Source organism: Pleurodeles waltl, chromosome 7 (assembly GCF_031143425.1).
Source record: "Pleurodeles waltl isolate 20211129_DDA chromosome 7, aPleWal1.hap1.20221129, whole genome shotgun sequence".
Lineage (NCBI taxonomy): Eukaryota > Metazoa > Chordata > Amphibia > Caudata > Salamandridae > Pleurodeles > Pleurodeles waltl.
Window position 1 is genome coordinate 864844567 of NC_090446.1, and position 144179 is coordinate 864988745.

At 46.4% G+C, this 144179-nt stretch overlaps 1 protein-coding gene across 2 annotated transcripts; it reads left to right on the forward strand.

Moving 5' to 3' along the window:
- The first annotated feature begins 24694 nt into the window (after nucleotides 1-24694).
- Nucleotides 24695-88185, forward strand: DND1 (DND microRNA-mediated repression inhibitor 1). Of its 2 annotated transcripts, XM_069199399.1 has the most exons (6): nucleotides 24762-24824; nucleotides 25650-25796; nucleotides 26695-26812; nucleotides 27200-27661; nucleotides 60596-61018; nucleotides 86862-88185. In XM_069199399.1, the coding sequence occupies exons 3-6, from the start codon at nucleotides 26695-26697 to the stop codon at nucleotides 86888-86890; spliced, it is 1032 nt and encodes a 343-aa protein (XP_069055500.1). In that variant the 5' UTR covers nucleotides 24762-24824; nucleotides 25650-25796; the 3' UTR covers nucleotides 86891-88185. The 2 variants fall into 2 exon arrangements, with proteins under 2 accessions (XP_069055499.1, XP_069055500.1); XM_069199398.1 differs by lacking the exon at nucleotides 25650-25796 and having other exon boundaries at nucleotides 24695-24824.
- The last annotated feature ends 55994 nt before the right edge of the window (nucleotides 88186-144179 follow it).

Here is a 144179-nt window from a genome sequence, read left to right on the forward strand (position 1 = left end):
ACCAAGGCTCCAGAGGATACTACGGTTCCTATCAGCATGAATTTAGACCGCAGTTCTATCCCCAGCGCGGCAGAGGCTATCGTTCCAGATCCTTTAGACACTCCAAAGCCTCCAACCCTACAGGTAAGCCCTCAGCTTGGTTCTTTTCCGACCGGGGGTCGCATCTGCCATTTTCTTTCAAATTGGTTAACAATTACAGCGGATGTATGGGTTTTAAATACTGTGCAAGGTTACACAATAGAACTGTATTCCACCCCAGTTCAAACATTTTACACTCCTTCTCCCCAATTCTCCACAGAAATGACCCAGTTAATATCTCTGGAGGTAGATTCCCTTTCACTAAAGCAAGCAATTTCAGTCACCCAACCACATCCTTTAGGGTTTACCAGCCCAATCTTTCTAGTTCAAAAGAAAAACAAAAAGATGCGTCCAGTCATCAACTTAAAACACTTCAACCGATTTGTGGTGTACAGACATTTCAAAATGGAAACAATTCTTCACCTCAGGGATATACTTCTTCAAAATGACTGGATGGTCAGACTGGATCTCCAGGATGCCTATTTAGTCGTCCCGATACATCCAGAGTCCAGGAAATTCCTTCAGTTCCATTGGTTCGACCAAACCTATCACTTTACCTTGTGGTGTGGTCAGTTTTATGTATATTTTGCGCATTAGCTTCAGGCCCTAGGCCTCTGTGCACTTTGCCCTAAATATATTTTATTCATTTGCTAACAGCTTAGAGCCTCTGTGCACTTTACTCTAAATGCTTTCTATTAGGCTTCGTACTGTTATTTTACAGAATAGCCAGTTCTACTGTGTTGTTTTTTATTCATATCACACTGTTTTGCCTACTTCAGCACTGGAGTTCTTCATAACATATTCACTCTGTGCTTTAGTCAAGGATACAGTCTGGTACATTGCCGATAGACGTGGTAGGAGTCTAAGACTTGCCATTCCTGCGCATTCCTGCGCACCTAAGAAAGATGGTGGGCAGTCTCCGCAACCGGAGACCCCACAAAATAAGTATAATCTCAGGAATAGGGATACTTTGAAGATGCCTGATAGATATCAATATACTTATACGCGCCAATCTCGTTCCTTTCAGGACTCCTCGGAGAAAAGAAGTGAGAGAGGTGGGCGGTCAAAGCGGAGGACGGAGTACGTGAAACCGAGACAGGATTCACAACGCTCAGCGGAGGTTTCTATTAAACAAGAAGAGAAACCGCTGCAACAAAATCAGCAGTTTAAAAAGAAGATAGTGGCAGCAGTCTCAGTTAGACGTGCCGCTCAAGAAGAGAGTTCTCTTGACGAACAAGACATGGGCGTTAGCGCTGTTAGACAGCGCGGCAGAGGTCACAATAGTTCGCCGGAGTCTTCTAGAGCATCTGGAGGCGAAAGCAACTGATGACTTCATACAAGTCGAGAAGGCGGATATGCGAGTCTCTGATCCTGATCAAGTATATCTTGTGACTCTACGATTAGAAGGGGACATTGACCGCGTTGTACACGCCATCTTTTGGGACCATATGGTGAAATCATATGATGTCCTGTTGGCCGAACAAGATTGGCCACCTGACTTTGTTCGCGACTGTCCAGTTGGGGAGGAGGTTATTGCGCCTTCCTTTTCACCACTTGTTCCGAGAGAACTAGCGGAGTCATATGGTAAATCATGGGCTCTAGCACAAGCCCCCGCCCTATATAGAAATAATGTGGGGTGGGATAAACAATCACCTTATCATGTCATTCCCATTAAAGGAGAACCTCAGCCACAGCCGCAATATCCTATTAAATTTGAAGCAAGGGCATCGGTTCGGAAAATTCTTACACAATTGGAGTACCAAGGTGTGATTGAGCCTTGTGTCTCGCCGATGAATAATCCCTTATTTCCGGTTGCTAAACCGGACCATTCCTATAGGATAGTGGTGGATTACAGACATTTGAATAGTCATACACGCACATATGCTATACAGAATTCACATAGCGCTGCGCTTATGAATAATATAGTGCGTAAAAAATACAAAACAACCTTGGATATCTCGAATGTTTTTTTTTCCAGAATATAGCACCCGAAAGTCGGGACTATACCGGTTTCAGTGCGTTTGGCTCTCAGAATCGTTTACCTCAGGGGTATAAGAATAGCCCAGGACTGTTCTCGGCTCGTGTGACTGAACTTCTGCACGAGTTGGACCCTGAGGTGTTATCATATGTTGATGACATTTATTTGACGGACGATGAGATTCTACAACATCTCAGTCGCGTATCGCGCATTGTTGTGGGTTTTGCTGATATTGGTTATAAGTTTAATTTTAAGAAATCGATGATTGCCTTCCTCAGTGTTATTTTCCTGGGATATGAGTTATCGAGTGAGGGCAAGAGCCTGGCGCCACATTTTTGGGGGAAATGTGCTTTACTGCAGCCTCCTAATACGGTTCGGAAGCTCCAGTCTTTGTTGGGGTTTCTGAATTTTGGCTGAACTTACATTCCTGATTATGCTACACGTATAAAACCCTTATATGAACTGATTCGCCCGAATTTTTCAAGTAGATTTTGGACGATTGAGCATACACACATACTGCGAGAGCTGCAGAATGATCTCTTAGCGGTTAAACATTTACACACGCGGGACAATGAAACTCATTTGGTCATCAGGGTGATTCCTGGGGCTGTTGGATTTACGTATGTCACCTTTAATGATGGGGAGACAGTCCCGATGGCATACAAGTCCCACTTGTATTCTGCTGCAGAACAACGTTTTGCACAGACTGAGAAAATTCTCACTGCAGTACAGATGGCTGTGATCAAAGAAAGACCGCTAGCCCAGGGCCAACGCATTATTGTCGTTTCCCCAATTCCGGCCTTGGAGGCTGTTACAAAAGCGAGTGTTCGTAATTCGAAAGCTTTACACCCGCGGTGGATACAATGGGCAACGTCTTTGACGGCCAGTGATGTGGATTACATATTTGACCCTAAGCTGCAGACTCAAGAATTTCTTCAATATGAAATAGAGTACCCGGATCCTGCTGGCACATTACCTATTGACCAATATGAAGTGGTCATGTATACCGATGGCTCTGCGCAACCGGCGGTTGGGACTAAACAACAGTATTCTGCTGCTTGTGCGGTGGTGAGCGGGACTATGGAGGGGGGAGTTTTCTGCCCCCGACATACTTATACTAAAACCTTGGGAGATTGCACGGCGCAGCTGGCTGAGCTCAAAGCTCTTTTGTTAGCGTTGGAGCATGCAGAGCCGGCGATATTGACCTTGCTGGTCTGTGACTCCTACTACTGTGTGCAATCCTTCAATGAATATCTGCATTATTGGAAAATGAATGGGTTCAGAGATTCTAAAGGCAACACCATTAAACATAAATTGTTGTGGGGTAAGGTTGCGGGTCTGAAAGAGACGCTTCCTAAAGTCCATGTTGTACATACACTTGGACACCAGCGCGTTGGAATACACGTTGCTGGGAATACTTTGGCTGATGAAGCTGCAAAGGCGGCAGTGACTATCGCCACTGTAGCCGCGGTAACTCGTTCGAGTTCAAAACCAGACATAGAGATTTCGGCTGCCATAAAAGCTACGGCTGATGGCACGCCATTTCCTAAAGGATTCCCTTCTAAATATAGTTACTGCTTGAGTGGTGCACTAAATGCTGTTGTTAATATTCCAGGCGTTGGTGTACGTGAGTTACCGAATAAGGTTGAGAGACCTCGGTTAATTTCTGCAGCGCATGAAGGGGTGGCATCTGCGCATGCTGGTGTGGCTGCCACGATTTCGCTTTTACAGGCCCGTTATTGGTGGCCTGGTCTCTATAAGGAGACAAAGCAGTATGTCCTTTGTTGTGACGTCTGTCAATAATTTAAAGCATCGTCGGCTAGACGCCCGCAGCAGACTCCTCTTCTGATATCAAATAGACCATTACAGTGTGTGTACTTGGACCATTGTGGTCCACTGACACCAGATAGTGCATACAAATACATATTGGTTGCTGTAGATTCGTGCTCCAGATTTGTGTGGGTCTGGCCACAGCGCTCGGCTGACGCTCGGACTGTTATTAAAGATTTGCGTATCTTTGTCGATACATTTGCAGTTGCGGCTTTTCATTCGGACCAGGGCCCTGCTTTTGCCTCTAAGGCATTCAGGGACACCATGGCTTCGTTGGGGGTCCAACTCCAATTCTCGTCTCCATTTCATCCCGAGGGAAGTTCTGTTGTGGAGCGTTTAAATCGTGATTTAAAGCAATCCTTAACAGCCAGGGTTATAGGTACGGGTCGTAGTTGGCTAGCCCACCTGTATGGAGTACAGAGAGCACTTAATAACTTGCATAGAAGGTCACTGGGGGGTCGTACTTCATATGAGTGCCTGTTCGGAACACGAATGTATGTTCCTGATCTAGATGGTCCTGGTGTGGAGGCGGCAGATACGCCCTTTGACATAAATGATCGTGTCACTGTTTTGCAGGATTTACAACAATTTCGTGAAGATGACTCTTCTGCGAGTGCTGCCTCCTCTGGAATTAAGGATGAGCCAGTAACACCTACTGGTTGGATACCCAGGATTGGGGATCTAGTGCATGAAAAGGTCGCAGTAAAGAAAGAATTTGGTCCTTCTTATCGAGCACCTATCCCGGTGTTGGGGGTGAGCGGCACGAGAACTGTGATTTTGCCGCCGCTGCAAGGGGCCAAAGGAAATCGTTTTGTTTCCATTGATAATGTCAAGTTACAACATGTGGCCGATTCTGCACAGCAGACCAAGAGGGACACCCAGTAGTTCCGGCATCCCTCTCACTACTGGGGAAGAAGTCCCGCTGCAGGTGATTAGCACCGACCATGTTTCCTCTCCGAGCTTGGGGAGGGTGGAAGATGATCTTGCGATTGTTCCACAGTCGACGATTGATATCGATTCTTTTTCTCAAGTTGCTGTACGTTCTACTGATGTTTCTGAACATGTGATTTATAGCGTACCTAGGAGAGAACCTCCATCAGCTTCCTTGTTCACTGTTGCACCTTTTGCAAGAACTGCCTCTGGCTGCTTCAACGACGCGGATGCGGCTGTATCCAGCTCTTCGTCTTCGCTGTCTTCAATCCGAGGTCCACGTAAGCTACTAAGTTGGCTTAAACGTACATATTTTGTTGTTCCTTGGAACTATTTGTGGCTTTTTATGGCTGTACTGACTATTTTTTTATGGTTGGGATTTGTGGTTACCTTTTTTCTGGTAATACATGGTCATTTTCTTCCTGATCGATCAGACATTGAGCACGTGGAGACTGTGTTGAGACCACATTTTTCGTCTCATATGGTTCGAAGAGACATATCCAATGTGAACATTTCTGCGATACCAATTCCGGATGGAATTGTGTGGGATAAAGTAATGTTTGAAATATATGGTCCCACTGAATTTATTCAAATACCGTATGTTCTTAAGTTATCAATGAATGATATTGTTATTCCAGGCATTGTTTCTGATGATTGGGATGTGAAGACAGTAGATGCTATGCTAAAAGATTTGCAATATTATACTGTCTATGACGATGAAGATGCTTACCAATTTAAAGATAATCATGGTGATATGCTTTGCTACACTGTAGGAGGCTGGACTGGCTTGTAGTGAGTACCAAGGGGTACTTGCACCTTGCACCAGGCCCAGTTATCCCTTATTAGTGTATAGGGTGTCTAGCAGCTTAGGCTGATAGATAATGGTAGCTTAGCAGAGCAGCTTAGGCTGAACTAGGAGACGTGTGAAGCTACCACAGTACCACTTAGTGTCATATGCACAATATCATAAGAAAACACAATACACAGTTATACTAAAAATAAAGGTACTTTATTTTTATGACAATATGCCAAAGTATCTTAGAGTGTACCCTCAGTGAGAGGATAGGAAATATACACAAGATATATATACACAATAGCAAAAATATGCAGTATAGTCTTAGAAAACAGTGCAAACAATGTATAGTTACAATAGGATGCAATGGGGAAACATAGGGATAGGGGCAACACAAACCATATACTCCAAAAGTGGAATGCGAACCACGAATGGACCCCAAACCTATGTGACCTTGTAGAGGGTCGCTGGGACTATTAGAAAATAGTGAGAGTTAGAAAAATAACCCTCCCCAAGACCCTGAAAAGTGAGTGCAAAGTGCACTAAAGTTCCCCTAAGGACAAAGTAGTCGTGTTAGAGGAATAATGCAGGAAAGACACAAACCAGCAATGCAACAACTGTGGATTTCCAATCTAGGGTACCTGTGGAACAAGGGGACCAAGTCCAAAAGTCACAAGCAAGTCGGAGATGGGCAGATGCCCAGGAAATGCCAGCTGCGGGTGCAAAGAAGCTTCTACTGGACAGAAGAATCTGAGGTTTCTGCAGGAACGAAAAGGGCTAGAGACTTCCCCTTTGGTGGACGGATCCCTCTCGCCTTGGAGAGTCGTGCAGAAGTGTTTTCCCGCCGGAAGGACGCCAACAAGCCTTGCTAGTCGCAAATCGTGCGTTTGGCGTTTTTGGACGCTGCTGGGGCCCAGGAGGGACCAGGAGGTCGCAAATTGGACCTGAAGAGAGAGGGGACGTCGAGCAAGACAAAGAGCCCTCACTGAAGCAGGTAGCACCCGGAGAAGTGCCAGAAACAGGCACTACGAGGATGCGTGAAACGGTGCTCGCCGAAGTTGCACAAAGGAGTCCCACGTCGCCGGAGACCAACTTAGAAAGTCGTGCAATGCAGGTTAGAGTGCCGTGGACCCAGGCTTGGCTGTGCACAAAGGATTTCCGCCGGAAGTGCACAGGGGCCGGAGTAGCTGCAAAGTCGTGGTTCCCAGCAATGCAGCCCAGCGAGGTGAGGCAAGGACTTACCTCCACCAAACTTGGGCTGAAGAGTCACTGGACTGTGGGGGTCACTTGGACAGAGTCGCTGGATTCGAGGGACCTCGCTCGTCGTGCTGAGAGGAGACCCAAGGGACCGGTGATGCAGCTTTTTGGTGCCTGCGGTTGCAGGGGGAAGATTCCGTCGACCCACGGGAGATTTCTTCGGAGCTTCTGGTGCAGAGAGGAGGCAGGCTACCCCCACAGCATGCACAAGCAGGAAAACAGTCGAGAAGGCGGCAGGATCAGCGTTACAGAGTTGCAGTAGTCGTCTTTGCTACTATGTTGCAGGTTTGCAGGCTTCCAGCGCGGTCAGCAGTCGATTCCTTATCAGAAGGTGAAGAGAGAGATGCAGAGGAACTCGGATGAGCTCTTGCATTCGTTATCTAAAGTTTCCCCAGAGACAGAGACCCTAAATAGCCAGAAAAGAGGGTTTGGCTACCTAGGAGAGAGGATAGGCTACTAACACCTGAAGGAGCCTATCAGCAGGAGTCTCTGACGTCACCTGGTGGCACTGGCCACTCAGAGCAGTCCAGTGTGCCAGCAGCACCTCTGTTTCCAAGATGGCAGAGGTCTGGAGCACACTGGAGGAGCTCTGGACACCTCCCAGGGGAGGTGCAGGTCAGGGGAGTGGTCACTCCCCTTTCCTTTGTCCAGTTTCGTGCCAGAGCAGGGGCTAAGGGGTCCCTGAACCGGTGTAGACTGGCTTATGCAGAATTGGGCACCTCTGTGCCCAACAAAGCATTTCCAGAGGCTGGGGGAGGCTACTCCTCCCCTGCCTTCACACCATTTTCCAAAGGGAGAGGGTGTCACACCCTCTCTCAGAGGAAGTTCTTTGTTCTGCCATCCTGGGCCAGGCCTGGCTGGACCCCAGGAGGGCAGCTGCCTGTCTGAGGGGTTGGCAGCAGCAGCAGCTGCAGTGAAACCCCAGGAAGGGCAGTTTGGCAGTACCAGGGTCTGTGCTACAGACCACTGGGATCATGGGATTGTGCCAACTATGCCAGGATGGCATAGAGGGGGCAATTCCATGATCATAGACATGTTACATGGCCATATTCGGAGTTACCATGGTGAAGCTACATATAGGTAGTGACCTATATGTAGTGCACGCGTGTAATGGTGTCCCCGCACTCACAAAGTTCAGGGAATTGGCTCTGAACAATGTGGGGGCACCTTGGCTAGTGCCAGGGTGCCCTCACACTAAGTAACTTTGCACCTAACCTTTACCAGGTAAAGGTTAGACATATAGGTGACTTATAAGTTACTTAAGTGCAGTGTAAAATGGCTGTGAAATAACGTGGACGTTATTTCACTCAGGCTGCAGTGGCAGGCCTGTGTAAGAATTGTCAGAGCTCCCTATGGGTGGCAAAAGAAATGCTGCAGCCCATAGGGATCTCCTGGAACCCCAATACCCTGGGTACCTCAGTACCATATACTAGGGAATTATAAGGGTGTTCCAGTAAGCCAATGTAAATTGGTAAAAATGGTCACTAGCCTGTCAGTGACAATTTGGAAAGAAATGAGAGAGCATAACCACTGAGGTTCTGATTAGCAGAGCCTCAGTGAGACAGTTAGTCACTACACAGGTAACACATTCAGGCACACTTATGAGCACTGGGGCCCTGGGTTACCAGGGTCCCAGTGACACATACAACTAAAACAACATATATACAGTGAAAAATGGGGGTAACATGCCAGGCAAGATGGTACTTTCCTACATACACCTGTTATGGACACCACTTTATTCACAAAGCGAGTAGCCCTAAGTCCATCTTTCATTATGTACAATGGGAACATTGCTCGACTCCTCCACCAGGGAGTTCGAAAACGTATAATGATAAATTTGCATATTTTTCCAGGGCATGATCAGCGAAGCGCTAAGTCTTACTATTTTAAAGTGACACCGTATTCTAATAAGCAAATTTTGTTGACCGATACTAAATTACTGTATTCTAATTCGTTTGTATCTAAACTTTCGGTCGAAGGATATGAATACTGGTTGAAGACTGTTGACTTGAAAAGTGTTTGGGGTACGAAAAATTGGCAGATGCAAGGCAGAGATACATTATTTCGAGCATGCATTATCCCTGTGCAAATGATTTTCCTCAATGACACAGTACAACAGACTAGTTGTTTGGGCTTGGCGTCGATTAGAGAATTGACTTTGCCTAGCATACCTGTCCCTTCTAAATTAAATAACTGGCAGCACTATGTGAATGCTACTTTTAGTGAATTTACGCATTGGGTCCAGAATGGTACGCTTAACGCTTCATCGTTACATCCAGGCGGGTGGTTATTGTGGCCTGTAGACACTAATCAGTGTCATCAACGTTTTGTTACCTCTTCTGGTGGGTTCAGGACTAGTAGGGCAGACCCTAGTTACATTTCACCAGAGCATGCAGATATAATAACTACATACAGTGTGGGGAAACTTTGTCAACAATGGTTGAAGTACTCCACGCTGGGTGCAGTTAAGTCACACCTCAAGTTACTGTCTAATGGTACTGATTTACAAGATTTCTTGTCAGGTCCCAAGGTGCACCGGAGAAAAAGGTTCTTATACGAAGTGTATAATGAGTTTTGGAAACTTTCCCAGCAGGAGGCTGCAGCCAGGTTAAGACAGATTGATCGAGAAAATCTGCTGCAGACTTTGTCTGTTGTTGATAATGGCATGCATACCCTTTCTGACCGTGTTTACACGATTGACAGCATTGTCTCTTCTGCTATTGACATTATAAAATCAGACATGTCTTCTTTATATCATGGGCAGAGTCAGACACGATCTATCATGCAGCTGGGTTGGACTCTTCAGACCTTGAAGGCGGGTCGCGTTCCATGGCAGCACATTCGTGCCAGAGAGATCTTTATCTCCTTTAATTTAACTCGTCAACAACAATTGATGGCTAAGAAGGAAGCGACGTATGTTATGTTAAATATTGAAAAGTTGGAGAAACTGCCTTTTACGGTGGCTGAGATTCCGTCAGCTGAGTGGTTGTTTCATGGGGTTATTAATTTGCCTATCTCCACTCTGCAATTTACTTCTTGTTTGAAGCACATTCCGGTGGGAAGATATGAACTATTGGGTGACAGTTACATACACGAGGTGTGGGAGCTTCCTTTTCAGTACAGATGTGTTAATGGTTTGCGGGAAGTTTTTCTTAGCGGTAGCGACTGCGAAACTTCTGTTAGCCATTCCATGGTTTGTAAACAGCTGTCCTTGCACGGAGCGTGTAATGCTTCGATTGCTAACTTAGCTTGTTATCTGAAGGGAGTTCCGGTCCCGGTAATTAAAAACACTTTCCAGGTGCTTTCTAACGGCAGTTACATTGTTCTTAACAGCGAACGCTGCTGTGGCATGCGTGCCGGAATAGTTTACATCGTCGTTGTCAACAAGGCCGTTACATGCTGCTGGAATGTGTTGTTTCCCCCTACTGAATTTAGGGAGGTAGCGGACATCTGGCCTCATATTGCTACTTCCAAGGTTGATTTCGACAAGTTGAGTCGGCTGAAAGCTTTATTGTTTCAAAAGCATGTGGCCCTTACATCTGCTAGCGAGACCTACGCACTTCAAGTGGCAAGGTCATCGGCGGAGATACAGTCCCTTTTGAATACTAACTTTCCGAGTCACTTCGGTGAACTTGTGGGACGTATATTTAATGCATCCAGCACTGCTGGTATTGCTCATTTTTTCAAAGCCGTTGGTGTTGGTTTCGTTCACACCTTCTCTTCCATATTCGGTTCGATACCTTCGGCTATACACTCTATTTTCGGAAGCATTTTTGGGGGTTTCCCAATTACTTTGGCTTTATTGGCTGGAGTTTTGCTATTGTTGCTATTTTTTCGCAATGGCTGTCCCGCCGCAACGAGATCCTGTATTGCTGCTCCCGTCAGCGCAGCTGTGTCGTGAACGCATGATGCAGTGTTTTGGAGCAACACTCCTGGCTCATTTGGAGTGTGACTGGTCTTTGTCGTTTCGACCGGTTTTGGATTGTGTGCAACCCGTGTTTCGATGCCTTTGGTGCTCGTTTGAACATGCACTGGCTTTCTGTCTCTCACTGCAGCGCTCTCCAGTGGTTGATCTTGATCTGTTGATGTTCCCGATTAGGGCTCATTCCCAGACTTGTGCACTACGGTTGCGTTTGCTTCGTGAAGCGGATTATGAGATTCCCTTCCTGGAGGAAGATGGTTTTGTCTCTTTCCTTGGCACTACACGGGGTGCCGCCCTGAATGGTTTTGGGGCTTTGGAACACACCTGCTCCATGGTACTTTGTGGCGTGGATCTTCCGATATTGACATATCTCGAAGTGGAGGAGCTTCTACGTTCTATTGCTTCTGTCTGACAATTGGATTTTTTTTCTCTCTCTCCCGACTAAATTGACACTATATTGCAATTCGCTCTATCGTCACGTTTCCTAAATTTATGACTTTGTTGTCTTCTCATCTTGTCGAAATGTTGGGTTTAAATTTAGGTCATGTTTTTTTTTTTTATGTTGTTAGAACCACTTGCTACCGACAAGGGGAGGGTGTAGTGTGGTCAGTTTTATGTATATTTTGCGCATTAGCTTCAGGCCTTAGGCCTCTGTGCACTTTGCCCTAAATATATTTTATTCATTTGCTAACAGCTTAGAGCCTCTGTGCACTTTACTCTAAATGCTTTCTATTAGGCTTCGTACTGTTATTTTACAGAATAGCCAGTTCTACGGTGTTGTTTTTTATTCATATCACACTGTTTTGCCTACTTCAGCACTGGAGTTCTTCATAACATATTCACTCTGTGCTTTAGTCAAGGATACAGTCTGGTACATTGCTGATAGACGTGGTAGGAGTCTAGACTTGCCATTCCTGCGCAGGAACATTTTGTGATCACGATGACATGTTAGTTATAAAATCACTTCCTTGTCCCAATACAAGCAGAGGGAGATTCCGACCAGGGAACCACAACTAGACGCTGACTGCCTCGTTGCAGATGCTGAACCAGATCACAGGCCTTTGCTCAGGTATGAGTGTGTCCGTCTCCCTAGTGATACAGAAAGGCAAGCTGAAAGCTTAACATGCTGTGCTCTAAATAGAACAAGCAGAGGGAGAGTAGAAACGGTTAGGAATTATGATAGCTTTATTTCTATGTTTTACTCTCCTGGTTACTATATCAATCCTACTATGTTGTATTGTTCTGGTTATCGCGGCTCACGCCTTAATATCTAAAATACAGTCGTTTTATTAAAACATTATATAAAACTTATACTGTCTTTGTCATTTGTATATGAGACCATATAGTGAACGAGAGAGTTGGTTTGGATCTGAGTGACCACGACTTCCCTGAGAAGTTCCAAAGATGTCATGCGCTCGGCTGCCCAATCATTTCTTCCCCGTGGGAGAAATGAGGCACTGCTAGTTAGCCGGAGCAACAACCGGATTTAGGGTGACAGAGTTCCTTACACGTGGGTCAAACTCAGTCCCCCACACCGTTATCGATCCTGCTGCCTAAGAAATCCAGTAGTCTCATTTAGGATAATGAGAGCCCACGCGACAACCTCTCTGCCCTTCGGTCTATCATCTGCCCCTTGGTGTTTCACCAAGCTATTGAAGCCCGTGGTGGCTTTCCTAAGATCCCAGGGCATAAGGCTCCTGATTTATCTAGACGATATCCTAATTTTAAATCAATCTCCTCAAATTCTTCTACTTCATTTACAGACAGCCTCCTCTCTTCTAGAGAATCTAGGCTTCATAATAAACAGAGAGAAGTCCCTACTAACTCCATCCCAAACCATAGAATTCTTAGGATTTCAAATCGATTCCATCTCAGCTACTCTACTTCTGCCCACGTCAAAAATAAGATCCATAAAGTCAGAGATCCTGCAAATTCTTCGCAGCTCTCTCATCTCTCTCAGGACCTTAGCTCGAATAGTAGGCCTGCTGTCCTCTTCTATTCAGGCTATTTTTCCAGGTCCCCTTCATTACCGTTCCCTTCAAAGACTGAAGATTCAACACTTAAGACAAGGTCTATCTTATTCCGACCTCATTGCCTTAGACGTAGAGTCCTGAACAGAGCTTCAATGGTGGATAGACCATTTGGACGCTTGGAACGGAAAAAGTATATTTCCATCAGCCCCAGATCTTGTCTTAGAATCCGATGCAAGTCGTCTGGGCTGGGGGGCCCGATGTGGTCCCATATCGACTGGAGGTACATTGTCTTCCGAGGAGTCCAAATTGCATATCAATTGTTTAGAGATGCTTTCCGGCTCCTTTGCAATCAGAAGCCTAGCAAAGCACAAAGTTCATTGCGCAATACTCCTCAGGATGGACAACATCTCTGCAGTCAGGTATATAAATCATCTTGGAGGCACAAAATCAAAACCTCTGGCAGATCTGGCCAAGAGCTTTTGGGAATTTTGCCTTTTAAACCATCTTTCGGTTCATGCAGAGTACCTTCCAGGAGCTCTCAATTCAATCGCAGACTGGCATTCTCGTCACCTCCGAGACTCCAGCGATTGGAGAATTCATCCTTCAGTTTTCCACGAGATTCATTCCTTATGGGGTCTGTTTTCCATAGATCTGTTCGCATCCCGACTGAACACTCAACTTCCCCAATTTTACAGTTGGCGTCCAGATCCATTAGCCTTGGCATCAGATGCTTTCTCACAAAATTGGTCTCTCTCCCTCAATTACGCCTTTCCCCCCTTTATCATGATCAACAGGGTCTTAGCTCATGCCAGACGTCAGAATGCATCCCTTATTCTCATAGTCCCGTTCTGGCAATCCCAAGTATGGTTTCCTACTCTACTGGAACTCTCAGTGGACTTTCCCTTGTTACTCCCATCCTTCCCAGACTTACTGTTGGACCCTTTTCAGCGTCCCCATCCCCTCATTGTAGACAATATCCTCACTCTGTCCGCCTGGAAGATCTCAGAAATCCCCAATCTTGCCCTGTCATTTCGTCAGAAGCTTCTCAATACATCTCAAATTCCTGGGCCCCGGGTACCAAGAAAGCCTACAAAGCAGCCTGGTCTTTATGGGACGGCTGGTGTTTGGGAAGGCAACTTAATTCCTTTTCAGCAGATGTGATTTTTGTAGTTAACTTCCTAGCCTCAGAAGCCAGTAAAGGCAAGGCTTTTCGTACCATTAACCTTTATAGGTCAGCTATTTCTTCTAACTATATCCAGGTCAACGGTAAACCCATAGGCGAGCATCCACTGGTGTGCAGATTATTAAAGGGAGTAAAATTTTCCAAACCTCCTCTTCCAAAATACAATCAATTATGGGATGTTAACGTTGTTCTGAAGTTTTTAATTTCATTGCCGGATAACACGTTGTTATCTCTTAAAATGATATCTGCTAAGTTAACAATGTTATTATGTCTAATTTCTATTAAACGTTTATCAGATGTAAAAGCACTTGACGTCTCTAACCGTCAGTTTACCCCTTCGGGTATTATTTTCGGTTGTTCGACGTACCAAAACCAATTTATCGTCAGTTTTTTATCCCTATTTCCCACAGCAACCAAAGTTATGTGTAGGCCAATGTCTTAAAGTTTATGAACAAAAGACTGCAGATTTGAGAACATCCTCCTCCCAACTACTTATTTCTTTTAGGAAACCTTACCACCCGGTTTCATCTGCCACTTTAGCTCGTTGGGTGAAATGGATTATGTCCTTAGCTGGTATCGATATTTCCAGATTTGGAGCTCATTCTACCAGAGGGGCAATGGCTTCCAAAGCTTTCTGGGCGGGTTCCCGTTTGGAGGATATTCTAAAATCTGCAGACTGGTCTAATGACAATACCTTTAGAGTCTTTTATTGCAAACCTGTTGATGATGTTTCACTCAATGTAATTAATATGCTTTAAACTCGCATAATAGGAGCCTCCGGTCTTGTCATAAAATGTAGATTTTCCTAGTTCATGACGGAAAGTCTTAATTTTATTAAAGACACGGAGGCGAGTATTATCCCACCACTGGTAATAAATGCTGTTTCTCCCTCCCTTTCTTCCAGCGCCAAGTCCGGCCAATCCATCAGTGTCCTAATAGGATTTCCTCACATCGTGTGAATCCTTCGCTCATTACAAGTTCAGGATCCTGTCCTGATTTCACCGAATATGCCTTCATTTGTAGAATTTTGGACTTTTCTTCTGATGTGTTTGCTTTCCTAATGGCATTGTTTATTCTTTGTACTCTGTTTCCACTTTTATTCAGCAGTTTACTTTATTTGCAAGAAAAGAGGGCTGCTTGCAGTCAAGTGACGTCACAATAGCATGGGGAATACTGCTATTGGTCAGCATGTTCTATACTACGTTTTCAATCCCATTGGCTGTCTGTGTTAGCCACATGGGATTTGTAGTCTTTTTTTCTTGAATGCTGTTTTAATAAAGCAAGAAGAGAACGCATAATACTCACCTCCGTGTCTTTAATAAAATTAAGACTTTCCGTCATGAACTAGGAAAATCTACATTATATAAGTACATGGAAAATTGAGAATTTTTTTTTTTTTTTTTTTTTAAAGTGATTTTTTAAAAACATGAATCTAGAAACATTCATTCTTTCCCCACCCTGGAAACACTGCCAATAGTGAACTAAGAGGCAAGTCAGTGGTTATGTGGCCATTTAAGTGGCCTGGTTTTGTGTTATACATGAACAACAATATTGTTTATTAACTCAGACACAGGAGAAAGTTTCATACATCACTCATCCTGAAGTCCTGTGTTTCTAGTCCTTTTATATGTGAGAATGGAGGGGAAGTGGAATGAAAAATTGCATAGGATCACACAGTTTGGTGAAGGGGGAAGCCGAGATTAATGCCTGGTTTTCTGGTTTGACTTTGTGCACTTCAGCCACTATATTTTATGCTTTAATCCCATAAACCCACCTTACTTCCAACACACCCCCAACCATGATTACCACCCTGCTCGCTTCAATGCGGCCTTCCATCACATCACAGACCAAAATGTTGCTCCCCCCCCCCTGGAAAATCTTTACGAGTACCCATGATCTAGACTGACGTTACTCAAAGTACGGCCCGCGGGCCGCCAGCGGCCCCACGGACCTACCTTGGCGGCCCACGAGTGAGTGGTGGATGAATCTTCAGCTTCCATTTTCTGCCCGGCGTCAGCGCGGAAGACGTCTGAGCATTTATTTTTTTCACGTCTTCACACTTACTCTAAACCATGCCCTCGATTACCAAATCCGAATGCTTCTCTCAAGAAACTGTTTGCTGGTGAAAAGGAGAGTCTCGTGGCTGTAATAAATAGACTATACAGTTTAGATACCCATTTTCAGTTATTGGATGATAGTAGCTGTGCCAAAAGCTATATTCGGGTGGTTCTTGAGGAAACATCAGGAATGAAGGCTTAGCAGCTAATTTAATTAAACATAATCAGCTAAAGTAATTAAAATATCTAGGAGGTAGTGCTGCCTTAACCAGTTGGCAGAATCAGGTCTTGTGTACTTTCAACGTTCTCTGCAATAAGCTCTTGAAATTATGGCGCTTGAAAGCGAGGTCAGCAGTGAATTGCATTGCCTTTTGCACGTGATATGCAAACATTTAATTTGCATTCCAGATATAAAATGAATGCTGTTATCTCGAATTTACGGCTTGACAGGCAAGGGATGCCTCAGGAACAACAAAGTGAACCGGGCAGGGAGGCACGGTAGCACTCCTGGCACCACATTACATCTGCCAGTGCAGTACTAAGATGTTGTTAACATATTTTGTAAGTTTACCTTGTAGATCTAATTGACACCTTAAGAAATTAAAAGATTATGTTCATCAAAGTTTGACTGGATTTCATTGGCTCCATTTAGTCTCTCTTTCCTTCGGCTGTCTTTAGAAGTTAGACCAAATACTGAAGTGAAAAAGACTTCAACAATATTAGATTCCATGGCATTTGTGTCCATCAAGGTGACAGGAGCAAGCAGTCTATCCGGGCCAGATATCACTAATTGCTAAATCTAGCCCCTCTAAGCCCCGCCCTACTAAGCCCCCCCCACCCCCACCCCCCCCCCCCCCCCCCCGCGCTGTCACTTCAGTGCGGCCCTCGGCCGCAAACCATGCTGCAATTTTGGCCCCCGAGAAAAAGTTTGTGAGCACCCATGATCTAGACAAACAAAAGCGCCCTAGACAGGATATTCCCATCACCTTCACACCCTCCCTCCAAGTGCCTGCCCCCAACCTCCCCCCACCTCACTGTCCCATTGTCCCGGCTGTGCAGCAACCCTGGCAGACAAGTCACTTCCCGGAATCTCACTCTCCGCGGGTTACATCACCTGCCCCCTACCTCCCCAGAGACGTCCACCATCATCTGCCTCTACTCCTGGAATCCAGAATCCTGAAAATGCATAGGAGGTGAACCACCACCACCTTCCCCTATCACACACCGACATCAGGCCACTCTGCCTGACACCCCCCCACCCCCCACCTCCATCATATGGCTTCCCAGCTATCCAGGCGCCTACTGATCATGTGCCTGTCAGCAAGGGCTAGAGCAGTCCAAGGGGCCTGGCAGGTGTGAAACCCTGCAGAAACAGAAAGTACCTCTCTATCTCGCAGCATCACCACACTCCCGGGCCACATAGGAGATGGACGCTGAACACAGGAACAGCAGTAGGGGCTGATGCCACACCTGCTGTCTCAGAACAGGACATGCAGCTCGCCCGCGGGCGAGTGCTCCCATGCAGAGCGACCTCCTCCAGCCTGTGCCCTCTTTCTCCCCGATGCAAGGCGCTGGCGGCTTCCCGCCTGGGGGGCCATGAGAGGTACCTACATCTCAATGCCTCCATGAGCTATGTTGGCCCTGGCACCTAGGACAGCAACCGGGGCCCATGGCAAGCTACTGTACTCCCGCCCCAAGCAGACCCCCAGCAGGGAACATTGGCCCTCGACGGCTGGCCCACACTACTTCCCCGGGGCCCAGCTTTCGCCTCCCTCGCAACTTTGCAGTCAGGAGACCTGCATGCCATAATAGTGGAGGCGACCCTCCCGCAGACCGCCAACATGGCCTCCCGTACTCCATCCCCCTCAAGGGCCCTTTCTGCTAGCAAATCGGCCCTCCCAACCTCCTGCAGTGTCTGGAGGACCTTCCGCACTAGCTCCATCTGAGATGGCACATCAACATACCTCACTCTTAAGCAATGTGCCACAAACTCACCTACTACTCTTTGCAGCACCTTCTGAGCTCTTTTGAAACCACTATCCCTGCTAGCTGGTGTATACCTTAATGAAATGGCACCTACTAATGGACCACTCAGAAACTCAAGTTAAACTGTTCACCCGCCCTGTACAAATTGACCAATCATCTCGCCCACACCTTTGGATACTATCACCCGCCCGAGACTCCCAGGGAGGGGAGTCGGGTAGGGCATTCATGTATTCAGCATTATGTCACTATATGCTCCCTACTCTCATACCTCGAACACTGCAGCAGTGTTGCTAGATTGGGCTGTTTACTGCACAAATGGGCAATGTTTTACCCATTTGTGCGGGTAAAACATCACTAGGCAGGAGGGCGAAATGTGGGCTGTAATGAGCGCTGTATGCGCAAAATTTTGGAAATTTGCGCCGCCCGTGCCCACCTAGAATCATTTTCTTGCGGGCAGCCTATACACTGCCCAGTTCCAGGCCCCAGCGTAACAGGCCGTCAATCATTGATAGCGTGAAAGCACTACCAATAACGACTTTGCAAGGAATTGGTTTGTCCCGTTTGGCTTTTGAGCCATCTGCCACGTGCGCTCAGTCTCCTCCTTTCACCCACCACAGCAACATACTTCACATCGCATCTAGTTATTTCACAGGCAGGCAGCAACCCAGGTTGCCCTGCCACCCGGCGTTTTGAGTAGCACCAAAAATAAATGGGGTGTGCTGGTTACTCACAAGTGAAATCAAATTAAATATTTTCATAGTATAGTTTATATTGGGGAGATGATGTGGCATTACAGCCAGATCTGTCGACTTTTGTAACTGGGGAACTAGTTACAAATCTCGGCGTGGCAATCTACCCATGCCATTAAAAGATATATATATATAAAAACGTGTCCATGTGTAATTTAACTGGTGCTCGTGTCAAGTTTGTGCTATATAAAACTGAAAAACAAAATACTGCTCTCAGCAATACACAAAGGCAGTAACAGAATTTACTCTAGATCATCTTCTATAGTGTTCCGGCAAGCTTTGCACAATGTAAAAGTAACTAAAAGAAAGTGTGTTTCTGCCTATCACCTATGCTCTAATCTCTCCTCCCAGAAAACAGCAATAACGTTTCATCTTTATCTGGTAGCTATATGGCACTGTGTGAAACTGGAAAACCTGAGCACAATCCTGGCTTCACTACTTGACCAAATTGTGTGATACTTTCTTTCACGGAGACGCCTTTTTATTCATTGGCACATCTGAGACTGCTTAAAATATGTGAGATCAGGACGAGCTCTGTAAATCAGGCTGTCTATGACTGTTGGTGACTGGATGTAGAGAGCGGGATGCGGAGGTCTCATAGTCAAGGAATGCTGTGCTAGAGCTTCACAATCATTGTATGCTGGAAGACCGTAATGTTTGGGTGCTAGAGAGTGGGGGGGGGGGAGGGGCATAGTGTTTGAGCTGGAAACTCATAAGGAGTGGGCGTTAACTGCATGGGGCAGAGTATTCGTGTGCAGCAAACCAATATTGATTGGGTGCTATGGGAAGAAGCACATGGATCGGAGTCCACAGGAATAAAGCCCTGTGGGCTGTGTTTGTGTGATGGGCACCCACAATGACCGTCTGATAAGCATAAACAGAGATGAGCTGTTGGGGCTAACAGTGACCATGGAAAGTTGACAGCAGGATGCAAGTCAGGTATGGACATGGGTGAATGGGATCCCTATGAAGTACGCACACTATTCTAAGAATGGGAAACCGTTTCCCTTAACCTAGGGAAGCCAAGAGATGTTTGTAATGTCACCATGTGCCTCACCACTTGATTTACTTGTATTTCAGAAAAGTGTAACGTATCGAGATGTTTTCAAATCTCCACAGTGTTTCATCATTGACTGTCAGGTGCATTGTATTGAATACACTAAATTATGCTTTCTTCGCTCAAGCAAGTGCCTTCTGCAGAAATAAAGGAACATCAATTGTGTTTCACATTTGTTTACCAGAGTCATCTTTATTTGTGATGGGACGATACTCATGTTAGGACGTTTTGTCTTGACCATGTAATTGTGTGCATTGAATCTGCTTGGCTTCTAGCAAACAGCAATGCATAACACCAAGCCACATTCAACTCACACCTATTCTTCAGACAGTGAGGTACCCATGCATCTGCAGCACCATCTGAGGGATCATATGCAAAGAGTGTAAATAATATAATATACACAGTACTGGGGTAAAGGCAACTTCATGTTCACAGGCACTTTGAAAGATAAGACAGACACAGGGGTGTGGAATTTATTCAAATATCTACTTGTCCAGGGGACAGGTTGCATCTCAAATCTACTTGTCCTGTAAAAAGATCTACTTGTCCCTTTGGTGCCATGTAGTGTGGCGACAAATTATGGCAGCAATCTCATTATGTAAGAGCTCTGATAATAACCTCTCTGATTATGCCAGGGCTACTACCATAGTAGGGCTTGAATACTTGCAATTTCAATCCCTACTGTAGCAATTTCCTTATTTTGCCACCTTTCTGCAGATCTGCATACTGGGGCTGGAGGAAGCAGTAAGCAATAGCTCTAGGGCTGGAATGCCTTTGAGTCTGCAAACCCACTAACCTGCATGTTTTAAAGATTTTCACCAGCTTCTCTCTAATATTTTCCCATTATAAGAAAGGTTGGACATTTACTCCTGACAATGACAGAATTAGAACTTCTTCCAGGGTTGGGAAGAAAGTGGCTGGAGGGAAAATTAACTTGCAAATGCTCAATAGATTTTCACATGAGCAAATCTACACATGATATTGACCCATGCTAAAATACAGTTCACAAATATTTTATAGGGGTACGACATATACCATGGGTGCACTTTTGTGACTTTCTTTAAGAATTTGGGGCCACATGTAGGTATGGTTCAAATTTGCGACCCGCAAATTGTGAGTCGCAAATCCGTTTGTAGGATGGTGTCCCTGACACCATCTGTGATTCGCAAGGGCTTCGCAAATGCCCACCTCATGAATAATCATGAGGTGGGTCGCAATGTGTGACCCCCTTGCGAATGGCGGCCCTCACAGGGATGGTGGCCTGCTGGAGACAGCAGACCACCATGTCTGTGACTGCTTTTCAATAAAGCAGTTTTTTTTTTTTTTTGTAATGCAGCCCGTTTTCCTTAAAGGAAAACGAGATGCATTACAAAAACGAAAGCAGAGCAGGCAGTGGTCCACAGGACCACTGCCTGCTCTGAAAAAATGTTTACAGTGACATTCACAATGGGAAAGGGGTCCCATGGGGACCCCTTCCCTTTTGCGAAAGTGTTAGCACCCATTTGAAATGGGTGCAAACTGCGATTGTTTTGCGCCCGCGGTCACAAAACAATCCTACAATGCACTGCGAATCGCAATTAGGAAGGGAACACCCCTTCCTAATTGAGAGTCGCAAACCCTTTTTGCGATTCGGTAACCAGGTTACCGAATCGCAAAACTGGGTTTGTGCATCACAATGTGCTTTTTGCACGTCGCAAACAGCGAAAGTCTGTTTGCGACATGCAAAAAGCTACCTACATGTGGGTCTTGGTCCCTAATTAGGTCTGGTTTTAACAAAGACATTTTGTGTTTATTAAACTTCTATTTCTCTCTCTTTCGGCTGGCTTTACTGTGAGTGATCGCATTCTGCTCTTCCACAAGGAGCATATTAGCCCACAAAGTAGTTTTGTTCAGTGTCAGGAACTACAGTGGCAATCAGTGACGTAACGGAACTGGAGGGTGCCGCTTTGCAAAGAACATGGAGGAGCCCCCTCTCCAGACTCACTCAGGGCAGGTGCTGTGCTGAAGGGGCCCCCTGGTGGGCGGCTGCGGGGCCTTTGTTATGCCACTGGTGGCTGCATGTGCTTTTAGAGTTCAAAAACTTTTGTTGTTTTTTTTTGCCAGTGTTTGTTACAATGTTGAGGGCCTGGTAGCTCCCACAACAATAAAGTGTTACAAAAGCCATGTCAAAACAAGACACGCCTTGATGAAACTAAAAGACTTATAAAAATATGTCAGATCAGTTGGCTTTGTCAGTGTTTGTTTATTTTCATGCTTCCCATAATTGTGTTGAAAATGGTTACACTGATTTTCCATTAGAAATATTTTTGGTAAAAACTAGCATGCATCAACACATTTTACTAAATGACACTTCATTTGCATCTAACCAGAGAGCATTCTGGGAGCATTATAATTAGCCTCATAGCCTAAACTTTTCAAACCTGTGTATACACGTTTTTTTTTTTTGTACTGTAACCAACGTCAGTAGTGAAGTGTGACCTTAAAACATTTATTTACAGCACTCACCCTAATAATGAAGGCTTTCAAATAATGAACCATAAATACAAGTTCGAACAGCATTATGTTTGGAAACACATTACCTCTCTACTCCACTCCACTCCACTCTCTATAAACAGGCAGCCAAAGGGTTTGTGCTGCAGAGGGTTGGGCCTTCTTGTCCCAAGGACAAAGTAAACATAAAAACTTGTTGCCCTTGACCCCAAACAAGAGGTGTTGGGTGATAGGAATTCCACATCCCTGCAAGACAGCATGATCACCAGCAAAGCAACATGCAAAGTTAACACTTTCTATCTCAAATACACACAAAGTATCATATATATTCAGGATAAAGATCATCATACATTGAAAACGTATGTACTTGGTCATTTGAAGTGTGCCTTGATTTAAAGAATAAGTCACTCTTAAGGAACACAATGTGCCATTGTGGGACTTTTGTTACTCCAGCAATTTTGTCTTCCTACCATGTACATTGCTCTCAGTACTGCGGGAGAGATAGCTCTACGGTGAACATTAAGTACGCCAGGGTTTAGGCAGCATCTGCAGAATGTATGAATGCGAAGGCGTGGGAAGAGGTGAGGGAGAGCACTTGAAGAAATGCTCTTTATCTGAAGGTGAGATCTACACAGAGTGAGGGGTTATGGGGCCTAGCAGTGAACAGAGAAGGCACAGGTTTAGGAAGAAGACACATCATTGGAGAGGCTTACAGTCATGAAGTACCACATAACATACTGTGAAACTGAAGACTCACTAGGGGATACACTAACAGACAACGTGGTGGGGCGAGTGACCATTAGCCAGAGACTGTCAAGGTGCCCAGGACAGCGATAAACCCTGAAGAAATGACAGGCTGAGGTACAGAGATGATGCTAGGACAACAGGCTCATAGGGGTAACAAGCTGAGAGAATAGACAGGCACAACACAACATAACATGCTGAAAGACTAAGTGAAAAGGCACATAAGGAGAGTAGGACCAGATGACAGACTAAGACAGATGAGGTATCAGGGGCAAGACAAACAGGAGAGAGCAGGTGGTAGACTTTGAAACAAAGGAAATGCCAGTATACTGGCTCACGTAGACTTGGGAGGGTCACAGAGGAATGTTTCAAAGACCAAGGAAATTGGGCAGCAAATTTGAAGATTGAAAAGGAAGCATTCACGTAGTAGAAACCAGGGTAAATCTATGTAACAACAGTTACTCCATGTGACAGACCTTGATGTTCCAATATTCATGAGAATCGACAGCCGTAGAGAAATTTGGGAAAAATTGCCTTAAGTATTTAATGCATGTATAACATCAAGAATTAGATGTGTGATAATTGAGTGTTTCTTGTACAATAACCTCTAGGGCTTTGCAGATCAAGGACTCCATAGAAAAACTGATACACCAAAAAGACAGCAGAAAATCTTAAACAACAAAAATACTTTGCGCAAGTCAGTCTATGGCAGTTAATGAAAGAAATTAGCCAAATGAATGATCCTCCTAATTTTGGCTTCTTGTCGCAAAAAAATGTTTGTTAGAATTATGCTTATAATGTTTCCTGGTGGCTATTTTTGTTGTATTAGAAAGTTACAAGTTTGGGCTGATGTTGGTAGGTCTCTGCTAGGATGAATTTGGGCTCATATTCGGACAGCTCTGGGTTTGGGAAGGGTTACTAAATCTGGCAACACTACACTTCACACGTTGCTCTATTTCAAACGGTTCCTCGAGTCACACATACCTCCAATCCCCCAGCTAAAGACGAATTCAAGATCTACTACAGGGCGCACAGCGTATTAACTATTTGTGTTTAAACTGCATTATTTGAAACGAGCTTCCCAGATATTTTTCTAAATAAAACCTTTTCAATATTAAAAAGAAAACAGCATAGGCATTAACATACCAATACAATTGCAATTCATATTGCATTGACATATAACAGTATGTTAGAAACTCCCACCATATTACCGCTGTGTAATACTATAGCCCTGGGACTGCACCCGAGACTCTTCTTAAAATCTTGTCCCGAGTGAATACATGGGGTCCGTGGGCGCGGAGTTAGCCAACTGAATTAGGTAGGTACGCTTTAGATTCTGTTGTAATCACGTATAAAGTAGAAACGGGTTTGGAGAAGCAATCTCGATAAAGTTGTTCGGTAGACACCAACCACTCATAATTAGGGTTTTACAGAACATTGAAATGAGTAGCAAATGATTACGAAGCGTAGGTATTTGGAACCAATAGGAGTCACGACTCGAGTGGGAGGACGTGTCTAACCAATGGGGCTATCGAAAGCACCTAGCCCGCGGAATGTCATTGAGAGTCGTCACGGCGCCTCCAGCCAATGGGCTGTTCGTCTGATGGTAGTTGGGCAGGCCCCCTTCGCCAGGGGAGCTCCGAGACCCAGTGCTCACGTGCGACGGAATTAGGGTGAGAAATTACCCGAGGGTATAAAAGGTGCCTGCAGAGGCAGGTGCGTCAGAAGGAAACTGCCCGCGTGAGCGGAAGGTCAGCCAGGAGCGAAGCTATGGAGATGGAAAACGAGCAGTGCGAGGTGAGGAGCGGAGGGTCTCCCTAACAGCAACAAAGTAGTGTGAAGGGGTAGGCATTTTGCGTTGGTAGTGGCAGGTACCAGGAGACCTCCCCGAGAGAGCCCATGGCTACGTGTATTCCGTAGGAGCAAATGGGTGTGACACCCGTCTGAGAAGGGGATTTAGCCAGAAAATTCTATCAGTCCTAAATTGCGGCTTAAGTGCATCACGTGAAGTGATTTTAGCGAAATTTGAGTTTTTGGTGATTGGCTGTGGCTGGCTGTTGATTTTATGGTGGTTTAGCGCTGGTTCATTCCGTATTGTAGGACAATAAGTTTCGTATAAAATGGAAAAGAAATGGTTCCTTATAAAATTACACTCACTTTACTTCTGACGCGTTTTCTCTGTGAAAGACGCTCCAAACCATGTTTACATATTGGTTGCCTTTATTTTCTATTTGTTCAATATTCTCATCCTTAAGGGTTTTTACAAAAGTACATTATTGGTTGTCTTTAGGGGGCCAGCGGCATAACGAAACTTAAAGGGGCCCCACTGCAAAGTACATGGTTGGTTGTGGGGGTGGGGAGGGGGGGGGGCATGTTGGCACCTTCGCACTTATTCAGGAGTTCTGGGGATCGGGTACTGTGCCGAGGTGCCCCGTGCAGCTGCCACCCCCCCCCCCCCCCCCCCCCGCCCCAGGCGCTTAATTGTTTAAAGTTTTAATACGAACAAATCATATGTGAGCTGAGAATTTTAAAACGTTTTAAGAGACTTGGCTTTTCTAGACTCCGTAATTTTGTATGTCTAATTAATTACCCTTTTATGTATTTTTTCATGGAATAATCCAGGTTTGGGAGAAAGTGTTCTGAGGTCTACATTGCAGGTGCAGAGCGAGATGATGGTTCGTGGCGTTCACTCCCATAGTTACCTTGATTGTCTAGTTGATATCGGAAGGGCAAATAAGAAGCACTCTGATCGGTGAAGCGAAGGAAGAAGTCAGTTTCTCATTCAAACGGGTTATGATTTTGAGGCGGAAATTTATTCGCCCTTTAAAAAAAAAAAAAAAATAGGACTTGAGTTGCACGTAGTGTGAGTGAGGGTTGAGCGCCTTATCGTTCTGAGAATTTTTTTGTCGGGGTTTTATCAGGGATAGATAGCGCTTTCTCATATTGCGTGCAACCTTTTTCTTTTTTTACTGCTGTGAACGCTACATTTTAATGAGTAACATGATCGCTTCTATGCTCGAATAGTTGGTCATTTTCCGAGTGATTGGGGCTAAGTGGTGTTACAAGGTAATACCAAAGTGAATTGCTCCTACTGTGACAGATGGTATTCACGGGTCTCACGGCGCTGTCGAGTGGTGTCTATATTCTCCGTCTTGGTGAAACTTGCTGTCGCTGCATCTCAGATAAGTGTCGTCACAGTTTGTCGGCAACATTTACAATTAGCCACCAAAAAAAAATTGGGCACTAGCGCAGAGTAATCCGATAGTCTTTAAATATTAACGAATCCCTGTAAACAGATGTAATGTGTGTGACCCAGATATCCATCTACGAATTGAACCTATTTTCTACAGGCAGTACAGTTGTATTAAAAGCCCAGAGCATAGGAAGTTGCATGCTGGTTGACCACTGTCATCCGTCCCTGTTCTTAACACCCGATTCTTCGGTATATCCAGCAGTTAAGCGCAGTATCGGGAATTCACACATAATAAAATGCTATATCGAATTAAATCAATTTAATTAGTACCAAAGGCTTGAGTTGACAAAATAGCGCCCTTAATCTATTCAAACGGCGTTCTTAAGTAGTCATTTATTCTCAAAACTGTTTATAAAAGGCTGCGTATATTTCGTGTGCAAAGTGATTTTGATTAATCTGCTGTTTTGTCCTTAGATGTGGATCAATGCGGTGAATCCTGTAAACAAGGCTGCGCTGATGGCCTGGGTCAGAGAAACGGGAACCGCCCTGGTGCAGGTGAACGGCCAGCGGAAGTACGGCGGACCTCCTCCTGGTGCGTACAAGAGCTGACCCTTCTACTTAGGCTCAGTATTACGCTAGGCGTTCCCAACCTGCTTTATCTATGCGCTTAACATTTGAAGGCTTACAGGTTAGTGGTTACGTTGATGCACCCGCTGCAAACATGCGCGTATACACAAGTGACATGTTTCGCCGGGGTCGTTTGTCGCCTAATTTAAGATTTTCAACCCTTAGTCGTAAATCGAGAACCGTTAATTTCACTTTCAGCCGCGCCTTGAAGATAGCAAAAAATCACTTTGAATTTAATTCCAGGCTTGGCTGGATTAGTGATTAATTAACTATTTTAACTGCCAGAATAAGCATTGCGTTGTTTTAGCACTATGTAGTCTTTTAGCGTCACGTGCTGTCATTTTTTCGACAGAATGGACAGGTGCCCCCCCTCCCTCTGGCTCAGAGGTGTTCATTGGTAAACTGCCGCAAGACATCTACGAAGACAAATTGATCCCCCTGTTTCAGAGCGTGGGCAAACTTTATGAATTCCGCCTCATGATGACCTTCAGCGGCCTAAACCGCGGCTTTGCCTACGCCAGATACACCAGCCGGCGAAACGCCCAGTCTGCCATCGCGACGCTGAACGGCTACGAAGTGCAGAAAGACCACCGTATTGTCGTATGCCGAAGCACCGAGAAGTGCGAACTGTGCATCGACGGCGTGCCCTGCCGCTTAGAGCAGGGGGAGCTAAAAATGGCACTTCAGGAGCTGACTTCCGGAATAGAGGACCTCGCCTTGTACCCAAGCCCTACTAAAAAGCGCGAGCTCCTCGCTGTGGTCAAATACAACTCTCACCGAGCAGCAGCAATGGCCAAAAAGGTCTTAGTGGAAGGTATGTTTGTATGATTAAGGGGGACTGTGCAGCATTACCTACAACTGGCGTTTTTTTTTCCTAAAGTTGCATTTCATGTAAATGGCTTCACATCTATTGCAGTAGAATCACTGAAATGGTAACGGTTGCCACAAAGCATGGCTAGCCCGTGTTGCAAATTGTGTTAATGGCGCAAGTGTGATAATTCCCCAGGGCCGTATTCCGCATGGCCCCTATAGTGTGTGGACTACCGCGCTCTGAAGCATAAGGCTGTCATGCAAATTAAAGTACGACCACAGCATGCGTGTATCGTAGTGTAACAGGAGCTGCACAGAAACGGAATAGCCTTTAGAAAACAAACTTATTTGTAATGTACTGTAAGATGTAAGTTTTCTGAAGTTCTGTTAGTATGTGAAGATCTAGTCATAACATGACACGTGGTGCATTGTTTGGGGGCGTTAAATAACGAGCAGACTTGTTAACGGCTTTCTTTTTCGGAGTAATGCAAAATGCTTTGTTTTCAACTTAGAAATTCAAGGGGTGTCTCCAACAAGATCATGCTCGGATTTGTATGCCTTCATACAGTTCTTGCAACAACCCACCCCCAGGGTTGTTACACAAAGCATGATGGGTCTCCTCAGACTGTACGGTCTGTAGTGCGTTTCTCGATGTAGAAAAAAGCCATGCAAGTCAGACGTGGAGTAATGTTTTTTTATTTTCATATTTAACCCCTTCGCTGCCAGGCCTTTTCCCCTTTACGTGCCAGGCCTTTTTTTTGGCTATTTGGGACAGTTCGCGCTTAGGACCTCATAACTTTTTGTCCACATAAGTTACCCACGCCAAATTTGCGTCTTTTTTTTTTTTTTTTTTTTTTTTTTTTTACAACATGCTATGGTTTCTGGGGGTACCCAGACCTTGTGGGTTCCCCTGAAGGAGACCAACAAATTACCTAAAATACAGCAAATTGTTTTTTTATGAAAAAAGGAAAGAAAGTCTGGTGTGTCTTTTTTTTTTTTTTTTTTTTTTTTTTTTCCTCCTGAAAATGGCATTAAACAAAGGGTTTGCAGTGCTAAAATCACCATCGTTCCAGCTTTCAGGAACAGGCAGACTTAAATCAGAAAAACACATTTTTCAACACAATTTTGGCATTGTACTGGGACATACCCCATTTTTACAATTTTTTAGCCTCCTTCCAGTTATGACAGAAATAAGTGTGAAACCAATCCTTGATCCCAGAAAGCTAAACATTTCTGAAAAGTAGACAAAATTCTGAATTCAGCAAGGGGTTATTTGTGTAGATCCTACAAGGATTTCCTACAGAAAATATCAGCTGAAATAAAATATTGAAATTGAGGTGAAAAAACCCCAGCCATTTTTCTCCATGTTTTACTCTAACTTTTTCCTGCGATGTCAGATATTTTAAAGCAATAAACCGTTAGGCTGCTGGACTCTTCTGGTTGCGGGGATATATAGGGCTTGTAGGTTCATCAAGAACCCTAGCTACCCAGAGCCAATAAATGAGCTGCACCTTGTAATGGGTTTTCATTCTATACCGGCTATATAGCAATTCATTTGCTAGAATATAAATAGTGGAAAAATAGGCATCGGGAAAACCTTTGTATTTCCAAAATGGGCCCAAGATAAGGTGTTGAGAAGCAGTGGTGATTTGTACATCTCTGAATTCCGGGGTGCCAATACTAGCATGTGAATTACAGGGCATTACTCAAATAAACATCTTTTTTACACACTGTTTTACATTTGGAAGGAAAACATGAAGAGAAAGACCAGGGGGCAATAACACTTGTTTTGCTATTCTGTGTTCCCCCAAGTAGCACGTTAAAAATGGTACCTCACTTGCATGGGTAGGCCTAGTGCTCGCATCAGGAAACACAACATAGACAAATCACATTTTTACATTAAAATCTAATGTGTTTTTTTTTGCAAAGTGCCTAGCTGTGGAATTTGGTCTCTAGCTCAGCCGGCACCTAGGGAATCCTACCAAACCTGCGCATTTTGTGAAAACAAGACACCTAGGGGAATCCAAAAATGGGGTGACTTGTGGGGCTCTCACCAGGTTCCAGAATCCTTTGCAAACCTCAAATTTTGCCCACAAAAACACTTTTTCCTCACATTTCGGTGACCGAAAGTTCTGGAATCTGAGAGGAACCACAAATTTCCTTCAACCCAGCGTTCTCTCCTCACCCCCTCCCCCCCCCCCCCCCCCCCCCCCCCCCCCCAAAATTTCGCCAGATAAAAATGGTACATCACTTGTGTGGGTAGGCCTAGTGCCTGCGAAAGGAAAGACCACAAAACACTATCTGGACACACAAAAAAGAAAACTAGCCGTTTTTGCGGGGGAGGGAGGGCACCCTCAAATTTAGCTAAAAAATCTAATTTTTCCAACTATTTTGTGTGGGATCACCGCACCGGGACAAATTCCCTACCACCCAACGTTCCCCTCAGTCTCCCGGTAAAAATTATACCTGACTTGTGTAGGTGGGACATGTGCCCGTGACAGGGAAGAGCCAAAAACATGTCCAAATTGAGGGGGAACCAAAGCGGGTCCAAAAGGGCAGATAGCAAAAAAAATTATATATTATATATATATATATATTTAGGCTGACAATTTCTGTCTGGGGAATGCTATAGAGGCAAACGCTACAGTCCTTTCTACACCATCTACCCACTGACCAAAAATTGCCCCCAAGTCTTTAAAGCTGGCATCCACTGAAATGAAAGATTTCCCCAAAGGATCATATGATTGTAGTACAGGAGCTTTGATAACCAATTCTTTAATCATTTTCAAATATTTGATTAATTTCTTCTGACCACACAAATTTGATACTCTTCTTCAAAAGTGACTAATGGTTGCACTTAATATCCAGATATAAATCGGGCATAGTTGTCACATAGACCTAGGAAAGATCTCGGGGTGTCCTTATCAGTAGAAGGGGAAGCTTTTCCTATAGCTCTTATATTACATTCTTTAGGTCTTGTACCATAACTAGAAATATTATGTCCAAGATACTCTACTTTTTGTACCAAAAAATTGCATTTCTCAATTTTCACTGTCCTTCCCCTTTATTTTTTTAAAGTATGGAATACTCTATCCAACACAATCATACGTTCCTCCTTGGTGCGCACTAGGTAATCACCCTGGAACGCTTGGACATGAGATTTATCAAGTTATCCATTAACTTTTTAAAAACACTTGCAGCTGAAGTCCAAATGGAAGGTTTACATATTTATAAGCACCATAAGGTGTGAGAAAAGTTGTTAATGGTTGTGACTTCTCGTTGAGAGCAATCTGGTGATAAGCTGGATGGATGTAGATCAATGGTCGAAAAATACTTAGAATCCCCAATGTTTGCCACCATTTCCTGTATACGGGGTAAGGGGGGGGACAGCCTACTAAGATATTTTGATTGAGTGACCTCAAGTCAACACATAATTTTAAATCCAGGGGTGTGGAATTTATTAAAATATCTACTTGTCCAGGGGACAGGTTGCTTCTCAAATCTACTTGTCCTGTAAAAAGATCTACTTGTCCCTTTGGTGCCATGTAGTGTGGTGACAAACTATGGCAGCAATCTCATTATGTAAGAGCTCTGATAATAGCCTCTCTGATTATGCCAGGGGTACTACCATAGTAGGGCTTGAATATTTGCAGTTTCAATCCCTACTGTAGCAATTTCCTTATTTTGCCACCTTTCTGCAGATCTGCATACTGGGGCCTGGAGGAAGCAGTAAGCAATAGTTCCAGGGCTGGAATGCCTTAGAGACTGCAAACCTACTAACCTGCATGCTTTAAAGATTTTCACCAGCTTCTCTCTAATATTTTCCCCTATTAAGAAAGGTTGGACATTTACTCCTGACAATGGCAGAATTAGAACTTCTTCGAGGGTTGGGAAGAAAGTGGCTGGAGGGAAAATGAACTTGCAAATGCTCAATAGATTTTCACATGAGCAAATCTACACATGCTTATTTACCCATGCTAAAATACAATTCACAAATATTTTATAGGGGTACGACATATACTATGGGTGCACTTTTGTGACTTTCTTTAAGAATTTGGGGCCACATGTAGGTAGGTTCAGATTTGCGACCCGCAAATCCGAATGTAGGATGGTGTCCCTGAGACCATCTGTGATTCGCAAGGGCTTCACAAATGCCCACCTCATGAATAATCATGAGGTGGGTCACAATTTGCGACCCCCTTGCGAATGGCGGCCCTCACAGGGATGGTGGCCTGCTGGAGACAGCAGACCACCATGTCTGACTGCTTTTCAATAAAGCTTTTTTTTTTTTGTAATGCAGCCCGTTTTCCTTAAAGGAAAACGAGATGCATTACAAAAACGAAAAATGAAACGTTTTCGTTTAATTTTTTCAGAGCAGGCAGTGGTCCGCAGGACCACTGCCTGCTCTGAATTTTTTTTTACAGTGACATTCACAATGGGGAAGGGGTCCCATGGGGACCCCTTCCCTTTTGCGAACGTGTTAGCACCCATTTGAAATGGGCGCAAACTGTGATTGGTTTGCGCCCGCGGTCACAAAACAATCCTACATTGCACTGCGAGTCGCAATTAGGAAGGGAACACCCCTTCCTAATTGCGAGTCGCAACCCGTTTTGCGATTCGGTAACCAGGTTATCAAATCGCAAAACTGGGTTTGTGAATCGCAATGTGCTTTTTGCACGTCGCAAACAGCGAAAGTCGCTGTTTGCAACATGCAAAAAGCTACCTACATGTGGGTCTTGGTCCCTAATTAGGTCTGGTGTTAACAGAGACATTTTGTTTTTATTAAACTTCTATTTCTCTCTCTTTCGGCTGGCTTTACTGTGAGTGATCGCATTCTGCTCTTCCACAAGGAGCATATTTGCACACAAAGTAGTTTTGTTCAGTGTCAGGAACTACAGTGGCAATCAGTGACGTAACAAAACTGGAGAGTGCCCCTTTGCAAAGTACATGGAGGAGCCCCCTCTCCAGACTCAGGGCAGGAGCTGTGCTGAAGGGGCCCCCTGGAGGGCGGTTGCAGGGCCTTTGTTATGCCACTGGTGGCAACGTGTGCTTTTAGAGTTCAAAAACCTTTTTTTTTTTTTTTTTGCCAGTGTTTGTTACAATGTTGAGGGCCTGGTAGCTCCCACAACAATAAAGTGTTAAAAAAGCCATGTCAAAACAAGACACGCATTGATGAAACTAAAAGACTTCTAAAAATGTCAGATCAGTTGGCTTTGTCAGTGTTTGTTTATTTTCATGCTTCCCATAATCGTGTTGAAAATAGTTACACTGATTTTCCATTAGAAATATTTTTGGGAAATACTAGCATGCATCAACACATTTTAATAAATGACACTTCATTTGCATCTAATCAGAGAGCATTCTGGGAGCATTATACTTAGCCCCATAGCCTAAACTTTTCCAACATGCGTATACACTTTTTTTTTTTGTACTGGAACCAACGTCAGTAGTGAAGTGTGACCTTAAAACATTTATTTACAGCACTCACCCTAATAATGAAGGCTTTCAAATAATGAACCATAAATACAGTTCAAACAGCATTATCTTTTGGAAACACATTACCTCAACTGCAGAGAGTTCCTCTCTCTGTAAACAGGCAGCCAAAGGGTTTGTGCTGCAGAGGGTTGGGCCTACTTGTCCCAAGGACAAAGTAAACATAAAAACTTGTTGCCCAATTCCACATCCCTGAAATCACCAGATTGCCTGAAATCACCAGATTGCTTCTTGGTAAGCACAACCGGAGAAACCCATTCTGATGAGTCGGAAGTAAGTTTCTATGTCAGATTTTTAAAGTCATCCCTTACACTCAAAGGAACCGGTGTCCACCTATGAATTACTGGTTTAAAAATCTTTTAATTTTATTACTTGTTCAAACCCTTTTACTGTACCTATGGTATTTGAGAACACTTCTGAAATGTTTGTTGCATCAATTGTTTGTCACCTAATACTATCTAGATGTAGAATAGGTACTTCACCTGAAACTACAGGTTCCGTGTGACCTGGGCATAGATAAATTCCTAATTTTGCTAAGTTGTTCCATCCAACAATATTGTGTCCCATAACTGCCACATACTCTTAAATATAAATCTGTCTGCCAGGACACTGCAGAGATAATAAAAAATAGCCAAGTAAATCCACATCCTGTTCCCCGAAAGCTTTGAGATTTATATCCTCTGGAATTAGTGAGTATGTTCTGGCCATAATGCATAAAATGTAGAATCTGCTATTAAAGTGACTAGGGCTCCAGAGTCTGCCATGACATAAATGTCTTTACCGTCAATTGTTGCTTTGCAAAATGGTCCTTTAATTCTCCCATCATTCCGATTGCGCTCTGTATCATCCTCTAGAGTTGAGTACAGTGGAGAACGTCTGAGTGCACGCTTAAACTCCATTAGGTTCCTCCACCAGATTGACACTGTGGATCCTGACTCTTAAATGAACTCTTACCTCCCCTACAGACAGCATGAAAATGACCAATTTTCTTACAATGAGTACACCTTTTCCCCGTTGCTCGAAATAATTAATCCTTTCCTATGTGTTTTTTTTTTTTTTTAAACCACATCTATAACATTTTTAATGCTCCTCCTCTAGGAGTTGGTTTCAGTCTACTGAATGTACATATTTCGGATTCCTCAGCAATGCATTTGACTGGAGATAAATCTGTTGATAGAGTACACTGTTCATTGTTATGGTTGGCCATGACTTGTGTAGTTAGAATGGATCTTTTAGTACTCTTGGCAATATCAATAGTTTCTAAAAGTGTGGGATTTCTACAGGCTAATAACCTTTCCTGCACTTTTTTGAGTAGCAGTTGTACACACACTGTCCCTGATGTATTATGTCCATACTATTCTCAAATTCACATTTTGAATCTAAAACTCTCAAGGTCTCAATGGAATAATCTGTTTCTTCATTTGCATTTGAAAGAATTGTACCTTTCAAGTAGCACACCAGTGTCCTCTGAATATTGTTTAAGCATACGCTCCTTTGCTTTAATAAAAACTTTCCAAAATGCATTTTATACATCCGGCACTACTGGTAAATTGTCAAATACTCTTTGTCCAGGTACCCCCAGATGATTAAATAGCATTGCTTTTTTTCCCCCAGAAGGCCGATAATTATTGGCGTCAATGTCATCAATATCATTTTAAAAAATAAGAAGCCAAATATCTGGTTTTCATGGTTTCTGTAAAAAAAAAAAAAAATGGAGGAGGTTGCACCACACCTTGTATTTGCACCATAATCTAAAGTAAGGAACAAGAGTATTAAACACAGGTGCTGTCAAAAAGTGTGTATATATGGTTAAAGATTTCTAAAAGTCAAGAAGGTCACTTTCCCATTAGATATCCTGTGTTAATAATTCTTCCAAAATGGCTGTCACATGACTACAGCGTGCTTCCAAGCAACGTTGGTACATGATCAGATGAGCTGCGTCACACTCCAATGAAATCCTGGCAGGCACACCTGCGCGCAACAAAGCATTGTCAAAAGAAATCCTGGCGGGCATGCGATGAAACACTGTTAAGGGTTAAGTCAAAGTATATTTGAAACATGCCCCAGACTGCGATGTATTAGGAAGAGTCTGATCAAGACCGTTATTGGGGTGTCACTAGTGGTGAGGGCGCCAAAGGCGCCGCTGCAGCTCGAGGCATGCCCTGACCTCTGGCATCAGCAGCTGTCTGCGAGGCTTGTATGTCCTGTAAATTTAGTACGTAAGTGTCCCATACCGTGGCCACCCCATTCCTGCCCCGGGGATTATAATTGTGCGCCATAGCATTGATTTCTGCAGTGGTCCATCTCGAGGTTGCCTGCCTGCAGCCATTTGTCAATACTGGGTGGTTGTGTTGCCTTCCACGAAAAGTCTCTTAAACAATATTAACGCTAGATCTAACCATTTTAAATAGTGTTTTGTTGTCTTAGTTCTCTTTGCCAATCCCAGAAGACAGAACAATGGGTTCAGCGGCGGCGTGTCTATTCTCCGACACATACAGTAAGACTCAGGAACATACGGGGCGTAACACCAGGGCATTCCCAGCTCATCTGCAAAATGGTGGCATCTTCATGCCCACACCTAGGGCAGTGGGATGAAGAGCCCGGAAATATCCTTTGTAAACGATGCAGAGTTTAATAAGTTTGGTGTAAATAATTGAATTGTGTGTATTTCAGTCTACTGTTGTGTGAGAGATACTTCATCCGTTCTGAAGCCATCACCCACTGCTCGTCAGTAAAAGTAACACCCAAACAGTCTTCCAATCTGGTCTTACTTCGTGGGTGGCGGATGGTCCGGCGCTCCTGCAGTGCTAAGTATAGAGCTGAGATTGCTTTGTGGGTCTGTCACTGTGATAGTATACAATGTATTCCGCTGTGGGTAGGGGCTTCAGCCGGTCTCAGGCAAGAAATTGTCCCGGGTCCAGGTTGTGTGCTCCCATAAGTTCCTGAAAAAATAACAGCAATCCATCGCTGTATAGATCCCCAAACAGCGCACCCCACCAGCCTCCCAGGGAATGAAGGGAGTCGCAGGGAGTTGGGCATCACCCTCTTCGGAGGTTTTATATAACTCTTCGATACCAACCGTTAGCATGAGTAGGCCGGTTTCAGGATGTCGCGGTCCAGCAGCCATTCAAGCACACTTCTCTCACGAGCGCGGCCTGCACCATATCCTATATCCCCTTCCGACGTCTGGTCGCAAGCAATCCAGCGCATAGGCCATTGTAGCTGAGCCGCTGCAAAATAGCGCTCCCATGTCCGGGACCACCATTCCCCCCTCCTGCACCAGCACTTAAAGCGCATTTAGGGATACCTTCTTCCAACCTTGACATCATATAAGTGCTGTTAATAAGCTTCCCATGGTTTGAAAGAAGGATTTCAGTGGGATGACCGGCAATGCCACAAAAAAAGTATAAAAGTCGGGGCAGTGCCAGCATCTTAGCTATAGATGCTTGTCCCATGGGAGAGAGGGGGGGAAGCCAGGTCCAAAAGGGAGGGCTCGGCGCAGCAACGTCAAGGCCCTGCCTTGGTTGCCCTCAAGTAGATCAGCCTCAGTGATTTATTTATTTATATTTTATATATATATATATATATATATATATATATATATATATATATATATATTTTTTTTTTTTTTCTTTATATATATACACACACACACATATACATATGTGTCCCCAGGGTCTCCTGTGACCACGGAAGTCGTCTGTCACCCAAGTGGACAGATAGAGAGCCATCAGTGGCTCTCAGCGGGAACACGCATGATTTCCCCCAGTTTACCCGTAGGCCGGATGCTTCAGCAAATCTGTCCAGCAGGACACACAAATCTAGGAGCGAGCCCTCTGCATCTCTCAAGTAAATCAGAACATCATTTGCATACATTGAAGTAATGTGCCACTGACGTTTCACCTGGATTCCCTAGTCAACTCCCCTGTTTCAGAGATTCAGAGACTTATTGCCAGGGGTTCCATTGCTATGGCAAATAGCACAGGCGGAGGGAATAACCCTGGCACGTGCCCCGTTGTATTGGCGAGGAGCGAGATATCTGGGCACCTGTGTGCACCCATGTGCATGGGGCAGTGTATAACAGTGTCACCCATCGCAAGAGGTATGGGCCCATTCCAAATCGCTGGGGGACCTGCGTTAAATATGACCAACCAAGGGTATCTAAACGCCTTTTCAAAGTCTAGGGAGACGGCCACTGGATAGTCCGTCCCCTCTGACACTGCATCTAAGATATGGCACTATTGTCTAATGTTATGGTGTGTTGCCCTTTGCGGGACAAAACTACATTGGTCAGGGTGGATTAGTTAATGAGTTAACGGCATCAATCTATTTGCTAGGATTTTACTCAGGATTTTGTAGTCAATGTTTAGCATTGATAGGGGGCGGTATGAGATCGTGCTAAGGGGATCCCTGCCCGGTTTAGGTAGTACTACAATGAGTGCCTCACGCAGCGAGTCTGGCAATTCCCCTTGTCAGTGGGCAACCTCCTACATGTCTAGAAGTCGCAGTGTAAGGATATCTCCAAAGATGGTATAGAATACCACTGGGAACCCATCTATACCTGGTGTCTTCCTCCTGGTCCTTTGCTGGATTGCTAGCTTAATCTCCTCTATTGCAATGGGTTTATCCAACTCATCACTGGGACTGCATTAGATGAGGTATGATGAGATCCTGCAGAAACATCTGGGGGTGATCAGGGAAAGAGCCGGCGGGTGAGGCGTAAAGTTGCTCATAATAAAGGGCAAATGTTTCATTGATCGCTTCCTGTGAGTGTACTACCTGGCCTCTGCAGTCCCGAATTTCTCCTAGGATAGTATGAGGTGTTTCAGAACGCAGCAGCCACGCCAAAATGCGTCTGGGTTTATCACCTTCTGTGTTGTCGAGCTAGACATGACTTATAGTCGATATTGCAAAGGCACTTTAGTTCCTCCTGGTATAGGCCCTGCTGAGCCATCAGGAGAGGGCGTGCCAGGGGGGTGGTGAGGGATGGGGGGGGGAGGGGGCAGCTTCCTTTTCTAGCTCCCGAATGATATCTTCTAAGTCTGTTACAGTGCGTAGGAGGGGTGGCAGGAAGTTGCCATACAATGGCCTCTTCACACAACTTTCATGGCATCCCACTCCACTCTCAGGTCATCCAGTGAGCCTGAGTTGATAGGGAAGTAATCTGAAATGTGGTTATTAGTAGTTTCCCTACACGCAGTGTCTTGCAGGGCCTCAACTCTCATTCTCCACATGGGTATTGGTGGTTTGGCATTCCCCCACTGAAATTTAAGTCTGAGGGGGTTGTGGTCTGAAAATGTCCTGCCCAAAAACTCAGTCACGCATCATAGGCCAGCCCTCTGAATTACAAAAGAAAGTCTAATCGGGTATGGATCTGGTGTCCAGGAGCATAGTAAGCGTATTCCCTGCCGCTGGGATGATGCATATGCCAGATGTTGTGGAGACCTAGAGAGGAAGACCACTGCCGGAAGTGTCTGGAAATCTGTGTACCTGGTGTCTTTGTAAGGGGAGGAATTGACCAATCCAGGTCAGTTTTATGTATGCAAATAAAGTCCCCTCCCCATAGTTCCGGTGCTGTAGTAGGGCAGGGGAGAGCATGCTTAGGAAAGTGTCCTGCGCAGTATTGGGGGTATAGATTGACGCAAGCATGATCGAACGCCCGTCTAGTGTGCCTTCCAGAAGGACATAACGGCCCTCTGTGTCTGTGTCATCGGCTGAACAAAGGGCACCCCTGGGGCTATCCAAATGAGTGCTCCTCTAGCATATGCAGAGTAACCTGTGCCAAATAGCTGCCCTCTCCACCTACAACCTAGTTTAAGGAGTTCGCCGTGTGTCGTATGCGTTTCTTGTAAGCACTCAAAATGTACCTAGCTACGTCTAAGATATTTGTATACACTGTGCCTCTTAGCTGGGGTCCCCATTCCGCAGACATTCCATTTTAAGGCAGTGTAATCCGATCCCATAACAATGTATCATGTCCAGCACCATCTCTCTTCCCAATATCCCACCCCCAAAATCCCAGGTGCCGCTTATTTGAGGGTCAGTTCCCTTAGGCGCAGCTTCACCTTACCATATGAGCTACGTTGTCTTTGTACCTTTGCGGTGAAGTCCCGATAGGCTGTTATCTCTGCATTCTCCTGTCACCATGGACCGGTTGTTTGAGACAATTGAAGAATCTGATCACGATCTCTGAAGTTAAGAAGGCGAGCTATGGTGGGTCGTGGTGAGGACCTAGGCTTGGGGGGCCTCCTGGATATCCTGTAGGGCCTTTCCACTGAGAAGAACCGGTAGGGGGTTTCTCCCAGCACATTGTCAATCAGCCGTTGCTCCACAAACAGCTCCCCACTGGGTCACTCAGATCGTTCAGGAAAGCGTAGGAATCTAATATTGTTACGCCTAGATCTCCCCTCAGTGTCCTTTTACTGCCCCTGCGTTGCAGGTCTAACATCACCCTTATAGATCTTGGCTGGTGAATACTCCTGGTCTAGCAAGTGGAAGGGGTGTTGTAGGAAGTTGGCTCTGTATGTGCTATTTCAAAGTAAGGAATAGCATGCACAGAGTCCAAGGGTTCCCCTTAGAGGTAAAATAGTGGTAAAAAGAGATAATACTAATGCTCTATTTTGTGGTAGTGTGGTCGAGCAGTAGGCTTATCCAAGGAGTAGTGTTAAGCATTTGTTGTACATACACATAGACAATAAATGAGGTACACACACTCAGAGACAAATCCAGCCAATAGGTTTTGTATAGAAAAATATATTTTCTTAGTTTATTTTAAGAACCACAGGTTCAAATTTAACATGTAATATCTTGTTTGAAAGGTATTGCAGGTAAGTACATTAGGAACTTTGAATCATTTCAATTGCATGTATACTTTTCAAGTTATTCACAAATAGCTATTTCAAAAGTGGACACAGTGCAATTTTCACAGTTCCTGGGGGAGGTAAGTTTTTGTTAGTTTTACCAGGTAAGTAAGACACTTACAGGGTTCAGTTCTTGGTCCAAGGTAGCCCACCGTTGGGGGTTCAGAGCAACCCCAAAGTTACCCCACCAGCAGCTCAGGGCCGGTCAGGTGCAGAGTTCAAAGTGGTGCCCAAAATGCATAGGCTTCAATGGAGAGAAGGGGGTGCCCCGGTTCCAGTCTGCCAGCAGGTAAGTTCCCGCGTCTTCGGAGGGCAGACCAGGGGGGTTTTGTAGGGCACCGGGGGGGACACAAGCCCACACAGAAATTTCACCCTCAGCGGCGCGGGGGCGGCCGGGTGCAGTGTTAGAACAAGCGTCGGGTTCGCAATGGAAGTCAATGAGAGATCAAGGGATCTCTTCAGCGCTGCAGGCAGGCAAGGGGGGGCTTCCTCGGGGAAACCTCCACTTGGGCAAGGGAGAGGGACTCCTGGGGGTCACTTCTGCAGTGAAAGTCCGGTCCCTTCAGGCAGGGTCTTTTCCAGGCGTCGGGTCTTAGGTTTCAGAGAGTCGCGGTCAGGGGAAGCCTCGGGATTCCCTCTGCAGGCGGCGCTGTGGGGGCTCAGGGGGGACAGGTTTTGGTACTCAGTCGTAGAGTAGTCCGGGGGTCCTCCCTGAGGTGTTGGTTCTCCACCAGCCGAGTCGGGGTCGCCGGGTGCAGTGTTGCAAGTCTCACGCTTCTTGCGGGGAGATTGCAGGGTTCTTTAAAGCTGCTCCTTTGGATAAAGTTGCAGTCTTTTTGGAGCAGGTCCGCTGTCCTCAGGAGTTTCTTGTCGTCGAAGCAGGGCAGTCCTCAGAGGATGCAGAGGTCGCTGGTCCCTTTGGAAGGCGTCGCTGGAGCAGAGTTCTTTGGAAGGCAGGAGACAGGCCGGTGAGTTTCTGGAGCCAAGGCAGTTGTTGTCTTCTGGTCTTCCTCTGCAGGGGTTTTCAGCTAGGCAGTCCTTCTTCTTGTTGTTGCAGGAAATCTAGTTTCTAGGTTCAGGGAGAGCCCTTAAATACTAAATTTAAGGGCGTGTTTTAGGTCTGGGGGGTTAGTAGCCAATGGCTACTAGCCCTGAGGGTGGGTACACCCTCTGTGCCCCCTCCCAAGGGGAGGGGGTCACATCCCTAATCCTATTGGGGGAATCCTCCATCTGCAAGATGGAGGATTTCTAAAAGTTAGTCACCTCAGCTCAGGACACCTTAGGGGCTGTCCTGACTGGCCAGTGACTCCTTGTTATTCTCATTATTTTCTCCGGCCTTGCCGCCAAAAGTGGGGGCCGGGGCCGGAGGGGGCGGGCAACTCCACTAGCTGGAGTGTCCTGCGGTGCTGTGACAAAGGGGTGAGCCTTTGAGGCTCACCGCCAGGTGTTACAGCTCCTGCCTGGGGGAGGTGTTAGCATCTCCACCCAGTGCAGGCTTTGTTACTGGCCTCAGAGTGACAAAGGCACTCTCCCCATGGGGCCAGCAACATGTCTCTAGTGTGGCAGGCTGCTGGAACCAGTCAGCCTACACAGATAGTCGGTTAAGTTTCAGGGGGCACCTCTAAGGTGCCCTCTGTGGTGCATTTTACAATAAAATGTACACTGGCATCAGTGTGCATTTATTGTGCTGAGAAGTTTGATACCAAACTTCTCAGTTTTCAGTGTAGCCATTATGGTGCTGTGGAGTTCGTGCATGACAGACTCCCAGACCATATACTCTTATGGCTACCCTGCACTTACAATGTCTAAGGTTTTGCTTAGACACTGTAGGGGCACAGTGCTCATGCACTGGTACCCTCACCTATGGTATAGTGCACCCTGCCTTAGGGCTGTAAGGCCTGCTAGAGGGGTGTCTTACCTATACTGCATAGGCAGTGAGAGGCTGGCATGGCACCCTGAGGGGAGTGCCATGTCGACTTACTCATTTTGTTCTCACTAGCACACACAAGCTGGTAAGCAGTGTGTCTGTGCTGGGTGAGGGGTCTCTAGGGTGGCATAATACATGCTGCAGCCCTTGGAGACCTTCCCTGGCATCAGGGCCCTTGGTACCAGAGGTACCAGTTACAAGGGACTTATCTGGGTGCCAGGGTGTGCCAATTGTGGAATCAAAAGTACAGGTTAGGGAAAGAACACTGGTGCTGGGGCCTGGTTAGCAGGCCTCAGCACACTTTCAATTCAAAACATAGCATCAGCAAAGGCAAAAAGTCAGGGGGTAACCATGCCAAGGAGGCATTTCCTTACAGGTGTCCCCTGTATGTTCTGCACGTTGTCGCTACCTTCTGAAATTAGTGTCACCTGGTCACCGCACAGCCACCCCAGCACCACTTGTCTCCCGGTGGGGCGGAGGCGCTGCACAATCGGGATGAACCGGGGGGGGGGGAAGGGGCGCCTCGCGCAGGCCCTCCCTGCACAGCAATAAGGCTGTCTAATCGCCCCTGACTAAGGCCAGCAGGGGAGGCCACCCCTGCACAGTAACATATGGGTCCGAGGCCAAGGGCACCAGCTTTCCACCTCTCCACACTCACCAACAGCCAGGCAGTGGGTTCACGCTTAACAACAGCGAGCTCGCGTGCCCGCTCGTCCGGGTCGCCGGATCAGGCCATCTCACTGCATCTGCGCTGTCCTCACGCGGGGTGGGGGGATGTTCTCTTCGCGACGCGTCGCATCGACGGCAGTCCAGCCGCGCTCTGCATGTCACTCCGCATGTCTCAGGGCCACATCTGCTCCGCTCCACAGCTCTGTGGGCGCTCAGCTGGCTCTGCCTACATGCCACCCGTAGGCCCGAGTATCTGTCAGGGCTCACCCGTTAGCTGCTCGGTGGTCGGCACCTCAGCACTTGGTGCCCCAGGCCCCTCGTCCTTGTGGGTCCCCGCCGGGGCCGGCCGCCAGCCGACTACAGGATATTTAAATAGATATTTAACGGGCCCACGGGGAGCTCCGATTTATGCAACTGCTCTGGTCACCATCTTGGCTCCACCCCCTCACGGACCACTAGGCATTGTTTTCCACAATGACTTAGGACGGGAGTGAGGTAATCAGACTAACCATTTCTGCAGGCTAAGCTGAAGAACCAAGATTTGTTTTAAAACATTTCATCCCCTGGATAAAAACCACCATTCTCCCCTTTCAGCTGCTAGTTGGCTTCAAACTTCATCCTCTGCCCTTTCGACCACCTTAATAAAAGAAACCACCATTTATATGCCCTGGCTAATTGGGCAAAGGGACGTCCGTTTATTGGTGTTTCTCATTACTCACAGACTCCTCCATAGATCTGTATTCATTGGAGTCCCTTCCATACTAAGCTTTACATTGCATAGTTCCTCTTAACTCCTCGACAGGTTAAGCTCCATGTCACCAAGCACCCACACTGGACACGGAGTATTGTACTACTCTTGTCTGACGCCACTTGGCTTATGCACCAATTGAATAGCGTCCATGTGCTACAGAATGTTTCCCATTATTCCATATCAGCCTTTTCTGGTTGCATCATTTTGTGAAATGTCCTGCGTAATTTGATTTGACATCAGAAATGTAATTGTCACACTGATAACAGTGAGAGCGTCTGAAAGTCCATATAAGGATACTGGGAGGTTGTAATTAGGCTCACATTTTAAACGTACAAAACCATAGAAATTCACCTGTTGGTTATTTCAAGTAACTCTAACTTGTGCCCTGAAACTAACTTTTTTGCTTATTTGTGATTAATCTCGATTAATTGCGAACATCATGCATGTTAAAGAAAGTCATTTTAAACCCATAATTTGACCAACACCCCTAAATCAGGAGCCCTCCCGTAAGATAAAATGGCAGCAGCAACTTTCTGTTCAGTTTGTGGCCAGCCAATTACAGCACTTCTATTTGCGCGTACATTCACAAAAAAGCACGAATATTTGTGATCTCAGATATACAAATTTGGATTTTCTTTAATTTCTTCTAAACTTCTGAACGCTGTAGTCTTGTCTAAATGTCCTATGGGAATTAACATGAGAAACGCAACTTTTTTGACCCACTTCCCCATGGCGCACCCACCTAGCTTCGCAACAAGAATCACAGGGGGACTCTTTTGTTTGGAACAAAGATATAGGCAAATCAAAAAGCACTTTTTCAATGAGAATGTGGTCCTAACTATAACTCCCTAGTGGCTACCGTCCGGTTTAAAAAAAATAAATAAAAAAAAAACCCACACACTTTTGTTAAAAATCAGTATCTTCGCTGATACCATGCCTACAATTAGGACTGTAGCTTCATATTTAATGTTACTGTTATAGTGCACCTTCCTTAACCATCTGCTGGAATGTATGTAGGACACATTCCAGTGGTGGTGCCAGCACGTTTCGGGCATCTTGCTTTACTTAACAAGTTCTACTTCTGTGACTGTTTTGTGATGCATGTTTACAGAGAATATGCTTAACAGTAAGCAGGCTTGAGATGAAGATAGGAATGTGGAACCATGGGTTACTTTATCCGATAGCTTTGATTAAACCACAGTGGCTTTTTAAAATTAATTTGACAGATAAGCTTCCAGCACCAAGTTTGTTTTAAGACTTGCGATGTATGTCATGTTGTGACAAAGTGTTTCAGACAACAGATAGGTCTGTAACCTGTCATTCTGGAATACACTTTAAACATAGTGGTTCCTTAGGAGCTGGTTTCGGAAGGCGAATAAGACTGAAGTACCACCGATAAACCTAATTTTGCAGCTTTTGTGTATATTGTGGAACTGTGAGGGCCAGGTCAGGAGAATGCTGACCCATAATCCCAATTTTCTCTAGACGCACAAGAAATAGAGTACAAACCTAACACAACTAATGAATAATCAACTAAATAATAACCTCTTGTCTTGAGTCCCGTAGTACCATGCTACTTGCCACAAAGTGCTTTAATACCTCATCAGGGTTGGTAAGTGCTATATAAATATTTACAGCTTTGAGAATTTGTTCCTTCCTGCCCTATTATCAGTGGCCCTGCCTGTGTGTTTCTACATTGAATCTATTTATTAACCCACAGGTAACTGCTTCTTGGCAGTAACGGCGTAGTATCTCAATAAAATAGTAATATAGTAGTTCATCACCCATGCACTCACTCGTCTTTCCACTCATCTGTTCATTAATTGACTGACACAATCTTCAATTCACTATCTGACACAACTGCAATAAAACACAAATCCAACAACGTGTGCAAGATGAATTAAAAATATCAGTAGGAAAAAAAAAAAAAAAAAAACATGCTGCCACTAAGCACTGCAATCATATATTTATTATAACAAAACATAGCTGGTGTCCATCTTGTAAAGGTATTGTAAATAGTTTGTTTTAGTGTTCAACCCTGGTTGCCACAGTTTTAGAACCAAGAGGTTTACTATATTTGAATGGTAAAACATTGATATGATACTACCACATTACTTAATAGTCTACTGATTTTAGAGCAATTGGCCACGTGGGATGTGGCGCACTGCAGATCATTTGAGTATCAAGAAAGCAGCCCATTTTCTCTACCGGGAGGGGCGGCAGTAGCCTCGTAAGGACCATTAGAATAAAAGAGAAGCAAAGAAGAGAAAGTGGGAAGTGAAGTGACAAATTCAAACTAAAGTGTCACGTAGGCTCTCATTATTCTAATGAGACTACTGGATTTTGAGCAGCAAGATCATCCATGTTGTGGGTGACTAGGTCTGACCCACTGTGGGTGACACCTGTCGCTCCAAATCCGGGTTTTGCTCCGGCTAACTAGCAGTGCCTCATCTCTACCAAGGGATAGGGATGATTGGGCAGCCGAGCGCATGACATACTAGGCTTCTCAGGGAAGTCGTGGTCACTCAGGTCGCATCCAGTTCTCTCATTTACAATTCAGTCTCCTATATAAATGACAAACAGAAGCAGTATATGTTTTAATGATTGGTTTAACAATACGACTGCATCTTAGATAGCAAAGCGTGAGCTGCAATAGCCAGGACGACACAACATGACAGTATTAAAATGGTAACGAGAAGAGTGAAGCATAAGAATAACGCTATCATATTGTCACTAAAATCGAAGGTTTATTTCCTATCTAGGTCATAATCTGAGCACAGCATGTTAAGCTCTAATTCTGCCTTTCAGGTTCCCCTGGGAAGACATCAACATCAGCATTCAGATGTGGTTCCCTGGCTGGAATCCCCCTCAACGTATAATGGGACTAGGAAGTGTTTTTATAATAACGCAGCTGATGTTCTAAGAAAATGTCCCTATGTAAGGATGTGTATTTTCTACGAATGTTGGAGACTAAACTTCTACCACGTTCACCGGCAATGTACCAAACTGTAGCCTTGGGTGATCAAGAATGTCTTGTTTGAGAAACATAGTGCTGCGCCGAGCAAAACAGTTTAATAGATAAAAAATAAAACAAGACCATAAAATGGTTATTGTAAAAATAACAATGCGAAGCTGATTAAAATATATCTAGGTTAAGTGCACAGCGGCCTAGTGTGTTAGAATAACGTGCATGGAGCTATAACTAAAATGGCTACACAACAAAAGGACTGTACACCTGCCCTGGCACTGAAGTACACTTATTTTCAGGGGATGTACACATACAAATACATTCAAAGAGCAGTAGAGACAATGACTGAACCAGATTGCACTATTACCCAAAGCAGCTAGCTGTCATGGATGGAAGCAAAGTGTAAATGATTTTGGTAGCCTAACGGCGTATTAGTTCTTAACCAAAAGACCTCTGATATATATTTATGTATATGGATGCATGTATTATTCAATTATATCATTGCAATATCCTTGCAGACAGCTAACAAGTGATTGTAGCACAAAATATTACTCCACAAATCTCTTTTCCCCTTAGAAACTCCCCCTAGAAATTGTCGGAGGCAGTAACCAGCCCCAAAATCATTCCCTACAAAAATAACCTGACGTTTTATAGAACTAAATACCTATATGTGGGCTTTGTTACAGAGAAATGTCAATCTACCCTTAAATGCCTAATGACTTTAACAAATGTATTTTACAGTCATTATGGCAGGCCTACTGCCTTTACCATTAACCTTTCACTGTAAACAATCTGGTATCAAGCCGTTATCATTGGCTTGTAGCAAAAACCAACTCTGAGGTGATTCATAAGCCATCCCACAAAGCAAATATTGGGTATGCTATAATGAAATTACAAATATATACAAAATAAATTGTCAAAACTAAATAAAATCCCTTCTAAAGAGTCTAGTAAGGATTCCTGTAGTGCATTTCCTCTCTTCCCTTGATTTGTTTAGGAGAGTCGTTAACACCAAAACCCTGCCCGACTATTAATATGGGAAAATCCATGTAACAAAATTAATGTCTACAGGCTTTAGCACCGTTTAATAAGAATTCGCCCATTAAAGCATATTGCCTTTAACACAGTGCTTTCCACAATAAATAAAGCCTGCTTACTTTGCCCTAACCTTTCATTAGGAAGAGATCACACTGAAAGAATCTGACATAACGTTTGCCAGTGAACCTATAAGGACTGTTGCAACAGACTTGAAACTATAAACCGCCTATAAAGGTGCACAGAAGCTGGCAACCGTCAGACAAACTTTTATAAAACTATAAATATGTACAAGATTACTGCTGTCAAAACAATATTGACTGCATATCCTCTCAGTAGGGCCTAAGCAGAATCATGACAGTGAAATTCTGCCCCCTCCAATCCCCCACCCCTCTCCCTCCATGTTTAGAGTTTGAGACCAAAACCCCTGACTACTGTGATGATCTGCAAGATTACAAGTAACAAATGAAAATGTCACTTACCCAGTGTACATCTGTTCGTGGCATTAGTCGCTGCAGATTCACATGTTGTGCATAGTCCGCCGTCTGGTGTTGGGTCGGAGTGTTACAAGTTGTTTTTGTTCGAAGAAGTGTTTTCGAGTCCCGAGACCGAGGGACTCCTCCTCCTTTGTTCCATTGCGCATGGGCGTCGACTCCATGTTAGATTGTTTTCCCCGCAGAGGGTGAGGTAGGAGTTGTGTATGTTAGTAATAGTGCCCATGCAATGGAATGAATAAGTATGTACCAACTAAGTTTTAAGTAATATATTTACAAAATGTACAAATGTTGAAGATAACTTCCAAACGGCTACAGGCTCCCGGGGAGGTGGGTGGGCACATGTGAATCTGCAGCGACTAATGCCACGAACAGATGTACACTGGGTAAGTGACATTTTCAGTTCGATAGCATGTGTAGCTGCAGATACACATGTTGTGCATAGACTAGTAAGCAGTTATCTCCCCAAAAGCGGTGGCTCAGCCTGTAGGAGTGGAAGTAGTCTGAAATAAAGTTCTTAGTACGGCTTGACCTACTGTGGCTTGTTGTGCGGATAGCACGTCTACACAGTAGTGCTTAGTAAATGTGTGAGGCGTAGACCATGTGGCTGCCTTACATATCTCGTTCATTGGAATGTTTCCTAGGAAGGCCATGGTAGCGCCTTTCTTTCTGGTTGAATGTGCCCTTGGTGTAATGGGCAGTTCTCTCTTTGCTTTAAGGTAGCAGGTTTGGATGCACTTAACTATCCATCTGGCTATACCCTGTTTTGATATTGGGTTTCCTGTATGAGGTTTTTGAAATGCAATAAACAGTTGTTTTGTTTTCCTAATTTCTTTTGTTCTGTCAATGTAGTACATTAGTGCTCTTCTGATGTCTAATGTATGTAGTGCCCTTTCAGCTACTGAGTCTGGCTGTGGGAAGAACACTGGTAGTTCTACCGTTTGATTTAAGTGGAACGGTGAAATAACTTTTGGTAAAAATTTTGGATTGGTTCTTAGGACCACCTTATTTTTGTGTATTTGAATAAAAGGTTCTTGTATAGTAAACGCCTGAATTTCACTTACTCTTCTTAGAGATGTGATGGCAATGAGAAATGCAACCTTCCACGTTAAGAATTGCATTTCGCAAGAGTGCATGGGTTCAAAAGGTGGGCCCATGAGTCTTGTTAAGACGATGTTGAGGTTCCATGAAGGAACAGGTGGTGTTCTTGGTGGTATAATTCTTTTCAGGCCTTCTATAAACGCTTTAATGACGGGTATTCTAAATAGTGAAGTTGAATGGGTAATTTGCAGGTATGCAGATATTGCTGCGAGGTGTATCTTTATGGAAGAGAAGGCTAGATTTGATTTTTGTAAATGTAGCAAGTATCCCACTATATCCTTTGGAGATGCATGTAATGGTTTAACTTGATTATTATGGCAGTAGCAAACAAATCTTTTCCATTTGCTTGCATAGCAGTGTCTAGTGGATAGTCTTCTAGCTTGTTTTATGACTTCCATACATTCTTGAGTGAGGTTTAAATGTCCGAATTCTAGGATCTCAGGAGCCAGATTGCTAGATTCAGCGATGCGGGGTTTGGATGCCTGATCTGTTGTTTGTGTTGTGTTAACAGATCTGGTCTGTTGGGCAACCTGACATGGGGTACTACTGACGGGTCTAGTAGTGTTGTGTACCAAGGTTGTCTTGCCCATGTTGGTGCTATTAGTATGAGTTTGAGTTTGTTTTGACTCAATTTGTTTACTAGATATGGAAGGAGAGGGAGAGGGGGAAAAGCGTACGCAAATATCCCTGACCAGTTCATCCATAGAGCATTGCCTTGAAACTGCCTGTGTGGGTACCTGGATGCGAAGTTTTGGCATTTTGAGTTCTCCTTTGTTGCAAATAGGTCTATTTGAGGTGTCCCCCAAATTTTGAAGTAAGTGTTTAGAATTTGGGGGTGAATCTCCCATTCGTGGACCTGTTGGTGATCTCGAGAGAGATTGTCTGCTAGTTGATTTTGGATCCCTGGAATAAATTGTGCTATTAGGCGAATGTGGTTGTGAATTGCCCATTGCCATATCTTTTGTGCCAGGAGGCACAGATGTGTCGAGTGTGTTCCCCCCGGTTTGTTTAGATAATACATTGTTGTCATGTTGTCTGTTTTGACAAGAATGTATTTGTGGGTTATGATGGGTTGAAATGCTTTCAACGCTAGGAATACTGCTAACAATTCGAGGTGATTTATATGCAGCTTTGTTTGATGTACGTCCCATTGTCCTTGGATGCTGTGTTGATTAAGGTGTGCTCCCCACCCTGTCATGGAAGCATCTGTTGTTATCACGTATTGTGGCACTGGGTCTTGGAAAGGCCGCCCTTTGTTTAAATTTATACTGTTCCACCATAGAAGCGAGATGTATGTTTGGTGGTCTATCAACACCAGATCTAGGAGTTGACCCTGTGCATGTGACCACTGTGATGCTAGGCACTGTTGTAAGGGCCTCATGTGCAGTCTTGCGTTTGGGACAATGGCTATGCATGAGGACATCATGCCTAGGAGTTTTAATACCGTCTTTGCCTGTATCTTTTGTGTTGGATACATGGCTTGTAAAACCTTGTGAAAATTTTGAACCCTTTGTAGACTTGGAGTGGCTATTCCCTTTGTTGTGTTGATTGTCGCTCCTAAGTATTGCTGTGTTTTGCACGGCAGAATGTGAGATTTTGTATAGTTGATGGAGAAACCGAGTTTGTAGAGGGTTTGTATGACATAAACCGTGTGGTGTGAACACTTTGTTAGGGAGTTGGTCTTGATTAGCCAATCGTCTAGGTACGGGAATACGTGTATTTGCTGCCTTCTGATGTGTGCAGCTACAACTGCCAGGCATTTTGTAAATACTCTTGGTGTGGTTGTTATACCGAACGGCAACACTTTGAATTGATAATGTATTCCTTTGAATACGAACCTTAAGTATTTCCTGTGCGAGGGATGTATCGGTATGTGGAAATATGCGTCCTTTAGATCTAAGGTTGTCATGTAGTCTTGTTGCTTTAGCAGTGGTAACACGTCTTGTAGCGTGACCATGTGAAAGTGGTCTGATTTGATGTAGGTGTTTAGTGTTCTGAGATCTAGGATTGGTCTCAGTGTTTTGTCCTTTTTTGGTATTAGAAAGTACAGTGAGTAAACTCCCCGTGTTTTCTTGTGTACATGGTACCAATTCTATTGCGTCCTTTTGCAGTAATGCTTGAACTTCTAGTTCTAGAAGGTCTAGATGTTGTTTTGACATATTCTGTGTTTTTGGTGGGACATTTGGAGGGAGTTGGAGAAATTCTATGCAATAACCATGTCGGATAATTGCTAAGACCCAAGTGTCTGTTGTTATCTCCTCCCAAGATTTGTAAAACTGACTTAGTCTTCCCCCCACTGGTGTTGTGTGAAGGGGTTGAGTGACTTGTGAGTCACTGTTTGGTTGGAGGGGTTTTTGGACTTTGAAATTTTCCCAAGTTTCTAGGGAATTGTCCTCCTCTGTACTGGCCCCGAAAGCCTCCCCTTTGGTACTGTCCCTGGTATGTAGACGGTGTTGATTGTGAGGTGCTGGCTTGTGTGGCTTGACCCCGAAACCCCCCTCTGAAGGTTGTTTTGCGGAAGGTGCCGAAAGTGCCTCTGCCCTGCGGGGAATAGAGTGCGCCCATGGCCTTGGCTGTGTCAGTGTCCTTTTTCAATTTCTCAATTGCCGTGTCGACTTCGGGTCCAAACAATTGTTGTTCATTGAACGGCATATTGAGCACCGCTTGCTGTATTTCCGGTTTAAAGCCACATGTGCGCAACCATGCGTGCCTTCTTATGGTTACTGCGGTATTTATTGTTCTTGCAGCTGTGTCCGCTGCGTCCATAGAGGAGCGTATTTGGTTATTGGAGATGTTTTGTCCTTCCTCAACCACTTGTTTTGCCCGTTTTTGAAATTCCTTGGGTAGATGCTCGATGAGATGCTGCATCTCGTCCCAATGGGCTCTATCATATCGCGCTAGGAGCGCCTGAGAGTTGGCGATGCGCCACTGGTTTGCAGCTTGTACTGCAACCCTTTTCCCAGCTGCGTCGAACTTGCGGCTCTCCTTATCCGAAGGTGGTGCCTCGCCTGATGTGTGCGAGTTGGCTCTCTTGCGAGCTGCCCCTACCACGACTGAATCTGGTGGCAGCTGTGAGGTGATAAAAGTAGGGTCCGTGGGCGGTGCTTTATATTTTTTCTCCACCCTTGCAGTTATCGCTCTACACTTGACAGGTTCTTTGAAGATCTGTTTTGCGTGCCTTAGCATTCCTGGAAGCATAGGTAGGCTTTGGTAGGAGCTATGGGTGGAGGAGAGGGTGTTAAAAAGGAAGTCATCCTCGACAGGTTCTGCGTGTAACGACACGTTATGGAATTCTGCTGCCCTAGCTACCACCTGTGCATACGCTGTGCTGTCCTCAGGTGGTGAGGGCTTGGTAGGGTACGACTCAGGACTATTGTCTGATACTGGGGCGTCGTATAGGTCCCAAGCGTCCTGGTCGTCTTGGCTCATGGTGGTATGAGCCGGTGAATGTGACGGGGTCTGTGCCGGTGATGTGTGAGTTACAGGTGGAGGAGAGGGTGGCGGAGTTACCTTCTTCACCATTTTTTGTGGTGTTTGTTCTTGTGTTTGGAACTAGAGTCTCCTTTTTCCCCTGATTGGGGGAAGAGTGCTGATCTTCCCTGTCCCACTTTGTATGAAGATCCGCTTTTGTGTGTGGTCTACATCAGTGGTCTGTAACTCTTCTTCAAATCTGTGTTTGCGCATTTGAGAGGACAGTGATTGTTCCTCTGTATATGAGCTGGCAGTTGGTTCGGTTGCTGGTCGTTTTGGCACCGAAACTGTGTCTCTGCTTTTTTTCGGCTCCGAGGAGAATTTTTTCGTTCGATGGCATCTGTCGCTGTAGATACGCATGTTCTGCAATAGCTCGCCATCTGGTGTTGGGCCGGAGTGTTACAAGTTGTTTTTCTTCGAAGAAGTCTTTCGAGTCACGGGACCGAGTGACTCCTCCTTTTGTCTCCATTGCGCATGGGCGTCGACTCCATCTTCGATTGTTTTTTTTCCGCCATCGGGTTCGGACGTGTTCCTGTCGCTCCGAGTTTCGGAACGGAAAATTAGCTAATTTCGGAAGATTTTCGTCGGTATTGTTGCGTTCGGGATCGGCGTACTTACATTCAACACCGCATCGAAGATCGAAGAGCTCCGGTGCCCTTCGGGGTAGTTTTTCGATCCTCCGTCGGGGCCTGGTCGGCCCGACCGCGTGCTGAAGAACGCCGATGGAACGGACCCCGTTTCGTTTCTGCCCCAAATGCCACAATAAATACCCCTACACAGACCAACACTTGGTCTGCAACCTGTGCCTGTCACCTGAGCACAGCGAAGACACCTGCGAGGCCTGTCGTGCGTTCCGGTCCCGAAAAACACTCCGAGACCGTCGAGCCAGAAGACTTCAGATGGCGTCCGCACCGACAGCCCAACGGGAGTTCGAGGAACAGGAAGAGGAAGGTACCTTCTCGATCCAAGACTCAGACTCCGAAGAATTCGACGATACACAAACCGTGAGTAAGACGTCGAAAACCACACAGAGAAACATTTACAAGGCCCAGGGGACGCCACTGCCACCAGGCCATGGCTCGACCCATAAATTCGGTGACCGACCGTCGGCACCGAAAAAGGCCCAAACAGTGCCGAGATCGTCCGACTCCGGTCGAGACACCGGCACGCAGCCTTCTCGGGACCGAGAAAGTGCTGGAGACAAGCCTCGACACCGAGATGCCGGTGTGGACACGGCTCGACGCCGAGACAGCGGCACCGAAACAGATCGACGCCGAGAGGTTTCGGCCCCGAAAAGGAAAAAAGTCACCTCGGAGCCGAAAAAACACGCAGACAAAGTTTCGATGCCGAAACAAACTGCAAGCGACCCAGCTTCAGGCTCTTATACAGAAGAGCACTCGCTAACCTCCCAAATGCAGAAGCATAGGTTTGAGGAAGAGCTACAAGCAACTGATGTGGACCATACGCAAAAGCGTATCTTCATTCAGCAGGGGACAGGAAAAATAAGCACCCTTCCCCCCATTAGGAGAAAGAGGAGGTTGGAGTTCCAGACGGAACAAACACCACAACCAAAAGTGGTGAAAAGAGTTACACCACCACCCTCTCCTCCGCCCGTGATTAACGTTTCACCAGCACAAACTCCATCACACTCCCCAGCTCACACCACCATGAGCCAGGGTGACCAAGATCAGGACGCATGGGACCTATACGATGCCCCAGTGTCAGATAACAGCCCGGAGGCATACCCTACAAAGCCATCTCCACCAGAAGACAGCACCGCGTACTCTCAGGTGGTGGCTAGAGCAGCACAATTTCACCACGTAAGCCTCCACTCAGAACAGGTCGAGGATGATTTCTTATTCAACACACTCTCCTCCACCCACAGCTCATACCAAAGCCTGCCTATGCTCCCTGGTATGCTCCGGCACGCAAAAGACATATTTAAGGAGCCGGTCAAAAGTAGGGCAATCACACCAAGGGTGGAAAAAAAGTATAAGCCGCCTCCTACGGACCCGGTTTTCATCACTACACAGCTGCCACCAGACTCTGTTGTTGTAGGAGCAGCTAGGAAAAGGGCCAACTCCCACACATCTGGAGATGCACCACCCCCAGATAAAGAAAGCCGCAAGTTCGATGCAGCTGGTAAGAGAGTCGCAGCACAAGCTGCAAACCAATGGCGCATCGCGAACTCCCAGGCACTACTTGCGCGCTATGACAGAGCCCACTGGGACGAGATGCAACATCTCATTGAACATCTGCCCAAGGACTTACAAAATAGGGCAAAGCAAGTGGTCGAGGAAGGACAGACCATTTCCAACAACCAGATCCGCTCCTCCATGGACGCTGCAGATACAGCTGCACGGACAATTAATACATCTGTAACTATCAGAAGGCATGCATGGCTCCGAACGTCTGGATTTAAACCAGAGATTCAACAAGCAGTTCTCAATATGCCTTTTAATGAAAAAGAACTGTTCGGTCCAGAAGTGGACACAGCGATTGAGAAACTCAAAAAAGATACGGACACTGCCAAAGCCATGGGCGCACTCTACTCCCCGCAGAGCAGAGGAAATTACAGCACATTCCGTAAAACGCCCTTTCGAGGGGGGTTTCGAGGTCAAAGCACACAAGCCAGCACCTCACAAGCCACACCGTCCAGTTACCAGGGACAGTATAGAGGAGGTTTTCGGGGACAATATAGAGGAGGGCAATTCCCTAGAAATAGAGGAAGATTTCAAAGCCCCAAAGCCCCTACTACTAAACAGTGACTCACAGGTCACTCACCCCCTCCACACAACACCAGTGGGGGGAAGAATAGGTCATTATTACACAGCATGGGAGGAAATCACTACAGACACTTGGGTTCTAGCGATTATCCAACATGGTTATTGCATAGAATTTCTACAATTCCCTCCAAACATACCACCAAAAGCACAAAATTTAACAACACACCATTCCAATCTCCTGGAGATAGAAGTGCAGGCACTATTGCAAAAGAATGCAATCGAATTAGTGCCAAACACACAAATAAACACAGGAGTTTACTCACTGTACTTTCTGATACCAAAGAAGGACAAAACACTGAGACCAATCCTAGACCTCAGAGTAGTGAACACTTTCATCAAATCAGACCACTTCCACATGGTCACACTACAAGAAGTATTGCCATTGCTAAAACTGCACGACTACATAGCAACCTTAGACCTCAAGGATGCTTATTTCCATATACCAATACACCCATCGCACAGGAAATACCTAAGGTTTGTATTCAAAGGCATACATTACCAATTCAAGGTACTGCCTTTCGGATTAACAACCGCACCAAGAGTCTTTACCAAATGTCTAGCGGTAGTCGCAGCACACATAAGAAGGCAGCAGATACATGTGTTCCCATATCTAGACGACTGGCTAATCAAGGCCCATTCGTTAATAGAGTGCTCAAATCACACACATCATATCATACAAACCCTCTTCAAACTAGGGTTCACCGTCAATTTCACAAAATCCAAAATTCTGCCACGCAGGGTACAACAATACCTGGGAGCCATAATAGACACATCAAAAGGAGTAGCCACTCCAAGTCCACAAAGAATTCAAAATTTCAACACCATCATACAACGCATGTATCCAACACAAAAGATACAAGCAAAGATGGTATTACAACTCCTAGGCATGATGTCGTCATGCATAGCCATTGTCCCAAACGCAAGACTGCACATGAGGCCCTTACAACAATGCCTAGCATCACAGTGGTCTCAGGCACAGGGTCACCTTCTAGATCTGGTGTTAATAGACCGCCAAACTTACCTCTCGCTTCTGTGGTGGAACAACATAAATTTAAACAAGGGGCGGCCTTTCCAAGACCCAGTGCCACAATACGTAATAACAACAGATGCTTCCATGACAGGGTGGGGAGCACACCTCGATCAACACAGCATACAAGGACAATGGAACGTACATCAAACAAAACTGCATATCAATCACCTAGAACTTCTAGCAGTTTTTCAAGCACTAAAAGCTTTCCAACCAATAATAGTTCACAAATACATTCTCGTCAAAACAGACAACATGACAACAATGTATTATCTAAACAAGCAGGGGGGGACGCACTCCACGCAGTTAAGCCTGCTAGCACAAAAAATTTGGCATTGGGCAATTCACAACCAAATTCGCCTAATTGCACAGTTTATACCAGGGATACAAAATCAACTCGCAGACAATCTCTCTCGAGACCACCAACAGGTCCACGAATGGGAAATTCACCCCCAAATTCTGAACACTTATTTCAAACTCTGGGGAACACCTCAGATAGACTTGTTTGCGACAAGGGAGAACGCAAAATGCCAAAACTTCGCATCCAGATACCCACACACACAATCCCAAGGCAATGCCCTATGGATGAACTGGTCAGGGATATTTGCTTACGCTTTTCCTCCTCTCCCTCTCCTTCCTTACCTGGTAAACAAACTCAGTCAAAGCAAACTCAAACTCATATTGATAGCACCAACTTGGGCAAGGCAACCCTGGTACACAACGCTGCTAGACCTATCAGTGGTACCCTGCATCAAATTGCCCAACAGGCCAGATCTGTTGACACAGCACAACCAAAACATCAGACACCCAGATCCAGCATCGCTGAATCTAGCAATCTGGCTCCTGAAATCCTAGAATTCGGGCACTTACAACTTACCCAAGAATGTATGGAAGTCATAAAACAAGCAAGAAGGCCATCCACCAGGCACTGCTATGCAAGTAAATGGAAGAGGTTTGTTTGCTACTGCCATATTAATCAAATACAACCATTACACACAACTCCAGAACATGTAGTGGGTTACTTGCTTCACTTACAAAAATCTAACCTAGCTTTCTCTTCCATTAAGATTCACCTTGCAGCAATATCTGCATACCTGCAAACTACCTATTCAACTTCCCTATATAAAATACCAGTCATTAAAGCATTCATGGAGGGCCTTAGGAGAATTATACCACCAAGAACACATCCTGTTCCTTCATGGAACCTAAATGTTGTCCTAACTAGACTTATGGGTCCACCTTTTGAACCCATGCACTCCTGCGAAATACAGTTCCTAACCTGGAAGGTGGCATTTCTCATCGCCATTACTTCCCTAAGAAGAGTAAGCGAGATTCAGGCATTTACTATACAGGAACCTTTTATACAACTACACAAAAATAAAGTCGTCCTAAGGACCAATCCTAAATTTTTGCCGAAGGTTATTTCACCGTTCCATCTAAATCAAACAGTGGAACTTCCAGTGTTCTTTCCACAGCCAGATACCGTAGCTGAAAGGGCACTACATACGTTAGATGTCAAAAGAGCATTAATGTATTACATTGACAGAACAAAAAACATCAGAAAGACTAAACAACTCTTTATTGCATTTCAAAAACCTCACGCAGGAAACCCAATTTCAAAACAAGGTATAGCCAGATGGATAGTTAAATGCATCCAAATCTGCTACCTTAAAGCTAAACGACAGCTGCCCATTACACCAAGGGCACACTCAACCAGAAAGAAAGGTGCTACCATGGCCTTTCTAGGAAACATCCCAATGCAAGAAATATGTAAGGCAGCCACATGGTCTACGCCTCACACATTCACCAAGCACTACTGTGTAGACGTGTTATCCGCACAACAAGCCACAGTAGGTCAAGCTGTATTAAGAACATTATTTCAGACTACTTCCACTCCTACAGGCTGATCCACCGCTTTTGGGGAAATAACTGCTTACTAGTCTATGCAGAACATGCGTATCTACAGCGACAGATGCCATCGAACTGAAAATGTCACTTACCCAGTGTACATCTGTTCGTGGCATCAGTCGCAGTAGATTCGCATGTGCCCACCCGCCTCCCCGGGAGCCTGTAGCAGTTTGGAAGTTACCTTCAATTATTTATATATGTATCATCTCAACCTTAAATAGGTGCATACTTAGTCACTCCATTGCCTGGGCACTATTACTACAATTCAACTCCTACCTCACCCTCTGCGGGGAAAAACAATCGAAGATGGAGTCGACGCCCATGCGCAATGGAGACAAAAGGAGGAGTCACTCGGTCCCGTGACTCGAAAGACTTCTTCGAAGAAAAACAACTTGTAACACTCCGGCCCAACACCAGATGGCGAGCTATTGCAGAACATGCGAATCTACTGCGACTGATGCCACGAACAGATGTACACTGGGTAAGTGACATTTTCATTTTTCGGCGTCGAGCTTTCTCGGCATCGATCTTCCTCGGTGCCGCTGTCTCTGCGTCGAGGAGCTTCGGTTCCGCAGTCTCGGCGTCTATCTTTTTCGGCAGCACTTTCTCGGTCCCGAGATTGCTGCGTGCCTGTGTCTCGACCCGAGTCGGACGATCTCTGCACCAGTTCGGCCTTTTTCGGTGCCGATGGACGTCACCTACTTTATGGGTTGAGCCATGGCCTGTTGGCAGTGGCGTCCCCTGGGCCTTGTCTGTTTTCTTGTGTGGTGCTTGCTTCGACGTCTTACTCACGGTTTCTTCGACGTCGAATTCCTCAGAGTCCGATTCATGGATGGAGAAGGCTTCCTCTTCTTCTCCTTGTCCCTCAAACTCTCGGTGTCCTGTCGGCGTGGACGCCATCTGCAATCTTCTGGCTCGCCGGTCACGGAGCGTTTTTTGGGACCGAAACGCACGACGGGCCTCGCACGTTTCTTCTTTGTGCTCGGGCGACAGGCACAAGTTACAGACCAAATGTTGGTCTGTATATGGATATTTATTGTGGCATTTAGGACAGAATCGGAACGGGGTCCGTTCCATCAGTGTCAATGTTACACGCGGTCGGGCCGACCAGGCCCCGACGGGGGATCGAAATTACCCCGAAGGGCTACCGGAGCTCTTCACGATTCGGTGTCGATTCTATTCTTACCCGATACCGAGCGAAACAAAACCGACGTAGTTTTCCGAAGTTAAGACTATCTTTCCGTCCCGAAACCCAGAGCGAAAAGGAACACGTCCGAACCCGATGGCGGAAAAAAAACAATCTAACATGGAGTCGACGCCCAGGCGCAATGGAACAAAGGAGGAGGAGTCCCTCGGTCTCGGGACTCGAAAACACTTCTTCGAACAAAAACAACTTGTAACACTCCGACCCAACACCAGACGGCGGACTATGCACAACATGTGTATCTGCAGCTACACATGCCATCGAACATACATTTTCACAGCCTATAGCATAATGTGATTATCTATTGTTAAAGGCCTATTCGCTGTACTATATGCTTTTCACAATAAATAAGCTTGGCCTACTGCCTTTTTAAGAACTTGTCATAATAATCAGGGCAGACTTGTGGTGTTAGGCTTGATCTTTCCCTACCTATAGCTATTAAAATTGGCTTGTCACCATAACTAACTCTATGCTCCTGTACTAAGGGTAAGCGTTACAGCCATACAATTTCATATTTAGTAATTTACTATTAATACTGACCAAGAAGCACCACCTGAGGGCCTGCAGACCCACTCCACCAGGGCCAGTGCATCCATAATTGCTTTGACACAATGGGTAGGTGTGTTAAATATCTGCCGGGCTTGAGACCTGTAGGGTGCTCTGTTCTACAGTACATATTGGTCCAAACTCATTTCTAGTCCACCCCCCCCTATGGCGGTACTGCTACAGCAAGGAGTATGATCTTTCACTAACTCCTTTCCTGGTGGATACTCCTAACTGTAGCTTCCTCACTGCCCTTTCCTCCCCATTCTGTGGAGTGGCCTCTTTAACCTAAAAATATCCCAAGATAGAAACTGTCAGTCGCTGTCACCAGCAATTTCAACTCCATGTCTGAGTGCACAGAAGGAGAAAATAAGGAAATGAACCTCCGTATGCAAGAGGGGCAGTAGTATTTGACTCTACTCGTGTCACTTCTGGGTTGGCACAGAGTCACTTTAGAGCTGCACTATGCAACCTAACGGCACGTTAAGAGCCCTGCGGCTAAAATTCTCTGGATCCAGTCAGGTTCCTGCGATATTCTAAAGGTACGGAATCTGCAGTCCCCCAGTAAGGGCATTACTAAAGGTAAGTAACTTGTTTTTCTTATCTTACCTGGTGCAACAATGTCAGTTTCTTGTGAAAGACTTAGTAAGTAGCTGCTTCCATAAACAAACTCCATCATGATATTTTTTTTCTCCCTGCAGATAACTTGAGATTGTATGGACAGAAGCTTAGCGTGGACTGGCTGAAACCGGACTTAAAGCAAAAACTACGGATTGTTTCAGAGAAAACCACAAGCTCTCCTGGTGAGCCAGGTTGGACAATTTCATCTGCTCCTGTCCAGCTGTCTGAGAAGAAGAAACGTGACCAGCTGAAACACTGTGGCAGTATAGTGGATTTTCTATGCATACTTTGCAGAAAAATGCAGCTGGGCACTCCAGTATTCTTGACCAACCTCTTGGCTGTTAGCCCAGAGGGACTGATGCGTTTCTGGTATCAGGTCGTAATTCCTGGCTATCCAATTCCATTCAGTGGGTACACATGGGTCATGCCTGACAAAATGGGTTTGCGAAACGAGCATGATCAGGCAAAGGAGGCTGTTGCCCTGCAAGTCCTAAAATCACTTGGTGAGTATAAGAATTAAGTCTCTTAGTTTTAAGAGGGTGAATGTTTAAAGAAAATGTGCAGGTGGGTGCGTGGTATACTCTGCCATGTTTAAAGCATACCTCCAAGTAACATAAGATTCCCCATTAAGGAATTTTGATTAAGGGTGTGGACTTGGCTCCTGGTGGAAGAATAGTGGATACAGTAGTTTTTCTGTGATTTGCAAGTTATCCCAAGGGTACATTGTACACAGTTATGGCCTTAAACCAGACAGTCAGACACAGGTGTTCCTTGTTCACTTAGGAGTCAAGAATTATTTGACTGCATTAAGTGCATAAGCCTGCACATTATTTGACGGTGTGCTGCTAGGTAAGTATGAATCTAAAACTTAGTATGAATATGTTTCTTGTAGACTGCTTGAAGCATGATTCGGGCTGCGTACCCCATACCGTTTATTTTCTTGAATTTAGTGTTTTTCTCTGGAGAATTAATTGCGGCTGTATCAAGCCCAGTAAATGGCCTTCCTAAAGCCCTGTGCGATTGTATATACCGTTTTCAATTTGTTTTCCTCTTTGAAGGAGAATTTATATAATATAAAGAAGGCCTGTGTCCCCGTGGACTGAAGGTTTCACAGAAAGTGATCACAAACACTAGACACCTAACATAAAACTGCAATATATTCTTAACCCACCGCTAAAAAGCAATTAGTCACAGCATGCGACTACAATGCAGCAAGCTCCAAGCCAATTGTTTACTGGCAAGCCAGTCTTATTGTATCAAATATATTCAGTAGGCAAAAAGACATATGAAGGCTGCATTTTGATCGATGCCTTTGAACATGAGGTGGTTGTCATGGCATCTCTTCTCACAAGGCATTGTTTCTCTTGATCATCATGTATTGCTTACTGAAGATAGTTTGCCCTTCAACTGCTACTGGCACACTGGCTAATTGGCAGTGGACGCTACAGACATAAGTGAGAGATGCATATCCATTGCCCTACAGAAGTATTTTTCAGTGCTACTCACCAGACGTCCATCTCCCCCAAAATGCCAGATTTCTCCTACAGACTCCCAACAGCCCCAGTTTCAGGAGGATGAAGTGGTATTCATAAATTGTTTTGCAGTATTTGCGTGCGCACCCACCTAATGTATCTGTATGACACCAGATTAGTAGTTCTTTTCTAGTGTTTTTGCTGTTGTAATGGCTCATTACCTCCTAGTTTTGAGAACATTCAGGATTTATTAAGGTTGAACATTGTTTTACTTGCTCACCAGAGCGCAACACCTCAGAGCAATTAGGACACGTCTTTAGTATGAAGCACATAACAGTTACTTTTTACAATTTATTAGGACCTGCATAGGTCTATAACCTATAATCCTTCCTTGGAAATTTTGTGCGATTTCAGGGGATTTCATCAGGCACAAGAATCTGACCTCATGTTAGCATCAATACATTTTTGTAGCCTTGAAGAAATGTCTTAAAAGGTGTTCTCTTTAAAGGTGTTGTTGGCAGGTCACGAATAAAGAAAGACAGGATTCAGTTTGGCAAGTAATATGAGCATTTATGAATAACGGCCGGGAGGACAGCACAGCTCTAAGTCTGAAACTGCCCTCAATCATCAACTCAAGCAGCCCTTTTTATATACTTTTGCTACCTTGAATGCATCTTATCACTTGTCATGCATTTTGATTTAAGTGCTCACGTGGTACATTGTGTCACTGCTTTCGTCAGCATAAAGCCGCATTTCTCATGAGAAAGCATCTAATTACACATTTGCAGAAAAGCGAAGGTTACATATCTGTCACGTGCACATTTACTAATAAACAGCAATACCTTTTATCTCACGTTCTAAAGGCTGTCTGTAGCTCCTCCTTTCCTAACTCCAGGCTTGGAGCTCTCCCCGACTGTCCGACCTCCTTCACACAGCTGCTGACCTTCTAGCATCAAAGCTTTTACATTCCTGTCCAGAAACTCACTTTCCTCATTAACTTGGATTTGAAATGCGTGCCTTTCCTGTAACTATATTATTGCAAGCTTCTAGGCCTTTCTACGTGTAGCTGCTTTGTGGATAACTATGCCTTTGTCTCTCTTCTCTGTCTCATGCACTGGCCTTTTACTTGGATGCCATGAGCACTCGGGGCCTGTATTTCTCTCTGAGCACATATGATTCTGCTGGTTTCCCTCCCAACTCTTGCTTTAGCAAAAATGAGCCTTCTCTTTCCAAGTTTTCAGTAACATTCCCCCCTTTAGTTGAACTTTCAACTACTATTCCACCCTCTCTACTACATTCATTCATTTGGATATATATGTGATCCTCATCCTCCTTTATGTCCCTGGTTGCCCTAATAGTGAACATCCCACCTATCTTCTGGCTAACCTTCTTGCAGCATCCTACCACTAACTGAAAGGTGCAGAACATTAATAACATCACCACAAATATCGGGAATAACCCCTTAATCAGTCCTGATAACCAGGATGGTATCCATGCAAACCACCCTGAAAACCATTCATTGGGGGCACCCACCTCGTCTGCCATCTTCTTCCGCAAGTTATGTAGAGTCTGTATGGCCTCTGTGATTGTTCCATTGTCTGCATCGTTGGCCGGTACATATGTACAGCAGGCGCCGTCCCGATCTTGGCACAGACCCCACCCTCCATGGCCGTCATCAAGTCTAGCACATACCTATGTTGCATAAGCATCACTCTCACAGCCCGCATCTCTTCCTTGACTGCATTGAATCCATCTTCAGTTGCATTGATTGTCTTCATCAGTTCCCATCGTGTTATCTGCAGCCAGCGGGCCGTGGCCTTTGTTTGAACAAAGGGAAAGATGCTCCCAAAGAACAATTGGGCATCATTAAACAACCTGTGCTCTTGTGGAATGTCTTCCCAGGTTGTAGTACCCATGTATTCTGCATATCTCTTTTTTCGATGACACAATAAAGTCGTTGGACGGCTCATGGGGTGATCATATAACTTTGAGATGTCCACTCCTGGAATCACCAGGGAGGGGGTGTGCACAGTTACTAAGGAACAGAGACCTTTCCATCCGGAAGGAAGTCGCGAATGCAGCCATTCTCCGCATTGCCAATATTAGTCCATCAGACTGGAGGTGCCCCATTGCATATCAGCATTGTACTCAGTGGTGATGCAATTGATGTTCCTTCCCACAGGGACTGTTCCATTCCCTCTGAAACATAAAAAGAAAACAATTGGTGTTCTGCCTGCTCGGAGAGTTGTTGGTGTTTCAATATATTTTCATCCCATATAGCCTGACACTTCTTCTGGGTGCTATTATCAGTCTGGTTTCCCTTCCAGAGAGAGAGAGCTCTACATCCAAATATTGCACCGTGGTACCACTGACCATGAACATACACTGATCCATTTACTCGAAAATATGGTCTTTCCTGACAATCTTGGGAAATGGGTGAAGCTGAATAATTCTTACAGAAAAGTGTAGATCTTGATATTCCCAGGAATCCCTGTTCTATTATTTTATTCTTCCAATTCCTACTTTTATATTTCAGTATTCCCGTCTCAGCCATCCTCCCTAATTTCACCACTAATTCCTTGCGATCTGTCAAGACATTTGTTATATCGGCTAATTCCTCCTCATATTGTGTGGTGTTTACTAGAAATGCTCCCTGTCTTATCTGTAAGGGCTGCATTCGTGCTCTCATCCTGCAAAGGTACAAGTGCAATAAACATCGAGTAATATTTGGAAATACTTCTTTTGATGAATGTAGCCTATCTGTGTCACTAGCATGTGGAATCAAAGAACAAACGAAACATGATTCATTAGTAGTCTGCATGCCTATCTCTGTCATGTGCTGATACCATACATTGTCTAATAGGCTAGTATGAATATTGTGAGATATATTTTCATATTTATATACTTCTCTCTGCAAGCGCTTAGTATACTGACACATTGCCATGCGTGGACTAAGATACCATTGAAAGGTAATTGCTAACATAACAAAGCATGAACAGTAAAACAAAATCAAAATACATAACTGTCCACTAGTAGTGTTGAGTAGAAGTTCTGCTGGCCTCTTTAGGAAGGACGCTGTCCTTCGTCTTTGTCTTTGTCTTGCTGTAAATGTTCCTGTGAAGATGGTGATGTATGACATGAGGCCGGGGACAATCGAACGTCTGATAGGTGTATCCATGGCTTCCTGCCCTCCACCTTCACCGCTGTGGGGGTGCTCTGGGTCACTAAGTAAGGCCCCTCGAACTTGCTGTCTTTCCATCGTCACACAAAATTGCAGATGTACACTTGCTGGCCCACGGATATTGGACTGGTCTGCTGGGCTGCGTTGGTGCACTTCTCTTGTCGTGACACCTGTTTAGAGAAGAACTTGACAGACTTCAATAACTGAGATAGATAGCTACTCATTTCCTGTCCTAGGACTTCAGCTGTCTTTTGAGCATCTGTTCGCTGTCGAGCTATTGTTAAGGAAGTTGGCATAGGCCGTCCTGTTACTATCTGGTGAGGGGTCAAGTGATGGTCACTTCCTGGTTGGTTTCTAAGGGCATATAAGGCTAGGGGAAGGCAGTATAGCCAATTTTTGTTCATGGTGACACATAATTTACTGATTTTGTTCTTCAACAGGCCGTTAAGGCGTTCCACAATACCATTACTTTGGGGATGATAAACAGATGACAATTTGTTTTATTCCTAAAGAGGTGCAGATGTGCTGAAACATGGCATTAACAAAATGGGTGCCGTTATCTGAACGTATTGCTTCTGCGATTCCCCACCTAGGTATGACTTCTCGTATCAAAAAATTAGCTGCAGCTTTGGCATCATTATGTACACATGGTCCTGCTTCAATCCACCTTGAAAAGGGGCAGACTACTACAATAAGGTATCTGTAGTTATTACATCTTTCAATCATGTCAACAAAATCTAGGTGCAAATTTTTAAATGGACCTGTTGGATGCGGTATAGTTGATGTAATTACTTTTAATGTAGGTCTTGGACTGTATTGTTGGCATACCGTGCATTCTGCAATGTACATCGTAATCATTTCAGATAACTGCGGAATGAACCAGTCTGTCTGTAAAGTGGCACGAAGGTATTCTTTGGCAGTGTGTGCAGGGAGGTGTAGTTGTTCAAGGGCAATATACAGCAGGGCTTGAGGCATCACTGGCTTGCCTGTACTTTCTTGCCGATAAAATCTGTTGGTGACTGTATACACCCTCGCTGCTCCCACAGCTCTCTTTCCTAAGGTAGTGCTTGTTCTTGCAATTCGCGTAAATGCAATCGTGCCCCATAGATGTCTTTTGAGTCAGTACTGCTGTCATTGTTATTCCATTACAATGACAAAAGAGGTAGAAAGGTTTTTTGTGATCAGGTGTAGCTAACACTGGAGCGTTTGTAATTGCTTCTTTTAGCTCCAGGAAGGCTGTTTCCCTGTCATCGGTCCAGTCTACTTTATTTGCATTTGCGTGGGACTCTTTTAAGGCAGTGAGAAGTGGTGCAATTAGGGTGACATACTAAAATATCAACTGTCTCACATAATTGTAGAGTCCTAAAAACTTCTGCATCGGTTTAGTGGTTGTGGGCTTAGACATATTCCTAATACTCTGTACTCTGTCTGGTGTCATCCTCCTCCCTGTCCTTTCTTTGTCACTTACTGGTTATCCCCCTGGTGTCTGCACCTGTACTGGCATAGTGACGGACATTGGTGGTACAGTCACGAGTGCCCCTTCTGTGCTTGGCTTCTTAAGCTACTGTTGCACCAACTTCGCTGCGGCCCTTTCTGCTTACTCTGTCCTCTCCTTGTCTTTTCTTGTTTTCGCTTAAAATAATGTATTATGTGGGCCTGTATTTCAGGCCACGGCTTAGCTTCTATTCCCACCACTCCATCTAAATTTGCTTGAATATCAGTGGGAAGGCCTCACTTTAATACATTATAAAACAAAATTGCATTTCCTCCCGTATTTTCCCAGTTACATCCTACTTCCTGAATCCATCGCTCTTTTTTCCGTCTGTTATCTTGTGAGTATTTTAATTATGCCACTGTCACTAACTCACAACAGTATTGTGTAAAGTCAGTCCTACTCAGTATTACCAGACTTCACATATATTGTTGTAAGACCGTATCTGTGGACATCAGCCATGCTTATCGCTAGTCTGTGTAACACTTCTTCTATGGTGATGTCTGGGGCAGGTGAATTTATGGGTGGTCTAAGTGGATTAGTAGCTGAAGCAATGAGTGTTATCACGTTGTCATGTATGTAGATGAGTATTTGTGGTGCTCGGGGGGTGCGTTGAGCCATTCATTATTTAAAGTAGTGAAGGTACGAATATCTGTGAGGAATGCATCAAGAAGAGCCTCTAATACAAGGGGTGATTGAGTTATTATTTCAAACCTCGGGGTTTTGCATGGGGGTTGACCGTGAGCCCACTTAAATACTAATTTTAGCTCAAGTGTATCTGTTTCTTGGCACAGAGAATTATTAGCCTCACTCATAGGGATTTATTATCAAGTTTTACTTGCTTTGGTGTTATTTATTCGGGCCTCCTTCGTTTTTATTTTCACTAATTACTGCCCCTTCACAGAACTCTTTAAGGGTGTCTATTGGGATGTCAAAAATATGGCAGAGATCTCGCACCCTCTCCTCTTCACTTATATCTGACTGCGTGACAACTGGAGGGGACACCTGCCACTTCTCTCTAACCTGTCGTTTATGATTGGAAAACACAGTATTATTTTTATCCTCTTTTTTTACTCATTACTCATAAAATGCATTCACTAGTCCCTATTGCGCTTTGCAGGTCTGACTGTACTCAGACTCTCACTAATATTTCAGCCCTGGTCGCTTCCCCTCAAAGACGCCTTCCAGAGGTTAGTAAATCTGGGAATCTGGTGAACCGGGCGTGTGACTCAATCAGAGCAAAATCTCCACACTTGTTACTCGGTCCATTTCACTATTTCCTACTCTAACCCCTCTGTTCTAACTGGAATATCTGTTAGGCATTCCCAAATGAATGTCTCTTCCAAGGGCTGTCCCCTAGGTAATGCACTACTTTCCAGGGATGCCCCCTGGGTAATACACTGTTGTCATCCAGGGGCTGTCCCCTGGGTAATACACTGTTGTCTTCCAGGGGCTACCCCCCCTGGGTAATACTCTGATGTCTTCCAGGGGCTACCCCCCTGGGTAATGCTCTGATGTCTTCCAGGGGCTACCCCCCTGGGTAATGCTCTGATGTCTTCCAGGGGCTACCCCCCTGGGTAATGCTCTAATGTCTTCCAGGGGCTACCCCCCTGGGTAATGCTCTAATGTCTTCCAGGGGCTACCCCCCTGGGTAATGCTCTAATGTCTTCCAGGGGCTACCCCCCTGGGTAATGCTCTAATGTCTTCCAGGGGCTACCCCCCTGGGTAATACTCTGATGCCGTCCAGGGGCTACCCCCCTGGGTAATACACTACTGTCATCCAGGGGCTACCCCCCTGGGTAATACACTGATGCCGTCCAGGGGCTACCCCCCTGGGTAATACTCTGTCTTCCAGGGGCTTACCCCCCTGGGTAATACTCTGATGTCTTCCAGGGGCTACCCCCCTGGGTAATACTCTGATGCCGTCCAGGGGCTACCCCCCTGGGTAATACACTACTGTCATCCAGGGGCTACCCCCCTGGGTAATACACTACTGTCATCCAGGGGCTACCCCCCTGGGTAATACACTACTGTCATCCAGGGGCTACCCCCCTGGGTAATACTCTGATGCCATCCAGGGGCTACCCCCCTGGGTAATACTCTGATGCCATCCAGGGGCTACCCCCCTGGGTAATACTCTGATGCCATCCAGGGGCTACCCCCCTGGGTAATACTCTGATGTCATCCAGGGGCTTCCCCCCTGGGTAATGCTCTAATGTCATCCAGAGGCTACCCCCTGGGTAATACTCTAAAAGTCTTCCAGGGGCTACCCCCCTGGCTAATACTCTAAATGTCTTCCAGGGGCTACCCCCCTGGGTAATGCAGTACTATATTACACCAGCTAGTCTTCTGGTCTGACCAGGGAATCACAGTGCAGTAATAACATACCATCAAAACATTGCTTTAACCCCCTAGCTAGTCTTCCGGTCTAACCAGGAAATCACAATTTATTTTTTAGCACACAGCATAATATTGCATTAAAATAATTAAGCCCCACATAAATCATGCATGCATTTTGTCATATTATAGTTGCCAAAAAGAATCGTGCAATTAAAAATAATAAGGTACAAGCCCGACCTCTCTTTACCCCTTTAGGACTGCAACATCTGGAATCCCCGACTGCCTGGTTGAATAGGCAGGTGTAATCTCACCTGTTTATGTTGCGCGCAGTGTTCTATTCAAGCAGTACAGACAGATTTTCCTTCAGCTGCGTCCGGAGAAGAGAAGGAGGGCTCCTGGCTCGGCTGCGCCAAATGTTGTTGGCAGTTCACGAATAAAGAAAGACAGGATTCAGTTTGGCAAGTAATATGAGCATTTATGAATAACGGCCGGGAGGACAGCACAGCTCTTAAGTCTGAAACTGCCCTCAAAATCATCAACTCAAGCAGCCCTTTTTATATACTTTTGCTACCTTGAATGCATCTTATCACTTGTCATGCATTTTGATTTAAGTGCTCACGTGGTACATTGTGTCACTGCTTTCGTCAGCATAAAGCCGCATTTCTCATGAGAAAGCATCTAATTACACATTTGCAGAAAAGCGAAGGTTACATATCTGTCACGTGCACATTTACTAATAAACAGCAATACCTTTTATCTCACGTTCTAAAGGCTGTCTGTAGCTCCTCCTTTCCTAACTCCAGGCTTGGAGCTCTCCCCGACTGTCTGACCTCCTTCACACAGCTGCTGACCTAGCATCAAAGCTTTTACATTCCTGTCCAGAAACTCCCTTTCCTCATTAACATGGATTTGAAATGCTTACCTTTCCTGTAACTATATTATTGCAAGCTTCTAGGCCTTTCTACGTGTAGCTGCTTTGTGGATAACTATGCCTTTGTCTCTCTTCTCTGTCTCCTGCACTGGCCTTTTACTTGGATGCCATGAGCACTCAGGCCTGTATTTCTCTCTGAGCACATATGATTCTGCACGTTTCCCTCCCAACTCTTGCTTTAGCAAAAATGGGCCTTCTCTTTCCAAGTTTTCAGTAACAAAGGCAATCCTCTTTATACAGCATCAGCAACTTGCGGTAAAGAATACTATTTTCAAGTACAAAATAAATATGGGCACTATGAATGCACTGAAGATTGTAATCCTTCAGTATCAATCGGTCTGTCTAGGCACTGATTTTCATGAACAGTGCTGCCATGTATTACATTAGCCTTACCTTTCTGCACCATAAACCTAAGTTTTCTTTGTCATTGCAGTTGCGCTACCTCATAAAGTGAAATACATTTCAAGTCCGAATTAGTTTAAGGAAACAGGCCATTAGTTGTATGGCCTTGTCAAGTAAACATCCCGTACACCAGAAGGTAAAATTCCAATATAGATTTAATGAAATGTCAAAACACCGCAGCTCTACGTAAGGTGACATCCACTCTTCACAACTGACTTTCACCGAGTTCTATAACAATCCCCAGAACCTAGTAAACATGCAGTAGAACAGAGAGCCACACTAGAAAAATACACAATTCCACAGTTATCTTGATGATAAATTGTATACAGTATTGCTTTATGCAATTCAAGACATAACACATCTTCACCCTTTTAATAATAAATGACACTTTAACTATATACAATTTGATTATATCTTGTTTCCGTATACTAAATCTTCTAACCATTTAGATTTTTACAGTCATTCTTTTGCTCTGCACTTCCTTCGGTTCTGTCACATGCATGCCCTTTACATTGTGTCCCTGTACATTTCCATCCACCATTTGATTCTTTATCTGATCCCCAAGACCTTCCGTAGCACCCTCTTGGAATAGTTTCCTGTAATTCTTCCCCAACATCTTAAACAAAATCATGTTCTCCTCCCAAATTCTTTGACACTTTTAATTCCTTTCCTGCACTTCAACTGCAACCTCGTAAACGATATCTCTACTTGACATTTTCTTGCACATCAACCACATCCTCATCCAAAACATCCCCACTTAAATCTTTTTGCTAAAAAAATAAATGATTATTCAACAAGTAGTTACTTTTGAGAACATCAATTCTCCTAAGATCCCACACTTTCTCATCACTCAACAGAACAGCATTACGCAGCACCTCATATTTGTAGTGATATAAATAAAGCTTTCACCTTTCTTTACATTCCTTTTTTTTTTTTTTTTTTTTTTTTTTTTTTTTTTTGCTTTAACCCCCATTCCTTCACACACCTCTATCTTATGTGAACCTCTTTTCAAGTCAAATGCTGCTTTATATTTTTGATTCCTATTAATGATTCTTTTCTGGATTTCACCAAATTGTAATTTACATTCAGAATACTGTGTTAACCATTCAGGATTACATTTAGTTCTGAGATCTCTACCCCCCGCACTTCAAAAGGAGTAATTTCTAAAGCTTCATGAATACTATTGTCCCCACAATCTTAAACAACTGGTTCTCCCAATCCACACCCTTCATACAAGCTATTTGTATAGCACTGTTCAAAACTTTATTAACCACTTCGCTGCCAGGCCTTTTCCCCCTCCTGTGCCAGGCCTTTTTTTGCCTATTTGGGGCAGTTCGCGCTTAGGCCCTCATAACTTTTTGTCCACATAAGCTAACCAAGCCAAATTTGCGTCCTTTTTTTCCAACATCCTAGCGATTCTAAAGGTACCCAGACTTTGTGGGTTCCCCTGAAGGAGGCCAAGAAATTGGCCAAAATACAGTGAAAATTTCGTTTTTTTCAAAAAAATTGGAAAAAGGGGCTGCAGAAGAAGGCTTGTGGTTTTTCCCCTGAAAATGGCATCAACAAAGGGTTTGCGGTGCTAAACTCAGCAGCTTCCCAGTTTTCAGGAACAGGCAGACTTGAATCCGAAAACCCAATTTTTCAACACAATTTTGGCATTTTACTGGGGCATACCCCATTTGTGCAATTTTTTGTGCTTTCAGCCTCCTTCCAGTCAGTGACCGGAATGGTCATGAAACCAATGCTGGATCCCAGAAACCTAAACATTTCTGAAAAGTAGACAAAATTCTGAATTCAGCAAGGGGTCATTTGTGTAGATCCTACAAGGGTTTCCTACAGAAAATAACAGCTGAAAAAGAAAAATATTGAAATTGAGGTGAAAAAAACATAAATTTTTCTCTACTTTTTACTCTGTAACTTTTCCCTGCAATGTCAGATTATCGAAAGCAATATACCGTTACGTCTGCTGGACTCCTCTGGTTGCGGGGATATATAGGGTTTGTAGGTTCATCAAGAACCCGAGGAACCCAGAGCCAATAAATGAGCTGCACCCTGCAGTGCGTTTTCATTCTATACCGGGTATACAGTAATTCATTTGCTGAAATATAAGGAGTAAAAAATAGCTATCAAGAAAACCTTTGCATTTCCAAAAAGGGCACAAGATAAGGTGTTGAGGAGCAGTGGTTATTTGCACATCTCTGAGTTCCGGGGTGACCATAGTAGCACGTGAATTACATGGAATTTCTCAAATAGATGTCTTTTTTACACACACCCCTATATTTGGAAGGAATAAATGTAGAGAAAGACAAGGGGCAATAACACTTGTTTTGCTATTCTATGTTCCCCCAAGTCTCCCGATAAAAATGATACCTCACTTGTTTGGGTAGGCCTAGCGCCCGCGACAGGATATGCCCCAAAACACAACGTGGACACATCACAGAAAACAGAGCTGTTTTTAGCAAAGTGACTACCTGTAGATTTTGGCCTCTAGCTCAGCCGCCACCTAGGGAAACCTACCAAACCTGTGCATTTCTGAAAACTAGAGACCTAGGGGAATCCAAGGAGGGGTGACTTGTGTGCCTCGGACCAGGTTCTGTTACCCAGAATCCTTTGCAAACCTCAAAATTTGGCTAAAAAAACACATGTTCCTCACATTTCTGTGGCAGAAAGTTCTGGAATCTGAGAGGAGCCACAAATTTCCTACCACCTAGCGTTCCCCCACGTATCCCGATAAAAATGATACCTCACTTGTGTGGGTAGGCCTAGCGCCCGCGACAGGATATGCCCCAAAACACAACGTGGACATATCACAGAAAACAGAGCTGTTTTTAGCAAAGTGACTACCTGTAGATTTTGGCCTCTAGCTCAGCCGCCACCTAGGGAAACCTACCAAACCTGTGCATTTCTGAAAACTAGAGACCTAGGGGGATCCAAGGAGGGGTGACTTGCGGGGCTCGGACCAGGTTCTGTTACCCAGAATCCTTTGCAAACCTCAAAATTTGGCTAAAAAAAACACATGTCCCTCACATTTCTGTGGCAGAAAGTTCTGGAATCTGAGAGGAGCTACAAATTTCCTTCCACCCAGCGTTCCCCCAAGTCTCCCGATAAAAATGATACCTCACTTGCGTGGGTAGGCCTAGCGCCGGCGACAGGAAACACCCCAAAGCGCAACGTGGACACAGCCACAATTTTGGAAAAAAACAGTGCCTACCTGCGGATTTTGGCCTGTAGCTCACCCGGCGCCTAGGGAAACCTACCAAACCAGTGCATTTCTGAAAACTAGAGACCTAGGGGAATCCAAGGAGGGGTGACTTGCGGGGCTCGGACCAGGTTCTGTTACCCAGAATCCTTTGCAAACCTCAAAATTTGGCTAAAAAAACACATGTTCCTCACATTTCTGTGGCAGAAAGTTCTGGAATCTGATAGGAGCCACAAATTTCCTTCCACCCAGCGTTCCCCCAAGTCTCCCGATAAAAATGATACCTCACTTGTGTGGGTGGCCCAGGTGCCTGCAACATAATAAGGCCCAAAACCTGAAGGGATAGAAGGGATAGCACAGCAAGTTTATAAGGGCATATTCTTTTATACATCTTTAGACGGACTCTGCTTTGGGGACCCACATAAGTGAGGTGTCATTTTACTTGGGAGACTGAGGGGAAAACTGGGGAGTAGGAATTTTGTGCTGGAGCGGTGATCCTACTAAGAAAAATCAGGAAAATATGCTTTTTTATGCAAATTGTGAGGTTTACAGAGGAGTCTGGGTAAGAAAATGTTGGGGGAGCCACACAAGCCACACCTCCCTAGACTCCTTGGGGTGCCTAGTTTTAAAAAGTTTCTGGGTTTTGTAGGTTTCCCTACATGACGGCCGCACCCAGGACCAAAAACATAGGTGGGCCCTCCCCCCCAAACACAGGTATTTTTGGAATATATCACTTTGATGTGTGCACATACGTCCGTGATGTGCCAAACACTAAAATTGTGAAAAGAAACACACTTAGGTTATGTGAAGAAGACCCCTCACCCACCAACCAAGTTGGTGGCATGCTTCATCATCGGGGTCCCACCTGAGGCACCTAGCGTGTCTCAAGTGTGCTGCGACGCCTGATTACAGCGGAGCAGGTTTTGTCATTTGTACCACACATACTGGTTGGATTTGGCACGAGGGTGAGTGATGGTTCAGTAGATCAAATTTTATTAACAAGAGATTTCACAAAAGTGAAATGCACTGGTAATAACTGAAAGGCCAAAAAACTGAACCAATGACTCGCAGCTCGTGAGCTGTAAAGCCACGACAAGGCACCAACCGCTTTACAGTCCATTCACACACCTTTCATACATGACATGCACTAGACCATTCACGCCGCCAGCCACGGGCCCAGCACATTACTAGACTCGCATCCACAGACAGCGCCAGTCAAGGGCCCATCACTTTCATACGCCCACATGCCTGATACAGCAATCACACCAGCTGATGAGTGTGTGGACTGGCGTTTGGCCGGCACTGCCAGCCAAGCGCCACACCGCCAGCCCAGCGCCACCCCACACACACCGCCAGCCCAGCGCCACCCCACACACACCGCCAGCCCAGCGCCACCCCACACACACCGCCAGCCAAGCACCACCCCACACACACCGCCAGCCAAGCGCCACCACACCCACGCCGCCAGCCAAGCGCCACCACACCCACGCCGCCAGCCAAGCGCCACTCTACACATGCCATCCCCTTTTTTTGTTTTTAAACAACAAAGAAACCACTAATCATAAATTAGTACAAAACTACAAACACAAAAGCTCTAACTGAATACATGACTAATGCCAACCGTGAAACCGAACATATAAAAATATAAAACACCAGTTTACGCTCACGGAATTTCCCAATAATTCTTCTGTGTGGTAGCTCCTGAAACAGCCACCCACACACAGCCCAGGCTTTGAAGGACAATCAGGGCAGTACATCCTAGTCTCCTTCCTGATACCTCTTCGAGCACAGACTCTACATCTCTTAGCAGGAAAGTTTTTTTTGGCCGTGGGAGGAATGTGCTCAGCAAAGTGACGATCTTTCAATCTAGCCACATCCTCCACCACTGCTTCTCTAGGAACTCTTGCCTGTTCCAGCACAACAAGGCTAGCTATGATAGACTCCTGAAATTTCACAAATGTCATCCTTGACTCTGGAGAACTATCCTTAAACACAACAAAAGCATTAAAAGTTGCCAAGTGGAACAAGTGAAGCGCTAATTTCTTATACCACACATAAGACTTACGAGCAGCAGTGTAAGGTTCTAACCTCTGATCTACTCTATCAACACCACCCATGTGCTTATTATAGTCTAAGATGCACACAGGTTTGCGCACTTCGGCAACCTGACCCCAAACAGCCACAGGTGAAGTACTCTCATCATGGATGGTGCTTAGCATGTATACATCCCTCTTGTCTACAAATTTCAGAGCTAGCAGCTCATCATTCCGCAAGGCACTGCACTGTCCCTTCTCAAGTTTTTTGCAGACAAGCTCTTTTGGATAGCCTTTCCGATTAGAGCGGATTGTGCCACAAGCAACAGTGTCCACTCTGAACAACTCCTTGAACAACCGAACTCCAGTGTAGAAGTTATCTACATATAAATGGTGACCTTTGTTAAACAGTCGTCTACCAAGTTCCCACACAATTTTCTCACTAACTCCAAAAGTGGGAGGACAACCAGGGGGGTCAATATTGGAATCTCTACCAGTGTAGACCCGGAAATTATAAACATATCCTGTACTACTTTCTGACAGCATATACAATTTAATTCCATACCGTGCCCTCTTGCTAGGAATGTACTGCCTAAAAACCAAACGACCCTTGAACAGGACCAAAGACTCATCTACAGATATTTCTTTCCCTGGAACATAGATCTCTGAAAACCGATCTACCAAATGATCAAGGACAGGTCTAATCTTAAAAAGACGGTCAGAATCAGGATGATCTCGTGGCAAGGCTAAAGCATTATCTACAAAATGCAACATCCGAAGAAGAAGCTCATACCGGTTACGACTCATGATGGCAGGAAATATAGCAGTTGCCATCAAGGGACTAGTAGACCAATATGAAGACAGCGACGGCTTCCTTATCAGCCCCATCAAAAAAGTTAAACCCAAGAACTTTTTCAACTCTTCCAGATTTGTGGGAATCCACCGGCTAGCTCTAGAGTGTGGCCTAAGTCTGGCAGCGTTGTCCCTCAAAAACTGCTCTGCATACAAATTAGTCTGCTCAACAATCTCTTCCAAAAATATATTGTCCATAAACAACTCAAAAAAGTTGACGGGCAAAAAGTTTTCCGTATTAACTCGACACCCTGGAAAACCAGTAAACGCAGGCAACTGTGGCTGCTCCATGTTTGGTGCAACCCATGCGTCAGGTCTTCCAATGGGAAGCCTTTCAGCCGCTGGCTCCTGCACCATTGGCACATCACTGTCCTCCTCTAAAACAGGCCCTTCATCAGCACTGAGAGTGGCTTCATCATCAGATGATTCATCTCTGACAGAAAATTCACTTCCAGAATCCTGCACTTCCTCCTCTGCCTCAGATGCAGAGTCAGTCTCATATTCATGGTCAGAAGATGACTCAAAAAGCACACTAACAACCTGCTGAGCGGTCATCCTACGGCTGGCCATGATCCTTCCTACTAAAATTAACTGGACAAATACACCACCAACAACCAGCACTGTGTAAGATAAGTAACAAAGTATAGGTTTATCACTAAGAATTATAAACTCAAAAACTATACTGCTCACTTGCCTGAAAAAGCTTGACTCACCAGCAACTACTCTGCACAGCCACAGCAATCACCAACGATATCCCACTAAAAAGAGAAAAAAAAAAAGCAAATTAGACATAAGACAACACAATAATCATTGTGCATAACTCTAAGGACAATTTCACACACAATCCTGCATTCAGTACACCACCTACAAACATGTCATTCATGCATTGCAACAATACTCACTTGGAGTAAATTTATGTTCGATGGCATCTGTCGCTGTAGATACGCATGTTCTGCAATAGCTCGCCATCTGGTGTTGGGCCGGAGTGTTACAAGTTGTTTTTCTTCGAAGAAGTCTTTCGAGTCACGGGACCGAGTGACTCCTCCTTTTGTCTCCATTGCGCATGGGCGTCGACTCTATCCTCGATTGTTTTTTTTCCGCCATCGGGTTCGGACGTGTTCCTGTCGCTCCGAGTTTCGGAACGGAAAATTAGCTAATTTCGGAAGATTTTCGTCGGTATTGTTGCGTTCGGGATCGGCGTACTTAGATTCAACACCGCATCGAAGATCGAAGAGCTCCGGTGCCCTTCGGGGTAGTTTTTCGATCCTCCGTCGGGGCCTGGTCGGCCCGACCGCGTGCTGAAGAACGCCGATGGAACGGACCCCGTTCCGTTTCTGCCCCAAATGCCACAATAAATACCCCTACACAGACCAACACTTGGTCTGCAACCTGTGCCTGTCACCTGAGCACAGCGAAGACACCTGCGAGGCCTGTAGTGCGTTCCGGTCCCGAAAAACACTCCGAGACCGTCGAGCCAGAAGACTTCAGATGGCGTCCGCACCGACAGCCCAACGGGAGTTCGAGGAACAGGAAGAGGAAGGTACCTTCTCGATCCAAGACTCTGACTCCGAAGGATTCGACGATACACAAACCGTGAGTAAGACGTCGAAAACCACACAGAGACACATTTACAAGGCCCAGGGGACGCCACTGCCATCCGGCCATGGCTCCACCCATAAATTCGGTGACCGACCGTCGGCACCGAAAAAGGCCCAAACAGTGCCGAGATCGTCCGACTCCGGTCGAGACACCGGCACGCAGCCTTCTCGGGACCGAGAAAGTGCTGGAGACAAGCCTCGACACCGAGATGCCGGTGTGGACACGGCTCGACGCCGAGACAGCGGCACCGAAACAGATCGACGCCGAGAGGTTTCGGCCCCGAAAAGGAAAAAAGTCACCTCGGACCCGAAAAAACACGCAGACAAAGTTTTGATGCCGAAACAAACTGCAAGCGACCCAGCTTCAGGCTCTTATACAGAAGAGCACTCGCTAACCTCCCAAATGCAGAAGCATAGGTTTGAGGAAGAGCTACAAGCAACTGATGTGGACCATACGCAAAAGCGTATCTTCATTCAGCAGGGGACAGGAAAAATAAGCACCCTTCCCCCCCATTAGGAGAAAGAGAAGGTTGGAGTTCCAGACGGAACAAACACCACAACCAAAAGTGGTGAAAAGAGTTACACCACCACCCTCTCCTCCGCCCGTGATTAACGTTTCACCAGCACAAACTCCATCACACTCCCCAGCTCACACCACCATGAGCCAGGGTGACCAAGATCAGGACGCATGGGACCAATACGACGCCCCAGTGTCAGATAACAGTCCGGAGACATACCCTACAAAGCCATCTCCACCAGAAGACAGCACCGCGTACTCTCAAGTGGTGGCTAGAGCAGCACAATTTCACCACGTAAGCCTCCACTCAGAACAGGTCGAGGATGATTTCTTATTCAACACACTCTCCTCCACCCACAGCTCATACCAAAGCCTGCCTATGCTCCCTGGTATGCTCCGGCACGCAAAAGACATCTTTAAGGAGCCGGTTAAAAGTAGGGCAATCACACCAAGAGTGGGAAAAAAAGTATAAGCCGCCTCCTACGGACCCGGTTTTCATCACTACACAGCTGCCACCAGACTGTCGTTGTAGGAGCAGCTAGGAAAAGGGCCAACTCTCACACATCTGGAGATGCACCACCCCCAGATAAAGAAAGCCGCAAGTTCGATGCAGCTGGTAAAAGAGTCGCAGCACAAGCTGCAAACCAGTGGCGCATCGCGAACTCCCAGGCACTACTTGCGCGCTATGACGGAGCCCACTGGGACGAGATGCAACATCTCATTGAACATCTGCCCAAGGACTTAGAAAATAGGGCAAAACAAGTGGTTGAGGAGGGACAGGCCATCTCCAACAACCAGATACGCTCCTCCATGGACGCTGCAGATACAGCTGCACGGACAATTAATACATCTGTAACTATCAGAAGGCATGCATGGCTCCGAACGTCTGGATTTAAACCAGAGATTCAACAAGCAGTTCTCAATATGCCTTTTAATGAAAAAGAACTGTTCGGTCCAGAAGTGGACACAGCGATTGAGAAACTCAAAAAAGATACGGACACTGCCAAAGCCACGGGCGCACTCTACTCCCCGCAGAGCAGAGGGAATTACAGCACATTCCGTAAAACGCCCTTTCGAGGGGGGTTTCGGGGTCAAAGCACACAAGCCAGCACCTCACAAGCCACACCGTCCAGTTACCAGGGACAGTATAGAGGAGGTTTTCGGGGACAATATAGAGGAGGGCAATTCCCTAGAAATAGAGGAAGATTTCAAAGCCCAAAAACCCCTACTACTAAACAGTGACTCACATGTCACTCACCCCCTCCACACAACACCAGTGGGGGGAAGAATAGGTCATTATTACAAAGCATGGGAGAAAATCACTACAGACACTTGGGTTCTAGCAATTATCCAACATGGTTATTGCATAGAATTTCTACAATTCCCTCCAAACATACCACCAAAAGCACAAAATTTAACAACGCACCATTCCAATCTCCTGGAGATAGAAGTGCAGGCACTATTGCAAAAGAATGCAATCGAATTAGTGCCAAACACACAAATAAACACAGGGGTTTACTCACTGTACTTTCTGATACCAAAGAAGGACAAAACGCTGAGACCAATCCTAGACCTCAGAGTAGTGAACACTTTCATCAAATCAGACCACTTCCACATGGTCACACTACAAGAAGTATTGCCATTGCTAAAACTACACGACTACATGGCAACTTTAGACCTCAAGGATGCTTATTTCCATATACCAATACACCCATCGCACAGGAAATACCTAAGGTTTGTATTCAAAGGAATACATTACCAATTCAAGGTACTGCCTTTCGGATTAACAACCGCACCAAGAGTCTTTACCAAATGTCTAGCGGTAGTCGCTGCACACATAAGAAGGCAGCAAATACATGTGTTCCCATATTTGGACGACTGGCTAATCAAGGCCCATTCGTTCATACAGTGCTCAAATCACACAAATCAGATCATACAAACCCTCTTCAAACTCGGGTTCACCGTCAACTTTACAAAATCCAACATTCTGCCGCGCAAGGTACAACAATACCTAGGAGCCATAATAGACACATCGAAGGGAGTAGCCACTCCAAGTCCACAAAGAATTCTAAATTTCAACACCATCATACAACGCATGTATCCAACACAAAAGATACAGGCAAAGATGGTATTACAACTCCTAGGCATGATGTCTTCATGCATAGCCATTGTCCCAAACGCAAGACTGCACATGAGGCCCTTACAACAATGCCTAGCATCACAGTGGTCTCAAGCACAGGGTCACCTTCTAGATCTGGTGTTAATAGACCGCCAAACTTTCCTCTCGCTTCTGTGGTGGAACAACATAAATTTAAACAAGGGGCGGCCTTTCCAAGACCCAGTGCCACAATACGTAATAACAACAGATGCTTCCATGACAGGGTGGGGAGCACACCTCGATCAACACAGCATACAAGGACAATGGAACGTACATCAAACAAAACTGCATATCAATCACCTAGAACTTCTAGCAGTTTTTCAAGCACTAAAAGCTTTCCAACCAATAATAGTTCACAAATACATTCTCGTCAAAACAGACAACATGACGACAATGTATTATCTAAACAAGCAGGGGGGGACGCACTCCACGCAGTTAAGCCTGCTAGCACAAAAAATTTGGCATTGGGCAATTCACAACCAAATTCGCCTAATAGCACAGTTTATACCAGGGATCCAAAATCAACTCGCAGACAATCTCTCACGAGATCATCAACAGGTCCACGAATGGGAAATTCACCCCCAAATTCTGAACACTTATTTCAAACTCTGGGGAACACCTCAGATAGACTTGTTTGCGACAAGGGAGAACGCAAAATGCCAAAACTTCGCATCCAGATACCCACACACACAATCCCAAGGCAATGCCCTATGGATGAACTGGTCAGGGATATTTGCTTACGCTTTTCCTCCTCTCCCTCTCCTTCCTTACCTGGTAAACAAACTCAGTCAAAGCAAACTCAAACTCATATTGATAGCACCAACTTGGGCAAGGCAACCCTGGTACACAACGCTGCTAGACCTATCAGTGGTACCCTGCATCAAATTGCCCAACAGGCCAGATCTGTTGACACAGCACAACCAAAAGATCAGACACCCAGATCCAGCATCGCTGAATCTAGCAATCTGGCTCCTGAAATCCTAGAATTCGGGCACTTACAACTTACCCAAGAATGTATGGAAGTCATAAAACAAGCCAGAAGGCCATCCACCAGGCACTGTTATGCAAGTAAATGGAAGAGGTTTGTTTGCTACTGCCATATTAATCAAATACAACCATTACACACAACTCCAGAACATGTAGTGGGTTACTTGCTTCACTTACAAAAATCTAACCTAGCTTTCTCTTCCATTAAAATACACCTTGCAGCAATATCTGCATACCTGCAGACTACCTATTCAACTTCCCTATATAAGATACCAGTCATTAAAGCATTCATGGAGGGCCTTAGGAGAATTATACCACCAAGAACACTACCTGTTCCTTCATGGAACCTAAATGTTGTCCTAACTAGACTTATGGGTCCACCTTTTGAACCCATGCACTCCTGCGAAATACAATTCCTAACCTGGAAGGTGGCATTTCTCATCGCCATTACTTCCCTAAGAAGAGTAAGCGAGATTCAGGCGTTTACAATACAGGAACCTTTTATACAACTACACAAAAATAAAGTCGTCCTAAGGACCAATCCTAAATTTTTGCCAAAGGTTATTTCACCGTTCCATCTAAATCAAACAGTGGAACTTCCAGTGTTCTTTCCACAGCCAGATACCGTAGCTGAAAGGGCACTACATACATTAGATGTCAAAAGAGCATTGATGTATTACATTGACAGAACAAAAAACATCAGAAAGACTAAACAACTCTTTATTGCATTTCAAAAACCTCATGCAGGAAACCCAATTTCAAAACAAGGTATAGCCAGATGGATAGTTAAATGCATCCAAATCTGCTACCTTAAAGCTAAACGACAGCTGCCCATTACACCAAGGGCACACTCAACCAGAAAGAAAGGTGCTACCATGGCCTTTCTAGGAAACATCCCAATGCATGAAATATGTAAGGCAGCCACATGGTCTACGCCTCACACATTCACCAAGCACTACTGTGTAGACGTGTTATCCGCACAACAAGCCACAGTAGGGCAAGCTGTATTAAGAACATTATTTCAGACTACTTCCACTCCTACCGGCTGATCCACCGCTTTTGGGGAAATAACTGCTTACTAGTCTATGCAGAACATGCGTATCTACAGCGACAGATGCCATTGAACTGAAAATGTCACTTACCCAGTGTACATCTGTTCGTGGCATCAGTCGCAGTAGATTCGCATGTGCCCACCCGCCTCCCCGGGAGCCTGTAGCAGTTTGGAAGTTACCTTCAATTAATTATATATGTATCATCTCAACCTTAAATAGGTGCATACTTAGTCACTCCATTGCATGGGCACTATTACTACAATTCAACTCCTACCTCACCCTCTGCGGGGAAAAACAATCGAGGATAGAGTCGACGCCCATGCGCAATGGAGACAAAAGGAGGAGTCACTCGGTCCCGTGACTCGAAAGACTTCTTCGAAGAAAAACAACTTGTAACACTCCGGCCCAACACCAGATGGCGAGCTATTGCAGAACATGCGAATCTACTGCGACTGATGCCACGAACAGATGTACACTGGGTAAGTGACATTTTCATTACTTACCTAAAACATGCAACTACGCAAACCGCAGGACAACTACTGCCAAAACTGCAACAAGCCACAGCAAAGTCAGCAAAAGCTTTGAACTAAAACAAAAAGGAGAAAAACTGTTATTATCATAAAAGTAAATACTTCGCCAGTTGACAAACACTCCGCCACTAACCATTTTTTCATTTTCCCGTGTCTAGTCTTCTCTGCTTGGGGGAAGATGGGCCTAAAAAAAAATAGGCCAATCTACCCCCAAGGGGAGGGGGCAGAAATCGCCCAGATTACATTGCACCCTTTGGGGGGGGGCGACCCTTGCCCAAGGTGCCACACCCCCACACAAAGCACACACACACATACATAGTATCCCTGGCGCTATGGGGATTCTGCCCCCCTTGGGGACAGAAAGGCCTAAAAAAAATAGGCATATCTGCCCCCTAGGGGGGCAGAACTGCCCAAAAATACATGTGGGCCCCTGGGGGCGACCCTTGCCCAAGGGGCCACCCCCCAACACAAAAAATAAAAATCAACAATAAAATCCCTGGTGTCTAGTGGCTTTCTGCCCCCCTTGGGGGCAGATCGGCCTAAAAATAGGGCCAATCTGCCCCCAAGGGGGGCAGAAACGACAATAAATACATTGCGCCCCTGGGGGGAGCGACCCTTGCCCAAGGGGCCACCCCCCAACACAAAGCACACATACATACATACTATTTCTGGCGCTATTGGGATTCTGCCCCCCTTGGGGGCAGAAAGGCCTAAAAAAAATAGGCCTCTCTGCCCCCAAGGGGGGCAGAACTGCCCAAAAATACATGAGGGCCCCTGGGGGCGACCCTTGCCCAAGGGGCCGCCCCCCAACACAAAAAATACACATCAACAATAAAATCCCTGGTGTCTAGTGGCTTTCTGCCCCCCTTGGGGGCAGATCGGCCTAAAAATAGGGCCAATCTGCCCCCAGGGGGGGCAGAAACGACGTAAAATACATTTGCCCCCAAAGGGGAGCGACCCTTGCCCAAGGGGCCGCCCCCCAATACAAAAAATACAAATCAACAATAAAATCCCTGGTGTCTAGTGGCTTTCTGCCCCCCTTGGGGGCAGATCGGCCTAAAAATAGGGCCAATCTGCCCCCAGGGGGGGCAGAAACGACGTAAAATACATGTGCCCCCAAAGGGGAGCGACCCTTGCCCAAGGGGCCGCCCCCCAACACAAAAAATACAAAGCAACAATAAAATCCCTGGTGTCTAGTGGCTTTCTGCCCCCCTTGGGGGCAGATCGGCCTAAAAATAGGGCCAATCTGCCCCCGGGGGGGCAGAAACGACGTAAAATGCATGTGCCCCCAAAGGGGAGCGACCCTTGCCCAAGGGGTCGCTCCCCTACACTAATATTCACACACACACATACAGAAATCCCTGGTGTCTAGTGGGCATTCCTGCTGCCCGATCGCATCGCAATCGGGCAGCAGGAATGCTCAAAGAGACATAGAGGGAAAGGAAAACCCTTTCCTTTCCCTCGATGCCTCTCTGAGAGCACCCCCACCCCGCAGGAAGGTGAAATACTCACCTTCTCCCTTGACGCGCTGGAAGCAAATGGCTTCCAGCGCGCCATTCCCCCTTTCCATGAAATCAGCGCACGATCGCGCGCTGACGTCATGGGGGGGGCGGGCGTGAAAGGGGAAGGGATTCCCCTTTCAGTCCTGGCCTGGGGGTGTTGGGGGGGCGGCCCTCGGGGGAAGCGCTAGCGCTTCCCCCGACTGCCAGTCCCTGGACGTAATGGTTACGTCCATGGCGCCACACGGGCGCTGCCATGGACGTAACCATTACGTCCGTGGCGGGGAAGGGGTTAAACCTTAAATCATGCAGTTATCACTAGGAATATATAAGGAAGTAGTTCTGTGCTTCTCTCCGATTCTCTCAAAATAATTCGCAGCCGGTTTAGATAAAAATTGCACTCCATTGTCACTAATTTGTACCGGCAACCCTTAATTGATTAAGGTCTTATCAATAAATTGCAATACTTCTCTGGGATTTATCAACAACTTTGATAACAGGCCACCTCGAGAACACATTAATGATAGCAATAACATATCTTGGGAGTACCTAGGTCCCATAATATCTATGGCAACTGTATGCCAAGGTTTTTCTGGAACTACAGGCTCACACATCGTAGGTTTCAAAGTTTTGTCTGAATTGGCGCAAACAATACAATTCATGACCATTTTTGTCCGTACACATCAATAGGCCACCAATAGCACTTCACTCTTTGTTTGGTCTTCACAATCCCACAATGTTCCTCATGTTCATTATACAGGTTCTAAGAGTACCATATACTAGGGACTTATATGGGGGCACCAGTATGCCAACTGTGGCATGTGTAAAATCCTGTGCAACCAAATTTGGAGGGAGAGAGCACAATCACTTGGGTCCTAGTTAGCAGGATCCCAGTGAAAACGGTCAAAGCCTACTGACAGACAAAAAAGGGGGTAACCATGCCAACAGTAACTTTCCCATAGCAATCACTTCCCTTCACAAAGTACACACGATTAAAGTACAAGTCAGGCATCATACACAGATATATAACAAGGTTATAAAGAAATATTGAATTTTATATCCAAAGTAACCTCTCATTTTTATATAAACCAAGCGGTCCACCTACCTATATTCTTTCAATGTCGCATGCTGAAAGGGCTCTCCCACTAAATGTTGCAAGGGCTTAATGCTTTAGAGAAAAAAAGCATGAAGACAAACTGAGAAATTCTTTGTGTAACTCTCTAAAATAAGGGAAAATACCTGTATCCAAATAAACAATAAAAAGAAGGGGTAGTCCAACCCTGGCCATATTGGTTTGCATCTGCCCACACTTCATGTGATAATTAATACCTCATGAATGTACTCTTTCAAAAAAAGAGGGAAATAAATTGAAGATGGAAACTACTTACTGAGGCATTGTGGTTGTATGCTGTTTCATAGTGACGTTATTTTGACACCTCTGTTGGTCAACACCCACAAGAAAGTTTCAGTTCAATATGTTGGCCAGACCCAACCAATAACTGGTAGAAAAATACAGACCATGTGAATTTGGAGGAGCTCCAAGACTGTTCTTACAAACAACCAGTTTATTCTGTGACACCAATTACTAAACAATTTGTATACATGTGAGTGGAGAAGTCATTTTTACATTTGCTTCATCCACTTTGCATAGTTCACCTCTTTAGGGAAGGTGGGGTTACTAATTTTACAATTAACAGTGCGCAAGTCTGCTGTATTTGCATAGGTGAAAGCTGATGATCCGTTCTACCAAGCAAAATCTGTTAATACCTAGTCAAGTTAAACTTACTCTTTAGGCCACTGTTTTGTTTAATGGTACTCATTTGGTGTGGGGAGAGGAGCCTGTTGGGTTAGTGGTTAATGGGGGGCACAGGGAAAATGGATGCCTCAATGATTGCCCAGGTTTAGCCTCATTTCCTTAACAATTCTGGATTATTCCGCAGCAGGCGCAGGACTGTTTCGGCTAGAACGGCCATGAGGGTAAAAGTGTAGCCATATACATTTCTCGCCAGTAGTGATTATTAAATGCAGGAAAAATCAAAAGTATAAGGTTGGCTTACCTTCATGAATACATATCTAGACTAATTTTTTTTTCTCTGCTTTTAGGATGCTCTGCTTTAAGTTTTGACAAGTAACGACCTCAAAAGGATCTAGTAAGGACCGCTGTGAAAATTCACCTGCACTGTTAATCAGTTTTGCACTTGATGTTTTGTTTGATAATCATCTTGTTTACTTTGTAGTTTTTGTGTTGTCACTGGAAAGTTTATTTATGTGCACTTTATATTACTTGTGTTACAATGGTTCTCTTGTCACTGATGGCAGACAGTTTTTGTGGGTGGTGAATTAGTGAATGTTTACGTTTTAACTGTTGCCTTAAATTTTCTCCAATAGCCCAGTGGAAACTCATCTTTGTATATTGTAAGCTGTGAAAGGCTGATTGAAGAAAAGGCATATTTATTTTATTTACTTCCAGAAATTTAAGTGTAGTAACACCTGTACGCTGTTGAGCAAAGTTGCAGCGCAGGTTAGTTTCGATCTTCTTGCCAACAGGGCTCATTTTGGATTTTAGTAGGGGAAATCTTTGTACACTTTGTATCACAATGGGAGAAGAGTATGCTCTCATTTGTATTTTTGTGGTTGAAATAGGTATACCTTACAATGAAAGCATCTATTAGGGGCATGAATGGTAGTGGCATCTGGGATGTATTGAGGGTTCTATGGAAAAAGCAGATCACTTGCACATTTTTTGTGGGACAACTTACAATTTAATATACAGAATCTTGCAGTTGTGATGCAACTACTGATTTCTAAATGTCTTATTTCAGCAATATCTGTGCTCAATCTAGATATTATGTACTGAGGATCGCATGTTTTAGGAGGGGAACACTTGTTTTAAGCATGCATATGGACTCAATCCTTGGAATGGCTTGATAAGTAGTAAATGGATTTAATTATTGGTTGATTTAAGCATTTTGTTACTGCTTGCTTAACCAGAGGCAGGACCAACCAAGGACGGTGTCTTGATCACACATTAGTCATTGAAAACACATTTTGAGATCATACTGTGGATTTTGTTTTAATTCATGCTGCAAAACATTGCCTTTAAGACTAGGTTGAAGGAATAGTTTCACTATTTTTCATTTGCCAAATGAAGGAGTGGTATGGATTGAATCATGTTTCATAGATCTCAAGTTAGACTAGCCCGTACAGTAAAGGAAAATCTATCCACTCCACTACTTCCGAGTTTCAATCATGTGTTCAGTCAGTTTTAATGTGGAATGAATGACAACATATTATAATGCTTTTTTATACAAAAAATGATATTGGCCGTTATCAGAATAACACATTTTATTGACATTGGTGCTTTCAGATTACGTTCTATAGGATTCATCAAACATGTTTATGTAAGATGCTTTTCAATAAAAGTTCCATTAAAAACGAAGTGTCCTCCCTGCTTTACTTAATGTGTTCACACCACACCTGATTGCTGGTGGGGCTTTTGTATGGGGCGTATGTGTGCTTTGTAGCATGAATCTTTTCTGGATTCAAATCTGTGCATTATTCAGTCATCCAGTGGTTGGGTCCATAATGTTAAATTGTTAGGTTTTTTGGGGTTTTTAAGGGGTGTTGGCATAAACGACCTCTACCATTTGGTGCTTGGGGACAATCCTCCTGGGATGTCATATGTCCTCCCTGGAAGCTTTCTTCTTGTTCGGTATCTTCAGATTCATTTTTTTCCACCGTTCTCTGGTAGCATCGAGGGGGGTCTCCAAGCCTGAAGAGGGTTAAAGAAAGGCGGTTTTTCGTTGAACGACTAGGGAAAAAAAAGTTCAACTACTGTGAAGATCAGATTGTCGACACAAAGTAGTTGTTTTTTATCCTTATTAATAAGGGAAAACTGAGAATGCTTGAACTGGAGGGGAAGGGAAGGTCATAGATGGAGAACATGTCTGCCCTCCGTCCCATCTCAAGTTTGCACTGAGACATCCACCAGGTGTGTAATTTTAATTTGCTGTTCAAGCACAACTAGAATTCCTGCGAGGCCTGTGCAGATTTCAAGGCAGTCATTCAAGACTCAAAAAACAGAGGCACACTAGGCCATGCAGGGTCAGAAGGATACCGCTTTACTTTGAGAATTGGGGTTGTCGAGTGAGAAAGAAGATCATGCCGCCCAGGAAGAGGAAGTTAGACGTCATCGACCAACATCATAAAGGAACATAAAAAGACCAAAGGAGATGGAGAGAAACACAGGTAATAAAAAAGATGGTGGTGGTGCAAGTTAAAAACGGACTATAGATAGTTAGTCTGCGTTGGCACCTAAGATCTAGCCAACAGCCAGCAAGAAAAAAGCAGAGAAGCACCCCACCTCCTTCCTCAGATCCCAGTCGAAGGACCCTGCAGGTGCAACAATGCCCCCCAAAAAATAATCTTTGAAGTTGAGGGGTGATCGAAGTTGTGACAACGAGACAGAGAAAAAGACAGCTACAACAGCATCTGAAGCATCTGTCAAGAGAATTCACCAAATTCTCAACGTTTAAGAACTTGCTCTCTAAAAGCACAAGAAAAGAAGACTTGAAGCTGAAGTGGTGGCGATACTTCAAGAAAAGAAGGAATTTAATGCCGCCATTCAGGCTTTTAAGGTTCGACTGAACCCTTTAATGTAAATGTCAAGAGAGGGGACATTCACAAGGTAACTCGAACCACAGTTTATGCCTGAGCCTCAGGAGGAGGCAGAAAGAGATCTGCTAGGAAGAGGACACAGGCACAGTTTCCATCAAGATATCGAAAGAATATGAAGGCGTCCAAGATCAATAGCAGGATCTCAAGGCAGACTCTTCTTTCCCCCCCCCCCCCCCCCCCCCCCAACCCCCCGAAGAAGCCATTGACATACAAAACCTTTCAAGACCATCATCCCAAAATGATCTATGGGCAATCAGCTCTTAAAAAAAACAGACAAGTATGGGGTCTGGATGGAGAAAGAAAAGGCGAAGACTTGCTTCCTGTTTAAAACCCTGGTATCATTACAGATTGAAGTAATGATACCTCGCTATGCTACCAAGAATCGTGGACCAGGGAAGAGAGGCTCTTAAGGAGCCAGTTAACTGTAGAGCAGTTAATCCAAGATTGGTGGAGAAAAATGTAAACTCAAATATAAACTCACGATCCACCATACATGCAAGCAAATGTAGAGACTGATTAAATACTTGTGGCCACAACCAGGAAGAGGGTACATATTCCTACCACCTCTAGCTCCCCAGTAGACGGGGAAAGCAAGAGAATTGACATGGTGCAACTTTAAAAGAGGAGCTACTACACAGTGAATGACAGCAAACCTGACACTACTCAATAGGAATACCCATCAGAACTGGGAAGAAATGGCTGAGCTTATGAAGTACCTACCTGAACAGTATAAAAAAAAGGCAAAATTATTAGCAGGAGGAGGAAGAGGTATTGTCAAATTATTTGCCTCAAATCCGTTCTAGATGCAGCAGACAGCACAAGACAGATGACAGGAACAACTTTGAGATTTCATCAAGGTTTTACATATAATACTTAGAGTGAAGTACAGGCCAACATTGTCAATAGCCCCTTTGATAGGGAAAGGCTGCAGACAATACACAGCTTTTTTTTTTTTTTTTTAATTTTTTGCAAACACAGCAAGGACTATGGGCGAACTTAATTCAGAGGCCAGACAAGAAGGGGAATGCATTCAACCAGGAGACCTATAGGGTGAGTTTTCCATGCGGGGGACACCACAGCAGGGCTTCCAAACTACAAGTCAGACACACAGCCTGTGTCACAACAGTGACAATTTTAAACTGCAATAAGGCAGTCCTTTCAGGGACGACCTAGAGGGAGAAGCCAGCTATGAAGAGGAACGTCAACCCCATTGAAGTGACCGTTAAAATTAAAACACCCACCCACATGCACCACCAGTTGTGGGGGAGAATCTGAAACGTCTTCCAGGAGTGTAGGGAGAAGATCTCAGACAAGTGGGTGCTTGGTAAAATACAACACGGATACTGTAGAGTTGGAGAAACATCCACCAACTCGTTACCCAAGACAAAGAACACACATAGAAGAATAAATGACATGGCTACAAAAGGAAGTGAAGGAACGGTTACAAAAATAATCAGCAGTAGTAGTACCCTCCAAGGAGAGAAATCGGGGAGTCTACTCAGCCTACTTTCTAGTACCAGGGCCATACAAGACATTGTTACTATACTAGATTTACGTTTTCTAAACAAATTCATAAAAATAGAAACATTTTGGGTTTGGGGATATTCCCCAAATCCTTCAAGGGGACTGTAGGAAGCTAGTCTGGTGTGTGGTGAGCACCTATGGTGTTATCACCCTATACCAGGTATCCCCTATTAGTGAGGTGTGGACCGTGTCTAGGAAGCTACGCTTTCTGGAGATAGCTGTGGATGAGCAGCCAAGACTTATCTAGGAGACGTACAAAGCTCATGCAATACCACTTAGTCACACAGCACTTAAACACATTAAAGAACCACATAGTGTTTCAAAATAAAGGTACTTTATTTTAGTAACACAAATACTAAAATACAGTATAGGCAATATTCTACTAGAAGGTGAGTCAACGCACTATTCTATACACTTAAGTAATCAAGAATAGGCATAGAAAGCAATAGAAAACAATGAAGTACCAGTAAACAATAGAGACCCTAGGGGGAGATAAAACCGTATCCTAAAAAAATGGAATGCGAAAATTGGACCCCGTCCCAGGTATGTGGAATCTGTTAGAGGGGTGCTGGAGGAACTAGGAACCCCAAAAGGCCAGTACCAGAGTGCTCTTCTTCCCCCACCCCTCCAAAAAGCAACCAGGAGAGAAGAGGTAAGGACCTGACTTTTCTTTCCCAAACCCACAGAGAAACTTTTGTAATTGGACTGTGCACTACACAAGCAAGACTTGAAGAAACAGAGGATGGATCCAGACAGAAGAGGACCTGCAAATGAAGAGGACGCTGTCCAGTTGGAATGTCTGATTGGGTCAGGAGCCACTACACACCCTTCTAGAGATGCAGGAGCAGGTCGACTGTGAAGGCCAGGACTCTGCTATGCAGCATTGGAGCAGGAGAAGAGTTCCAGAAGTGATGCAGATGATGTCCCACGATGAAAGAAGAGTTGCAGTCAGTCCGTGGTATTGGAAAACCACCAACAAGCCTTGGCAAAGGCAAAAGTTGTAGATTAAGAGTTGCAGAGCGGCCAGGGACCAGCAACGTCCAGGGGGACTCAACCGAAGGAGGGGAGTTCCAGGTGACCCTCAGCAGTGAAGTCTGAAGACGAGGATGCAGCCCCCACAGGAAACTCGCAGGCACAGAAGTTGCAGTGAGGCCCACTAAGTACATCTGGAGAGGAGTTGCTGGAGCTGCAGGCAGGAGACTGTGCTTTGCAGGGAAGAGTGTTGGAGGCCTGGGTTACACAGTCTGAAGAGCCCTTGGAGGAGGAACAAGCAAGCCTTGGTAGCTGCAAGGGGTACTGATCTGCACAGGGGTACTGATCTGCACAGGGGTACTGACCTGCAGGGAGAGGCAAGGGCTCACGGTCTCTCAAGTTGGACACCTGGTACAGGGGATGGAGGGGACCACTCCAGACCACCACCTGTGTTGCAGGAGAGAAGATCCACACAGTCTGACATTGTTGCAGTTGGTGCCTGCGGATGCAGGGGAGTGACTCCTACACTCCAAGGGAGATTCCTTCTTCTTGTTTAGGCTGAGGACTCGTCGCCTTTAGAGGATGCACAGCCAGGGAAATGACGCAGTTGCTGGAAGGAGCTGAAGAAAACAATGTTGCAGAACGGAGTCGTCGCTGGAGTTGCAGATTGTCTGTTCCAGGAGGGTCCAGTTGCAATCACAGGGGCCAGAAGATAAAGTAAAGGTTGCAGAGGAGTCGAGCTGGAATCTTGCATGTTGAATCTGAAGACCCACCAGGGAGGGATGCCATAAATAGCCCAGGAAGGGGGGATTAGCCATCTAGCAGGGTGACCACCTATCGGGAGTGGGCTGTGATGTCACCTGCTTGCCCTGGCCATTCAGATGCTCCCAGAGGCCTCTACTTACCTTAGATTCAAGATGGCAGAATCAAGTGGCCACCTAGAGGTGCTCTGGACACCACCCCTAGGTTGGTTATGGATAGGGGAGTGGTAACTCCCCTTTCCATTGTCCAGTTTCAGGCCAGAGCAGGGATCGGGGGGGGGGGGGCCCTGAGTTGGTGCAGGATTGACCAGCAGGAGGCCCTTATCGCTGCCCAGTCGGTGGCTGGCCCGAGACGCCCCTCCTGTGCCCTGCTTGCATCGCCAGAGTGACCCCCCCCCCCCCCGGGTCTCTCCATTGATTTCTATATACAATCCGACTCCTACTTTGCACACTGCACCTGGCCGCCCCTGTGTCTCTGAGGGGGTATTTTGTGTGCCTGTTTGTGAAACAATCCCCAGCTCCCCCCCCCCCCCCCCCCTCCCCCCCCCCCCACCAGCTCCCCGAGGACGCTAGCAGACTGGAACCGGAGTACCCCTAGCCTCCATAGGCGCCTGTGTTATTTGAGCCCCTCTGACCTATGCACCTGACTGTCCCCGTGTTGCTGAGGCTGGATGTTTTGGGTTGACTTGAACCCCCAACAGTGGACTGCCTATTCCCTGGTGACTGAGCTTGTAAGTGCTTTACTTACCTGCCAAACCTGTACTTACCTCCCCCAGGAACTGTTATTTTTGGACTGTTCACTTTTAAAATAGCTTATTGACTTGTTTTGCCAAAACTATGTACCTTACTGTGTTTCTTCAAAGTTCCATATTTACCTATGCCAAGTACCTTACAATGTATGTACCTGCTTGAATTCTGAATCTTGTGGTTCTAAAATAAATTAAGAATATTTATCTATTTAAAAACCTATTGGCCTGGAGTAAGTCTTTGAGTGTGTGTTCCTCATTTATTGCCTGTGTGTGTACAACAAATGCTTAACACTACCCTCTGATAAGCCTACTGCTCGACCACACTACCACTAAATAGAGCATTATAATTCTCTTTTTGACACTATCTTACCTCTAAGGGGAACCCTTGGACTCTGTGCACACTATTTCTTACTTTGAAATAGTACATACAGAGCCAACTTCCTACACCACCCTAGAACCCTACTTGCAGATCCATAAGGACAAGGTGCTTCTAAAGACAATCCCCCAGTTCCTACCAAAGGTTATGTTGCAATGTCATGTCAGCCACAGCATTCAACTGCCAGTCTCCTTTCAGAACCCAAAGACCAAGGCTGAGGGAGCGCTTCACACCTTGGTCGTAAGTACTACCTGCCAGAGTATAAGACACTGAGAAAGGGAAAACCAGCATTGTCATCTTTGCAAGAGCAGGCAAGGGCAAACCTGTAATGAAGGCAACCATCATGCAATGGATAGTGGAGACATGCTATGAGAAAGCTAGGAATTCTTTACCTTCATACCTCGGGCGCACTCCACAAGGATGAACAGGGCAGCCGTGGCCTTCCTGGCGAACATACCCCTCAGCAACATCTGCAGATGTGCAACATGGTCGTCCTCATGCAGATATCCAGATAAATGAGGAAGCACAGGTGGGACAAACTACTACAGTACCTGTTTGCGCACATCTGATGTTACATGAGGGATGGGCTTACCAATGATTGTCAACTATGCACAAAAAAAAAAGTGAATAAAGAAGGAGCAAGACACAGTTCTGGGCCTAACCACTAGATGGCAGAATAATGCACAGCATGTAAATCCAGAAAACACTTCAAGCTGTAAAACTACTTCTCATGGTAAGCAACCATTGTTTTGTGGAATACTTGACTTTGAGGGAGGTAAACGTTCTGGCCAGGCTCTGATGTTGAAAAGTGTGTGGAAGTGGAACTGTAGGGGAGTGAATCCCAGTAGAAAGGAGGATAGGGCGTCAGTGAGCATGCTTGCAAAGATAGCTGCCTTCTGTTTAGTTTTTCTTTTAACATTATGACTCTTAAGGGCTGTCTAAGATGCCCATCAGTCAACTGCATTCCATTCAGAGGAAGTGGTGGAGTGCAGTGCTGTTTATGCTGTAGGTCTCACCCTGTGTACTCAAGTCTGCTAACTCAAGATGATTTTCTGTCTGAGGCTAAATATTCACCACAAACCCAGATGCCACTAGGTTAGTGCAGTCAATGTGGATTGCATAGAAAAAAAACACACCGACGCGCACACAACCCCCCCCCCCCCCAGCCCCCAAATTGGAAGAGGTGTGTTCATTTCTGTCCCTTACACCTGCAGTACAGGACATTATGTGCTACCTCCTACATTTATGAGTCGGTTCTAGCTTACTCCTTTTGCGCCAAATTTGCTTAATTGTTTGTTTTTTAACGCACATTTGGTGCAAACCTAACTCCATATTTATATTTTGACGTTAGACACGTCTAACATCAAAATATAGGACTTTGCACCATTTTTTTATATTTGTGAACCTACCTTGTGTCAATCAGATGCAAGGTAGGTTTTCCCATCCAAAAAGTGGTTCTATCCCCATGGCCCCATATTTATCCCCCCATGCTAAAATGACACACGGGTGGGAAGAGGGGCTAAATATATTATTTAACGTCTGGGTCAGACCGCGCTTTAGGGGTCCTGTTGTTTAACCATGGAATGGGTCCACAGGTGCCCTTCCCCAGCCCCAGGAACACCCCACCAGAGGGACACTGGAGGATGGGGGAATCCGATCCCAGGTAAGAACTTTTTTGCTATATATATTTTTTTTTCCATGGGGGGCCCTAACTTGGGGCACCCTGCATGGCACAGAGTGCAATGGCCATGCCCAGGAGACACTTGTCCCCTGTGCTGGCGATTAGGGGTGGTGGGCATGACTCCTGTCTTTCCTAAGATAGGAGTCATGTTTTCGGTGGTTGTGCACCAGGAAGTGGTGCTAGTTTTGTTGGAGGCATTTTTTTGGCCTTTAACCGGGCTAGTGTCATTTTCTGACGCACAACCCCCTCCTTCCCTAACGCCACCCCCACACAGCTAGTGTTTTTTTTTTTTTTTTAAAGACGCTAGTACAAGTTTAGCACCGGCTGTCATTGTGAAATGACGCAAGCTGCGCTAAACTTTATGCTGCAAAGCTGCATTAGCACAGTTTTGCGGAAAAAAGTATAAATATGGGCCTATGTTAGTCTGTCAAATATAACCGCTTTTTGTTGCCTTTGTACAGCCTTGTAAAGGTCATCCTGTAAACTAACACAGGTATGCCCAGGTGGATTACTAGATGTATCCTTTTGAAAGCCATGTTTGCCCAATTACCAAATACAGGATAACACGCTGACCCTATCATATGGTAAGAGTCCTAAGGTAAGCCCGCTTGGTCTTTGGCTGTAGCACCACTGCGTGTAGGTGACTGGGTCAGGACTACACCATCTGGAAGCTGTCTGCTTGAACTTCTTGTCTAGCTAACAGCACCTCACCCAAACCCAGAAAGTAAAGGTGATTTGTGGCAGCCTGATGCATGACACTCTGACTCCATAGGGAAGTTGTGGTAGAACAAATCTTACCCCTTTCTCTCATTTGCACAAGTCTCATACATCCAAAGACGGACAGAAATGCAGAATAGGTTTCAATACATTATTTTGAAGCAGCTGCATTCTATGTAAAAAAAAAGGTGGTATCTGCAATTAGGAAGATGAAACATAATATGGTTATGATTTTGACCACTTGAGTAAAGCAGTCCCAGCATCCTGACATAACCATAAATCTAAGAATTCCTACCTACAGTTCTAGCATCTAACATGAGAGCATAGCAGTGTTAGCCCTTCTGCCTGTGCTAGTCCAAGGAGGGGCCCCACCCCATACCTGGTGAATATGCAGGGGTCTTGCAGTCCTCTCGGTTGGCTGCACAGCAAAGCTGCGATGAAGTGGCGCTCACACACACTGTGAGATTGTTGGCTGGAATCTCACATCTAACCCTCGGCTTGTGTAATGTTTTTATAACAAAACGTGTTCTGAGAACAGGCGTGGCATGATAATATGTCTAGGTTTAGAAGGTTGTCTCTGTACTCTTGGACCAGCAATACTAGGTAAACTATCATGTTCAGTCTTGAGCAGAGGCACAGGATGAAATGTTGTGCAAAGGAACTGACAACAATGTTTTCGTAGAGAAAGCAGCCAGTTAGAAAATAAAACGCCCCTGCTGAGAGCAAGCCATGTTAAAATAAAATAAAGAGAATAAATGAAATGAAATATGTAACTGGGTAAAAGGGCACAGGCCTGAGGCTAAAATAAATGTGCCCAAGCAAGGCACTAAAATGAACCCACAACAACCCCTCCAGTGTTTTAACTCCTGAACGGTGTGACCAAAGTGGCACTCCAGGGTATTAAACTTGTTATAGTAAGATCAACTTGTATCTCAAGTCAAAATTAATGTAACGTGTTGCATTGTGCAGCTTTTGCAAACCTGCCACCTTGTTGCCTTTTAAAACTCCTGTGCCTCCTCAAGCACACATGAAGCCTGTTGCACGTGACATCTTTCTGCCCTCCAGTAGAGGTGTGCTAATGACCTTCAGAAAGAAGAACAATGAGGTATGGCAGGCCAGGGAGGTCCCTCCGGCAGGAAGGCACTTGGGTGTTAGCACCCAAAAGGCAGGCTTCAAAGGCAAAGCTACCTTAGAAGGGCAGATGTATCACACTAGGGAAGAGGGCTGCCCCCTTGTTTTGACAGACATGCTGGCATAGGGAGCATAGGGTTGCTAAATTGGTTTCCTCCGAGGTGTGTAGGCCAGAGGTAGCTGGGTGGGCTAGGGAGGTCTGGACACCGAGGGGTTCTCACCATTTTGGGAGTGGGTAGAATGATTCGTCTGGGATAGACCGATAACACATTCCACAGGAAGTAGTCACCAGTTGGAAGGTAACCTAGTAGCCCATTGGCTACTAACCGCATCCTACTCTGAGGTCATTTTCCTGGCATAAAAGGGCACCTCTTGCAGCAAGATTTCAGATCTCAACTGACATAGAAGGACCGAAGAACTGTCCTGCTGCCTGAGGGACCAGCAAAGGGAGGCTGCCCTGAAGAAGGCTGCACCTGGTGGCTAGTGAAAGCAAGGACTGTATCTGCAGTGTCCTGTCTCCAGAGCCCATCAAAGCAGAGACTCCAAGGACTAACTAGTTGGCCTCCTGTTTGCAGCACATGGACACAACAGCTAAGAAGCCTGCTGGTGCAAGTTGGTAGCCCAAAGTTCTCTGGTCATAATCACCATCTCTGTGGTACACCAGGGACCAAGGGCACAGTATTGCTCCTGATTTTGCTGAGCTTGGGAGTGCTGTTGGAGAGCTGCTGGCACCCTAATAGTTATTGACCTCATGGATCAGGAAGCACCTACAGGAATACTCCCATCAACCGTGTTGCATCCTGAGAGCATCTTCAGCATCCTTCATCCCTTGCAACAGGACCATTCCATAGTAGTACATTGCAATGCAGATAATGTGCCTGGAACTGCTTGAGGACTGCACGTCTGTGCAGGTAATTTGTTTCTAAGGACCTTGCTGGGCCCCCTGACTAGCTCCCTACCTGAGTTGGTCTACCCAGGTACTTCTACCCGGCTGCATCAACACTTCTAATTTGTTGAAATTGCTAAGGCTTGTTTGCAGTTGAGTGAAATTGCTTTGATTTATTATTGCTTGTAAAATCTATAGCTGAAACACTTGGTGGATCTTTTTCATTCTAGTGTCTCAAGTCTTCTAAAAATGCAGCCTCTCTTTAGAAATTGGTGTCTGATTTCTTGAGTGTTGATTTTTTTTTTTTTTTTTTTCTTCAGTTGTTTTGGTGCTGTTCAAATGTTTTACACTAGCTCCTCTGTGTAAGCCTTGCTGCTCAATGCCACAGCTACCCTGGTTTGGTCCGAGGGTTTGACTACTAGGGGGTTGGTAAGTGTATTATGTGGTGAGATCATGCAACCACATCATAAAGTACACCCCATTTCTTTTGTCTACAGCCAAACATGCTGTAGGAAGTTGGCTCTGTATGTGCTATTTCAAAGTAAGGAATAGCATGCACAGAGTCCAAGGGTTCCCCTTAGAGGTAAAATAGTGGTAAAAATAGATAATACTAATGCTCTATTTTGTGGTAGTGTGGTCGAGCAGTAGGCTTATCCAAGGAGTAGTGTTAAGCATTTGTTGTACATACACATAGACAATAAATGAGGTACACACACTCAGAGACAAATCCAGCCAATAGGTTTTTGTATAGAAAAATATCTTTTCTTAGTTTATTTTAAGAACCACAGGTTCAAATTCTACATGTAATATCTCATTCGAAAGGTATTGCAGGTAAGTACTTTAGGAACTTTAAATCATAAAAATTGCATGTATACTTTTCAAGTTATTCACAAATAGCTGTTTTAAAAGTGGACACTTAGTGCAATTTTCACAGTTCCTAGGGGAGGTAAGTATTTGTTAGGTTAACCAGGTAAGTAGGACACTTACAGGGCTTAGTTCTTGGTCCAAAGTAGCCCACCGTTGGGGGTTCAGAGCAACCCCAAAGTTACCACACCAGCAGCTCAGGGCCGGTCAGGTGCAGAGTTCAAAGTGGTGCCCAAAACACATAGGCTTCAATGGAGAAGGGGGTGCCCCGGTTCCAGTCTGCCAGCAGGTAAGTACCCGCGTCTTCGGAGGGCAGACCAGGGGGGTTTTGTAGGGCACCGGGGGGGACACAAGCCCACACAGGAATTTCACCCTCAGCGGCGCGGGGGCAGCCGGGTGCAGTGTTAGAACGAGCGTCGGGTTTGTAGTGTTAGTCTATGGGAGATCTAGGGATCTCTTCAGCGCTGCAGGCAGGCAAGGGGGGGGTTCCTCGGGGAAACCTCCACTTGGGCAAGGGAGAGGGACTCCTGGGGGTCACTTCTCCAGTGAAAGTCCGGTCCTTCAGGTCCTGGGGGCTGCGGGTGCAGGGTCTCTCCCAGGCGTCGGGTTTTGGATTCAAGGAGTCGCGGTCAGGGGAAGCCTCGGGATTCCCTCTGCAGGCGGCGCTGTGGGTGCTCAGGGGGGACAGGTGTTTGTACTCACAGTATCAGAGTAGTCCTGGGGTCCCTCCTGAGGTGTTGGATCTCCACCAGCCGAGTCGGGGTCGCCGGGTGCAGTGTTGCAAGTCTCACGCTTCTTGCGGGGAGCTTGCAGGGTTCTTTCAAGGCTGCTGGAAACAAAGTTGCAGCCGTTCTTGGAGCAGGTCCGCTGTCCTCGGGAGTTTCTTGTCTTTTCGAAGCAGGGGCAGTCCTCAGAGGATGTCGAGGTCGCTGGTCCCTTTGGAAGGCGTCGCTGGAGCAGGATCTTTGGAAGGCAGGAGACAGGCCGGTGAGTTTCTGGAGCCAAGGCAGTTGTCGTCTTCTGGTCTTCCTCTGCAGGGGTTTTCAGCTAGGCAGTCCTTCTTCTTGTAGTTTGCAGGAATCTAATTTTCTAGGGTTCAGGGTAGCCCTTAAATACTAAATTTAAGGGCGTGTTTAGGTCTGGGGGGTTAGTAGCCAATGGCTACTATCCCTGAGGGTGGGTACACCCTCTTTGTGCCTCCTCCCAAGGGGAGGGGGTCACAATCCTAACCCTATTGGGGGAATCCTCCATCTGCAAGATGGAGGATTTCTAAAAGTTAGTCACTTCAGCTCAGGACACCTTAGGGGCTGTCCTGACTGGCCAGTGACTCCTCCTTGTTGCTTTCTTTGTTCCCTCCAGCCTTGCCGCCAAAAGTGGGGGCCGTGGCCGGAGGGGGCGGGCAACTCCACTAAGCTGGAGTGCCCTGCTGGGCTGTGACAAAGGGGTGAGCCTTTGAGGCTCACCGCCAGGTGTCACAGCTCCTGCCTGGGGGAGGTGTTAGCATCTCCACCCAGTGCAGGCTTTGTTACTGGCCTCAGAGTGACAAAGGCACTCTCCCCATGGGGCCAGCAACATGTCTCTGGTGTGGCAGGCTGCTGGAACTAGTCAGCCTACAGACAGTCGGTTAAGTTTCAGGGGGCACCTCTAAGGTGCCCTCTGGGGTGTATTTTGCAATAAAATGTACACTGGCATCAGTGTGCATTTATTGTGCTGAGAAGTTTGATACCAAACTTCCCAGTTTTCAGTGTAGCCATTATGGTGCTGTGGAGTTCGTGTTTGACAGACTCCCAGACCATATACTCTTATGGCTACCCTGCACTTACAATGTCTAAGGTTTTGTTTAGACACTGTAGGGGTACCATGCTCATGCACTGGTACCCTCACCTATGGTATAGTGCACCCTGCCTTAGGGCTGTAAGGCCTGCTAGAGGGGTGTCTTACCTATACTGCATAGGCAGTGAGAGGCTGGCATGGCACCCTGAGGGGAGTGCCATGTCGACTTACTCGTTTTGTCCTCACTAGCACACACAAGCTGGCAAGCAGTGTGTCTGTGCTGAGTGAGAGGTCTCCAGGGTGGCATAAGACATGCTGCAGCCCTTAGAGACCTTCCTTGGCATCAGGGCCCTTGGTACTAGAAGTACCAGTTACAAGGGACTTATCTGGATGCCAGGGTCTGCCAATTGTGGATACAAAAGTACAGGTTAGGGAAAGAACACTGGTGCTGGGGCCTGGTTAGCAGGCCTCAGCACACTTTCAATTGTAAACATAGCATCAGCAAAGGCAAAAAGTCAGGGGGCAACCATGCCAAGGAGGCATTTCCTTACACATGCTACTTCTGGATTATTTATCCTGTAAGCATCTGTTTGTGGCATGTAGTGTTGTAGATTCACATGTTCCCACCAGCCTCCCTGAAAGCCAGCGTTTGCCATAGAAATCTTCAACTTGATTATTTACATTATTTGCATGCTATCCTGTCCTCCTCACTACTCCACTCCTACTCTCACCTGCTGTGTGTGTAACAGTCTAACAATGGAATTGGCGCTCATGTGTGTTCACTCCAGAGGAGTTGCTGCACCTTATGAGTCGAACAACCTCTGAAGCAAATCATGTTGCAACAGACTAAACCCAAAATTAATTAGCAGGAGGAGGCAGGGCATGTGGCTACAGCACTACATGCAATCAACAGATTCTCACAAAGTAACACAATCCTCCCAATGGCACTGTTAGATGCCACAAATACAGAAGCTAGAGAAGTTAACACCTGTCATTCTGCATTGACACTTCTGGCTCTGTATCAGCCGTAGCTTACTTTTTAACAGGGAGCACCTTTTTGGTTTGCAAGTTGAACAGATGTAAGACAAGCTTAAAAAGTATCTAACTAGCTCATACAGGGCTGCAGCAAGAGCCACTTCCCCAGAGTACTTAGTCATACCAACTGCCAGCAGCAGTCTTAGTATCAACATACAGGCACAATTTATTTCAGCACAATGATCACAGGTGAGGGATAATCTACAAGATCTAGTGTTAATGGCCACTACTCACACTCTGCAGTGGGGGAACAGCAAAAATCTGCTCTAGGGCAGTTAGACTGTATCCCTCACATCACCATGTATCCCTCTTTCTCTGGGTGTTGAGGTGCATCCATGTGCCGTAGCAATTCAGGGTCTCCAGTCAACTCGGCAGCAGTGGTTTCACTTCAGCTACCTCAAGCTTCTTGCCATCCAACTAGCCCTCACAGCATTATTTTAGAACATTATGGGTAAGGTGGTGTTGGTCAAAATAGACAACATGACCACCTTGCATCTCCTGCAAAAAACACAGAGGCACTCACTTGCCACTACTGCCAGAACTGGCACAGGCGATTTGGCATTGGGTGATTCACGGTCTTATACATCTTCTAGCAGAGTATCTCACATGACTAGACAACTATGCAGACCTGCTCAGCATGGATGCATCAAGTAGTCTGCTAGTAGGAACTCCACCCACATGTTCAATTCTTTTTCTTTCAGAGATGTGTGGTTTTCACAAATAGACCAAATAAATACACAGAATGCCAAAGCTTTGTCTCTAGGTTCCCACACCATGTGCAATTCCCTATAGATGAGCTGGTCGGGATATTTGCCTAAGCTTTTCTCCCTCTCCTTTCATAGGTGGGCAGTAAACTACAGCCGTCATTTCTTGTCCTCATACTGGAAGCCCCCATGTGTACCAGAGAACCGTGGTTTTAATGTGTCTGTTGCATACTGGCTCTTTTAACTTGGGAGATAGGGAAGATCAGACTTGAAAGATCCCAGAAAGCTCAATCTAGAAATCTGTGTCCTGTGGTTTTAGGATTTAATGTTCAACAAGAAAGTATGGGTATTCAGAAGGAAGCACAAAGGCTTACTACTAGGGTCTCCTAAGCAGCAAAGTGAAAACGTTTTTCCACTATTGTAACTGGGAATTTAGACCCTCTTAAACCTGTGGTCTATTTGCTTCACCTACAGAAACCAGAGTTAACAAGATGTGAGAGTTAGACTTTGGTATAGCTACATCTGCATACATGCAAAATAGAGACCATTCTTCTCTTTTCACAGTTCCTGTCATTAAAAGTTTTAAGGGTACCTTAAAGTGATTCCACCTAGTGTGCCACCTGCACCTCGGACACATTAACATAGTACTCACCAGACTCCTAGGTCTTCTATTTAAGCCATTGTATGCCTATCCTTTGGGATGCCTTTCCCGGAATACTATTACCTCACTGAGGCGCACGAAGAAGTTGCAAGCCCTCCCTTTGCAAGAGCCAGGTCCATCAAGATGGTGTTGTCCTCAGAATTAGCCCAAAATTCCTTCCTAAGAATGTCTCTCCTTTCCACCATAACCAAATGGTTGAGCTTCCATTTTTTTCTCCTCACCCAGGCTCCTTGATAGAACCAAACCTTTTCATGAAATTCAACAGCTTTTTGTTGCCTTCACTAAACATTGCAAAGGGCATCCAATATCTAAATCTTGCTAACGGTATTGTTAAATCTAACAACTCATGTTCCCTTGAAGCAAAAAGGGTTCTCCCCATTCCCCCAGGCCACATTCTTACTAGAAAGAAACCAGGGTATTTGTATATATTCCGAAAGCGGCCATCTGCATAGTTGCTGTGTGGTCCGCTCCACACACCTTTACTAAACATTATGAATATTTTCGCCAATCAACAGGCTCGGGTTAGCCAGACAATATTAGAAATACTGTTTCAGGCATCTGCATCATCCACTGACTAGCCAATGCTTGGAGGAGTATATGCAGAGCATGTGGATCTACAGCCATACATGCTACAAACTGAGGGCCTGCTTTATGAAAAGTTGCCTTTGCGCCACTTTTTGATGCAAAACGTACAAACTACATTTTGTAAGTTTGTGCCGCTTTTGCATAAAAAAATGATGCAAAGGCGGTGCTTATGTTTCATAAATCAGGCCCTGAATCTCATTTACCCGGTAAGCATCTGTTAGTAGCTTGAAGTGCTATTGATTCATATGTGCCTACTCTCCTCCCCGAAGTCCTTGTTGTGTTTGCATATCTCCATAACATTTCTGTACATGTTATTTTTAAACCCCATTTGCATGGTTATCCTTTTTCTTGCTGCTATCAACTCCATATTTGCACTCACCAGGTGTGCGGAAAACAGTCTAAATTAAGTCTGTGCCATGCGCAGTCCCTGCTCAGAAAGGGGTAACATGATACCTTGTGGCTCGAAGAAAATACAGCTGTAACATCTGAGCCCTAGATAGCACAAATATGCAGAGCATGTGAATCTACACACGAGTACAGTATGGGCAAGTGAAAGGGAAGCAGAGCGTAGTCTTCTTGACGGTTATTGGATGTTCAGGCGGTGATTAATGTATGTGGGTTCTTAGTTGTGTATAGCCTTGTGTGCATGGGTCAGCAGCTTTAATTGGCATCTCTTTTCTTTACCGCGAGCCAGAGGAGTTGCCTTAGGTGGGGTGTGATGTGGGTTCATCGGGGAAGGCTGAGGATAAGTCTGGCTACAGCCTTCTGTATGGTCTCTCTGTAGGAGGTGTACAGCAATGAGGTAGTCCAGTCGGCTACTTGAAGATATCACGTAGCATGCGCAAAGTGAGGAAACAGGCGGCGGAGGCGTTGTGTGTTTTCATGGTTAGCTTGTCTGTGATGATTCTGAGGTTTCTGGCATAGGATTGTGGGTGCGGGGCCTAGTTCTGATGGCCACCAGGAGTCGTTCCATGTGTTGCTACTATTGCCAAAGATCAGTACTTCCATCTTGTCTGTGTTCAACAACATTGTTCTTCATCCAGTCAGCGATGCTTGTCATGCATCTATAGAAGTTGGTTTTGGTGGTAGAGAAGTCGTCGTGAGTGAGGGGATGAGTTGAGTGTTGTCTGCATAGGAAATTATGTTGAGACCGTGGGATCTGATGATGTTGGTCAGCGGGATCATGTGTTGAAGAGCATAGTGCTGAGGGATAAGCCCTGGGGGACACAACAGGTGATCTCCTTGGATTCAGAGTAGAGAGTTGGGAGGTGGTGTAGGGAGATGGCCCAGTGTGTGGTGGATACCTATGGTGTTACACCTTATACTAGGTCCAGGCAAACCATAATTAGTTAGTGTTACAGTGTCTAGACAGCCAGGGCTCGTTAGAATAGCTGTGGTGAGTAGCCAAGACTTACCTAGAAGGCTTGTGAAGCACTTGCAATACCACAGTAGTCACACAGTAACTTATCACACATGAAAGGAACCACACAATGTTTAAAAAACAAAGGTACTTTATTCTAGACACACCAAACTAGACTATCATTGGAAAACCTCTCTCTGGGGGTATGAACATACAAAATATACAAAGGTAAGTACGGAAATGCATAAATGAGCAAAGGCCCTTTCCGGGAAGGGGGGTGGGGGAAATGAACCATATACTAAAGAAAAAATGGAATGCAAATCGGTGTCCCTCACAAGAGTGTATGGAGTAGTTGGACAGGGGTTGGGGGAGAGTGGAACCCCAAAAGCTAAGTACCTATAAGATCTCCAGCGGCCGGATGCAGAGAGGTAAGTTACCAGGATCTCCCTAGGCTAACATAGGGACAATGTTAGAGAATGCAGAAGCAGTACCGGACCTGTGGAACCCAAGGGCGGATTCCGGGTGAGGAGGACCTGCAAAAGAAGGGGATAGAGTCCAGTCCACACAGGAGTGTCCAGATGGGGCAGGAGCCAATGCCTACCCTTCTGTAGCTGAAGATCTGGATCAACGGTGATATATGAAGTCCAGCTGTGGGGGTCCAGAACCTGCAGAGGAGTCCAAGAAGTCATGTAGGAGCTGTCCCTCGCCAGATTGCAAATGGGTCAGTGGTTAGGAGGACCCCTAACAAGCACAGGCAAATACAAAATAATCTGTTGGAGGTTTTGCAGAGCTGTGGAGGACCACAAGGGCCTTGAGACTCAACTCTTAAAGGGAAGTCTGGGCTGACCCTCAGGAGGCAGGAGAGCCAGCAGAAACAATCGAAGCCCCCATAAGCAACCCACTAGCATCAGGCACAGTAAGTTGCAGTGATGTCCAGTCAGCACACCTGAAAAGGAGTCCCACATCGCTGAAGCAGCAGAAAGGAGACTGTCCTTGCAGAGGTAGAGTGCTGGGGTTTGAAGCTACTTGAAGCATGAAGATCCTTCGGAGAAGGAGCCAACAAGCCTTGGTGCAGTCACGGCACACAAGGATTCTGTCCCAGTGGCACAGGCAAAGGCTCACTGTGTCCCACGTTGGACAGAAGGCAGAGAGGACCCCGGGGGACCCCTCAGAACCATCATCTGTGTTGGAGAATCTTCGCAGATCTGGTTGACAGAAGATCCCACCAGCTGGATATGGTTGCCTTAGGTGTCTGCTGATGCAGGGGAGTGACTCCTTCACTCCAAGGGAGATTCCTTCTTGCTTCAGCTGAAGTCTTGCCCACCCCAGAGGAGGCTCAGCTGTGGAGATGTTGCAGAGTTCTGAAAGAGCTGCAGAAATAATGTTGCAGGGAGAGGCCAGTGCAGTCTTGTGCGGTTCTAGAGGCCAGGACCAGAAAATGCCTTTGCAGAGAGGTCCTGGTGGAGTCTTGCATGACAAATCTACGGACCCACCCTCAAGGGAGTCCCCACATAGCCCAAAAAGGGGTTTGGTCACTCTGGGGTGACCACATATCAAGAGGAGTTACTGACATTATCTACCTGGCCTAACCAGTCATATGCCCCAAGTGGCCACTTGGAGGAGCTCTGGGCACCACCCTAGGGGTGAAGCTGGACAGGGGAGTGTTCCTCCACCCCCCCCACCCCCCCCCTTTCCTTTGTGAGTTTCGTGCCAGAGCAGTGACCAGTGGGCCCTGGACTGGTGCAAACTGGATTATGCAAGGAGGGCACCACATGTGCCCTTCAAAGCAGTCTGGTGAGGTGACCCTTCACCAGCCCAGTAACACCTATTTCCAGAGGAGATTGCACCCCTCTCCTACAGGAAATCCTTTGTTCTGCTGTCCCCTGCTCGAGCTGGTCAAGCAGCAGTAGGGCAGAATCGTGTCTGGTGAGCTGCAGCAGCACAGGCTGCCTGCAGACCCTGGAAGAATGGTAGGAGCAGAACTGGGGGATCCTCTAAGGAAGTCAATGGTGAAAGACTTTCAAGGAGCAGGATGGAGAAAAAGTACAGACCCTTCAAGAATCCCACCTACATTAAGGGCAATGTGACAGCTGACTCAATTATAATTAACACAGCACAAAAACAAGCTAACCTTCCGGACGCCTTCAGGCCTGCGCCTGACAAGGAAGGTAAAAAACTGGATAGGGTGGGATGCATGATTGAAACATCAGATTCCACTCTATGGCACATTGCCAACTTGAACATGCTGCTCAATAAGTATGGACATGAGCAGTGAGCGGAGGTGGAGGAATTAATGAAGCCTTCCCTGTGTAGAACAAAAAGAGCTCGAAGGCAGTGGGTCTGGAGGGCAAAGCCATTGTGAGCATAGCTCAGGTCAGCATTAACTGCCACAGACTATGACAGTAGGAAGCTGTATTCTGGCATTACACTAACAAGGCAAACCTAGTTAAGAGTCTTATCCTCAACTAGGAGGTGTGATTGACAGTGATGCACATGCCCTTAACAGAGGATAGGCTCTTCAGAAAAGCAATGGGCATGTCATTGCAAAGAATGAAGAATGATAGCCATACAGCAAAGCGATGGGTGCCTGGCAGTTAAAGTTCCCCTTCCGAGATGTCTCACCAAGAAAGAGTAGCCCTAAGGTCACAGCCTACCACACCTCATACCACCTTTCCATTGCAGATCAGCACACAGAGCACCCTAAGACAGTGGTGACTCCACACTAAATCAAGACTGCCTTTTTGAGAGCGAGGTTCTGCAACACAGGGTTCTGGGCCAGCGAGCAAGTGACTTGACTTGATAGTTGACCCCACTACACACAACACCACGTGGGGGCAGGATTGGAAGATTCCTCTAGGAGTAAAAGACAGTCGCCTCCGTTAAATGGTCACTGAACATTATCCAACATGGCTAATGTCTAGAACTACTACAAAATCCTGCATCTTACGGGCAAGCCAAAGACTTATAGCAAGGAAGAACTGCAAGGTCATAGATAGCTTAAATAAGAAGGTGATAGAGAAAATGCCAGTAAGACAAAATAACCAGGGAATCTACTCCCCGATACTGAAACTGGTCAAGTACTCAGGCTCATCCTAGATGTACAGGTGCTAAACAGGTTTGTCAAGACTCAGAAGTTTAAGATGACAACACTACAGGAGGGCAGTCCACATCCGAGAAAAGAGCACCATAATGCAACCATAGAACTTAAAGACTCACACTTGCTTGTGCCAATTATCAGTCGTCTCAAGACGTTCCTGGGTTTCAACGTAGTCCAGGGTTTTCACAAATTGTTTTGTTGTAGTGACATCACACCTGAAGAGTTAGATAATCCATGTATATTCATACTTGGATGTTTGGCTGTTTAAAGGTGAAGTTGTTCAGACAGTTTCAGGACAATATAGATACAAGTGATAGACACTCCAAAGGCTAGGGTTTTCACTGAATTTAGAAAAGTTGTCCTTGATCTCAGCGGGAGAAGACATTTCTGGGAGCAACACTGAATTAAAGAGAAGCCCAAGCTTTCACAATGACAAAGACAATCTAGGCACTAACAGAGCAAGTTAAACTTTCCCAGAAGAGCCAGTCTCTGACCATGAAGACAGTGGGAAAGATTATCAGCATGCTGGCTCACCCATCCCCCTAATGTCCCATGCCAGACTTCAAATGAAACCACTTCAAGAGAACTACAGAAGCAATTGTTACAGGTTACTAAGCATTGGGAGAATCTAGTGGCTGTCACAGAAGGGGTACATAATACACAGCCAACTCCCCAGGCAACCATCAAAGTGAATGGATTCCATAAGAGAAATTGAAAATCAAAGGCTTCTGGAGGAGGCAATGAAACACAAATGTGTTGGAACTGAAGACTGCCTTAGTACTAAAGCCTTCCAAACTTAGGTGGTGGTCAGTTCAAATCCACAAAAACATCCCACGACTTCAACAAAGAGACGGGGACAAACTTGCACTTGCTGTCTAGCACAGGACATATAGAGATGGGCCCTTCACGGAAAAATAAAACTAGTAGCAATATCCCTAGCAGGAGTGAAGAGAATCTTTCAGGCGTGTGGCACACGACACACAGATCTCTTTGCAAATCAAGAGAATACAAAATGCAGAAGCCTAACATCCGGGTACCCAAACCACCAATCACAGAGGAATTGCCTATCAATAGGATGGTCCAAGAAGTTTGCATATATTTTCTGCCAATCCCTCTACTACCACTAGTACTAGAGAGATGCAAAAAGCACACTCTTTTAGTTGTGGCTTCATCTTCATCCCACCACCCTCTGTTGCAATTTACCTCATTGTGGGGGAGGAGGAATGGTCTCGGAAGCCATGAAATTCCTAAGCTGCAAACCTACTCCTTTCAAAAATAGTACTCCAATGGTCTAGAAAGACCTGGTTCTCTGACTTGGTGGAAGTGCTGTAGAACAGGGTTATGAGACTGCCAGCCCAACAGGACTTGTTGACAATACAAAGGGGGTCAGGTATACCACCCAGAACCAATCTACTCAGCCTACCGGCATGGTCCCTGAAGCCCTACAGTTTGGTCTCCAGGGGCTGCCTCTAAGGCCCATGAAGGTCCTAAAAAATCTAGCACAGAAATAAACTAAACTGGAGCAGGTTCATACACTGCATAGGGAAAGAACTTAAGGCTTGTTGGACACAATACATTACTGTTGTCAAGTACCTCACTTACCTAATAGATGAGGGTTTTTTAAACACCTCACTGAAGGTACATCTGTAAGCCATATTGGAGTTATGTTAAGATGTTGTTTATCAACACAGCAGTCATCAAGAGATTCCTGGAGGAAGCAAAGAGGCTAGTGTCACCAAAGTCGGCCCTCATCCCAATGTGTAACCTAAACATTGTGCTAACACAGCTACTGAAACCACCCTTTGAGCCTAAACATAACGTGGGACTCAAGTACTCGATAAGTAAGATGGCTTTCTTAATTACCATCATGTCTCTACAGGGAGATAGTCAACTGTAGGCACTCTCAACACAAGAATCTTATCCGCAAATACACAGAGGCAAGGTAGTAATGAGAAATAAAACACAACTTTTCCCAAAGGTGATTTCCCACTTTAATTTTAACCAGGCAATACAGTCACTTGTGATTTTGGCTGTTGGAAAACTGCAAGCAGAAATGGCTCTTCCCATATCGGATGTGAGATAGGCGTTCACGTAGAATGTACGGGAAACAAAACCAACCAGGAAAGGAAACCAGTTTTTGCAGTGTGAATCTTTTCTGGATTGACATGTTTGGCATTATTCCGCCATCTACTGGTTGGGTCCCGAACCCTCTCATTGTATAGTAGTCCTTTCTTGCATTCCCTCTATTTCTTTTTTTTTTTTTGGGTCGACGGTCCCACCTGTTGGTGCTTGTTCCAGTCTCCTCTGACGTCACATGCCCTTCCCAGAAGTCCTCACTCTTGGTAGCCATCTTCAGAGTCTTTTTTTTTTCTGCCTTTGGGTCTGGAAGCATCAGGAAGGTCTCCAAACATCAAAAGAAAGAAGAGGAAACAAAACAGGATTTTCGTTGAGGAAATCGGAACTCATCGCTTAGCATAGAAAGTGAGTTTTACCAAGAGGTTCCACCGAATTACAGCGAAAAACACTGACGTTTGTGGAACCTGCATAAAGGGAAAGGAGAATGTGTGGACAGGAAATGGAGAAGACACAATTCTGTTTCTGCCTAGAGAGTGCAACCATAAATTTGACTAGAGGGACAACCACCAGGTGTGCAATCTCTGCCTGCCAATAGACCACAAGTCTGAGAGGCGTGCGTGGAGTTCATGCTGAAAACACTAAAGCCTCAAGAGAAACCATAGGCGAGCACACTATGCAATGCAGGGGCAGAAGGAAACAATTTCACCTAGATCTCTGGCTTTTAAGAGAAGAAGAGGATAACACAGCTGAAGGAGAGGGCTCTGACGCTGAGTTATGTTGTTGAAAAGGAAAACAAGAGACTGAAGTTGAAACACATACAAATAATGCTGAAAAAAGATAGCAGTCGAGCCAAAACCTTCAGACTCCAGACCACATAAGTCTGCCTCGGTGCCAAAAATCTCACCAACCGAAGGCAAGTTGAAGTAAAAGGAACCCCTTGGTCCCATACGAAGGATACAGCAGGTGGGAAAGTTTTAAAGAAGACATCGGTGTCGAAAGATGATCGAGGTGAAGAGAAAGACAAGAAAACAGCTCAGATGAGAAAACTTCGATGAGGAAAAAGAGAGCAGCACCTATGCTCGATGCCGAAGAACGCACCCTGGAAATTGTGCACAAGAAAAAACTGCTCAAAGCCAAATGGACACAGCCCTTCAAAAGAAGGAAATCCCTCCAGGGATTTGGAATACCATTGAAACTTTGGTGGAAAGCACGCTGGAGGGTAAAGAATGGGGGGGAACTGAAACCCCTTTGACACCAGAGCCACAAGAGAAAGAACAAGAGCTCTTCTATGAGGAAATGGACGCAGAAGAACAAGGTCTGTACCAAGACTTTGAAGAATCAGAAGGCATTGAACAGTTGCAAGACCTCAAAGCAGATTCACGAGCGAAAGCAATAGACACATATCCGTCAAGGCCATCACCTCAAGACGATGTTACCATGAACAATCAACTTGTTAAAAAGGTAGCAAAGCGGTAAGGAGTCCAACTGGACAAGGTAAAGTCACAGACATGTTTCATACTAGAGACACTACCACCCTCTCAATATAAAAATCAGTTCCTTCCAATGCTCCCAAGCATTTTGGATCGGGTGATAAAGGCCTTCACAGAGCATGAAACCTGCAGCTCAGTAACTTTCAGGGCTGAGAAAAAGTACAAACATTCCTCTAAGGTCCCACCATACATTCTGGGAAAGTGGTGGCAGATTCCAACATTGTATTCACCTCCAGGAAGAGAGCACCTCCGTTCCACCTCAGGATAGAGAATGTAAACGGATAAACTCCAACGCCTTGCTTAACAGATATGCTCATCAGAACTGGGAGGAGACAAGAGTTAATGAGGCACCTGTCACAACAATCTGATAAGAGAGCAAGTGCCCTCACAGAAGAAGGAAGGAACACAGCCAACACAGGCTTAAAGTCAACATTGGATGCTGCAGACACAGCAGCAGGAAATTGGTAAAAGAGAGGACACTACGTAGCTATGCATGGCTAAGTTTCTCTGGGTTCCAAACTGAGGTGCAGGCAACATCATCAACACCTTTTTCAATGGAGAGCACCTGTCCGGTTATGCAGCAGATGACACACAGCATCAAATCAAAAAAGATAATGACAGCCCAGTCGATGGGGTCCTTGCAGTTTAGGGGCCAGCAGAGAAATTTAGCTACCCCCCTAAGACCATCAGAAAGGGGGTTTCAAAATGTGTCATCACACCAAACCTTCTAGCACATGGGTCATGCACAGACAGCAACACAACAGTGGCAATTCCACACGCCAGCTGTCAATAAGAGTGGAAACAAAAAAAATTGACTAACTAAAATTAAACTTACACCTGTGGGGGAAGAAAATGAGACTTCCACCAGGAGTGGAGAGATGTAACATCAGACACATGGATTGTAGAAAGTAAGAAATAGTGTGCACAGAGTTCAAGGGTTCCCCTTAGAGGTAAGATATTGGCAAAAAGAGATAATTATAATGCTCTATTTTGTGGTAGTGTGGTCGAGCAGTAGGCTTATCACAGGGTAGTGTTAAGCATTTGTTGTACACACACAGGCAATAAATGAGGAACACACACTCGGACTTACTCCAGGCCAATAGGTTTTTATATAGAAAAATATATTTTCTTAGTTTATTTTAAGAACCACAGGTTCAAGATTTACAAGTAATACTTCAAATGAAAGGTATTTCACTCAGGTATTCTAGGAACTTTAAATAATCACAATATCATATACAGTTATGCCAAAAATGGCAATAAGCTATTTTAAAAGTGGACACAGTGCAAAAATCAACAGTTCCTGGGGGAGGTAAGTAATTAAGTTCACAGGTAAGTCAAACACTTACAGGGTTCAAAGTTGGGTCCAAGGTAGCCCACCGTTGGGGGTTCAAGGCAACCCCAAAGTTACCACACCAGCAGCTCAGGGCCGGTCAGGTGCAGAGGTGCCCAAAACACATAGGCTTCAATGGAGAACAGGGGTGCCCCGGTTCCAGTCTGGCAGCAGGTAAGTACCTGCGTCCTCGGGGGGCAGACCAGGGGGGTTTGAAGGGCACAGGGGGGGCGGGGGGGACGCAAGCAGGCATAGAAAGTACACCCTCAGCGGCACAGGGGCGGCTGGGTGCAGAGTGCAAGCAGGCGTCTGGTTTCGTATTGAAAGCAATGGGGAAACCCGGGGGTCTCTTCAACGATGCAGGCAGGCACGGGGGGACTCCTTGGGGTAGCCACTACCTGGGCTAGGCAGAGGGTCGCCTATTGGTCACTCCTGCGCTGGAGTTCGGTTCCTTCAGGTCCTGGGGGCTGCGGGTGCAGTGTTGGTTCCAGGCGTCGGGTCCCTTGTTACAGGCAGTCGCGGTCAGGGGGAGCCTCTGGATTTCCTCTGCAGGCGTCGCTGTGGGGGCTCAGGGGGGTCGTCTCTGGCTACTCACGGGCTCGCAGTCGCCAAGGAGTCCTCCCTGTAGTGTTGGTTTTTCGCAGGTCAAGCCGGGGGCGTCCAGTACAGAGTGGAAAGTCTCACGCTTCCGGCGGGAAACGTGAAGTCCTTAGAGTTGTTTCTTTGTTGCAAGAAAGTTGCAGATTGTTGAACAGGGCCGCTGTTCACAGGAGATTCTTGGTCCTTGGTTGCAGGGCAGTCCTCTGAGGCTTCAGAGGTTGCTGGTCCCTGTTGGATGTGTCGCTGTTGCAGTTTTCTTCGAAGTTGAGAGACTGGCCGGTAGGACTGGGGCCAAAGCTGTTGTCGTCTCCGTCTTCACTGCAGGGCTTCAGGTCAGCAGTCCTTCTTCTGGTTAAGGTTGCAGGAATCTAGTTTCCTAGGTTCTGGGGGCCCCTAAATACTAAATTTAGGGGTGTGTTTAGGTCTGGGAGGGCAGTAGCCAATGACTACTGTCCTTGAGGGTGGATACACACTTTGTGCCTCCTCCCTGAGGGGAGGGGGGCACATCCCTAATCCTATTGGGGGAATCCTCCATCCACAAGATGGAGGATTTCTAAAAGTAAGAGTCACCTCAGCTCAGGGCACCTTAGGGGCTGTCCTGACTGGTGGGTGACTCCTCCTTGTTTTTCTAATTATCTCCTCCAGCCTTGCCGCCAAAAGTGGGGGCAGTGGCCGGAGGGGCGGGCATCTCCACTAGCTGGGATTCCCTGGGGCGCTGTAACAAAGGGGGTGAGCCTTTGAGGCTCACCAGCAGGTGTTACAGTTCCTGCAGGGTGAGGTGAGAAGCACCTCCACCCAGTACAGGCTGTGTTCCTGGCCACAGAGTGACAAAGGCACTCTCCCCATGTGGCCAGCAACATGTCTGGTTTGTGGCAGGCTGGCAAAACCTAGTCCTGTTTTCTCTAAGATGCCCTCTGGATGTATTTTACAATAAATTGCACACTGGCATCAGTGTGCATTTATTGTGCTGAGAAGTTTGATACCAAACTTCCCAGTTTTCAGTGTAGCCATTATGGTGCTGTGGAGTTCGTGTTTGACAAACTCCCAGACCATATACTCTTATGGCTACCCTGCACTTACAATGTCTAAGGTTTTGCTTAGACACTGTAGGGGCATAGTGCTCATGCACATATGCCCTCACCTGTGGTATAGTGCACCCTGCCTTAGGGCTGTAAGGCCTGCTAGAGGGGTGACTTACCTATGCCACAGACAGTGTGAGGTTGGCATGGCACTCTGAGGGGAGTGCCATGTCGACTTAGTCATTTTCTCACCACCAGCACACACAAGCTGTGAAGCAGTGTGCATGTGCTGATTGAGGGGTCCCTCGGGTGGCATAAGACATGCTGCAGTCCTTAAAAACCTTCCCTGGCATCAGGGCCCTTGGTACCAGAGGTACCAGTTACAAGGTACCTGAGTGCCAGGGTTGTGCCAATTGTGGAGACAAAGGTACAATTTAGGGAAAGAACACTACTGCTGGGGCCTGGTTAGCAGGGTCCCAGCACACTTTCAAATCATAACTTAGCATCAGCAAAGGCAAAAAGTCAGGGGGTAACCATGCCAAGGAGGCACTTCCTTACACAAATCCCCCCCCCCCAAACGAAAGAGGATGAGACTAACTTTTCCCATGAGAGTCTTCATTTTCTAAGTGGAAGAACCTGGAAAGGCCATCTGCATTGGCATGGGCAGTCCCAGGTCTGTGTTCCACTATAAAGTCCATTCCCTATAGGTATATGGACCACCTCAACAGTTTAGGGTTTTCTCCCTTCATTTGCATGAGCCATCTGAGAGGTCTGTGGTCAGTTTGAACTATGAAGTGAGTACCAAAAAGTTATGGCCTCAACTTCTTCAGGGACCAGACCACAGCAATGGCCTCACTCTCAATGGCACTCCAACGCTGCTCCCTGGGGTGTAACCTCCTGCTAATGAAAGCAAGAGGCTGGTCAAGGCCATCATCATTTGTTTGGGACAGGACTGCTCCTATCCCATGTTCAGAGGCATCTGTCTGCACAATGAACTGCTTAGAATAATCTGGAGCTTTAAGAACTGGTGCTGTGCACCTAGCTTGTTTCAGGGTGTCAAAAGCATGTTGGCACTCTACAGTCCAGTTTACCTTCTTGGGCATTTTCTTGGAGGTAAGTTCTGTGAGGGGTATCACTATAGTTCCATATCCCTTCACAAACCTCCTGTAGTACCCACTCAAGCCAAGGAATGCCCTGACTTGAGTCTGGGTTTTTGGAGCTAGCCAGTCCAGAATAGACTGGATCTTGGGTTGGAGTGGCTGAACTTGGCCTCCACCTACAAGGTGTCCCAAGTAAACCACATTACCCTGCCCTATCTGACATTTAGATGCCTTGATAGAGAGGCCTGCTGCTTGCATGGCCTTCAAACCCTTCTTGAGGTGAACCAGGTGATCCTGCCAGCTGGAGCTAAAGACAGCAATATCATCAAGATAAGCTGCACTAAAGGACTCCAAGCCAGTAAGGACTTGATTCACCAACCTTTGGAAGGTGGCAGGGGCATTCTTTAAGCCAAAGGGCATCACAGTAAACTGATAGTGCCCATCAGTTGTAGAGAATCCTGTTTTCTCTTTTGCTCCTGGTGCCATTCTTATTTGCCAGTACCCTGCTGTCAAGTCAAAGGTACGTAAGTATCTGGCAGCACCCAATTTGTCAATTAACTCATCTGCTCTTGGGATGGGATTAGCATCTGTCTTGGTGACAGAATTAAGCCCTCTGTAGTCCACACAGAACCTCATCTCTCTCTTACCATCTTTTGTGTGAGGTTTGGGGACTAAGACCTCTGGGTTAGCCCAGGGACTGCCTGAGTGCTCAGTTACTGCCAACTCCAGCATCTTGTGGACTTCCACTTTGATGCTTTCCTTAACTTGATCAGACTGTCTAAAAATGTTGTTTTTGACAGACATGCTGTCTCCTGTGTCCACATCATGGGTACACAGGTGTGTCTGACCAGGGGTTAGGGAAAAGAGCTCAGCAAACTGGTGTAGGACTTGCCTTTAGTCAGCTTGCTGTTGGCCAGAGAGGGTGTCTGAATAGACCACTCCATCTACTGAACCATCTTTAGGGTCAGAGGAGAGGAGATCAGGGAGAGGTTCACTCTCAGCTTCCTGGTCCTCATCTGCAACTATTAACATGTTTACATCTGCCCTGTCATGAAAGAGTTTGAGGCGGTTCACATGGATCACCCTTTTGGGGGTCCTGCTAGTGCCAAGGTCTACCAGGTAGGTGACCTGACTCTTTCTCTCTAGCACTGGGTAAGGGCCACTCCATCTGTCCTGAAGTGGCCTGGGAGCCACAGGCTCCAGAACCCAGACTTTCTGCCCTGGCTGAAATTCAACCATAGCAGCCTTTTGGTCATACCACATCTTCTGGAGCTGTTGGCTGGCCTCAAGGTTTTTGCTTGCCTTTTCCATGTACTCTGCCATCCTGGAACGAAGGCCTAGTACATAGTCCACTATATCTTGCTTAGGCTCATGAAGAGGTCTCTCCTAGCCTTCTCTTACAAGAGCTAGAGGTCCCCTGACAGGATGGCCAAACAGAAGTTCAAAGGGGGAAAACCCTACTCCCTTCTGAGGCGCCTCTCTGTAGGTGAAAAGCAGACATGGCAAGAGGAGATACCATCTCCTTTTGAGCTTTTCAGGGAGCCCCATGATCATGCCCTTCAGTGTCTTGTTAAACCTTTCAACAAGACCATTGGTTTGTGGGTGGTATGGTGTGGTGAATTTGTAAGTCACCCCACACTCATTCTACATGTGTTTTATGTAAGCTGACATGAAGTTGGTACTTCTGTCAGAAACCACCTCCTTAGGAAATCCCACTCTGGTAAAGATACCATTGAGTGTTTTGGCTACTGCAGGGGCAGTAGTGGACCTAAGGGGAATTGCTTCAGTGTACCTAGTAGCATGATCCACAACTACTAGGATATACTGATTCCCGAGGCTGTAGGAGGTTCAAGTGGACCCACTATATCCAATCCCACTCTTTCAAAGGGGACCCCCACCACTGGAAGTTGAATGAGGGTGGCCTTTGGATGGCTACCTGTCTTACCACTGGCTTGACAGGTGGCACAGGAGGCACAAAACTCCTTTACTTTCTGGGACATATTGGGCCAATAGAAATAGTTGACTAACCTCTCCCATCTCTTGGTTTCTCCCAAATACCCAGCAAGTGGAATGTCATGGGCTGAGGTCAGAATGAACTACCTAAACTCCTGAGGCACTACCACTCTACTAGTGGCACCATGTTTTGGATCTCTTGCCTCAGTGTAAAGGAGTCCATCTTCCCAATAGACCCTGTGAGTTCCACTGACATTTCCTTTTGTTTCCTCAGCAGCTTGCTGCCTAAGGCCTTCAAGAGAGGGACATGTTTCTTGCCCCTTGCACAGCTGTTCCCCCATGGGTCCCCCTGTGCCCAAGAGTTCAACCTGATAAGGTTCAAACTCCATAGGCTCAGTTCCCTCAGGGGATAGAACTTCTTCCTGAGAAGAGAGGTTATTTTTCTTCTGCTGTGCTGAAGCTGGTCCCCCAGTCTTCTTTCCTTTTCTCTTGGAGGGTTGGGCCATTATTCCAGACTCCAACACCTCCTTCTCACCCTGAGCCTTGCACTGTGCCCTTGTCGTGACACACACCAGTTCAGGGATACCCAGCATGGCTGCATGGGTTTTGAGTTCTACCTCAGCTCGTGCTGAGGACTCCAGATCATTTCCAAGCAAACAGTCTACTGGGATAGCAGAGGCGACTACCATCTGTTTCAGGCCAGTGACCCCTCCCCATTCTAAAGTTATCATAGCCATAGGATGTACTTTAGTCTGATTGTCAGCGTTGGTGACTGGATAGGTTTGCCCAGTCAGGTATTGTCCTGGGGAAACCAGTTTGTCTGTCACCATTGTGACACTGGCACCTGTATCCCTCAGGGCTTCTACACTAGTCCCATTAATAAAGAGTTGCTGCCTGTATTTTTGCATATTAGGGGGCCAGGCAGCTAGTGTGGCTAGGTCCACCCCACCCTCAGAGACTAATGTAGCTTCAGTGTGGACCCTGATTTGCTCTGGGCACACTGTTGACCCCACCTGGAGACTGGCTATTCCAGTGCTAACTGGAGTAGTAGTAGTAGTAGTAGTAGTAGTAGTAGTAGTAGAAGTGGAACCTTTCTTGGGACAGGCCTTGTCTCCAGTTCGGTGTCCCTGCTGATTACAGCTACGACACCAGGCCTTTTGGGGATCACATTTTTTCCCTTGTACCCAAGTGAGGATTGTGAAGAGGCTTTGGACCCTCCCTCCTGAGCAGGTTTTTGGGGCCCTGTAGAAGACTCTTTACTTTTTCCCTTGGATGTCTCAACACTCTTCCACTGGGGAGTCTTTGTGACCCCTTTCTTTTGGTCACCCCCTGTGGAAGACTTGGTCACCCTAGTCTTGACCCAATGGTCTGGCTTCTTTCCCAATTCTTGGTGAGAAATTAGTTTAGGTCTACCAGATGCTGATGCAGTTTATCATTGAAACAATTACTTAGAAGGTGTTCCTTCATAAACAAACTATACAGCCCTTCATAATCATTTACACCACTGCCATTAATCCAGCCATCCAGTGTTTTGACCGAGAAGTCAACAAAATCAACCCAGGTCTGGCTCGAGGATTTTTGAGCCCCCCTGAACCTAATCCTGTACTCCTCAGTTGAGAATCCAAAGCCCTCAATCAGGGTAGCCTTCATGAGGTCATAGGATTCTGCATCTTTTCCAGAGAGTGTGGGGAGTCTATCCCTACACTTTCCAGTGAACATTTCCCAAAGGAGAGCACCCCAGTGAGATTTGTTTACTTTTCTGGTTGCACAAGCCCTCTCAAAAGCTGTGAACCACTTGGTGATATCATCACCATCTTCATATTTTGTTACAATCCCTTTGGGGCTTTTTAGCATGTCAGTAATTTCTCTGACCCTATTTAAGTTGCTGCCACCATTGATGGGAACTAAGACCATCTCTTGTCTTTCCCTTTCTATGGCTAGGAGCTGTCTCTCCAAAGCCAACCTTTTGGCCATCCTGGCAAACAGGAGGTCATCTTCATTGAGGCTGCCCTCAGTGCTTCCAGAGCTGTTGGACTCCCCTGTGGGAGAAGCAGCAGCTCGGACTATCACTTGTGGAGTCAGGGTTTGAGAAACCCTGGGCTCCCTAACTAGGACAGGAGGGGGAAATTATCCTCCAGGTCACTAGTTTCCCCCTCTGTAAGGTTGTCTTCAGAGGGTTGTCTCTAGCAAACTCTGCTAAAAGCTCCTGGAGCTGTACTTTGGTAGGGTTTGATCCAGTTTTTATCTTTTTGATTGTTCAGAGTTCTTAACTCTGACATCCTAAGATGCAGTTAAGGAGTGAGGTAGAGCTCCACCACCATCTCTTCTGTATTAGACATTATTTCTCTAAAAGTTGGGATACTTTTTAAGAATCTAAAACTATCTCTAGAACTTAATCCAAACTTTTACAAAACTTTTAAACTCTAAAAGAAATGCTAACAGGGACTAACACAAGGCCCTAGCAGGACTTTGAAAAATTTAGAAAAATAGCTCAAATTTCAAAAATTAGTTTCTAATGACAATTTTTGGAATTTAGTCGTGTGATCAGGTATTGGCTGATGCAAAGTCTTGTACCCCACTGCTGATCCTCCAATGTAGGAAGTTGGCTCTGTATATACTATTTCAAAGTAAGAAATAGTGTGCACAGAGTCCATGGGTTCCCCTTAGAGGTAAGATAGTGGCAAAAAGAGATAATTCTAATGCTCTATTTTGTGGTAGTGTGGTCGATCAGTAGGCTTATCACAGGGTAGTGTTAAGCATTTGTTATACACACACAGGCAATAAATGAGGAACACACACTCAAAGACTTACTCCAGGCCAATAGGTTTTTATATAGAAAAATATATTTTCTTAGTTTGTTTTAAGAACCACAGGTTCAAGATTTACAAGTAATACTTCAAATAAAAGGTATTTCACTCAGGTATTCTAGGCACTTTGAATAATCACAATATTATGTACAGTTGTGACAAAAATGGCAATAAGCTATTTTAAAAGTGGACACAGTCCACAAATCAACAGTTCCTGGGGGAGGTAAGTCATTGTTAAGTTCACAGGTAAGTAAAACACTTACAGGGTTCAAAGTTGGGTCCAAGGTAGCACACCGTTGGGGGTTCAAGGCAACCCCAAAGTTACCACACCAGCAGCTAAGGCCGGTCAGATGCAGGGGTCAAAGAGGTGCCCAAAACACATAGGCTTCAATGGAGAACAGGGGTGCCCCAGTTCCAGTCTGCCAGTAGGTAAGTATCCGCATCCTCTGGAGGCAGACCAGGGGGGTTTTGTAGGGCACCGGGGGGGGACACAAGCAGGCACAGATAGCACACCCTCAGCGGCACAGGGACAGCCGGGTGCAGGGTACAAACAGGCATCGGGTTTTGTATTGAAAGCAATGGGGAGACCCAGGGGTCTCTTCAACGATGCAGGCAGGCACAGGGGGGGCTCCTCGGGGTAGCCACCACCTGGGCTAGGCAGAGAGTCGCCTGGGGGTCGCTCCTGCGCTGGAGTTTGGTTCCTTCAGGTCCTGGGGGCTGTGGGTGCAGTGTTGGTTCCAGGCGTCGGGTCCCTTGTTACAGGCAGTCGCGGTCAGGGGGAGCCTCTGGATTTCCTCTGCAGGTGTTGCTGTGGGGGCTCAGGAGGGTTGTCTCTGGCTACTCACGGACTCGCAGTCGCCGGGGACTCCTCCCTGTAGTGTTGGTTTCCCGCAGGTCAAGCCGGGGGCGTCGGGTGCAGAGTGGAAAGTCTCACGCTTCCGGCGGGAAATGTGAAGTCCTTAGAGTTGTTTCTTTGTTGCAAGAAAGTTGCAGATTGTTGAACAGGGCTGCTGTTCACAGGAGTTTCTTGGTCCTTGGTTGCAGGGCAGTCCTCTGAGGCTTCAGAGGTCGCTGGTCCCTGTTGGATGCGTCGCTGTTGCAGTTTTCTTCGAAGTTGGGAGACAGGCCGGTAGGGCTGGGGCCAAAGCAGTTGTCATCTCAGTCTTCACTGCAGGGCTTCAGGTCAGCAGTCCTTCTTCTGGTTAAGGTTGCAGAAATCTAGTTTCCTAGGTTCTGGGGGCCCCTAAATACTAAATTTAGGGGTGTGTTTAGGTCTGGGAGGGCAGTAGCCAATGGCTACTGTCCTTGAGGGTGGCTACACCCTCTTTGTGCCTTCTCCCTGAGGGGAGGGGGGCACATCCCTAATCCTATTGGGAGAATCCTCCATCCACAAGATGGAGGATTTCTAAAAGTAAGAGTCACCTCAGCTCAGGACACCAAGGCATTCCTTGTTTTTCTAATTATCTCCTCCAGCCTTGCCACCAAAAGTGGGGGCAGTGGCCGGAGGGGCGGGCATCTCCACTAGCTGGGATGCCCTGGGGCACTGTAACAAAGGGGGTGAGCCTTTGAGGCTCACCGCCAGGTGTTACAGTTCCTGCAGGGGGAGATGAGAAGCACTTCCACCCAGTACAGGCTTTGTTCCTGGCCACAGAGTGACACAGGCACTCTCCCCATGTGGCCAGCAACATGTCTGGTGTGTGGCAGGCTGGCAAAAACTAGTCAGCCTACACTGGAAGTCGGTATGTTTTCAGGGGGCATCACTCAGATGCCCTCTGGGTGTATTTTACAATAAATTGCACACTGGCATCAGTGTGCATTTATTGTGCTGAGAAGTTTGATACCAAACTTCCCAGTTTTCAGTGTAGCCATTATGGTGCTGGGAAGTTCGTGTTTGACAAACTCCCAGACCATATACTCTTATGGCTACCCTGCACTTACAATGTCTAAGGTTTTGCTTAGACACTGTAGAGGCATAGTGCTCATGCACGTATGCCCTCACCTGTGGTATAGTGCACCCTGCCTTAGGGCTGTAAGGCCTGCTAGAGGGGTGGCTTACCTATGCCACAGGCAGTGTGAGGTTGGCATGGCACTCTGAGGGGAGTGCCATGTCGACTTAGTCATTTTCTCCCCACCAGCACACACAAGCTGTGAAGCAGTGTGCATGTGCTGAGTGAGGGGTCCCTAGGGTGGCATAAGACATGCTGCAGCCCTTTGAAAACCTTCCCTGGCATCAGGGCCCTTGGTACCAGAGGTACCAGTTACAAGGGACTTACCTGAGTGCCAGGGTTGTGCCAATTGTGGAGACAAAGGTACAGTTTAGGGAAAGAACATTGGTGCTGGGGCCGGGTCCCAGCACACTTTCAAATCATAACTTAGCATCAGCAAAGGCAAAAAGTCAGGGGGTAACCATGCCAAGGAGGTATTTCCTTACATGGATTCTCAAGATAATTTATTACAGCTATTGCATGGTGTTAGAAATGGGGTTTCTGGTTCGCTAGGGTATGCACCTCAGCCAGGCAGAACCTACCCACTCTAGTCAGGGCAAGGGAGTTACACGTCCAAGATAACCCCTGCTCACCCCCTTGGTAGCTTGGCACGAGCAGTCAGGCTTAACCCAGAGGCAATGCGTAAAGCGTTTGCACAACACACACATACATGTGACGCAATATCCCCACCACAAAGGAAACACAACACCAGATTATATGAAAATATACTGTATTGTACACAACGTAATTATCAGACCAACATCACATAACAGTACTATCCTGCTACCTTAGCAGTTGTCAGAACGTTACACATTAGTTACTCTGCAAACTAGCAGTAGTCACACATAACACACAGGTTACTCAGTATTCTGCAACATAAGCAGTAGTCAGGAAACACGTAATTACATTAGAACACTTGTCATAAGGATATCATAAACCGCCCATAGTAGGAACATTAGAAAACCTATGGCAAGTGAGGGAAACATATTAGCAAGTCATGTCCATAAAAGGAACATGTGCACACATATGTAGAAAAGACACTTCATCCAAGTGGATAGGTTAGCATAATATTTCCAGTAGGCCCAACCAGGAACCTTAACAACGTTATCACTGAGGTTATGCAGGGCATAGAACATTATCAGATGCCCATATTATCAGTAGTATCCTATTAGGAGTGCCACAACCACTACCTGATAAGCACCAGCGTTTATTTTATACATGGGGTGGTAATTTCCAGTACGAGAAGCGCAGGAGCTCCTCTTTGGGGAAATACGGTACTCCGAGGAGCACTCGTATACCGGGTGTATCCCCGGCGAAAATACGGAGCTCGGCAGGATCGGGGCCTCCGGTGAGGGCTCCTTTCCCGTCCTGCAAGCTGTCCGGCAGGATGGTGCTTCTAGGAGCACCGCCGATTGAAGGAAGGAGCTCACTCGCTCCTTCCTCGTCCGATCACTTTAAAGGGGGGCTCGGCGGAGACGGGGCCCTCGGTGGGGTTCCCTTCCCACTCTGCAGGCTGCCCGAGGAGAAATCCTTCGGAGAGGGGAGGCTGGAACGGGCCCTCACCACTGGGCCACAAAAGGGGGACCGTGCTCCGTCTCCCGACGTCAGGAGTTACTGGCCCTCAGCTCCATTACTAGGAGCATTACGGTACTTCTCTGGCCGAGCCTCCATGGCTCGGGAGGCACGACCAGTTGGGCCACGCCCACAGGATTCCTCCGGTGGGGCCCGACGGAGCTCCCCGAGGCTGCAGCTGCCCAGCCGGTCCCTGGCAATGCCGGTACCCTTGAGGGGGGCGATCCAAGGATCCAGGCGATCCGCTGCCTTCCTCCCGGGATTAGAGGCCACGACGCTCACCACGTGCAGCAGAACAAGGAATGCCCGGTTGCGGCGGTGATTTCCTTCGCAAAAGAAAAGCGCTTTCAAAGCGCTAGGACCTCCTTTACGCCCGGGTTGCGGCGGTGATCTTCTGCAGCAGGTATCCACCAGAGCTCTTTTCCCCCAAGCGCTAAGGCAATATTTAAAGAATTCCCCCAAGCGCTGAGGCAATATTTAAAGAAGATCGGTGCAGGGGTCAGGGGCCACGGCACCCTGCCCCTGGGAACAACTACACAAGAAGGAGCATAGGGCTGGTGGGCCCAGCTACAGGCCAGCACAAGGGGTGCAGATGGTGGCAGTTCCTCCTAGTGACCAGGCAGGTCACAGGTCAGCACAGCAGCAGCAGTCCATGGTGGTTTCCTGGTGAGTCCATTCATCAGCGTCCTGTGTCCAGTTTCAAGTTCCAAGAATGTTCAAATTGTGGGGAAAATTCCCCTGTACTTATAGTCCTTTTTTACAGTGTTTTACAATGTTAGGGAGAGGAGGTTCCAGCCAGTTACAACTGGTTCTGGGAGTGCCCCCTCTCTCCTTTCAGCACAGGCTCCAAACATCAGTGGGGGGTTAACGACCCTATTGTGTGAGGCCAGGGCAAAGTCTTTACAAATGCAGGTGTGCCCCGCCTCTCCCTTCTCTCAGCCCAGGAAGACTATTCAATATGCAGATGCACCACGGTGACACCTCCACCCTCCCTGTGTATAGGCTGTCTGAAAAGTATGCACAAAGCCCCAACTGTCACTCTGCCCCGACGTGGATTGGAGTCGAGCTGCAAAACACCAGAATTATAAGCACAGATAAATGCGCACTTTCTAGAAGTGGCATTTCTGTGATAGTAATAAAAAATACACCCACACCAGTAAGCAGTATTTATTATCACCATCACAACCATACCAAACACGCCTACGCTACCCCTCATAAATCAGACAATACCCCTTACACATAAGGCAGGGCATTTCTAATGCAATCCTATGAGAAGGCAGCACTCACAGCAGTGAGACACCAAGTTAGGCTGTTTGTCACTACTAGGACAGGCCATGCAATATGGCACATGTCCTGCTTTTCTACATACAAGGCACCCTGCCCATAGGGCTAGCTAGGGCGTACTTTAGGGGTGACTTACATGTAGTAAAAGGGGAGTTCTGGGCCTGGCAAGTAAATTTAGATGCCAGGTCCCTGTGGCAGAAAACTGCGCACACAGGCCCTGCGCTAGCAGGCCTGAGACCGGTTTGAAAGTCTACTTCAGTGGGTGGCGCAAGCAGCGCTGCAGGCCCACTAGTAGTATTTAATTTACAGGCCCTGGGTATAGAGATACCACTGTACAAGGGACTTATAGGTAAATTAAATATGCCAATTAGGTATAAGCCAATCATACCAACTTTAGATGGGAGAGCACCTGCACTTTAGCACTGGTCAGCAGTGATAAAGTGCTCAGAGTCCTAGAGCCAACAGCGAGAGGTCAGAAAAACCAGGAGGAAGGAGGCAAAAAGACTAGGGATGACCATGCGTATGGCCAAAAGTCCAACACAACCCCCTACCAGCCAAAATCCAGGGGAGAACAATCAATACCTTGATGTACTTTCCTGATTGGGGCGATAGAACAAGGACCCAGGCCCACAACAGCAGGGGCATGTTCCAGTTCTACGCCTTCCTGACTCCACTGGGATCTCTCTGTCAATGCGTCCCAGGCAGCCTAGACCAACCCACAGGGATTCTCTAGCTGCCAATGGCCAGAACCAGGCCCCAGGCCATCTAGGAGCCTCTGGTCTCTGAAACCATAATGAGTGGGGGGCGGTAGCCCCAGGTGCAAAGCAACCTGTCTCCACTCCATTTCTGATCAGTTCAGGGGCTCTACCCTGCCACTGATCCACCAACCTAGGGTCCGCACCCATAGGTTCTACAGGGGCTAGAGGCGAGGCTCTCCTCCCTGTACCCCTCCTTCTAGGATCCCGCCCTCCTCTCCTAGGAGGGGTATCACCAGAATCCACACTTGCCAGGGTGCTGGGTACAGCAGCCCTGCACAACTTTCTCGCCAGCCCAGGATCACTACCTGGCGACTGACCACCCAACCTAGGGACGACACCCTTGGGTTGCACCGGGGTCCGGGGCGGGCTTCCCCCTCCCTGAACCCCACTTCCAGAGTCCTGCGTCTCTCCACCTCGGGAGAAGCCACCAGAAGTTTCACACAGGGGGGTGAGCACACTAACCACCCCCCCCAACCAGGTCAGAGTTTACCCCCTGAACCTGTCTATCTAGTCCAGGGACGACACCCTTAGACTGGACCATTGCCCAGTGAACCAGGACTTCCTTGGGAGCACACCTACCCCCTACCAGATCAGAGTTTACCCCCTGAATCTGGCAATCCAACCCAGAGTCACTACCCTGCGGTTGAACCACTGCCTGGCGCACCAGGACTTCCTTGGGAGCACACGTACTCCCCATCAGGTCAGAGTTTACCCCCTGAACCTGATCATCCAACCCAGAGTCACCACCCTGCGGTTGAATCCTTGCCTGGCGCACCAGGACTTCCTGGGGGGCACACCTACCCCCCACCAGGGAAACACCTTCCCCAAGGGCCACACAAGAGTCTGGCTGGCGCAGGTCTCCTGACCTCTGCCCATCTGACAGTCTGGATTCCTCCCAGCCCAGAAATGGTCTCACCAAGGTCATTCCTGGGGGCTCTGCTCTCAGAGCTGACCCCTGACCCTCCAGGTTCTCCACTGGGGCCCGCAGCCCCCTCTCAACCCTATGTCTGGATTTCTGCCTCCTCTGCTGTAGAGCGAGAATACCAGACACCAGGACCGGCGGAACGCTATCACCAGCCACCCGCCTAAGTCCTAATGACAAAATGGGATCCTTCTGAACAGCTGGCCCTACGGCACAGGTTAGGCTCACCTCCTGGCGTTCACTCATGGAACCTTCAGGGGCCTGGGACGGTATCTTGGGCACCTTGGGCCTCAGCCCAGCCCCATTCCCTCTCCTCAGAGACGGGACATGGGGTCCCTCACCCATCCCAGTCCACTGGGACCTACCTGGGACACTCCATTCCTTTCCCACCACACCTTGTTGGGAAACACCTAGACCACTCTCATTAGGAACACCCCCTAATGCCACACCAGACCCTCTGGTACGCAACCAGAAGTCTGCCTCCTTTGCAAGCTCCCTGGGGTCAGAGAGCTCACACACTGACAAGTGTTGGCGTAACTCTGAAAAACAACAACGAAACAGGTGCTCTCTGAGAATCAGATTAAACAGCCCTTCAAAATTGTTTACTGTGCTACTCTTCACCCATCCATCTAGTGCAATGCAGCAATCCTCCACAAACTCCTCCCAAGACTGGTGGGACAGTTTCTTCCCACCCCTAAACCTTTTTCTGTATTCCTCAGGGGAAAAACCATACTTCACAATCAGTGCGTTCTTCACAGCGGAGTACCCCTCCCTGTCACTCTCTTCTAGAGTCCGTAGGGCATCCCTCCCCTCCTCAGGAGAAAAACTCCCTAGGCCAGTTCCCCAATCCTTCTCAGGGATCCTGCGCTCTACCAGAGCCCTCTCATATTCCTTTAACCACTGATGTATGTCACCCCCCTCTTGGAACCTAGGTACCAGATCTATGGGTATGTGAGGAACATCTTTGCTACAGCACTGTACATTGCTGCCACCACTGGACTCCACCTGCAGCGCTGGTGAGTCCAGAACCTTCAGACTGCGCTCTAGAGCGAGTCTTTCTCTGGCAAAGGCCCTCTCTGCCTCTGCCATTCTCTCCTGTACTAAGGCCTTCTCTACCTCAGCCCTTCTCTCCTCAACAGCTAGGCGCGCTAACTGCAACTTCAGGTCCCTCTCTTCCCGCCTATCTCTTAGCTCATCAGGCGTCAAGGAATGAGAGGTAGCCCTGCTTCTTACACTGGACCCAGCAAGGGACTCCCTATCACTGGGGCCTTCCCTGTCAACTGGCGTCCCCAACCGGTCATTCTCACCCTCCTGATCAGTCTCTCTACCACTCTCTAAGGATGAGGTCTGGGAGCCCTCCCATTGGGAACCCTCGCTACACTCCGGATCCTCTGGGTACCCCCTACGCACACTCCCTCCCTGGGTAAATGTCACAAACCTTTCAAAGAAATTCAGAGATCTCCTGAGGTCCCCTTCTACAGGCAGCCCTCTCTCTCTCTACAGAACCCCTCTAATTCCCCCTGCGTGTAAAACGGCAGGTCCTCTAAATCAAAGGTAAGCCCCATCTTGAAAAGGTACAATTAACTCAACTGTGACAATCACAATACCCAAGCGTGAGAACTGAAAACAGGAAAAATGACCAAAGAGAGAAAGTTAAGAGAAGCCAAACATGTGATGGTCTAAACGCAATCCTTGTAGTGAAATAATGAGTCACAATGGTATTGTGCAAGCGCAAGTCCTATCCTCACCGCTGACTTCCAATGTTAGAAATGGGGTTTCTGGTTGGCTAGGGTATGCACCTCAGCCAGGCAGAACCTACCCACTCTAGTCAGGGCAAGGGAGTTACACGTCCAAGATAACCCCTGCTCACCCCCTTGGTAGCTTGGCACGAGCAGTCAGGCTTAACCCGGAGGCAATGCGTAAAGCGTTTGCACAACACACACATACATGTGACGCAATATCCCCACCACAAAGGAAACACAACACCAGATTATATGAAAATATACTGTATTGTACACAACGTAATTATCAGACCAACATCACATAACAGTACTATCCTGCTACCTTAGCAGTTGTCAGAACGTTACTGTAGGAAGTTGGCTCTGTATGTGCTATTTCAAAGTAAGGAATAGCATGCACAGAGTCCAAGGGTTCCCCTTAGAGGTAAAATAGTGGTAAAAATAGATAATACTAATGCTCTATTTTGTGGTAGTGTGGTCGAGCAGTAGGCTTATCCAAGGAGTAGTGTTAAGCATTTGTTGTACATACACATAGACAATAAATGAGGTACACACACTCAGAGACAAATTCAGCCAATAGGTTTTGTATAGAAAAATATCTTTTCTTAGTTTATTTTAAGAACCACAGGTTCAAATTCTACATGTAATATCTTATTTGAAAGGTATTGCAGGTAAGTACTTTAGGAACTTTAAATCATAAAAATTGCATGTATACTTTTCAAGTTATTGACAAATAGCTGTTTTAAAAGTGGACACAGTACAATTTTCACAGTTCCTAGGGGAGGTAAGTTTTGGTTAGTTTTACCAGGTAAGTAAGACACTTACAGGGTTCAGTTCTTGGTCCAAGGTAGCCCACCGTTGGGGGTTCAGAGCATCCCCAAAGTCACCACACCAGCAGCTCAGGGCCGGTCAGGTGCAGAGTTCAAAGTGGTGCCCAAAACACATAGGCTAGAATGGAGAGAAGGGGGTGCCCCGGTTCCGGTCTGCTTGCAGGTAAGTACCCGCGTCTTCGGAGGGCAGACCAGGGGGGTTTTGTAGGGCACCGGGGGGGACACAAGTCCACACAGAAATTTCACCCTCAGCAGCGCGGGGGCGGCCGGGTGCAGTGTAGAAACAGGCGTCGGGTTCGCAATGTTAGTCTGAGAGATCTCGGGATCTCTTCAGCGCTGCAGGCAGGCAAGGGGGGGATTCCTCGGGGAAACCTCCACTTGGGCAAGGGAGAGGGACTCCTGGGGGTCACTTCTCCAGTGAAAGTCCGGTCCTTCAGGTCCTGGGGGCTGCGGGTGCAGGGTCTCTCCCAGGCGTCGGGACTTTGGATTCAAAGAGTCGCGGTCAGGGGAAGCCTCGGGATTCCCTCTGCAGGCGGTGCTGTGGGGGCTCAGGGGGGACAGGTTTTGGTACTCACAGTATCAGAGTAGTCCTGGGGTCCCTCCTGAGGTGTTGGGTCTCCACCAGCCGAGTCGGGGTCGCCGGGTGCAGTGTTGCAAGTCTCACGCTTCTTGCGGGGAGCTTGCAGGGTTCTTTCAAGGCTGCTGGAAACAAAGTTGCAGCCTTTCTTGGAGCAGGTCCGCTGTCCTCGGGAGTTTCTTGTCTTTTCGAAGCAGGGGCAGTCCTCAGAGGATGTCGAGGTCGCTGGTCCCTTTGGAAGGCGTCGCTGGAGCAGGATCTTTGGAAGGCAGGAGACAGGCCGGTGAGTTTCTGGAGCCAAGGCAGTTGTCGTCTTCTGGTCTTCCTCTGCAGGGGTTTTCAGCTAGGCAGTCCTTCTTCTTGTAGTTGCAGGAATCTAATTTTCTAGGGTTCAGGGTAGCCCTTAAATACTAAATTTAAGGGTGTGTTTAGGTCTGGGGGGTTAGTAGCCAATAGCTACTAGCCCTGAGGGTGGGTACACCCTCTTTGTGCCTCCTCCCAAGGGGAGGGGGTCACAATCCTAACCCTATTGGGGGAATCCTCCATCTGCAAGATGGAGGATTTCTAAAAGTTAGAGTCACCTCAGCTCAGGACACCTTAGGGGCTGTCCTGACTGGCCAGTGACTCCTCCTTGTTGCTTTCTTTGTTCCCTCCAGCCTTGCCGCCAAAAGTGGGGGCCGTGGCCGGAGGGGGCGGGCAACTCCACTAAGCTGGAGTGCCCTGCTGGGCTGTGACAAAGGGGTGAGCCTTTGAGGCTCACCGCCAGGTGTCACAGCTCCTGCCTGGGGGAGGTGTTAGCATCTCCACCCAGTGCAGGCTTTGTTACTGGCCTCAGAGTGACAAAGGCACTCTCCCCATGGGGCCAGCAACATGTCTCTGGTGTGGCAGGCTGCTGGAACTAGTCAGCCTACACAGACAGTCGGTTAAGTTTCAGGGGGCACCTCTAAGGTGCCCTCTGGGGTGTATTTTGCAATAAAATGTACACTGGCATCAGTGTGCATTTATGGTGCTGAGAAGTTTGATACCAAACTTCCCAGTTTTCAGTGTAGCCATTATGGTGCTGTGGAGTTCGTGTTTGACAGACTCCCAGACCATATACTCTTATGGCTACCCTGCACTTACAATGTCTAAGGTTTTGTTTAGACACTGTAGGGGTACCATGCTCATGCATTGGTACCCTCACCTATGGTATAGTGCACCCTGCCTTAGGGCTGTAAGGCCTGCTAGAGGGGTGTCTTACCTATACTGCATAGGCAGTGAGAGGCTGGCATGGCACCCTGAGGGGAGTGCCATGTCGACTTACTCGTTTTGTCCTCACTAGCACACACAAGCTGGCAAGCAGTGTGTCTGTGCTGAGTGAGAGGTCTCCAGGGTGGCATAAGACATGCTGCAGCCCTTAGAGACCTTCCTTGGCATCAGGGCCCTTGGTACTAGAGGTACCAGTTACAAGGGACTTATCTGGATGCCAGGGTCTGCCAATTGTGGATACAAAAGTACAGGTTAGGGAAAGAACACTGGTGCTGGGGCCTGGTTAGCAGGCCTCAGCACACTTTCAATTGTAAACATAGCATCAGCAAAGGCAAAAAGTCAGGGGGCAACCATGCCAAGGAGGCATTTCCTTACAGTTACACATTAGTTACTCTGCAAACTAGCAGTAGTCACACATAACACACAGGTTACTCAGTATTCTGCAACATAAGCAGTAGTCAGGAAACACGTAATTACATTAGAACACTTGTCATAAGGATATCATAAACCGCCCATAGTAGGAACATTAGAAAACCTATGGCAAGTGAGGGAAACATATTAGCAAGTCATGTCCATAAAAGGAACATGTGCACACATATGTAGAAAAGACACTTCATCCAAGTGGATAGGTTAGCATAACATTTCCAGTAGGCCCAACCAGGAACCTTAACAACGTTATCACTGAGGTTATGCAGGGCATAGAACATTATCAGATGCCCATATTATCAGTAGTATCCTATTAGGAGTGCCACAACCACTACCTGATAAGCACCAGCGTTTATTTTATACATGGGGTGGTAATTTCCAGTACGAGAAGCGCAGGAACTCCTCTTTGGGGAAATACGGTACTCCGAGGAGCACTCGTATACCGGGTGTATCCCCGGCGAAAATACGGAGCTCGGCAGGATCGGGGCCTCCGGTGAGGGCTCCTTTCCCGTCCTGCGAGCTGTCCGGCAGGATGGTGCTTCTAGGAGCACCGCAGATTGAAGGAAGGAGCTCACTCGCTCCTTCCTCGTCCGATCACTTTAAAGGGGGGCTCGGCGGAGACGGGGCCCTCGGTGGGGTTCCCTTCCCACTCTGCAGGCTGCCCGAGGAGAAATCCTTCGGAGAGGGGAGGCTGGAACGGGCCCTCACCACTGGGCCACAAAAGGGGGACCGTGCTCCGTCTCCCGACGTCAGGAGTTACTGGCCCTCAGCTCCATTACTAGGAGCATTACGGTACTTCTCTGGCCGAGCCTCCATGGCTCGGGAGGCACGACCAGTTGGGCCACGCCCACAGGATTCCTCCGGTGGGGCCCGACGGAGCTCCCCGAGGCCGCAGCTGCCCAGCCGGTCCCTGGCAATGCCGGTACCCTTGAGGGGGGCGATCCAAGGATCCAGGCGATCCGCTGTCTTCCTCCCGGGATTAGAGGCCACGACGCTCACCACGTGCAGCAGAACAAGGAATGGCTGGTTGCGGCGGTGATTTCCTTAGCAAAAGAAAAGCGCTTTCAAAGCGCTAGGACCTCCTTTACACCCGGGTTGCGGCGGTGATCTTCTGCAGCAGGTATCCACCAGAGCTCTTTTCCCCCAAGCGCTAAGGCAATATTTAAAGAATTCCCCCAAGCGCTGAGGCAATATTTAAAGAAGATCGGTGCAGGGGTCAGGGGCCACGGCACCCTGCCCCTGGGAACAACTACACAAGAAGGAGCATAGGGCTGGTGGGCCCAGCTACAGGCCAGCACAAGGGGTGCAGATGGTGGCAGTTCCTCCTAGTGACCAGGCAGGTCACAGGTCAGCACAGCAGCAGCAGTCCATGGCGGTTTCCTGGTGAGTCCATTCATCAACGTCCTGTGTCCAGTTTCAAGTTCCAAGAATGTTCAAATTGTGGGGAAAATTCCCCTGTACTTATAGTCCTTTTTTACAGTGTTTTACAATGTTAGGGAGAGGAGGTTCCAGCCAGTTACAACTGGTTCTGGGAGTGCCCCCTCTCTCCTTTCAGCACAGGCTCCAAACATCAGTGGGGGGTTAACGACCCTATTGTGTGAGGCCAGGGCACAGTCTTTACAAATGCAGGTGTGCTCCGCCTCTCCCTTCTCTCAGCCCAGGAAGACTATTCAATATGCAGATGCACCACGGTGACACCTCCACCCTCCCTGTGTATAGGCTGTCTGAAAAGTATGCACAAAGCCCCAACTGTCACTCTGCCCAGACGTGGATTGGAGTCAAGCTGCAAAACACCAGAATTATAAGCACAGATAAATGCGCACTTTCTAGAAGTGGCATTTCTGTGATAGTAATAAAAAATACACCCACACCAGTAAGCAGTATTTATTATCACCATCACAACCATACCAAACACGCCTACGCTACCCCTCATAAATCAGACAATACCCCTTACACATAAGGCAGGGCATTTCTAATGCAATCCTATGAGAAGGCAGCACTCACAGCAGTGAGACACCAAGTTAGGCTGTTTGTCACTACTAGGACAGGCCATGCAATATGGCACATGTCCTGCCTTTCTACATACATGGCACCCTGCCCATAGGGCTAGCTAGGGCGTACTTTAGGGGTGACTTACATGTAGTAAAAGGGGAGTTCTGGGCCTGGCAAGTAAATTTAGATGCCAGGTCCCTGTGGCAGAAAACTGCGCACACAGGCCCTGCGCTAGCAGGCCTGAGACAGGTTTGAAAGTCTACTTCAGTGAGCGGCGCAAGCAGCGCTGCAGGCCCACTAGTAGTATTTAATTTACAGGCCCTGGGTATAGAGATACCACTGTACAAGGGACTTATAGGTAAATTAAATATGCCAATTAGGTATAAGCCAATCATACCAACTTTAGATGGGAGAGCACCTGCACTTTAGCACTGGTCAGCAGTGATAAAGTGCTCAGAGTCCTAGAGCCAACAGCGAGAGGTCAGAAAAACCAGGAGGAAGGAGGCAAAAAGACTAGGGATGACCATGCGTATGGCCAAAAGTCCAACACATGGGATTGGAAAACACCCACGCTGTTTTTCCATTTCTATGCAGTGGCCGTGAATAATTATTTGAGGCCCAAAGCACAACACCCACATAAGGGAAGAAATGACCTATCTTCAAAGGAACTAAAATAGCTGTTACAGAGGCAAGCAATAAAAAGGGCACCCTTAAAAGAGATCAATTGAGTCTAATCAACATGCTTCCTAATTCTGAAACCAGACGAACCCCTTCGGCATATACTAGACCTTTACTTCCTAAACCAGTTCATAAGAACACAGGGGTTCAAGATGACAACTCTATAGGAGGTTATCCCTCAACTACAACAGGGAGATTATGTGGCAACCATAGATTTACGGGACGTTTATCTGCACATTTTAATCAATCAGAGGCAGAAGAAGTTCCTAGGCTTCATAATAAACAAAACACATTACCAGTTCAGAGTGCTGCCCTTTGGAATAAAGTCAGCTCCTAGAGCATTCACAATGTTCCTGGTGTCTGTAGCCCCTCACCTGAGAAGAAAGGCAATACATGTTTATCCCTACTTAGATGAATGGCTGGTGAGAGCAAATTTAGCAACAGCATAAAGACTGTGATGACAACACTACACAGATTGGGACCCACAATAAATATGGAGATGTCTTCACCTACTCCCGAACAGCAGAAACACTTCTTGGGGGCAAGAATAAACACAGTACAATTGAAGGCATTTCTATGTGAGAATAGAGTCCTCGCCAAAACACAAGAAGCTCTTCCTTTCCAGAAGGGTCTGTCTCTGACAGTGGGGACTGTGGGGAGATTATTAGGAATAATAGCTTTTTGCGTTTGGCTTTAGGACTCAGCGTCATTCCTGAGTGCTGTGTTCACTGACGCACATGACACCCGACTCCGGCTCCACCACAGCACCTGTGGCCCTGTGGTGTGATTGTGACACTGCGAAGTCGACGCCTCGCATCTTGACCTGCTCTATTCATCTACCCCACCTTGTTTTAAGGAACCAGCGCCTCACCACCGATGCTGCATCACCTACCCTGCAAATGTAAGGAACCAGCACTTCACCTCCTGTGCCTAGCAGTAAGGAACCAATGCCTCATCAGCTCCAGCGACGCATCACCTCCCTGAACCTGTGCAGTGTTTTTTGTTTCCTTGTTTTCCAAAGTACTGTACCAGGGGTCCATGCAACTCCGTGATCGGCCTACATTCCCTCGCGAGCGGGCGTCAGACTGTTGGGAATTACTCGGTTGGAGCTAAGTGTTTTACTAAGATTTAATCTTTGAAAATTTGTGTTTTTACTTGTGTATGTTGGATTTTTGTCATTTTGGTCTTGTTTTATTCAGATAAATATTGGCTATTTTTCTGAACTAGCGTGGAGTCCTTTTGTAGTGTTTTCTATGTGTTACTGTGTGTTTGTTTGCAAATACTTAGCTTATTACCTCTGAGATAAGCCTGACTGCTCATGCCAAGATACCGAGTGGGTGAGCAGGTGTTGTCTTAGCTGCAGGGGTGTGGAATTTAATAAAAGGTCTACTTGGGATAGGCTGCTTCTTAAATCTACTTGTCCTGTAAAAAAATGTACTTGTTCCTTTGGTGCCATGTATTGCAGCAACAAATTATGACAGCAATCTCTTTATGGAAGAGTCTCTCTGATTATGCCAGGGCTATGACTATAGTAGGGCTTGAACACTTGCAATTTCAATCCCTACTATAGCAATCTTATTTTGCCACCTTTCTGCAGATCTACATACTGGGGCTGGAGGAAGCAGTAAGCAATATTTCCAAGGCTGGAATGCCTTTAAGTCTCCACACCTACCAACTTGGATGCTTTAAGGATTTTCACCAGCTCTTCTCTAATCTTGTGCCATAATGCGAACAGTTGGAAATTTACTCCTGACAATGGCAAAAGTAGAAGTTCTTTCAGGGTTGGGAAAAAAGTGGTTGGAGGGGGAAGTGAAGTTGTAAGCTCAATACATTTTCACATTAGCAGATCTACACATGGATATTTGCTAGTGCCAAAATAAAGTTCAAATATATTTTCTAAGGGTCCGATTTCCTGGTCTACTTCTGTAAGTTCTTGTGAATTCATGAAAGCCACTAATTCAAAGATATATACCATGGGTGCACTTTAGTGACTTTCTTTAAGAATAGGGTCCCAAATTAGGTCTGGCGTTAACAAAGACATTTTGTTTTTATTAAACTTCTATTTCTTTCGTCTGGCTTTACTGTGGGTGATCGCATTCGCTCTTCCACAAGGAGCATATTGGCACACAAAGTATCTTTGCTCAGTGCCAGGAGCTACTGTGGCAACCAGTGGTATAACAAAACCCGAGGGGGCCCCCTGGAAAGAACATGGAGCCCCCCCTCCTCCAGACTCACTTGGGGCAGGTGCTGTGCTGAGCTGAGAGGGCCCCATCGAGGGGAGCTGTGGGGCCTTTGTTAACCCACTGGTGGCAATGTGTGCTTTTTGAGACCAAAAACCGCTTTTCTTTTTGCCAGTGTTTGTTACAATGGTGAGGGCCTGGCAGCTCCCAAAACAAAGTATTACAAAAGCCATATCAAAACAAGACACGCATTGACAAAACCAAAAGACTCTTAAAAAATGTTGGATCCGTTGGCATTGCAAGTGCTTGTTTATTTTCATGCTTCCCATAATCCTGTTGAGAATGGTTACACTCATTTTTCCATTAGGAATATTTCTTGGAAATACTAGCATACATCAACACATTTAACTAAGTGACTCTTCAAAGAAATAGCACCTAAAATTTCCTACTTACATTTTTTTCTGAACATTTTATTTTGTAAGCAAAGAATCATAACTCTTGCTTACAAGCTTCTGCAAACATTTACATCTAATCAGAGAGCAGTCTGGGAGCATTACACTTAGCCTCATATTGTTAAACATTTTAAACATGTGTACACTTTTTTTTTTTTACTGGAATGTGACCTCAAAACGTTTATTCACAGCGCTCACCCTAATAATGAAGGCTTTTCATTAATTAACCATAAATACAAGTTCGAACAGCATTAACAGATGGACACACATGTTGTCTCAAATGCAGACAGTCACACAATACCACAAAATACTTGAAGGGCAATCCTCCAATAGGCGGGAAGTAATATACTAATTACGTACACTAGTAAACAGTTACTAGCCATAGAAAAGATTAGAAAACAGTGCAAATACCAATAGGCAATAGTGACCCTAGGAGGAGCCCAAACTATATACTAAACAAAATGGAATGCGAACCCAGGACCCCCACATAGGTACGTGGAATGTGTAGAGGGAAGCTGAGAGTACTAGAAAACCACAGAGGTAGGTAACACAGTAGCGACCAGGAGAGCAGGCGTAAATCCATGGAATTTCCCCAAACCACCCGAAAGGAAGAAAAGAAGACACCCAGACAAGACTTCAGGAAACCAGCGGTGGGTCCCTGGAGAAGACCACCTGTGGACAGAGGGGACCAAGTCCAAGAGTCACAGTGGAGTCCAGGAGGTGTAGGAGCTACTACCCACCCAGCTGTACATGCAGGAGTTGGTCGACTGTGAAAAATCAGGTCAGCACTGCAGCCCTGGAGCCAGAGAAGAGTTCCTGAGGGATGTAGAAGATGTCCCATACTGGAATAAAGATTGCTGATGGGTGTCGCTGCAGGAATTCATCCATCAAGCCTTGGCAAAGGCAAATTGTGGTTAGTGGGAAAGTGGTGCTGCCGGGGACCAGCGAGGCCCAGGAGGACTCAACCCAGTAGAGGAAGTTGGAGGGGGACACTCAGCAACCCAGAGAGGACACAGGAGCAAAGGTAGCATCCACAGGAGTTCCATAGGACGGGGACACAGAAGTTGCAGAAGGATCCCACGCAGCACTACAGAAAGGGATCCCACGCAGCAGGAGAACCATGCAGAGGGCTGTGCGTCCCCAGAAGGAGTGATGGGGACTAGAGCTACATGTTGCCTGAAGATTCCGTGGAGGAGTTGTAAACAAGCCTTGGCAATTGCAAGAGACGCAGGGCACGGGGTACTGTCCTGCATGGGTCGGTAAGGGCTTACCTCCACCAAAGTTGAAGAGCTGCAGGGAGGACCAAGAGGACTACTCCGGACCACCTCCCTTGAGGCAGGATCCATTCAGCTCAGGATGAGAGGAGATCCTCGCAGCCGGTTGTCGCTGCAGTAGGTGCCTGCGGATGCAGGGGAGTGATTCCTTCACTCCAAGGGAGATTCCTTCTTGTTTCTTGGTGCAGACTGAAGACTTGCTGACCTCAGAGGATGCACAGCCAGGGAAATGTTGCAGTTGCTGGAAGGAGCCGGAGAAACAATGTTGCAGAGCAGAGTTGTCGATGTAGCTGCAGATTGTAGGTTCCTGTGAAGTCCAGTTGTGGTTCCAGTGGCCGAAAGTCAAAGTAAATATTGCAGAGGAGTCCTGCCGGAGTCTTGCACATCAAATCTGAGGACCCACCCAAGAGAGAGCCCTGAAAGGGGGATTGGTCACCTAACCAGGTAAGCACCAATCCGGAGGAGGCTCTGACATCCTTCCTGGCCTCTCCGATGCTCAGAGGTCCCTGCCAACATTGAATTCAAGAAAGCAGAACCCAGGGACCCAATGGAGGAGCTCTGGGCACCATCCCTGGGGTGGTGATGGACAGGGGAGTAGTCACTCCCCTTTCATTGTCCAGTTTTGTGTCAGAGCAGGGACTGGAGGTCCCTGAAACGGTGTAGACTGGTTTATGCATGGAGGGCACCAAAATGAAGCTACTCCTCCCAAGCCATGTAACACCTATTTCCAAAGGAAAGGAAATCCTTTGTTCAGCCTTCCTGGGCTTGATCAGATCGAGCAGCAGGAGGGCAGAAACCTGTCTGAGGGGTGGCAGCAGCTTGGGCTGCCCGGAAAACCTGTAAGACTGGTGGTAGCAATGCTGGGGGGTATTCTAAGGAGCCCCCAGAGTGCATGGAATCATACTTCCAAATATTTGCAACAGTATTGGGGTATGATTCTGACATGTTTGATAGCAAAACATGCTTAGGTTCAGAGTTACCATTATGTAGCTGGACATAGGTAGTGACCTATGTCCAGTACACGCATAAAATGGTGTTCCCGCACTCACGAAGTCCAGGGAAATGGAGCTGGAGTTTGGGGGCACTTCCGCTAGTGCAGGGGTGCCCTCAAACACAGGTACTTGCTGGGCTAGGAGGGACTGCCATAGGGGTGACTTGCAGTGACCTGGTAGTGAAAGGGTGCATGCACTAGGAAGGTGGAGCTGCAAAAGGCACTAAGGGCCTGGTTGGCAGCCAGAAAGGCAGGTGAGCACACAGAATGAGAATGATGCTGTGGAGGATGGGGGAATTAATTCTGCACCTGGAATGGCTGGAGAAACCAGCATTGCATGTGGGGCAGAGGGCCAGCTGGAATAGTGGAAGAGTTCCCTCTAGAGCTGGCAGCAGTGTTTCCTCTCCAGTTCTGTCTCTAGAGGAGCTGGAGAGTAGGCGGACAGCCAGGTAGCTCCAGTTTGAGCTGGTAAAGCTCAGGTTAAAGCAGGAGAGAGAAAAAGCTTTGGTCGAAATTAGACTGGCTCTTGAGGAGAAGAAAGGTCTTTTAGCTCAGGAGCCCATTCTGATGGAGCTGGAAGCCAAGAAGGTTGAGTTCAGCTCAGATGGTGGCAGCGAAAATACCATGTCCAGTAATGAAGGAAAGGTTCTCATACCCAGAGACTTGGGCCCAGATTTAAGAGGACCTAGTGCCTCCTTGCTCCATGTTAGTGTCATTTTTTTTAAGCTATTGTGACCCAACAAGGCCAAAATCACCACGCCAGATTTACAAAGTGGGGCAATGCATGCATTGCCCCACTTTGTAACCCCTTGCGCCACATTGTGCCTGCACCAGGCACAGTGTATGCAAGTGGGGCGTTCCCCCGTTAAGGGGGCAGAAAAATGGCACATAGAAATATAAAAGATTTCTGTGTGCCATATTTTTCTTGATATTTTTAACGCCTCGTCAGAGCAGGCCTTAAAAGGGGGCACACCATTGCTTACCCTGAACAGTACATCAATAGCGTAAAACATTCTGATGCTATTGCCCCCTACCCTGCACAGTGGTGCGCTGTATTTCAAATATGGCTTACACATGGTGGCAGTAGGGGATCCTAAGGGGTGCAAGGAAAGTGGTGCTGCACTGTTTGTAGTGCCACTTTTCTTAAATCTGCCCCTGGCTTTCTGGGGCGTGGGCATATACCAGTGGGCTCAGGCATGTGAAGTAGCTCCAGAGGTGCGCAGGGTCCCTGACATGGATTGGGGAACTGGCACGGGGAGTCATATTCCTGGTGGTGGGAGGGACACTACTGGCTCTAGAAGGGAGTGACAGGGAGAGGTGTACACCCAGAGAGGAAGCCCTGGTTAGCAAGTATGAGGTCACCGCAGAGTAGGTTGAGTTTGAAGTGCAGTCAAATACTGTCTCACCAGATACGGGATGATGTGGGGTACTTTTTCAAGGCACTGGATGGTTGGGTGAAGGGTAGTGTGGTTAGAGCATGTGAGGGGGTGTACAATTTTATTTCTGGAGAGCATGTGTTCAGTCACAGTTTTCCAGAGCTATACCAACACCTGGTGGAGTGTGTTCTCTGACCACAGGGAGCTTGCACTGGAGGCAGACCATTGGGTGAGTGGCAGAGTGTCTGGGATGGCATTGGGGAGTGATCCCAAGGAGAATGGCTCAGGTTTTTCCCATCAGAATGAGGGGGACGGTTGCAGTGACTCGAGACAGGTACCAATGTAGATTGGGGGGGGAGAAGGGTCCCATGACCTTTCCAAGAGAAGGAGGAGGGGTGGAAGAGGTCAGAGGCCCCAGGGGCCCTATCACCAGCCCTATTGCTTGGCTGGATCTCAGAGGGGGCATAGGCATGGGGGCCTGGTCTGTACCAGGAGACAATCCACTGATGGAAGTCCATAGTGTTATGAGAACTTGGGAGGTGGTTGTCACCAGTGACAGCTGATGCATTTTAAAGGGGGTGGGGGTATTGAAGGAGCGTGTGGTGGGGAGGACACCAGGGAAGGTTGCAGGGGGAGGGAGTTTAATAATACAATTTTTTTTAAAACTTACTTCCTGCTGCCGGCCGCCTTGTACTCCTCTTCCTGGTTAAAGCAGTCCCAGCAGCTTCAGAGACTCCCTGTGCAGTCCAGCGCTGCTTTCATGCTATTACCAAGCATGAGAGCAGCTCAGGGATTGGCCTGAGTGGGCTGGTTTACCACTCGCTCGGGCACAGGGAGTCTGTGCTATTTCTCCAATCTGGCTATCAAATACAGCGGCTTGGAGAAACCTAAATGTGCATGTCTGTTTGGCCGGCCAAACATACATGCACACCTAGGTGCACACACTACTCCTTCCCCCCTCCCATGGCCAGCCTTGCCCCTCCCTGCACTCACTGGCTCAACCAACAGCTGAAAAATAAAACAATATTAAAATAGTGCTTTATTTTTCAGCTGTAGGCTCTGTGCCAGTAGGGTGACGCATCTCTGCCATTGCGGAGGAGCTGCGGCTGGCTATCACAAGCATCCCACCAGTTCTGGTGTCTGGCAACACCACTCGAGAGAGGAGGGTGCAGAAGTGCAGGTGGAGGGATGAGAGGGGGAGACGGTCCCCAGAGGAAGAACCTGTGGGTCTGGGTCTGCCAGCTCTGAAGTCAGAACCACCCTGGAATAATCCTAATGATGCCACTTTGACTTGGAAGGGCTTGATGCTCTGTCAAATGGACAGGGGTCAGGAGACCTACGCCAGGCAGACTCTCACACAACACATGAAGAATGTGGTTGCCTTGAGGGGGTGGTTGTACTCCCCTGGAAGTCCTGGCTTACCAGGCACATGCTCAGCCTAAGGGTACAGACCCTGGGTTGGGGGACCAGTTGCAGGACATCACCTCAGAACTGGTGGGAGAGAGACTCAAAAAGGGTGCCAGTCAGTGGTATAGAACCCCCAAGAAAGGGAGCAGAGGGGACGGGCTCACCCCTGAATCCTGTCCGGCCAAAGGGTACAGACCCTGGGTTGGACGACTAGTATCAGGATACCAGCCCAGAACTGGTGGTAGAGAGAGTGGACAAAGGGTGCCAGTCACATGGGGCTACCGCCCCAACTCTGAGAAACCACAGAGGTAAGAGAGCACTGGAAGGTCTAATGCCTGACTCTCATCACTGGTGTATGTCAGTGGCCACCATGGGTTGCTGTCCTTGTGGACAGAGTTACCCTTGGGTTGGGGACAGGAGTCACACCCCGAGGGTGGAATGGGCCACTCCACTACATTGGCCATGGTGGTACTGTCTGCCTACTGGGATATGTCTGTGAGCAAAATAAGGTTACATGCTGCACAGATGGGGTCCGCAGGTCAGAAGGATTCCTCATGGGTTAGCTTAATGTGCCCTGACACTATGGACAGAGGAATCCAGTTGGGCTCAGAAAGGCGTGGAACATGCTCCTGCTGTTGCAGGCCAGGGTCCATGTTCTCTCGTCCTAAGCAGGGAAGTCCATCAGAGTATTGATTGGTCTACTTTGGCTTTAGCCTGGAAGGGGGTTATGTTGGACCTGGCCTTTTTTGCAGGGTTATCCACAAACGTTTTGCCTTCCTCTTCCTGTTTGTCTGACCCTCTTTTTGTTGTATGTAGAAATCTGGGCACTTCACCACTGCTGATCAGTGTTTGTGTATGTGCGGGCATACACCTGTTTGGCACATTTTATTTACCTGCAAGTCCCTTGAACAGTGGTATGCCCTATACCAAGATCCTGTTATTCAAATGCTACTTGTGGGCCTGCAGTGCAGCTTGCACCACCCACAGAAGTAGCCTTTTAAACCTGTCTCAGGCCTGCCACAGCACGACCTGTGTGCGCAGTTTACTACCACATTGACTTGGCATCTAACATTACTTGCCAAGCCTGGGACTCCCCTTTTACTACCTTAAGGTAGACCCTATGCAGCCCTATGGACAGGGTGCTATGTAGGTAAAAGGCAGGAATGTGCCTTAATTGTGCGGCATGTCCTGGTAGTATCAAACAGCCTATTAGGTTTCTCACTGCTGTTAGGCCCACTCTTCACTTAAGCAGTAATTTCTGATCTACGAGAAGTAGCATGGGCATGTTTGGAATGGTAGCGAGAACTCCTGCTTATTGGTGTATGTGTGTTTTACATTACTATTGTAGAACTGCCACTTTTAGAAAGTGGGCATTTCACTGTGCTTATGACTCTTGTGCTTTGCAGCCTGACTCTAATCCACATCTAGGGTAGAGTGACAGCTGGGCTGTGTGCATTCTTTCTAGACAGCCATCACACAGGGATGGTGGAGGTGTAACAGGATTACATCTGCATACTGAATGGTGTTAATGGGCTGAGAGAGACAGAGGAGAGGTGCACTTACATTAGTATAGACTCTGTCCTGCCCTCACATAAATGCTTGTTTACTCTCCACTGATGTCTGGAGCCAAGGCTGGGGTTGGTGTGTACTTATAAGGTTCTTTTGAAGTTCCCCCTAAATCAAAGACATTTTGAGTATAAGTACAAGGGCTGTGACCCCACATTTTTGGAATCCTTCTGGCCTGAGGACATTCTGCCAAGAAGACAAGCTGGATGCTGTAGGACAGTGGTTCCCAACCTTTT

Excerpts from the sequence above, each read along its gene's own strand:
- DND1 (XM_069199398.1), top strand. The coding sequence starts at position 24,798 with ATGGAGATGGAAAACGAGCAGTGCGAG. Across the intron at positions 24,825-26,694 it reads TGGAAAACGAGCAGTGCGAG|ATGTGGATCAATGCGGTGAA; the intron begins GTGAGGAGCGGA and ends TTTTGTCCTTAG. Across the intron at positions 26,813-27,199 it reads GTACGGCGGACCTCCTCCTG|AATGGACAGGTGCCCCCCCT; the intron begins GTGCGTACAAGA and ends TTTTTTCGACAG.